General features: G+C 34.5%; 1 protein-coding gene across 1 annotated transcript; it reads right to left on the reverse strand.

The window, feature by feature from the left end:
• Positions 1-90,667: 90,667 nt before the first annotated feature.
• Positions 90,668-92,225, reverse strand: LOC149543001 (UDP-glycosyltransferase 72B1-like). The gene has a single exon (XM_089796237.1). It carries the CDS (start codon positions 92,213-92,215, stop codon positions 90,782-90,784), a length of 1,434 nt encoding a protein of 477 aa, XP_089652363.1. The 5' UTR covers positions 92,216-92,225; the 3' UTR covers positions 90,668-90,781.
• Between the last annotated feature and the right edge of the window lie 51,954 nt (positions 92,226-144,179).

Consider the following 144,179-nt stretch of genomic DNA (forward strand, 5'->3'; position numbering starts at 1 on the left):
ACTTTGTTAGAGAATTAGTGTAGTATAAGGAGATCAGATTGAAATATGTCCATACAAAAGAATAGATTGCTGACATATTCACCAAGCCATTACCTAAGGATGCATTCTTGTATCTAAGAGGTTAGTTAGGGATCATTCCCCTATTTGAAGCTCATTAAAAATAAAGTTTTAGTGATGCATCAATAGGAACCAAGTTGAAGATCTATCAGTTGATGCAACATAGTTATGGGAGCATTGTATATGAATCTGTACTTAAGGTACATTGCTACTCATTTGGTATGTGTTGTCTTTGGCATGTGTTGTCAAAGATGGAGAGTTTACTATCATATCTTTCTAAAATTTGAGTTTGTTTGTGGAGAGTTTACTATTTAGAAAAGAAGCTATGTAAATCCTTCATGGAGGGAGATTACTGCATTAGAGAAGTTTGTGGCATAAAATCTAAGAGGGAGAATGTTCTGTTAGAAAAACACTTTTTTCAAATTTCGTTGTGCTATGACATGTTGTGTTTCCATCAATGCCAAAGAGGGAGATTATTGGATACAATTGTCCAATTGTGTGTTGTCTTTGATTTTACACAAATGTCATATCAATCAATAGTCAGTATCTACCAAGTTTAGTTTGTTAGCAAAGAAAATTTTAGAGTCTACTAAGCATTCCTAGAAATTAATCTGTGAAAATAGTGTCTACCAAGCTCACTCAGGCATTGAAGGATTTTGTGGTACAAGTCAGTGTTAACCAAGCTCACAAGGTTAACAAAGGAAAGTTAGTGTTTAGCGAGTTCACTTAGTCTCCAAAGGATTTTGCAAGATTTGTAGTGTTAACCAAGCTTCAGTTGGTTAACACTAGAAATCAGTTCTGGAGCAGTGTTTACCGAGTAGGGTTGGCCAATGAAGGATTTCATTGTTTTGGGAAATAAAGTTTAATTATTTCATGTAATGATTGTAGCCGAATGGGGTAATGATTATTGATAATTGTAAGTTTTAAATGAGCCAACTTGATAATTAATAAGGTATAAATAAAAAGTCAAGTTGTGAATTCTAAAGTAAGAATGAGCAAGCATGCAAGTGTGTTGATTGTTTGAAGAAGAAAGTGTGAGTGAACTTTGAAGGATGATTAGATATCCTTGAGGAGCAGCAAAGTTGTATTTGATTAGAGAGGATCTAGTAAAGTATAATAGATATTTGTATCAATAATTTAGTTGCATCTCATTCAGGATTGGCTCCTAATAGGGCTCACTTCAGAAGAGTGAAAATTAATAGCTATTTACTTGGTGGTTTTTCCCATATTGGGTTTCCACGTTAAATTTGGTGTCTCATGTGTTCATGTTATTCTTTTATGGTTGCATTTTAATCATTGGGAATGCTTAAATATCAGTAATAAGTTAACGTACATTGCATCTATCGAGTTAAGCATTTTTTTGTATGTTTACTGAGTGACAGCAGTAAATAGTTTTATTAGACATCTAAGGGATCTATGAATTTGTTTTTGTGGTAACTAATTCACCCCCCCTCTCAGTTACTCCATCTATATTTCCAATAGGAGGATTAGAAGAAAATGAATTGGTTGGAAAATCAAGGGGAACAATTTTTCCCAGCTTGACCATGGCCCATCAATTTTTCATAACAAGGGGTAGATGGAAGAATTTGGGAATTTTTTTGGATAAATACCAAATATCCGAGTCTCACCCTAGGTTCTTAGGTCCCAAAGGTTTTTATGAGATATTTAGGGAGAGGACTTAGGCAATAAGTTATGTACATAAATATTACTATCCTGAGGATGTCATAATAAATGAGTTTTCTTTACAAGAGAAAGAGGTAAAGAAAGAAAAATGGTGATTGTTTAAAAAGATAATGGATTTTATCAATGCTTTGGATAAAGATTATGATCCATTAAAGAACATAAAATTTTGGGGTGACAAACGAAGTAAATTAATGCCACATTTTGTTAGAATCATGCAAGTTTTGAAAGAGAAGATAGAAGAGGTAATAAAGAAGCTTTCAAGAATCTCTATCATGAATCCACGGCAATATACTCTCTAGAGAAGGACTGGATATACTATTGGTTGGAATATAGATACTCACCTTGTTCCAGTATACCAGAGGCAATATTTTGAGAGCCCTCCTTCAGAGCCATCTACAAAGAGACAAAAGTTGGAAGTAGGGACTTCCTTAAGGCATAAGAATATTCACCCTCCTAGACTCCCACACACTTTGATAGTGAATATACAAGGAAGGAATTAAGGTAGATGGGGATTATTTATGATGGTTTCATAATAACAATAAAGTTGGAGGAAGGAATGCTACAAGAGCTACCAATGCCAATTTTGGACCTCACATTTGAGGATTTTAAGGGGAGAGAAATCAACCCTCTTATATAAGAGGCTTCCAAGAAATTCATTTCTAATGATAACTTTGTTAAATCAAGAGCACTCATTCAATTTTTTTGGAGATCAAATATTTTAAATTTTGAGGAAAAATGTAGCAAATTAAAGGTAGAGCAACTTGGTAAAGAGGACTATATAATAGAAGAGGAAATAAAAGAGGATCATCGAGTATGATCAAAAACTTTGATGCAAAAGATACACACAATCTTACCCAAAATTAGGAATATACTATCATAGATTGTGAAAATTTGTTATCATTAATAAAAGAGAAGCTAATGTAAAAAAATTTCTATAATAACCCTAAGGCAAAAAGACACATACTAAAAGATGTTGGTGTATTGATTATCCCTGAGTGGGATATTGCTAATGTCATGGTATTTGATTTCATCAAAAGAGAGAAGGAATTAAAATTTTCAACTAAAGAAGAATCCAAAGAGGCTCATAAGGGGGTGAAATATAGTGGAGACCACCAAGAATTAGTAATTTGGTCATTAAAGAAAAGAAATGAATCAAGGCTTCAAGAAATTTTTGATGTGAAACACATAAGAAGCCTAATGGTCTACAGGGTATCAAAGATTGACAGTGATAATTCATCCCTCATGAATAAGGAAGAAGCTAATTTTAATGTAGATGTGGCCAAAAAGGATAAGAAAAATATCATTGATTTAAATACCAAATTTGGAAGAGTCCTAGAAGCTTATGATGAAAGGGGTAGGAGAATCAATGAAATGGGGAAAAAAAATTCCTAAGTTTCAAAAGTGATAAGGAAAATAAAAGGTGGTAAATAAACCATCTTAGATAATCGTAGCATCCCCTACTCCACCTTCTCATACTAGGTCAATCGATGAGATACTACACACCCCTCTATAGCTAGAATATAACACTAAAGATGAGTTAGAAGAAGAAAAAGCCAAACTCGAGGTAGCACAATTAGAAGTGTTATAGAGACATGAGGATAAGATCAAAGATACACTTCTATTTCTAGTTGACCAAGTTAATCTGGCATTTTTCATTATAGAATATCTAAACTGGTAGACATGTGAGTTGATTTCAATAAGAATGAAGTCATGCTAAGGAAAATTTTGGATTGGATTAATAGAGAATAGGAGGTAATCAACTTGTGTGTCAATGTGATTAATAAATTAGATACAAGTACATTAATTGAGAAAAGATATGATTAGATAATTGACTTATTAGATTTTTATATAAAGAGAGAAATATTGTAGAGAAAGATGAAAGGATGTTTCTCCAAATATGTTAATAAAAGATTTGATCTTTTCCCTTGTCATAAATAGCCCAACAAATATTAAACCTAAAGAAGCATGGGGAATTTAACTAAAGGAAATCTTGGGCCTACATATGAATGGTATAATAAATAAAGAAGACAACATATTGTTTTCAAGGATAGTTGAGGAAATTGTGAATGTCTAGAAATTCTTTGATTTTTTTCAAACTTGAGATCAAGGAGTTAATGAGAATATGGAAGAGTATTATGATGAAGGAGAAAGAGATCATTGAATTTGATTGGCCAAGTGATTCTATTTTTATATGAATGGTTGATAGAATATGGCCCAACAAACAAGGACTCATTGGTGGAAGAAAGATAGAAAGAAAAAAATCAAGAGGGTAAAATAGTGGCCCCATAATCTATGGAAGAGACAAAAGAAGAAAAGGCACAAGAGGGTGTTAGTGAGCCCAAAAAAGAAAAGGTTGAAAAAATTCTCCCCCACTAGAACCCAAGGAAAACTAAGATGCATATTAAAAAATGATTATTAGAGGAGTATAAAGAAATTATTACAATATGATACCTTACTTTTGTGGTTCACCCACTATGGGTATGCCTAAATAATAAATTATAGAATTGTTTTCAAAATATGAGAATATGCCACTTGTATCTAGGATCAATCATCTTGTGAGTTTATAAATAATGACTTTTTGTCTCAAGTGTAACTATGTTTTGTTAAAGGACATGTGTCCTCTTTACTCTCTAATACTGAAGCTTGTTGAAACTCACCCTATATAAGTGAGTTCCCAAGGATAGAGAAGGGTCCAGAAATTTTAGTAGATGAATGTATTATCTCATTTTTAGGTCAATCCATTACTATATATTGTATCCAGAATCACATAAAGGAAAATAGAAAGTAGAAGGTGTTGAGTTTGTTTTTCATTTTTTCTCTCATTGGAAATTGATATTGAATTGTATGTTCTCATTTGAAGCAAGATAATACAAAGTGTGTTCATATTGGTGATTCAAGTTGGATCTTGTCTCTTGTCTATGTTGTTTTTCAAGTTTTATGAGTTTTGATGACCAAGTTTGTTGAATTCTAAGTTATAATTCATAAATATTTACATATTTTTCATATCTTACTAATGATCAAAATGTTTGTGTAAATGTTTAATATGAAGTAAGAGAATTGAAGGTTTCATAGAAAGATTTAGATAAGAATGAGATCTAGGGTTAGGTTTTGATTTCTTATTCACAAAGTGGGAAGATAGATCTAGCATCATGTGTCAGTTTTGTGAGTAAATAATACAATGGATAAAACAATGGTCATATATTAGATGTTGGTATCTAGATATAATACATGGCGTAAAATTAATCGATCAAATTTTATAATCTTTGTCAAAAATAATCTTAAATGTTAGCCTACTCTTGATTGAGAGAGTTTTAGGGTTTTGAAAAACTAGCTAGTCTTTGTGTCCTTTTATAGTCCTTGAATTACAAGAATTATAGGCAATTATCTACTTAATTGGAATCAATACTACATAATTGCTATTAAGAAGAAAAAGGAATGATCCCAAGGCATACCCTTCTAAATCTTGCAGAATTTAGAGTGAAGAAGACTAACATAATCTTAATTATTGGCGCTATTGATTTTTTATGAATGTCCAATATGTTTTTAAGCTAACTCCTAGGTATTTCTTTCATCTTCATAAGGTATTTCAAATCCTATCAAATCAAGACCCAACACAACCTTAGCAACCAAACACATTTCCTCTATAGGATTTAAGTGAAATACATTACCTTTGGATCTTGTACTAGTGCCAATCATCTTGCCATCTTTGTCCTTATTAATACAAATCTTCTCAATGAACTACAACTGACATCCCTTTTCAAAAAGCTATACAACACTCAAAATATTATTCTTTAAGCCATCAACAAAAAAAAACATTAGTGGTGTTAGTTTTACTATCAAGAGTGATAGAGCCTATTCCCTTGGTATGACAAGCTTCCTTGTTTCAAACTCTAACAAATCCTCCATCATAATTATTAATCTTTAAAAAATTACTCATATCACTAGTCTTATGATGTGAAAAACTAGTATAAATAATCCAATCAGAATTATTTTCTACTTGTGACACTAATGTGCTTTCTTCTCTAGCCTTCTTTTTAGGACTTTCCTCTTTTATAGTAACAAATCTTAATTCATCTTCACTTTTACTAGCTGATTTTTCTTCAAAGTCTTCTTCATTTGCATACAGACAATTTTTTAGGTCTTCTAGGTTTAAATTTCTTCTTATATTTCTCAACTCTCTTAGGAAATTTAGAAGCATGATGACCATAATTATACCAAGTCCAACATCTAATGATTTTCTCATTGTTTGGTTCTCTCCTTACAACCAAGATAGCTCCTTCAATGATGTTGTCTTCCTCTAATATTTTTTCTACTTCTACTAGCATAATTTCCATTTGTGTCTACACTCCTTGTCAATGTAGGTTTGATGTTTAGTGTGCTAAAATATTTCTCCACTCTAGGTAAAACTCACTTGTTTCAAACTCAATTATACTTCTTCCAATCTTCCAAGAAGATTCTCTCTAGTAAATTTCTTAATCAAGGGTATTACATGTTCAATCATGTGTCATCTTGTTAAATGTTGGAGTTAATATTTTCAAGATCTTTCACACAAATTTATCTTCATCTTTAGTAGTTCCACAAGATTTGGTTCCTGCAACAATTTTTGATATTCTACCAACATAGCTTCTAATATATTCATCTTCCATCATCTTAGTATCTTGAAATAAACATATTAGATTTTGTAATCTAACTCTCTTAGCATGTTTGTCTCCTTTAAAAGTATCTTCTAGGGTTGTCTAAATTTCATGAGTTATTTTTCATAAAACATTTACCTGATAGTACTCATTCTTTGGAAGATATGAAAGTATAGCTCTCTAGCATGCATGTTGCACATAAATAGTTCTCTTTGTGCCTTAGAATATTCTTCAATAATGTAATCTCCAATTATCTCCTTCTATGCCCTTGTAATAAACCAATATCCTTCAACCATATATAGAAAGTGTGACTTCATTTTTTCCTTCCAACTATCATAGTTGGTTCCATCAAACCTGGGATTTTATTTTCTATAACTCTATGCCATGGATCTCCTTAAGATGTTAAGTGTCTTCTTCTAGGATCTGATGCTCTAATACCAATTGTTAAAAATTAAAGTCCACCAAGATATAATGGGGGTGGGGGGGGGGGGGGGGGTGGGGGGTGAATCAGTTATATAATCAAAACAACTTTCTTTAATGTTATTAATCCTTAACAATGTGATCAATAACAACATCGACCATAAAAACATACACATACACAATGAAACTAGATATGTTAACTAGGGAAACCCTTGATCAGAGGGAAAACACTAGTGGAGATGATACCCACAAAATGATGGATTAATATATAAGTTTCTTGTAAGAAGATAGACCATATTAGATGTCTATGAAATATATTCAGTACATATCAGTCCCTATTAAGAGACTTTGAATCCTTGTGAGGAGATTCCAATCTAGTTAGGAGTTGTTCCAATCCTATTAGGAGTTGTGCCAACCCTATTAGGAGTTGTAGAAGGTAGAAGAACCCACTCTCCAATAGCTTCAAGGGCATAACACCAAACTCATTATCCAACTAGCCTTAGTCCTATCCTTTGTAGAATAATACCAACTATAGAATAATTTGTACTTCTCCACTATCCTCTTGACCATACAAATATACTCTTCTAATCTCAATACTAGATCATTAACCTCACATCTAATCCCTTATATTGCTTATTCATGTGCATTATTGCTCATACATTTATTCACTTATATTATTTTTTTACAACCAAGGAAATAATCCTTCCTTTATACCAAGTCCTAGAAAATAATTCTCGAGTCGACCTCAAGCCTCCCCATATTACAAATACAAAATAGGACTTCATTAAGACATTACAATACACTTTACATTAACATTTCATGATTATAAATAACTGTCAGCTATCTTTTTTTACAAGTATTCTCACATGCCAAATCTAAATTTGCCTGATCAACCTAATCATCTTTAGAGTGTATTCTTCCAATGTTTAATTGTGCTTCTCTTGATTCTATCTCTCTCATGATATATAATTGAAATACCAAAAATCTCTTTCCATGAACTCTGTTTGTACATAGATTTATATAAATCTCGCATAACTATTACAAGTCTTAATATTTTTGTATGCATAGTTAACATCATCATTAGGACACTCTATAGAACATCTAGATAAGTTCTCATATCCTCATCTTGAATCCTCAAACTAAATTTCTACAATCTCTATTTGTTACTCTGTTCCTTTCTCAGGAACAACTATAAGTTGGCATCAATGATAAACTCAGTCATGAATACAACATATGAACAAGTTGTCAATCTTCCCAAACTATTGGTACTCCCTCATAGGACTATTATTAGAATTCATGATAAAAATCTCCCCCTTTGGAATTTATGGCAAGATAGATGAAAATATATAAGTTCCAACAATCTATAACTTTTGTTGTATCTTATCTTTTCAAATCCTCTTCATCAATCAATTATCTTGCAATTTCTCCCTCATTAACTAGGTTCTCCCCCATTATCTAGGAGAAGTTTTTTGTATAAATTCTCCCCCATTAACATCAATGATAAAGGTATCATTATGTTAATTTACTTCTCAAAATATATGTCTTCCCTATTGACATCAAACTTCTATCAATCTTCAACTCAAAGTCTTCAACTAGCTCAAGTGTCCAAAGACACAATTTAAATATTGAGAGTCCTTATTGATCCAACTCATTCAAATACTCTTAGATACAAGAAGAATCAAGCATCTATTCCAAATAATCCATTTTACTCTATTACCACTACATTGATGCATTTCTTGCATCTTCTACTCAAAGGTAGGTAGGGGCATAACCCTTAACATACTATACATATACTCAAAAGTATCCTTTGAAAAGGGATTACTGAATATATCTATAATCTACTCCTTAGTATTCACATACTCCAATATGATTTCCTTTCCTACAACTTTTTCTCTTAGAACATGATACTTGATAGATAAATGTTTAGTCTTAGAATGTACTACATGATTCTTCTACATGTTCACTATCCTAGTGCTATCACAATGTGTGATAAAAAGTTCCTTAAACTCAATTTTGATATCCTTTAGCATCTACTTCATCCAAATTATCTAATTATATTTACCTATTGCTACTACATACTCTACTTCTAATGTAGTTTGTGAAGTACAATTTTGTTTCTTACTTAACCAAGAAACCAATCTTCTTCCAAGGAAAAATTCTCCATCACTTGTATGTTTTTTGCCATCCACACTTCCTAATCTACATCAGCGTATGCACATAAGGTGAAATCATGTGATCTATCATACTATAGACCAAAATTATGTGTGCCTTTCAAATACCTGAATACCCTTTTCACTACTTCATAGTGTGATTCTCTAGGACTAGCTTGGAATCTTTCCACAATTCTAGCTACAATTTATATATCTGGTCTAGTGTGAGTCAAACCTCCAATCATAGATCTATACCTCTTCTGCTGAACTATAGGTGCTTAATCCTTGTTAGATAACTTAAAACCACTTATCATAGGTGTACCAATAGACTTACAACTCTCTAAACCAACTCTCTTCAAAAAATCTTTCAAATACTTAGTTTGAGAAATGAAAATACCTAAACTTTTCTTCACAACCTAAAAATCCAAGAAGTAATTCATTTCACTAGCCATACTCATCTCAAATTCATTCTTTATCTCTTCAACCAACTTATCACTTGCTTCATCATTTCCTCCAAATAGTATATCATCCACAAATATAATGATAACTAGCAAACCATTCTCAATTTATTTCAAATACAAGTTACTATCTATAGTACCTTTTACAAATCTCAACTATGTCAAGTACTTGTCAAATCTCGTATACCAAGTTCTGAGTGCTTGCTTTAAAGAATATAAACCTTTCTTCAACTTGCAAACCAAGTCTTTTTCTTCAGCCTATGGAAAACCTTTAGGCTATTCTATGTATATTTTTTCTTCAAGTTCTCCGTTCAAAATTGTTAACTTTACACCCATCTAATATACCTTGAAATTATTATTTTTTGCATAAGCCAAAAACATTCTTACTGCTTCAATTTTGGCTATAGGTGAAAATGCCTCCTCATAGTGTATTCCCTCTTGTTGTGAATAACCTTTACATACCAATCTTGCTTTGTTCCTTCCAATGTCTCCTTGTTAATTCATTTTGTTTCTAAACATCCACTGGGTTCCAATAAAATTCTTGTCTTTGGGTCTTGGAACTAGTTCCCAAGTACCATTCGTCTCAATCTATTCTAGTTCTTCCTTCATTGCTTGAATCCAATTTTTATCTTTACAGGGTTCAACTGTAGTCTTAGGTTCAACTTGCAATATTAAACACAACTCTTCATGTATGTTGTTTCATGTCATAAATCATCTTTCTTTTCTCCCAATAATCTACTTTGGAGGGTGGTTCTAGATCAGATTCTTATTAGGTGTGACTACCTTAACTCTTGCTTCAACTCGAGGTTCATATTTAGATCTTGATCTAGGTTCTTTTGTTTTCTCCACCTTTGAATTCTCATTCTACAAATCATTGTTAGTCTCAAGAAATAAATCAACATTTTCATCGTTAGTTCTAGGACCGATGTCTTCATCTAGAATATAATCAAGTATTCTTTCCTAAATTTTGAATTGTTCATCTACTTTAATATTTGTGTTGTCAACAACGTTCTCAGTTCTCTGATTGAAATATCTATATGATTTTCTTTTCAATGAATATCCAAGAAAAATACCCTCATTACTTCCTGAATAAAACTTCCCAATATCATCATATATCTTAATATAATGCTTACTTCCAAATATTCTAAACTATTAAACTAATTGTGCATTTACAAACCATAATTCATAAGATGTCTTGTTCATACCTTCTATAATCTACACTCTATTCACCATGTATACTATTGTATTCATTGCTTCTCTCCAAAATATCTTTGATCTATCCTTCTCAAACATCATTTCTCTAGCTACTTTAGATACTAATCTATTCCTCCTTTCTATAATACCATTATGTTTAGGTGTTCCAAGGGATCAAAACTATCTCTTACTGCCATTTTCTTCATGAAAAATGTTAAACTCATTTGATGTAAATTATCCACCTCTATCAAATCTCAAACATTTAATCTTAAGTCTAGACTCATTCTCATCTCTACTCTTGAATATCTTAAACTTCTCAAATGTTTTATAATTTTCTTTAAGAAATGCTACCCACATCATTCTAGTGAAATCTTAAACAAAAATCATAAAGTAAATTTCACCATAGAATGCTCTTGTCTTGGTAGAACCACTCAGATCTGTATGTACTATCTCAATATTTTTTTGTTGTAGTAAACTTTCTTCTAAAAAAAAAAAAATCTTCTACTTTTCCATCACACACTCTTTGCACATTATGTCAGTAGGCTTTTCAATCTTAAGAAAATCTCTTACTACAAATGTAGTGCTAACCTTTATAATATTATCAAAGTTTATATAACAAAACCTTTTATAGCACATCCAACTATTCTCAACCTTAGCAACCTAACATGTTTTCTTAATAGGATTTAACTAAAATATATTACCTTTGGATCTTGTACTAGTGCCAATAATCTTACCATCTTTTTCCTTAATATCAAAAGTCTTCTCAGTGAACTAAAACTAATATCCCTTATGGACAAGTTGTCCAACACTCAAAAGATTATGCTTTAAGCCATCAAAGAAATAAACATTAGTGGTGCTAGTTTTTTTATTGAGAGTAATAAAGCCTATTCCTTTGATATGACAAGTTGAATTTCTTCCAACTCTAGCAACACCATCATAATTATTAATCTTGACAAGTTTACTCATATCACTAGTCATATGATGTGAACAACCACTATGAATAATCCAATCATATTTCTTTTATAGTTGTGACACTAATTCTCTTTCTTCTCTAACATCCTTTTTTAGACTTTCCTCTTTAATATCAACAAATCCTAATTCATCTCCACTTTAACTAGCTCATTTTTCTTTAGGTTCTTCTTCATTAATCACGTATAAAGTTGTTCTTATATTTCTTAACTCTCTTAGAACATTTAGAAGCACAGTAACCATAACTATCACAAGCCCAACATCTAAAGATATTCTCACCATATAGTTCTCTTTTTACAAGCAAGGAAAGTCCTTCTTCAATGATTTCATCTTCCTCTAATTTTTTTCTATTGTTGCTAGCATAATTTCCATTTGTGCTTAAACTCCTAGTCAATGTAGGTATGATGTTTAGTGTGCTAAAAGCTACCTCTACTCTAGTTAAATCTTTAGATATTTCAAAATAAATTCTACTACTTCCAATATTCCAAGAAGATTATCTCTAGTGAATTTCTCATTCAAGGGTATTATATGTTCAATCATCTGGGTTGTCTACTTAAATGCTAGGGTCAGTGTTCTTAAGATCTTCCACACAACTTCATCTTCATCTTTAGTAGTTCCATAAGATTTGATTCCTACAACCATTTTTAGTATTCTAAAAACATAGCTTCTAACAAATTCATCTTCCATAATCTTAGCATATTGAAATAATAATATCAAAATTTTCAATCAAACTCTCTTAGCATGTTTATCTCCTTCAAAAGTAACTTCTAGGGTTGTCCAAATATTATGATTTATTTCTAAAAATTTTACCTAAAAGTGCTCATTCTATGAAGAGCTAAAATTATAGCTTCTCTAACATGCATGTTACACATAAATAGTTCTCTCTATGCCTTAGAACATTATTCAATAATGTCATCTCCAATTATCTCCTTTCATGCCTTTGTAATATGCCAATATTCTAGATCAATACACAACAAGTGTGACTTCATCTTTTCCTTCCAACTATTATAGTTGGTTCCATCAAACTTGGGACTATCTTTTATGTAGGTGTATGCCATGGATCTCCTTAAGATGTTAAAATTCTTCTTCAAGGAATGACACTTTGAAACCAATAATTAGAAAGTAAAGTCCACAAAGATAACTATGGGGCGAGTAAATTAGTTATATAATCAAAAAAACTTTCTTCAATGTTATTAATCCTTAACCATCTAAGCAATAACAATATCAACCATAAAGAGATAAATATACACAATGACACTAGATATGTTAAGTAGGGAAACACTTGATCAGAGGGAAAACCTTGGTGGGGATGATACCCACAAAATGATGCACTAATATCAACCTTGTAAGATGATGGACCTTGTTAGGATTCTATAAAATAAATTCAATACATACTAGACCCTGTTAGGAGACTTTGAATCCTTGTGAGGAGATTCTAAACCTAGTAGGAGTTGTGCCTGTAGACACCTAAAAATCCTTTAGAAAATAATATTTTTATTTTCTAAAAAAAGTTCCCGATGACATCATCATTTATTAATTAATTAATTATTTAATTTATTTATTTATTTTTATGCCATTAAATCCTTTTATCTTAATTAAAAATATTTAATTAAGGAATCCCTCCCAAAAATGTTTAAATCTTATTTAAACATTATTTCCTTATTTATTAATTGTTTAATTAATAAATTGACCAAAAATTCTAAAATAAATAATTTATTTATTTTTTGCCCAAAACTTGGCCAATTTGGTTAAGACCACTAACCTCTTCCAAAATCTTCTAATCCTTCTTTAATTTTGATTAAAGGCTAATCTCATCATTTTCTACCCTTAATACCAACTCAAAATATTTAATTAAGATTAAATATTAACCCTCATATTTATTAATTATGTTTTAATAAATATCTCCTCAACCCAAACCCTTGAGATAAATAAACTTTATTTATCCTCAAAACCTTATGAAGTTCTAGACTCTTCTAGAAGGACTTTATCCTCTTCCTAAGCCTATCTCTAAACCCCCTTTTTAGCTTAATCCACCCCATCCACCCATACTAACCAAGCTTAGCTACTAACTCACCCACCCTCATTAAATGCCATCCACTTGCATATCTCTAACATCCCTAATCTAATCCTAAACCCAAGCCTAATCCCCCCCTAACCTTGTCACATTCCCTAAGAAAGCTTAAGACTTTCCTAAACCAAGCAAAGTCAACAATCTCAACTCCCTCCAAAATATTTCAACCACCCAACCATGAATGCTCTTACAAGGCCATAAAGACTCTTACAAGCCCAGTCATTGCTCTTACAAGCCATTTATGAAGGGTCTTTATGAATATATTATCCTTTGAGCCTCCTTTGTTGACTCATCCTTGCCCTTCCCTCCATCCACACACCTTGTGACATGTTTCACTCTCTGATTGGTGCTAAACAAGCACAATCCATGTGCTCCCCTTTGAGTGCATCCTAGCCCTCCTTAACCTTTCATCTCTCCTTGCATCCTAGCCATCCATCCCTCAAGCCCTTTTCCTATAAATTGAATCCCCTCTCAAGCCATTTCATCACAACTTTTAAGCCAAAGTTATAATGCTAGTTGGAGAAACAAAGCCTTTTACCATACCCTTATAATGCCAAATTGAGAGCTCACAAAGCTACCAATTTTCCATTTTCCATATCCATTGAAGCATAGTTTGAGAAGCCTTGAGCATACATACCAATCATTTACATAGACTCATCTACCAAGCAAAGAGCTAATTCATATCGGGAGAGTCCATTCATTTGGCTCACATTCCTAATTAGGGATTTCTCTTTAGTCTCTCTTATATGTTATGTTAATTTTGTTAGTTAATGCTTTGTTTTCTTAATAGATTATTATTTCTTGCTAACATATTAGTGTATGCATTTTGGCACGCCTGGTGGGACTCTACCAAAGTTTTCTATCCAATCAATCCTACCAATCAACTAATCTCACCAAGGTTATCCCTCTGACAGAGCATTGTCTAGGGTAATCCAGCTTTGTCACTTGTATCCCTCATCACCTTGAGCTAAAGGTTGGGATCCACAAGTGGTCAATCTCGTGTCATACCCATAGGATCATTAGTCTATCCTCAAGTTGACACAGCCACCAATCTTGCACATAGGAAAGCAAAACCCTCACCTTTTGACAGCATACCCTTGAAGTCTTCCATCCTTAGAAAAGCTTAAAATCCCCATCCAATCCTCCTTAGGTTTTTCATGCAACTTTGACTTTCCCTAGGAAATCTTTTCAAACCCAATCCAAAATCTGAGCTTAATCCAAATCCAACCATGAGCTTCTATGTTCATCCATATTTAAGACCTCATCCCCATCAAACTCATCGTCAAAGCATGAAGTCCCAGTCCTATCATGATGAGTTTGGTCACATTGTCCTTGCTCCTGCCACCTCCTATTCCAATGATGATGAAAATCTTGTTGACTATGACAAGTATATTGAAAGCCTTAGAAACATTTTTCCAACCATCCCCCAAAATCCAATAATTCTTCCAAACTATCTAGTCATGCCATCTCATATCCCAGCTTCTCCTCCATCACCCAATCAACCAAGCTTCCAATCTTCCACCCCCATCCCACCAGCTATTCCTATCAATCCACCACCTCCACCTCTGACAGACGAGTCTCCCAGGAATCTCCTAGAGGAAATACAAGAAAAGCCACCTCCAATAGTCGATAAGCCATGTCATCTAATCCAACCATGTGAAGTAGTCAGTGATGAAGCTTCCCCATCTATAGTATCACCTCCATCTCCCAAAGCTATCATCCCCATACCATCCATCAAATTTCTTAAAATCCTTCCACTTCCTACAAGCATCAAAATCCCACCACCTGTCAAATCCCTCCAAATCCTATCCACATCACCTCCAAGTATTTCCCAAATCTCCCGTAATGACCCTTATGCATCCATCTTCTACTCATCCATCTCCACTATCGAATCTTCCATCTATCCATCCACTGCCTTTGAAGAATACATCCCTTCACCTCCTATCGTACCATCCACTCCAATCCAATCCTATCAAGATCTTACCCAAAAGCATGTTGACATCCCCCAAAGCATAAATGAAGATATCATCATACCATGTCTTTCATCCATATTGCATTCACCATCCCCTCCATCTCCAAAACCTCAAGTCATACCTCCTCTACTGCAGGATATCTTTTCATCCCATCAGCTAAATCAAGATCCTATCCTACCATCTCCTCCGCTCCATGCTTCCATCTTAGCACCTATCCAAGCTATTCCACCATCTATAATCTACCCTCTTGGTTCACTTACATTCATTCATGGTGGCCCCGTCTCTGCAGAAGAATTAAGAATAGTATCTCCCCATTGCAGTACATCTAATAAAGAACTTCTACCATTTTCTACAAGAAAAAATTTTCCTTAGCTCATTCAAATGCTCAATCGATGGCATTATCAAGGTCAAGGTTTAGGACCACAAGAGCAAGGAATCATAAAGCCTATTATTGCACAAAAGAATCTAGGATTTCATGGTCTTGGATATGTATCCAAAGGCTCACCATCTAAAAGTGTTGGTACACGCCATCCCCAAACCAAGCCTATCTCTAGGCCCACCATGCCATCCTCCCATCATTCCTTCAATAAATCTTATGTCATCTCCCCTCCACCATCTTTGCAACCGAAAACAACCTACCATATCCCCTCTTCATTCGCTAAATCCATTTTGGGTCCCTATGTACCAAAATCTACCATCAGCCGTCCTCCTATCATCTAGCATAAAAATCCCACTCCTTTCATTCCTATTCAGGATCAACAAAGGCACATCTCTCTACCTATCATCCATCATCCTCCCACTATAAGCTCCTACATATCCTCTCCATCTCGCAAAGCTTCTCATAACCATCTTCCCAAAGCTTACCACAACAATGTGAATGCCAACTTCAAAATGCATAAAGCTAAAAATCCACATCCTAGGCAATCATATGTCTATTCTAAAAAACATACTCCAAAAAGGAAAAATCCAATCAAAGAATGCAAAACAATGCAAAAGCCTATGAAAAGAAAATCCAAAACCATGTGGATCCCAAAGAAAAAAGTTGAAACCCAATGCCTAATGGCATCCACCATTGCTAATCCCCCATCCAGTGACTCGTGTCCCCCATCTCCTAACTCCATCTTGGGTACCTATATCCCCAAGTGTGCTTTCACAAATCCTCCATCAAGCCCCTGTCTACCATCTATTCCCCATCTGATCTTTTCACACCCATCCCAACATGTGCCAATTTTGATCCTACAAGCATCTCCATCTCATGCTCCTTTCTAGCCTTTTCATCCCTCCATCTCCTACCATCAATCCCATCTAATTCGATCTATTGCATAAATCACACATTCAGTGTACCAACAGCTAGCAACAAAATTAAACATTCCAACAACCAATAAAAAATCCCAAAAAAGCCAAAAGCAACTAAAGAAAGCCAAAATCATTCCAGCTAAGTCCAAAGTCAAAAAGTCAACAAGTCAAAAAAAGAAAAAAAGAAAAATAAAACATCCACTGGTGAAAACTTAACAATTCAAGCACCTTGGACAAGTAGCATGATGAAAACTTGGAAAACAAGCATCATACGTAATCCAAACATCCCCAACTTAGCCTATCATCCTCATGCTTTTGGTCGCATCTTGACATCCAACTCCATCTTCCAATATATACACCTATCCTCCATCCTCCAGCTTCCATCTCACACCATCCACTAATCTTTTGCAGCTTCAGCCAATCATCCCAGCTATCATCCACTCCCTAGTGCCTTCCACTTTTCAATCCTAGCTTGACTCCTATCACATCCATTGTAAGACCTCCTTCCACATGTCATCTTCTGACTGGGGGCACTGTATTCCTTGGAGATCTTGTCTTGTCCATCCTCCCTTGTCATTAGTATACCGCTTAGGCTATCCTCATGCAAATCCAATGTCATCCTCTCATTAGCCATTCACTCTAGCACCATCTATCTGTGTAGCTACCACCAACCTTAGCATTGTCCCCATCATCATCACTGGATGCATCTTGTCAAATCCATATCTTTCGTTATCACCTCATCCTTAGCTTCTGCCTCTTGCACCAACTTGAGCCATCCCGCTATCCTCTCATCCTAAGCTTTTTATCCATCTGTATCATACCTATCATTGGTTTGTTAGCTTGTACCATATCTTGATTAGCCTACTTGTAAATATCTTGGTACGTTAGCTTGTACATCCTCTTTAGCTTAGTACCATTGTATCTATCCATCTTTCATGTCAGTTCCTCCTTGATCAGCATCTTGCACACATCGCACAACCCTTGGTTAGCTATTCCAATGCATCCTTTAACTAGATCTCCTATCACCAAAGTGTTATCCTTCTTAGTTCAGCTTGCCAAACACATCACTCATCTAGATCCATTAGCTTAGGTGCTCTCCGATAGATCCTTGCAGGATATAGCTTTTCTCATGTCTGATCTTGGTCCATTAGTACTTTTTCCTACCCATCTCATTGGCAAACAGTTCTCTTTTGGATTTTCACTTTCTTTCGATTTGGAATCTTCCCTTTTGGGTCTTGAAGTATCTTTTCCAAGCAATCCTTTTGTTCCCTTCTCAAGGTTGCCACAATCTTCCATATCATGGTATACTGTGAATGGGGCAATCTGAGTGTAAGGTCTTGATCAGGTCTTTCATTTGTTTCTCTTTTCTGCTTGTGGGTTACCCAGTGTTGGTTCCATGTTGCTTCCTTTAGAAATCATGTGTGATGCTGGGGCAATCCTTGTGTGTTTGTTTCGAGTTAATCCATCAGTCCTCTGGATGGTTGGTGACACGGCCTTGATGTTTTTGGTAACCTTGGCAATTAACCAATAGTCCTATAGCAAATCTAGTGCTCAACTACATGGTGGTACTTCTCTTTGAAGTATCCCCCTACTCAAAAAGCTTCAATGGAATCTCTTCATCTCCATTATCCCCCATCCATATCCAACATCTGTCTCTCCTACCCTAGCTTGTGCAACCGTATCTCTCAGAATCAATCATCACTCTTAGCTTTAGGGATCCACAATCCTAGTCTTAGGGATCCACCAATCCAATCAATCCACCAAGCCTCATCTTTCGAGATCCACAATCCTAGTCCTAGGGATCTCCGAAACCCATCTTCCGCCAATATGACTCTTTGAAATCCTATTACATCAGCTTTATAATCCCCTCATCCATCTCCCTATCCTGGATTCCTTTTTATAGCGCTCCGCTCCTTCATCCTCCACCTTCCCTAAAGTCTTAAGCTTGCTTCCTCTTGTGCATCTGATTATCCTTTATCATTCTCCCATAGTGAGAGTTTGAGCTAGTTCAACCCCTTCTCTTTGCCAATCTTAGTCTCCTTGCTCATCTAAGATTCTTGTACTTTTCAAGAAGCCATCGAGCCTTGCTTTCTCTCCCCTCCGCCTTCTTGAGGGGGCATCTCACAGTCCATTCTCTCCTCTTCTACTCTAGCCTTGGGCATCTTATTTTCTTATCTTTGATGCCATGCCACTTATGGCATCACATCAAAGAGGGGCAAAATGTAGACACCTAAAAATCCTTTAAAAAATAATATTTTTATTTTCTAAAAAAAAAACTCCCTAATGACATCATCATTTATTAATTAATTAATTATTTAATTTATTTATTTATTTTTATGCCATTAAATCCCTTTATCTTAATTAAAAATATTTAATTAAGGAATCCCTCCCAAAAATGTTTAAATCTTATTTAAACATTATTTCCTTATTTATTAATTATTTAATTAATAAATTGACCAAAAATCCCAAAATAAATAATTTATTTATTTTTTGCCCAAAACTTGGTCAATTTGGTTAAGACCACTAACCTCTTCCAAAATCTTCTAATCCTTCTTTAATTTGAATTAAAAGCTAATCTCATCATTTTCTACCCTTAATACCAACTCAAAATATTTAATTAAGATTAAATATTAACCCTCATATTTATTAATTATGTTTTAATAAATATCTCCTCAACCCAAACCCTTGAGATAAATAAACTTTATTTATCCTCAAAACCTTATGAAGTTCTAGACTCTTCTAGAAGGACTTTATCCTCTTCCTAAGCCTATCTCTAAACCCCCTTTTTAGCTTAATCCACCCCATCCACCCATACTAACCAAGCTTAGCTACTAACTCACCCACCCTCATTAAATTCCATCCACTTGCATATCTCTAACATCCCTAATCTAATCCTAAACTCAAGCCTAATCCCCCCTAACCTTGTCACATTCCCTAAGCAAGCTTAAGACTTTCCTAAACCAAGCAAAGTCAACAATCTCAACTCCCTCCAAAATATCCCAACCACCCAACCATGAATTCTCTTACAAGGCCATAAAGACTCTTACAAGCCCATTCATTGCTCTTACAAGCCATTTATGAAGGGTCTTTATGAAGATATTATCCTTTGAGCCTCCTTTGTTGACTCATCCTTGCCCTTGCCTCCATCCACTCACCTTGTTACATCTGTCACTCTCTGATTGGTGCTAAACAAGCACAATCCATGTGCTCCCCTTTGAGTGCATCCTAGCCCTCCTTAAGGTTTCATCTCTCCTTGCATCCTATCCATCCATCCCTCAAGCCCTTTGCCTATAAATTGAATCCCCTCCCAAGCCATTTCATCACAACTTTTAAGCCAAAGTTATAATGCTAGTTTGAGAAACAAAGCCTTTTACCATACCCTTATAATGCCAAATTGAGAGCTCAAAAAGCTACCAAATTTTCCATTTTCCATCTCCATTAAAGCATAGTTTGAGAAGCCTTGAGCATACATACCAATCATTTACATAGACTCATCTACCAAGAAAAGAGCTAATTCCTATTGGGAGAGTCCATTCATTTGGCTCACATTCCTAATTAGGGATTTATCTTTAGTCTTTCTTATCTGTTATGTTAGTTTTGTTAGTTAATGCTTTGTTCTCTTAATAGATTAGTATTTCTTGCTAACATATTAGTGTATACAGTGCCAACCCTATTAGGATTTGTAGAAGGCAGAAGAAACCATTGTCCAAATAGCTTTAGGGGTAGACCACTGAACTCACTATCCAAGTGGCCTTAGTATTACCCTTTACATAATAATATCAATTATAGAATAAATTTTACTTCTCCACTACCCTCTTGACTAGACCAATACACTCTTCTGATCTCAATACCAAATCACCAACCTCACATCTAATCCCTTAGATTGCTTATTCACATATATTATTTCTCATACATTCATTTGCTTATATTATTTCTTACAACCAAGGAAATAATCCTTCCTTTATACCAAGTTCTAGAAAATAACTCCTAAGTTGGCCTCAAGCCTACCCATATTACAAATACAAAATAGGACTTCATTAAGACATTACAATACATTTTACATTAATATTTCACAATTACAAATAACTGTCAACTATCTTCTTTTATAAGTATTCTCACGTGCCAAATTAGACTTTATATGATGAAATTCATTGGTTTTAGGATGTCTTCTTCCACTATCTAAGTGTGCTTCTCTATATTCTATTTCTTATAGGAGATATAATCCAAATATTAGAAATCACTTTCAACAAACTCTGTTTGTATACAATCTTTTGTAAATCTCGCATAACTATTACCAATCTTCATATTTTTTTATGCATGGTTAGCCTAATCATTAGGACACTCTATAGAACATCAAGATAAGTGCACATATCCTCAACTTCAATCTTTGAACTACATTTTTGCAACCTCCATTTGTTACTCTGTTACTTTCTCAAGAACAACTATATGTTGACATCAATGACAAACTCAGTCATGATTGCAAAATATGAACATATTGTCAATATTCCCAAATTGTTGACACTCCCCCATATTAATATTATTAGAATTCATGCTAATAGCTAGACTAATACTTTGGATTGATGGATGAAGTGAGTAATTGGACCAATGACCTAGAAGTACCAAAAACCATTGAGGGTCAAAGATATCAGATCCTTGTAGGTGTATATATGATAAATGTGCTAGATAAAATCGATGTCTTGATTGAGAAGGTTTTTGAAGGAAAATAAAAAGTTATGATGGGATTATATGAAGAGATCCAAGATATGAAGAATAAGGCTCAAGAACAATTTTAGGAGGCAAATAAGTACTTTATGCTGCCAACTTGGAGGTTTTTGAAGAAAACTCAAGGAAATAGTTATGCTTAGTTGAAATAGTGGTACAATAATTCAGAGCATTGTTTGAGACAACATCCTCTAAAGATGATATTAGAATAATATTCAAAACTAAGGAGACAATAACTAAGTCAGACTCCAAGCTGGAAGATTTTGCAAAAACCAAGCTAGAAATTAGCAAGTACCAACTATTGGTGGGTACTAAGTTTGAGTCCTTAGAATTTCTGAGAATTGAAGAAACTACCATCACCATAAAAAAATTCAAAGTGACACATCTAGAAATTATTTTGGTACAAGGGTCATAGAACCCAAATGTTAGAAATTAAGATTTTAACACTTAGAAAATTCTACCAATTTTGTTCCTATCATCCAAAGGTGCATTAGTGTGAAGCTGCACAAAACACTATGGTGTGATTTTAGTAAGGTGTACAAAACACAAATTTACAGTAGGTGTGCCAAATAGAAGGTGCACTAATTTTTTTAATTAGTAATAGTGGCACTAACAAGTAACTGCTAGTTGCATTTTTGAGCATTCTATGCACCAAAAACACATTTTGACAATAATTCAACTCCAAGAAATGCCTAGAGAAGGGCTAGCTTGCATTTTTAGAAGTCCCAGTGACTCCTAGATTATCTCATGGATCCTCTCTTCTTATCTTCTTCTTTTATTTTTTTAAGTCATGTAAAGGCTCATACACCCATTAATTGATATAAACAAGGGTGGAGACTTACATTGCACCATTTAGATAGTTAATTTGTATATAATAGTTTCATTTTATTAGTTTTTACCATAGTGTTTGCATTAGAAGATCTCTCACTCCTAACAAAAAATAAGGAGAGAGTTTCTCATAAATACATGGATACAATATGTACTCTAGGTTGATATTTTGATGCAATTATAAATTCTATTGGTGCTCTCATTTTGAGTGTAGTAAATCTTGCTAGAGTGTGTTATTTGTTGTGAATTCACATTCGTGAATAGTAACGGAGCTAATAGTTTTATTGTGTTGAGATAATTGTGTGATCTTTTAGTTCTGGTGTTTCCTTAATGTTAACAAATGTTGTTGTTGTGCTGAATTGGAGAAAGGATCACTATTGTTCTTGTATAGAGTTTTATCTCATGTGCACACACTTAACATGGCTACACAATTTGATGAATCATGAAACATCTTCCAATTTTTGTTAAAGTTCCCATCAATGATTGCATCAATGGAGTTGAGGAAGTGTTGCTCCTAATTTCATTGGTTTTCTACAACGTATTTTTGATAAGTTAATTTGCATATGTGTTGTTGTTTTTTCTTATGTCCATTAGGAATTTCACTTTCAATAATTTTCTTTAAATTTTTGGTTACTCTATCTTTGTTATTTTCATTTCAAAAACATGATTAAAATAGAAACTCATATAGTTGCATTGATAAGAAATTGCATTCTTCATAAAATAGAAAATGCAAAAATACATTGGTTTTTTGGTTATGTTTCTTCAAAGTTGTGTAGATTTGGTAGATACCAAAAAAGGCCTCCTTGTGAACATTCACATTTATCTTTGATTGAGCTACCTAGTAGGTTGAAAATTAGCTGTATGGAACCTTGGATTTCATCATTAATAAGATTTTCAAGAGGAATTTGTAAGAATTTCTATTGTTAGCATCTTTTCAAACAACCACTCAACAAGTTGTACATGACTCTTTGATTATTCATAGACACCCTCCAAATTTAGTTTCAAAGATATCATCTAGGCCACCAAAGTAATCAAGATTGTATAACTAATGTTTGAATCTTTGTTAGAGGCGTCCATAGCTTGAACGGCGACCTAATTTAACTTATAAACAAATATCAGTATATAGAATTTAATCATAATAAAACAATATTATTAATTTGCAAGAAAAAAATGAAATAGTAATTCTTATTAAAATATAATAACTAACTTTGTATTGTGAAACCCAATCAAAATCTTTTTACCAACCATAACAAAAATAAAATCAAGCAACCACATATCATTGTATTTTGGAACTTTCCATGTTACTCATAATGAGATAGTGTGTATTAATGTGTGGACTATTTTTATTTATATTAGTGAAAATATGGATATCATTTAACCGTGATATTATTTTATTTATTCATACAAATATAAGAAAGAGGGAACATAATTTATCACTTAGGAATATTTGGTCAAATATTTTGATATCAACATTTAAGTGTACATGATTTGCAAGTTGTAGTATTTTTGGAGCATGATCTACAAATGTATAATTTACATTTTCAACATCCAATTGAATATGTACATTAGGTGGATATTTACACCCCTCACTTGGTTGGATTTTACTTTATTTTTATTCACATATATATATCTTTATTTTGAACTAGACAATGTTGTACAAAGGTTCTTTAATAGTGGTTTCTTTCTATGTTTATTTGATCTCTATTTTCAGTTTCCATTGTTAGAATGGTACTTCTTCCCTTCTCCTAGTATACCTTCATCTACCAAATTGATTATCCATTATTCTATTTTTTTTAAAAATTCTTGTTGATGTATGTACTATCTCTTCGATAATCTCTTTTTTCCCCTCTAATTGAAAGTACAACCTTGGTTTCCCATAGCTAGTATGAAAGAATGCTAAAGTCAACAACCTAAATAGACTTTAAACCTTAAATATCTAATAAAATGTATACATATACATGTGAAACCATTATCTTCGTATAAATAACTTTATAGAATTACACTTATCCTTAAAAATTCAACCACTAGATTATCACCTACAATATCATCAACATTCATAACATTACTAGGAACACTATGATAAAGTAGAACCACTAGACCAATAACCATAGGAGGAAATCCTAGATGAAGAAGGAGATGATTGTGATCCAAAAGAATAGATATGACATTTTTTCTTGTACAAATTGCTTCCACTGATTTAGGTTCTAGTGCATGGTGAAATTGAAAGAGCTAGCCTAGAATAGTTGAAACTTCATCTCTCTAGAATAAATTTTATGTTATCATATATAGTGGTGTAAGGGGCACCCTATTGGCCTTTAGGAGCTATAATGGCACACTAGACTGACAAAATGGTGATGGCTAAGACATAGAATCACAAAGACTTAGAGTGTTTTCATTTATTGGAAATTGGTTAATAAAGGAAGAAGAATTGTAAGGTAGTGCAACCACCACTAAAATAAAATATTGATTAAACCCAAAAGAATGGTGTAGTCAAGGCTACAATTGATAGAAAATAATAGACTAGTTTATTTGATTACATATCATTTAATATGAGTTAGTGATAACGTGATAGGACTAGAGAATAGTCTACTAATGATGTGACATGCACACAGTAAGAAATGGTTGAAGGATGCAAGGACACAAATCTATATGTAGACTCATAGGAGGATAAATATGCCTACATAAATAGGCACATATGTATAGGTAGTCATGAGTATTTTGCAATAGGCTTTCTTATGAATTTTGAATTTTGAATACATGTTTTGAGCAAGATAATTTTAGGGTTTTAACACCTATATTGAATGTGTGTATACAAACACTCAAACCTAATTATTAAAGCAGGTTGTTGAAGTCATTATTGAGGTTATTTCTCAAACAAGATCTATAGAGATTAAAGAAAAGAACCAAAGATTAGAACAATATACCATTGCAAAAGTATGTAAAAGGAAGAGGTGAAAAAGGCCTCTCATAGAAGCAAGGAAGAACAAAAGGAGAAGATCTGTTATAATTCTTTAGAATAACTAAGAGTGGGGGGGGGAGGAGTGGTGGTGAATCAGTTATTCAAGGTCCAATGCCATTTTTCTTTTTCAATCCTCAATAGCACATAACTAAAACTATCATGCATGTAATTTGAACATTTAAACAACTATGAAAAGTAGACATGCATCACACCATAACACTGAGAATTTGATAACCCAGAAACCCTCTAGGAATAAGAAGGTAAAACTGGGGTGGGGATGATACCCAAAAGATTACTACATAATTTGATTTCAACCACTTCTGATGGTCTACCCTATTAAAGGCCTACCTTTTTAAAGGCTATAACACATTGTTAAATGTGACCTTGTTAGAGGATTTCACTATACTATTAGGAATGGGCTTGGTTAAAGGACTTTGGAACATTTACTTGGAATGTCACCCTGTTAAAGGATTTATAACATGGCTATTAAACCAATCTAAGTTCATAGGATTTATCTTAACTGTTACAATTTCTAAAGAGTAGCAACAATGGCTTTTGATCTGATACAACGTACAACATATCTTGTAGATTACAAATCACACTTCAATTCAATCCTTTGCTTGGCTTTAATCACTTTAGATTTGTTAGCTTGTCATCTCAAGTTCGGTCACCTTGAGTCTTCTTACTCATCATACCAATGCAATCATATCTATGGTCACCTATCAAAGTAGAGTAGTTGTACTTTCTTCTACCTTAGCACCTTCTTTATCACTTCATGCTAGACCATCTCTCCTCTTTTGCTTCGTGAACTTATGACTCCTTAGATAGAAATTTGGAATCTCTTTTTAGCTTGATTCTCCCTCTCTAATTTTAGGGTTTCAATAGATTAGGTAAGATACAATGTATCTATCCCATATCTTGCTCTTATCTAGAAACTTCATCTAGAATTCAATTGTATTTGCCAAAAAATGGTTTACATAGTGTTCTGTGCCACCAGCTCATCATTCTTATCTCCTATCTGATTCATAGAATTCTAGATAACAACCATGTCAGCTCAAATCTGGAAAATCTTTGATTTTCAAAATAATGCAGCAACTCGACATTATTGATTTACTAATGCTCGGCACCCTTTGTATTACTTGGCTCCTGTATTCTGCTCGACATCTGATCTTCGCTCGAGACTTGATATTTACTCGGCACTTGAAGATCACTTGGCACTTGAAGATCACTCGACACTTGATATTTACTCGGCACTTGAAGATCAGTCGGCATATTCTAATGGTGAACTTTCTTGGCTTCAACTAAGAATCTATTTGGCACTAACTAGCTTGCTCGACACTCTCTTATGAACTTAGTTAGGCTATACAAATGACTTACCTAAACCTTACATCTTTGATATGTCTTGGTGTGTCTATCCTCTATGTCTTAGAGTATGTCATCAATATACTATTTCATCAATGGCTTAGTTGATCCTTATACTTCATTACACCATCATAACTTCAACCTTTGTCTAGGTACTCTAGTTACATCTTATTGATTGCCACCTCCTTGTCAATCAACCAACTTATAGTATTTGGACCACTAAAGCAATTGTCATTCTTGCAAGTAGAAAGTTTGACATCAATTACAAAACAATGATTGAGAACATTCTTTACCAGTTCCATTACTCTTCATTGTTTTTCAATCATTTCCAACAATCTCCCTCTTTGGTGTTGATGGCAAACCAAACTGATCACTTGATCAACTTAGGTACCACCAAAATCATATTCATTTCCTACTACATTCTGATTCCTTCTTGACTGCTACATCCTTTACTACTAATCTCATATATCTCCATGTCTTTACCTTTTAGTTTCTCATAAATCTCCCTCTTTCTTATATATCTTCCTCATGAGTATCTCCTTCTTACTTTGTATTGATCAATTTTCTACATATATGTCCCTCTTTGACATAAATGCCAAAGATGTAGCATCTTTAACATGCAAAATATAAGCTTTGCATCTCATGTTTTCTCCCTCTATCACCATGCTTGTGACTAATTTGAAATTCCTACTCTTGTTGTCATCCTCTACATCATTCCTCTGATATTTCACTGATTTGTTCCTGTTGGTGCAGGGCAGCTTCTTTGTTGCTTTAAACTACTTGAGTTAGGGGTATTACCCCCAACTTGCCTCTAAGATATTCATAAGCATCCTTGGGCACTGGTTTGGTGAAGATATCTACAGTTTGTTCCTTTGTGTGAATGTACTCCATCTTCACTTGTTTGTCTTCTACCAATTCTCTGACATAATGATACTTGATTGCAATATGCTTGGTTTTTGCCTGCATTACTAGATTCTTGGATATGTTTATGGCACTTGTATTATCACAATACAATACCATAGGTTTAGTTGCCTCTTCTTTCATTCCTTTCAATAGATGTGTGAGCCACACAATGTTTGTGCAATTAACTATTGCTGCCACATATTCTGATTCTGCAGTGGACTGAGATGTGCATGTTTTCTTCTTGCTAGTCCATGTAACTAGTCTTTTACCTAAAAACAATGCTCCTCCACTTGTGCTTTTTCTATCATCAATATTTCCTCCCCAATCTGCATCTGTGTATGCATTGAGCTCAAACTTTTCATTCTTTTTATAATATAAGCCAAAATCTTCAGTTCCTTTGAGATACCTCATTATTCTTTTTACTACTTTGAGATGATTCTCTTTAGGATTTGCAGAGAATCTAGCCACTATTCCAACTGCTAATGCTATTTCTAGTCTGCTATGTACAACATATTGTAGTTTTCCAATCATGGATCTGTACATTTTTTGGTTAACTTCAGCTGATACATCATTTTTGGATAGTTTGTGTCATGTTGCCATAGGTGTGCTAACTGGTTTGGAGTCTTCCAATCCAAACATTTTAAGTATCTCTTTGATGTACTTTGATTGTGTCATAAATATACCATGTTTTAGTTGATGTACTTGTAAACCAACAAAAAATTTGATTTCTCCAAACATAGACATCTCAAACTCATGTTTTATTTTGTCTGCAAAACTTTTGCAAAGCACTTCCTTTCCTCCAAACACTATGTCATCCACACAGATTTCAAATACAATAATATCCTTACCTTCTTCAAATTTGATGTACATGTTGATGTTATCATCAGTTCTTTCAAATCCTATTTGCACTAGATACTTGTGAAGTCTCTCATACCATGCTCTAGGTGCTTGTTTTAGACCATAGAGTGTTTTATGTAGTTTTCAAACCATATCTCTGTTATTTTCATCAACAAATCCCTCTGGTTGTTCAGTATAGACTTCCTCTTCCAATATACCATTCAAAAAAGCCAACTTTACTTCCATCTAATAGACTTTAAAACCTTTATATGTAGCATATGCAAGTAAAGTTCTTGCTCCTTCCATTCTTGCAATAGGGGCAAATGTTTCCCCATAGTCTAATCCTTCTTCTTGAGCATAACCCTTACATACTAGTCTGGCTTTATTTTTAGTAATCTCTCCATTCTCATCTAGCTTGTTTTTGAATACCCACTTGGTACCAATCACATTCTTGTCAACTGATCTAGGAACCAAACTATAGGTTTTGTTCTTCTTTATTTGATCAATCTCTTCTTCCATAGCTTTATACTAGTCACCATCTTGTAATGCATCATACACTGTCTTAGGTTAAAATTTTCTTAATAGACATAATTCATTTCTTAGTCTATTCCTTATCATTGGTCTTGCATCTTTGTCACCAATTATCTGTTCAGCAGGGTGATACCTCTTCACATATTTGGACAATCTTGGTTCTGTTGTTGTTTCCATATTTGATTTTTCAGATTCAGGATCACTATGCAATTCATTGTCAGGTAGTTCTACATCTCTGTCATGTGTACTAACTTCAAAGTCAGAATGAGCATTTTCTTCATTTTGTAACTCTTCTTCTGAATGCAGCTCAACATTTACTGGTTGTGACTCGGTTGAGACTGAAGTTTTCTATTGAATCTCAATTTGATTGTTAGTATCCTCATCAATAGGCATTCCTTCATAAGAATATACAAAGGTTTATAGTCATCCATTTTCTTTGGTTTTTCAACTTGGACATCTGCATGCTCATCAAAGTTTACATTTGCACTTTCCATAATTTTATCAATGTTAGTATTTAAACACTTGTATGCTTTACTTCTAGTGGAGTAACCAAGGAATATGCCTTCATCACTTTTTGCATCAAATTTTCCATTTCTAGCATCTTTAAGGATAAAGCATTTGCAACCAAATACTTTGAAATACTTTACATTGGGTGAGTGTCCATACCATAGTTCAAAAGGTGTTGCATTAGAACCTTTCTTGACTTGTACTCGGTTCAGTGTATGAATAGCCACACTTACAGCTTCTCTCCAATATTTCAGAGAAAAAGTATTTTCCATCATTAATGTTCTAGCACAATCAATCATAGATCTATTTCTTCTCTCAACAATTCCATTTTGTGGAGGAATTCTAGGAGCTGATGTTTGTCTCTTGATTCCTTTTTCTTTGCAAAATATCTCAAATTCATTTGATGTTAATTCACCACCTCTGCTTGATCTTAGGCATTTCAAACTTTTTCATGTTTCTTTTTTAACTCTAGCCACATACCACTTGAACATTTGAAAAGCATCACATTTTTGTTTTAAGAGCATAACAGTCATCAACAAATAGCATTATATATTTATCTCCTTTGTAACTTTGTAATGGACCACATAAGTCAGTATGGACTAACTCAACTACTTCTTTAGATGTATAATTTTTGCTTTTGAAACTTGATTTGGTAATCTTTCCTAGCTGACATTGTTTACACATGATATTGTTAGGCTTCTTTAGTTTAGGTAAACCTCTGACTTTTTTCATTTTGTTGATATTGACCAGATTATCAAAGTTGACAAGACATAGCCTTCTATGCCGTAACCATACATCATCAAATTTTGTCACAAGACAAGAAGCATTTTCCATATCAAGATAAAATAGATTACTTCTTATTTGATCTCCTTTTCCTATCAATTTGCCATCAGTATCATAGATTTTTGCAGTTTTGTTTCCGAATTCTACTTTGCACTCTACATTGCCTAACTGTGAGACACTTAGCAAATTGTAGTTTAGTCCTTCAACATAATATGTATTATCACATGAAATTTGCTCTATAAGCTTAATGGAACCTTTTCCTTTGATTTGACATGGAGCATCATTACCAAATCTAACACTATTTCCATCATACCAAGTAAAGTTAACAAACATACTTTTGTCTCCTATCATGTGATGTGAGCATCCGTTGTCTATGATCCATCTGTCATTCTTGTTCATACATGTTACCAGTGATGTAAGCTCTTCTTAATTAGATTGGTCTTTCATGGCCACATAAATGACTTCATCATCATTATCATCAGAATCTTCTTCAACAATATAGCACTTCTTGCCTTTGTCTTTGTAATCTCTCTTATCATCTTCTCTTCTATTTTTGTACTTTTTACCTTCCTTGTATTCCTTTTTCTGTGTACACCTTGCAGCAATATGTCCTACTTCATTGCAATTGAAACAAATAATAGGCAGCTTACCCTTGAATTTTCCTTTTCCTCTGTGGAATCTTCTAGTTAGCAAAGCTTCTAATTGTTCCACATTTTCCTCATCAGTGCTACTATCACTAGATACATATTTCATCTTTCTTCCCTTCTTTTATTTCACCTGATTAGCATCTTTCAGTGATAGCTTGGCCTTGAAAGTAGATTCAACATTCTCAGGTCTGTAGTTGTCAAAGTTAGATAACTCAAATGCAGTGAGTCTACCCACTATACCTTCAAAACTTAGATTGTTTCCTGGCACACATCTTAGCTCTTGTATAGCTGATACTCTAATAGCATAGATAGGGAGCAAGGTTCTTAAAAATTTACTATTAATAGTATCATCATCTAATTGACCATTCAAACATCTTATTGCACTTACCACTTCCTTTATTCTAGAGGCATATTGAACAGCATTCGCACTTTCTTCCATTTTCATATCATCAAACTTTCCTCTAAGGCTTTCTCTTTTTGCTCTTTGGACATTTTGATCTCCTCCATAAATGTCTGATAGGGCTTTCCACATCTTAAATGCAGTGTCACATCCTTTGATATCATCAAATTCAGCATAGTTGAGTGCAAAAGCAATTTCCAGCATTGTTTGATTGTGTTCCTATTTATTTTTTAAATATTCTGCAGTAAGAGTACTAGTGGGGTCAACATGTTCAATAACAATTGAATTTTGGGCATAATCTCCTATGGGTCCAAGATGTAACCTCATCAAGCTTTTTCATGCAACAAAGTTGTCTTTGTTGAGCTTGGGAACTTCTCTTTTAGGCATTTTGATCTTTTCTACTTCTAGTCCCTTTAAACTAAGTCAGCAGCAAGGCTCTGATACCAATTGTTATAATTCTTTATAATAAATGAGAGGGGGAGGGGGGTGTGAATCAGTTATGCAAGGTCCAATGCCACTATTCTTTTTCAATCCTCAATAGCACATAATTGAAACTATCATGTATGTAATTTGAACATTTAAACAACTATGAAAAGTAGACATGCATCACACCATAACACTAAGAAGTTGATAACCCAAAAACCCTCCACGAATAAGAAGGTAAAACTGGGGTGGGGATGATACCCACAAAACAACTATGCAATTTGATTTCAACCACTTCTGATGGTCTACCCTATTAAAGGCCTTTCCTATTAAAGGCTATAACACATTGTTAAATTTGACCTTGTTAGAGGATTTTACCATACTGTTAGGAATGGGCCTGGTTAAAGGACGTTGGAACATTCACTTGGAATGTCATCCTATTAAAGGATTTATAACATGGCTCTTAAACCAACCTAAGTTCATAGGATTTATCTTAATTGTTATAATTGCTAGAGAGTAACAACAATGGCTTTTGATCTGATACAACTTACAACATATCTTGCAGATTATAGATCACACTTTAGTTCAATCCTTTGCTTGGCTTTAATCACTTCAGATCTGTCAGCTTGTCATTTCAAGTTTGGTCACCTTGAGTCTTCTTACTCATCATACCAATGCAATCATATCTATGGTCACCTATCGAAGTAGAGTATCTATGCTTTCTTCTACCTTAGTACCTTCTTCAGCACTTCATGCTGGACCATCTCTCCTCGTTTGCTTCATGACCTTATGACTCCTTAAATAGAAATCTGGAATCTCTTTTTAGCTTGATTCTCCCTCTCTAATTTTAGGGTTTCAATAGATTAGGTAAGATACAATGTATCTATCCCATATCTTGCTCTTATCTAGAAACTTTGTCTAGAATCCAATTGTATTTTCCAAAAAATGGTTTACATAGTGTTCTGTGCCACCAACTCATCATTCTTATCTCCTATCTAATTCATAGAATTCTAGATAACAACCATGTCGGCTCAAATCTGGCAAATCTTTGATTTTCAAAATAATGCAACAACTCAGCATTATTGATTTATTGATGCTCGACACCCTCTATATTACTTGGCTCATGTATTATGCTCGGCATCTGATCTTTTCTCAATACTTGATATTTACTCGAAACTTGAAGATCACTTAGCACTTGAAGATCACTCAGCACTTGATATTTACTCGGCACTTGAAGATCACTTGGCACTTGATATTTACTTAGCACATTCTAATGGTGAACTTGCTTGGCTTCAACTAAGAATCTATTTGGCACTAACTAGCTTGCTCGGCACTCTCTTATGAACTTTGTTAGGCTATACAAATGACTTAGCTAAACCTTACATCTTTGATATGTCTTGGTGTGTCTATCCTCTATGTCTTAGAGTATGTCATCAATATACTATTTCATCAATGGCTTAGCTGATCCTTATACTTCTTTACAACATCATAACTTCAACCTTTGTCTAGGTACTCTAGTTACATCTTATTGATTGCCACCTCCTTTTTGTTAGTGTATTTTTTTATTTTTTCTATTTTGCTAAGTTTTTTCTACAGTTTTAATAATCTCGCTTAGGTTAATAAAGCATGTCTTATTAGGTGAATGGTTGTGAGGTGTCACCTTCCTACATGTGAGCATCCATTAGCTATCTTAGGAAGATACTTTGCTATCTTTAGTCCAATAGATGGTTTCTCCTCATTGGTTGGTGTTGCCACCTCCTCCCTCTTCCTAACCTATATAAGCATGCTACCTAGCTTGTATTTGCATCTCTTGTTTTTGTATCCTCTTAATGTTATTTTTCTTCCAGCATTTGCATTACTCTCTTGGAGAGTAACTCTATGATGCTATTTTGATTTTGTATCATTTGCATTCATAGTTTAGATATTTATTCTTTGCGCTAGTTTTCTAGGTTATTGATCTTATCAGATTCTAACATGGTATCAGAGCTTTTCTATGTGCAAGAGTAGATTTTAGTTTCCTTATTTGAGAGATTCGGGGGGGGCTAATAAACTTTATTGTAGTAGTTTTTTGAAAAATGAAGTATGCTCTTCTCTTGCATCTTTGGATGATCCTGAGAATCAGAAAAGTTTTGACAAAAATGATTTTTCTCTGGGGTTTCAATCTCAAATCTAACAACCAACTTGCATATTTGGAGTTTTCAATGAGTATTGCAGGTTCTAGCATGCGATTGGTCGACCTAGGAAGCTGATCCAGCATTTGCATGTCATAGTTTGGTTGCTGGGGTCATTTTTTTAATTTTTGGAGCCATTTTTTACTGTTAAAGGTGTCTAATTTACACTATAGCAGCATTTTCTGTACATCAACAAGAAAAATGCTTTCTAGGTTTTGTTCACAGCCCCGAAAAAACCATTTGGGTATCTTTTATATTTTGCATGCTGGCTATATATTTTGAAAAATCAAGCATGAAAGGCTACAGCCACACCCCTCTCCATTGGTAGTCGCAGATTTGAACGCAGTTTTCAAATGTCTCGTTCTTGCTCATACAGACTCTGAGTTTGATGATTCTTGTTATGAACTTGGCTATTTTTTTGTGCTCTATCCACTAGTGGAGTTGTTTTTTGATTTTCATGCATGAATTTTTTAGAAATTGCAGATTCTCAGCCATGACTGTGTACAGTTCTTGTTTTGGTAACTTCAGAGGATCATAACTTTCTCATACGACCTCGTATCGAGGCGATTCTTTTTTTGAAAGTGTATAATTTTTTGAGTAGATCGCAGTGGTGCTATTTGTTTCCTTGATTATTCTACCCAAGTTTCACTTTTAGCATATGCTCTTCATGAGGGTTTGTAATGTAGTGAAATCAACACCACTAAGTATTTCTTTTTAGTGGTAGTTGTAAACACACTAAAATAAAGTGCCAAATCATATTTCTTTGCGGGGGGGGTGTTCTTTGATTGAGTAAAAAGGGGGGGGGGGGGGGGCATTTTTGTGGTTGGGTTCTCTTCTTTTTAGCATTTCTTCTCTACATTTTTTCATCATGGATCAAATAAATATACCCATCCTAACTCCATACAATTATTTTGAATGGAAATCATGCATGAAAATTCACTTAAAGAAAGCTAGATTAAATAGGATAACTATGGGACTTGAAACTGAACCTGCTAAAGATGAAGACAAGCCTAAGTGGTTCAACAAATGTGATGAGGCATATGGAACATTGTGTTTGTCTATTTCTCCTGACTTGCTATTTCACATTCAGTCTTTGGATACACCAAATGAAGTATGGACAAAGCTAGAAACACTATTTGGCACACAAGATTCAATGAGGGGTCATATGTTGGAAAATGAATTAATTAGTTTAAGTCCAGGAAATTTCAACACAATCAAAGATTTCTTCACCAAATTAAAATCACTAAGGCTGCAGTTAAAACAATGTGGAATTGAAAAGAAATATGAACAACTAATTTTTAGTATTCTCTCTAAGCTGAGTTCAAAATATTCTGTGTTTGTCTCTACCTTCTATGCTACTAAGGGTGCACTTGGTACTCAATTCACCATGCCATCTTTAGATGATTTTGCTATCAATCTCACTCGAGAACAAGACAAGCTAATCCAGATGGGTGCTCTTAAGTCCTCTAAGTCACATGCCTTGGCTGCCAACCAAGGCACAAAAGAACAACAAGGACAAAGTAGTAACAACAATAGTAAGGACAAGAAACAAAAGAATAGCGAGGAGAAGAAGGATCAGATATCAATTTTTTCAAAAGCAACTATTGATACACCATCTTCCAAGGGTAATAATCCTAAGAAAGAAAAGGTCAAATGTGCCTATTGTGAAAGACCTGGTCATCATGAACATAAATGTTTGCAAAAACAACTTGATCATTGACATACATTCTTGAGAAGAATAATATCAGTGTTCTTGAGTCTATCAAAAAAAGTTCTAATGAAGGGTCTAACAAAGAAAAAGAAAATAGCAAGGGGAAAGGAAAGGGCAAGGCCCTTTTTTTGTAGTTGCTTCCTCACCATCCACTTGGGTTCTTGATTTGAGTGCTTCACACCACATAGCTTCATCTAAGGAAGAACTTGCATCCTTGGAGCCATGTACTATGCCTTCAATTTTGATTGGTGATAACACTCTTGTTGAGGTGTGTGTGAGAGGGTCTGTTGATATGGAGGATGGCACATTCCTTGATCTTCCTTGTGTACCCTCATTGTTAACTAATCTCCTATTGGTATACCAGATCACTCACACAAGTTTAGGCAAGTAGGTTGAGTTCACTCCTAGTTCAATGGAGATATGTGAGTTGCACAATGATTCTATAGTTGCAGTTGGGAGAGTAGATCATCAGTCATGACTCTATATGTTTTCTCACTTTATTCCTGATCCTCCTTTATGGCATGAGTAGTTTGGCCATCTTAACTTCCAATACTTGCATTAGCTTAACCAGCAAAGCATGGTCACAGGGTTGCCTTCTACTTTGACACTGGAGTCACTTGGAATACATGATAGATCTTCTAATGGGTCAAATTCACTTGAGCAGTCTTCTATCTCCACTTCTGATGCAAAGAGTGATTCAAAGGAATCACCTCCTTCCTCTCCTAGTCATCATTCATAGGTTGATGATTCTCCTCTAGATTCTCCATCTTCTGGTCCACTTTGGGCTAGACAGACCTTGTAGTTTGCAGGTGATTGGGTTGGGGATCCATTAGACACCAAGAAGACTCGTTCACAATTCCAAGATGCTTTGCATAACTTCATTGCTACTGCCTCAAATCCACAGTCCTTTCATGAGGCATTTTTTATTTCTTAGTGGGATACAGCTATGCAAGAAGAGTATAGTTCCTTGATGAGGAACCACACTTGGGATCTTGTCCCTTTCCCTAAGGGAAGAAAACTTGTTCGATGTAAGTGGATCTACCGAAAAAAATTTGTAAGCTTTGCTGGGGGTGCAAGATGCTTCATCTTTTGGGGGGGCCTCTTCCTCTCACTTGGAGTCCTAATTTTCTTTGGGGAGTCTCTTTTCTCTCTCTTTTGGGAGAATTTTATATACATGGGTACCTCATCAGGCTTGACTTTCCGGGACCCATTTCTACATCCACCTAAGCTTCGCTTATGGGGGGGTGTTAGTGTAGTTTTTTATTTTTTCTATTTTGCTATATTTTTACTACACTTTTAATAATCTCACTTAGGTTAATAAATCATGTCTTATTAGGTGAATGGTTGTGAGGTGTCACCTTTCTACATGTGAGCATCCATTAGCTATCTTGGGAAGATACTTTGCTATCTTTAGTCTGATAGATGGTTGCTCCTCATTGGTTAGTGTTGCCATGTCCTCCCTCTTCCTAGCCTATATAAGCATGCTACTTGGCTTGTATTTGCATCTCTTGTTTTTGCATCCTCTTAATGCTATTTTGCTTCCAGCATTTGCATTACTCTCTTGGAGACTAACTCTATGATGTTATTTTTATTTTGTATCATTTGCATTCATAGTTTAGATATTTATTCTTTGCACTAATTTTCTGGGTTATTAATCTTATAAGATTCTAACACTTTTCAATCAACCAACTTATAGTATTTGGACCACTAAAGCAATTATCATTCCAGCTAGTAGCAAGTTTTACATTAAAGACAAAAAAATGATTGAAAACATTCTTTACCAGTTCGATTACTCTTCATTGCTTTTCAATCATTTCCAACAAAGATCATGGTATCTTCATGTGTACTAATAGGGGATCTATAAGGCAAGGTGTGCCATATTCTTAGATAAAAAAAGCTTTAATTTTCTTTCTTACCATTCAATTATTGTAAGCCTTTAAGAGGAAAGACTTGTATGTAAGTCTCTAAAATCTTCTAACAAGGTATCTCTCAGAAAGGGATCTTAAATCCTCTCACAAGGTAGGTTTAGTAGGCTTTTGTAATTCTCATAGATTATGTTCATTCATAATAGGGTGAGATCTTAAAAGAAATATTTATAAGCTTTAATCATAGAAGCATTTTACTTGCAAGGAAAGGCTAGTGGGTATATTACTCCTACAATAGTTTTATCGTCACATTGAGGATTTCCATGTATAAATACTCATGTCATTAATGTATGCCTTCTTATGTGATATTATATGGTTTTATTGCACTGCATTTGTTACCATATTACTAGTTAAGGGGATGGTAATAATATGTGTAAGTAAGATTGTTGTTATAACCAGTAGGAAAGTTTGAACTAATTCACCCCTACTCTTATTAATAGTTAGGACCAATAATTGGTATCAGAACTTAGACCTTAGTAGTGACATGCTTGGTAGCTTAAGGGAAGTGTTAGTCCCAACTGATATGGTTTGACATTATGCTAATTTAGTAGAGTGCCATATCATCTGATTGAGGGAGAGGTTTTGATTAATAAAGAGGATTTGAAGAGAGTATGTTGATGATGAGAGTGTTTATAAGTGTATGGTATACAATGGGCACTTGATTGAGTTTGACTATGATATAATAATGTTGATTTGATTGTTTTATGTGATTTAATTAAGTATTGAGATCATGTATAAGAAATACTATTTGGTCGATGAATGAAGAACCAAACTATTAACTAATCTATTATAGTTGTCACCAAGCACCTGATGAACAAGTAAAGAAAGTGTAGTGTCAACTAAGAAATTTCATTAAGCAAGTCTAGTGTTGATAGAGCAAGATGTAATATTGACCAAGCATGAAAAGGAAGAAAAGTTTAAGAAAATATTTGATTTGAGATTGACATTTGATGAAAATAAAGATTGTTTGAAATTTTTCAATGTAAGGATGAATTCTTTTATGAGATCAACCATTAGATAAATTCAAAAAAGATCTGTTAAAGGAGATTTAACAGTTGGATTTAGAGAAAAAAGTTCAAGGTGGACGTATATTTCCAGACATCTAGATTTAATGATTATGAACTTGATGTAGATCTAATGGTTGTGGTTAAATGGAAAAACTTGGAAGATTCTAGAGGAATGGAAAAAGTTTTCTATTTAAAGGATGAACACTATGATTCAATGTTCTCAATTATTTTGATATCATTGATGTTGGTGATGATGCATAAAAAGTGATAAATACAAGGAGAACTGAGCATAACTATATTATGAAGGCCAAGAAAGTGAAGTGCTAAGTTGATGTGGGAAGTGCATTACTCATCTAGAAAGGGATCATAAGTTGAAAGATGAAAGATATTGAAAGACACAAAGATCTAAACAAATAAGGCAGTGCTAAAACCTAACAAATCATTTCTATCTTACACTTTAATCATTATAGCAGTAAAATCTTTTAATCAAGTGGACCTAAGAATCTATTGAAATCCTATATGGTAACATTTTTTTGAATTTTCTATAATTCCTTTAGAGTAGACCACTTTTTAGAAGTTCCAAGGAGTGAACATGGTCTAGATGATATTTGGTGAAAATCCTCTAACAAAGTCACATTGACAATGTATATTTAACCTTTAACAAGGTTGATTTCTAATAGAGCTCACTTTAGAAGAGTGAAATTTTTGGGTTGTCGATTCCTAGGTGGGTTTTCCCTTTATATTGTTTCCATGTTAAATAATTTTATATTCTTATTATGTTGCAAGTTTATTTCATGTTTACTATTTATTGTTGCAACTCTATATAACATGGAAGATAACTCTAATACTTGATATATTAAGTTGAGAATTTAATACAAAGTTTATATCAGTTTATATTTTGATGTTAGATTTAGTTTTTGAGATTATGACACAAAATATTAAATTTTTTGAGTTGGTGAAAAGTATTTTTTAGACATGTAGGATAACCGGTTATGATTGATCAAATGGAAGATATTATACTTGAAAGAAAAGTTGAGAAATCAGTGGAAAAAAAAAAAAAAAAAACTCATGAAGAAGCTAGAGAAGTAAGAAAGGAAAACAAATAACATTTTTGAAGGATATATCCTTGTCATATATACAACAATATTAGATAGGGGATGGAAATTCTATGAGAAGTGTTGCATGCAAAATTGATAGACTTCAAAGCAAGAATGACAATAACTTGAAATGTCACATGGAATCTTGTAAAATAATATAAAGATAAGATAGTTTTAGGAACATCCATTTTAATTTTAGGATTTCAAAAAGTACCTAAAATAAACTATGACTCTGGAGACTATGATTTCATCTTAACAATAAAGGATTCAACATAATTGAAACTATGGTGCAACTCTATCAAGAATACAAATCCATACCAAGCACCATAATCAAACAACTACTCATGAACGCTTGTAACTATGTCATTGGTTTAGTTCCTCTCCCATTTTACGTATGTAAGTCATTGTGATGGATGAAACCTTGATGTTATTTATTTGTGAGTGACCATGTAAGGACCCATGAGTGGTCTACAACCTTGGGATGATTTTATTTACATTAAATTGTATCGGCAAATTGGTTATGCTTTATGCCTAATTTATAAGATTATGATGTATTAGATGGTTTCACTAAGCTGGCTTTATGTTAGTGGCTACCTATATTTATTTGGTATCATGATGTGGTTATGGGAGTACCCCTAAGATGTAAATAGTGGTTACATTGTGTGTCATTTGGTTTACTACACTTGACTTGGTTCTTGTAGTAGTGTTGACTCATGTGTTTGACCATGTTGACCTATGGTATTTTGGCCATATCTATATGACGGTTCCTTATGATGTTATTTGGTGCACCTTATATTTGAATTTATGATGTTGCATTAGGTTTATTGTTTGAGTTATCTTCTATATTGCAGCTTAAATTTTGTTGAGTATTCTGTTATTATTGTGCTACATATATATTTATCTTGTTCTTCTAGTATACATATGCAATGATGCAAATTGATTATTTAAATAGAATTGATTAGATGTATTTTTATATGATTATGCATACTTTTTTCTTTAGCTATTATATATTGTGCATCTACACTTGATATTGTTTATTTACTTTATATGACTTATATCCCTGATAGTGATACATGGACTTAGTGATATGGCATTTCATGTTGAGAAAATGTTGTCCCTATGATGTATCTTTATATTTGTTATTATTATCCCTCTAGTAATTTGTAAATCCAAATTTATGATGCATTATGTGATTAGATCCATGAGTGTGTTTGTGGATTTAGGGTTCAATTGTCACATAAATTGTTAAATTAAATGTTGATTTAATAGTTTTGAGGGATTTTAATTATTTGATTTAATTTATGTTAATTGTCATCTAATTTTTTGTATTTGAATTCCAAATAGCTAGAATTGATTTATTTAATTTAGGAAAGGGGTAATGTAGGAGCATCCTAGGGTTGTTAGTAATCCTTCATGTTGGAGGGATTTTAGCTTGGGATTTGTGGACTCGATCACCTAAGGAGTGATGCTTGATCATTATTTAGTGTAGTGTTGGTCAAGGAGCTCAACCACTAAAGGGAGCTCAGTCGTTGAAGGAGCTTGACATATACTCTTTCTCTCCATATATTGGTGTTTGCCTTATACTATTTCTTGGCATATACTATGGAGCTTGTTGATGCTTGTGGTTTTTACTGACACTCAGTGGAGTTCTCATGGATTTGTTTGGCTAAAATGGTGCATTTAATGTGTGAGCATTGAGATCATGATGTGGAGCAATCATAGGAATTCATGTAGACCTCTTTGGGTCTTTGTTATTTGTTCTATGGTATTTAAGGAGTGATGTAAGCCTTTTAAGACATTTGGTATTTAACATATGTTGGAGGTCAACTTGTGTTTGGTTGAACATATGTTTAACATAAGAGTTAATTTAATTTGTTACTTACTAGGCCAAATTTTGGCTTAATTAGGTATAAGGGGGTCTTCTGGAGTTTAGATCATAATCATCCAATTTGGAGAAGAGGATGTGGAAGAGGAGCAAAGTTTGAGAAGAGCTAGTAGCTATGGCTTGTGAATCAAGGAGATTACTTGGTGGCTTGCAAGAACAATTTTAGATCTTGCTTGGAGGTTTCTACCAAAGTATTATGGTGCTACATATCTCGAGTATCTAGGGTTTGGATTGGATCATGAGGATCTTGTAGAACTATTACTTGATTTGTATTTGGTCATAACTAGGAAGGCCTTAGACCCCAACACATTTCATGACATCTCCTTTAGGGATTCTCCTTCTTTGCACTACATCATGTGGTATTAGAGAGAAGGTTTTCCTGAGTGTGTAGAAAAATCACCAAAGTTGAGGCAGTTTGCACTAGGACCTGGGGTGAAGATCATTAGAGTGAGGATTCAATTGATCTTGTGGATTTGTTGCTTTGGGTTTGCGAAGATCTTAGAAGATGCCACTAAGATAAGTGGGCCCTAGGGAGATTAAAGATCTCCATGATACTACGGAAGAGAGGATCTCAAAAAAGATTAAAGAAGAATTTAGATCTAAGATGATGCTAATGAAGAGTGATATGATCACTGAGATCATAAGTGGTATAGTTGGTGTAACTTGGCATATGGGTACCAAAGATGGTTATGAGGAAGTTGTTGAAGACTTTGAGGTTGCTAGATTGAGTGGTGAAGTTAGAACTCATCAAGTTGAAATACTTATGGGAAGTAGGGTTGGTTTGTTTGATAGATTTGGATCTTAGTTAAAGCTAAAGCATAAGATGCATGTTTCTAATTTTTTAGGTACTTTGAATCTTGAAGACCTAATTGATGGGATTGGTTAATTGGAGGACTAATTTTAATTAGAGGATATTGAAGAGCTGCTTAGAGTGAGGTTTGTAACGCCCTGCCAAGGGATTCAAAAGAATTAACCTAAAGTTTCTCTAAGTTTGGTAGCATTTTTTTTTATTGAAACATGAAAGTTAAAACATTCACATCAACACATAGTAGTGGAAGAAATAACATCATTCAACTAAAAACATATATAAATATACATAATAGGTTACATTCTTTAAGGATCCCATGATGTTGAATCACATTTAAATTAACTAATAATAAGTCCATCAAATACCACATCCATATGGAAGAATAATGGAAAGTCCATTTTCCTTAAAATAATATACATCTATTCCAAATGTCTCTTGGCAAATTAGTTTTTAGAATGCTCAATCATCCACTGTACATGTCATAGGGTATGAAAGGCTTAAAAAAATATACATATGTGAAAATAAAGTACATCATCCTATTCTAATCCATGATGCAAGTGCAATAAAGTAAATGAAACCATATACCATACATGAAACATCCATCATCATAAAAGACATAACATCCATTGTAAAGGATAACCATAAATCATAAAACACCATTAACTAAGTGTGTGGCTCCTCCCAACTGTCAATAGCATCATTGGACTGTCATGGGCCCTAGCCATCCCTCCATGCATAACATCCCAAGTCACCGAAGAGATCATTGTTATTATCATAGCAAGAATGTCACTCCTCAAACATACTACAACATATGCAGAAAGAAATCTAACATGCTACAACATATGCATAAAGAAATCAAACATGCAAGAATAAAGCATATGATGATCCTACAAGTGGATAACATCATCTATCACATTCTAATCATCAATGTAAGGATATGTGTCCATCATAATGATCCAAGAACATAATGAAGGTAAATATCAACAAAGAATGCTCTAGCCATAGTGTCTCAAACTGATCTCAAATGGTAAGAGTGAGAAAACACTACCACTTGACTGTGTGGGACCTAAATGGCCCACTCCCACTACATTGAGGAGATAGTCTCAAGTCCCAAATAGGTTATCAAATCACATAGCACAAGCACTCTCTAAGTTTAGGAAATCCTAAAAGTATACTAGCTCACGTGTTCCAACATAAACCGACATCTATACCCAAAGGCACACAAGACATGTAGGGAACCTACTATGTAAGAGAAAAAGTGTCATCGCATGAATCATGCTAGAGTTACCCTAGTAGTCTCTCAATAGACCCTAACCCCCTAGTGATCCCTATGCAGCCACTAGTATCCTCTCGTACTAACAAGGCATACTACAGAATGCAAGGTTGCAACCAAGCGTTCTCTCTACTCCCATCCTAGTTTGTACTAGCACTTGAGGCATGGGTGAGAACATATAATTATCTTATTAGGTTCATTTAAGTCAACATTTAGTGCAATTTTTTCACCTATTAAACAACTTACAATGAGTTATCCTAGCATCCACTTAAGGCCTTGGCCCCCATTGCAAGCCACTTCCCAACACTACATATAGATAACCTACCCTAAGCTCATGAAATCACAAAATCTCAAAATCACCTTAGTCCTATACAAGAAACTAGAAGGCATCATATGATAAATCATAATATCCATTGGTTCTTAACGAGCAATGGGAAGGTATCTCAAAATAATACTGATCAAAGACTTCCAAAATGGTCAAGTCAAACATGTCACTACATGACATCATGGAGATCAAGCAAACATTTCAGTCCCATCAAGGTGACTGGAAAGTAATCCAAAAATAACTGATTGATAACTCAAAAGTGGTTAAGACAAGTATCTCACATACATATATTATAGCTTACATAGGAAGACTAGAAAGATATAACAATTAGTTAACCACACACATCATAGAGCATGCCATTGCATTACCATGGTTGGGTTTAGAAAGATCGAGATCAAATAGCATCAGCATGACATCACATCTCATAACCCACTCACCCACCCCCTCGCCTTGAGCCTCTAGTAGATGTCCTATAACTGGTCAATAATCTAGTCAACCCAAAAACCCCAAAATGGATAACATAGAGGAAACACAAAATGCAAGACATGTTATGGTTTGTTAAATCACATAGTTGAGTTAAGTGTGGGGTTTCAATTTTTTTTTAAGAGTTAAATATCAAGTGAAGAAATATTGTACATTTTCCTTATAGCTAACTCATGTATTTATCCAATAGGTTAAAGATTCCCCCCCCCAACTCATTTGAATCATTTTTCTAAAGTATCCAAAGGATATATACATATCTAGACAATAATCCTCATCGTGTTTCAGTAAGACACATTAAAAAATTAACGTGAGCAATTACAAATTTTTCCTCATTATTATCTATCATTCATTTTAGAACAAGTTAGATTCAATTAAATAATTAAATTAAATTTATATTAATAATCTACAATTAAATTACCATGAGATAATTATTTATTAAAAGTAAAAAAAACTATTGATAAATTTTTATTTATAATAAATATACTATTCAATAATTTTAAAGATATAATAAATAATATTTAAAAATTATTAATATTTAATAATAATAATTCGTAATAACATTATATTTAAAAATCAAAATATGAATAATCGATTTATAACATAACAATGACATTAATATAAAACAAATTCAATTTAACATTTTACCTGTGATTCATAGGTCACTGCCATGGTACATAGAACCCTACTTTCACAAGGCCCATGGCTATAGTGGGTATAGAGTACACTTGTCGTCATAGTACCTGCAACAGAAGGTACTCTGTGACCATACACAGATGGGGTATGGGTTTCGTCCCTCTCAAACTTTTTTTAAATTTCACTTTTTCTAAATATAAAACTTCATCACAGGTACACTACGATATGCAAGTACCCTACAATATATACATCGCATGAGACCGAGGGGGTATGGGTCTGTCCCTCTCGAAAACTTTAATTTTTTTTTTAAAAAATGAAACATTCCCATAATAATGTTTTCGAATTTTTTTTCTTTGATAAATAATTTTATTCATGGGCCTCGATCAAGTTTTAAAATGTTTTTCACTATAATGTTTCTTTTAATGTAAATTCTTTACTGCGTATCCTCCTTTTATTAAAATTTATCCATTTATTCCTTCTGAGAAGATTTACCCATAACATTTAAACCCTATCTGAATAAATTTCTTAGATCTACTAAAGAGAGCTATGTGCATGTTGTGGTTTTCTTTTCCATACAAAAAAATAAAATATTCACAATAGGAATGTATACAATTGAAAACATTCATAAGAACTCCTCAAAAAGCATTCAGAAGACACAAAGAAGATAGGAAGTAAAAAGGAGCGATATAGTATTTGCAAAAATTATGAGTGTCTACCTAGAAATTGATTCTAATTCGCTACTCCTTAGAAAATGTAGAAAAGTCACTTCCTTCTCCAATGTTCGCAACTCCACCAAAAACACACACCGAGCTACTCGGAGTGCCTGAATATAAGAACCTCTCAAGAAGCACCTAAAATGTATAAGATAAGTGTTTACAACTAAGTACAAGCCTTTTCCAACCTTCTAGATGAGTCAAAAGGTTGTAGACACCATGTGCTTAATTTGTGCACTAACTCCTGTGTTGTAGACACACATGTATACAAGAGGTGCACATACTCCTATGTAGACTTATGACTTTTATTTTAATTCTTTATTATTATTATTATTTATTTTTATTATTATTAAATTATTTTAATTAATTAAAATCAAAATATCAAAATATCATAATATCTTATTAATTTTTTCCCAAATAATTAAATGATTAATTAATTTTTTTTAATTTAGATTTAATTAATAGAAAATTCACCAAAGACCTCCAAAATAAAATATGAAAACCCATCATAGAACAATCCATACAAAATTAGTCTAAAGGGTTAAAATCATGAATTACGTCATCTGACGCATTCTTAAGGTAAAACATCTTAGATACTTGTCCTACCATTCTAGGACAAATGATTTAAGGGTTTAGGATTTGGATTTGAGAATTTATCTCCCCTCTCTTAGCATTGAGATAGTGCGATCGAGTACGCTCATCCTGGCAATTTAGGGAAGTCGATACTTGGTACCTGTAATCTTGCATAAAATCCATGCATGTACATACATAATATATATATGCTAAGCTAAACAAGCAATGGCAGGAAGTGGTGCATCATGTAGATCCTGACTAGTAGGTGACTACGACTCCCTTCCTTAACCATATCAAAAATGCCATACATAAAGAAAACAAACATGCACACCATACACATGCAGTATGGGATAAGTATTCATAAGACAACACATATAATAATCCATCTAGCTAAACATCATCAATAATTGAGAATAATGTAATAATCATCATGCATGCATGAAATATAGAGTGCAAGTAATCTCATCATATTTCAACTAAATTTGAAACACAATATCTGATAATCTCAAAACAATGCTACTAACCATCAAACACAAAACTGGCCTAATAGAGTTTGGCAATGATAGCATCAATGTAACTAGGAAATGTAAACTAGAGCAGGCACTACATCCCCCCCCAAGATTAGGCTTACTCCTGGAAGCCTACAAACAAGTAGGGATATAAATCCCATAATCTAGATGCATCCTCCCATGTAGCTGAAGAGTCATCAGTAGGGTCCCATTGGACCCTTACCTACTCTATCATTCGACCCTTGAGGGTCAACTCCCACTACTCTAGAATCCTCTCAAGAATCTCAAATGGTTCCACAAAGTGAGGTGCTACCTTTGAACCCTTTCCATAATGGATCAGACTCTTCCATAGTCGCACTCTCAGGAATACCTTGTCTCCCACAACAAACTACTTATATGCCCTATATGCATCAGCATACTTTTTCTGCCTATCTTGTGTCGTAGTCAAGTGCTCTCAAATATGCACTGCCTATTGCTCCATAACACAAAACATCTTAGGATCCAACAGGATGTGATCCTCAAGACTATCCCAACTCAAAGGTGTATGACATGGATGTCCATATAAAGCCTAGAATGGTGCCATGCCAATAGAATTGTGATACCCATTGTTGTAAACAAACTCCACTAGGTAAAGATAGTCCTCCCAATGTGTCTGCCTATCCATCACATACATCCTTAACATATCTTCCAGAAATTGATTCACTCTCTCTTTCTAACCATCTATCTTTGGGTGATATGCCAAACTAAAATTCAACTGTGTTCCAAGCTCATGTTGTAGTAATGTCCAAAATGCAGAAGTGAATACAAGATCCCTATCCAAAATGATCTTTCGAGGAATACCATGTAGTCTCATGATGTCATGCATGAAGACATTAGCTATAGATGTTGCAATGTAAGAAGACCCGATCGATGAAAAATGTGCCACCTTAGTCAACTAATCAATGGTTCCCATGATAGCATCATGATGATGAGAAATCATGGGTAATCCTACTATGAAGTCCATAGAGATGATGTCTCACTTCCATGAAGGAATGAGATTTGGTTGCAAGAGTCCTGCCAGATGCTAGTGTTCTACCTTGACTCTCTGATACTCAAGACACCTATCCACATAATCAGCAATGTCACACTTCATCCCAGACCAATAGAATAAATGTTGCAAGTCTGCATGCATTTTCTTGACACCTGGATGTGTTGAGTAAGGTGCAAGGTGGGCCTCTGCTAGAATCAAGGTGTGAATCTCATCCAGTAGTAGCATAGAAATCCTTCTTGAATGTCTCAAAAGGCCATTTGACTCTAGGACATAGCTTGAAAACTTACCCTCCAAAGGTCTCCCTAAATCTAACTCTCTGCACACCTCTTGATACCAAGAATCTGGAGGAAGTGCCTAAAGAATCTGTCTCCTCAAATCAATAGTAAGAGTCATAGATGATATCACATGTCTCTTGTGACTCAAAGCATCTACCACCATGTTCTCCTTCCCTTGAATGTACTTTACCTCAAAGTCATACTCACATAGAAACTCCATCCATCACCTCTGGAGAGCATTCAAGTTAGGCTAAGTGAAAATGTATTAAAGGCTATGATGATTGCTATGTAGTTCAAATTTGTGTCCCAACAAGAAGTGTCTCCACCTTGTAAAAGCATGAAATACTACTACTAACTCAAGATCATGTGTAGGATAATTTAGCTCATGATCCTTGAGCTTGTGTGATCCATATGCAATTACTTGTCAATTCTACATCAAAACTGCTCCAATCCACTTAAGAGAAGCATGTATGCACACTATGAAATCACCTTTTGGATTAGGCACTACTAAGATCAGTGCACTGGTCAAAAGATCCTTGAGCTTCTGAAATGCTTCCTTGCATTTCTCTATCCATATAAACTTCTTTCCTTTCCTCTGAAGGGAAGTGATAAGATGCACTATTTTGGAGAAGTTTTGAACAAGTTTGTGATAATAACCAGCTAGACCCATGAAACTACGAATTTCTAACATAGTAGTGGGTGTAGGCCAATCACTATTGCCTGGATCTTCATAAGGTCTACAGAGATACCCTCACCTGATATCATGTGCCCTAAATATTGTATCTCTAATTGGAAGAATTCACACTTCGCTACATTGGCATAAAGTTGATTATCTCTCAAGCACTACAAAACCAATCGTAGATGTTCCTCATGCTCCTTCTAAGAGTTAGAATATATCAATATATCATCAAGGAAAACAAGTACAAATTTGTTAAGATAAGATCAGAATACCCCATTCATCAAGCTCATCAAAACTGATGGAGCATTTTTCAGCCCAAAAGGTACCATTGTGAACTCATAGTGCCTATAGTGAGTTCAAAAGGCAGTCTTGTGAATGTCAACTTCCTCTCTGTGAAGTTGATGGTATCTTGACTTAAGGTCAATCTTGGAGAATACTATAGCTCCCTTTATCTGATCAAATAAATTATCAATCCTTGGTAGAGGATACCTATTCTTTATTGTCACCTTGTTCAACTATCTATAATCAATACTAAGGTGCAAAGAACCATCTTTCTTTTTCACAAAGAGCACTTGAGCTCCCCATGGTGATACACTAGGTTGGATACTCCCCTTGTCCAAAAGTTCCTCTAGTTGAAGACACAACTCACCCAATTCTTGTGTAGTCATATGGTAGGGAGCTCTAGAGATAGGCTCTGCTCTTGGAATGAGGTCGATGCTAAAATCAATGCCTCTCTTTGGGGGCATGCTAAAAATCTCACTCGAAAAAACATCTTTATACTCCTGCAAAATAGGGTGATCTAAAGTCTTTCCCATAGGATCTTCCTCATCTAGCTCATTTACCATAACAACAAATATTTGACATCCCTTGTGAAAGCTCTACTTCAATTGCATAGTAGAAATCATCCATAGAGATATAGGTCTTGGTATCCCAACAATATCCACATCCTTCCCTTGGTTATCCTAACACAAAATAGTCTTCTTCCTGTAGTCTATGCTAGCTCTATGAGAGCCAAGCCAATCCATACCTAAGACCACATCATAGGAGCCAAGAGGTATAACCTAAAGGTCAACTACAATATCAAACCCTCCTATGCTATGGCCGCACTTATGAACTATAGAATCTATGGAGACCTTAGTGCCTAAGGCTAGTTCCACTTTCCAACCATAATCTTGTTTAACCACTTCCAGCTTACACTTAGCAACTAGAGATGGAGAAATAAAAGAATTTGTAGCACCTAAATCAAATAGGATAGAGAGAGGTGTACCTTGAATAGCTTTTGTAGTTTCAACCACTATCCCCTGATGGTCTGCCTGATGGTGATCTAGCACTGCAAACACTCTATGGGCTCTACATGCATCTCTGACTATGGGCTTAGATGTTGCTAGCCTAGGACCTGAATACTAAGGTGCTTGCTATGGATAGTGAGCTATAAAGTGTCCAATCTGCCCACATGTAAAACATCATGAACCTCTACCAGATCCTCTCCCTATAGGTGGTGCATTTGACTGTTGGTGGGTATCCCTACTAGCAAAAGAATGACTGCTCTAAGTGGGCTGAGTGTGCTAATTTCATTTATTGCACCAAGCATTGCAATTGTTCTTGGATTTAGAACCTCCACCACCACCTTGAGCCTGAGGGTACGATCCCTTCTGCTACTGTGTCTACTGAGGCTACTATTGATACTATTTCCCCTTAGGATAAGGAGGCTTCCTATTTTCACCTGAGTTGTAGTTGCCCTTAGATCCTAATGATGTAGGTGGTCCCACAAAACCTCCCTGTCCAAGGTTGACAATTTTTTCTAAAAGGATGGCTCATCGTACTACATCCTTGAGGGTTTTAGCCTCAAACACCTTAACACCCCCAATTATATGGTTGTTCATAACCCCTAATGAAGTGTTGTGTCAACTGAGTTGGGTTATCACTGAATCTTGAAAAGGACATGAGCTCATAGAATTTGCGCTCATACTCTATTACAATCATAGAGTACTTTTTGAGGTTATGGAACTCATTTTCTCTTTGTTGCTTACATTCCTCTAGTAGGAATCACTCACAAAAACTCTCAAAGAATAGCTCCCAAGTGACATTGTTCATATCTATCCCTAGCTTCTTTTCCTCAATTGTCCACCAAGTGGCCCCAAAGTTCTCTAGGTTGGTAATAGCAAATCTCACTTTAACATTACTGTCAAAGTCCTGCATGGAAAAAATCCTATCAAGGGGAATAAGCCACTATTTAGCCACATATCCTAAATCCTGCCTATTAAAGGGATTGACCTTGGATCTTTGAAGGTCCTTCATCTGAGCAAATACAATGGATCTATTTCGATCCCTTTGAGGGCTCCTAGACCTGGATCTATGCTCATGTTCTGCCTAATGTGCTCTATCTTGATCATGAACAGGAGGTAGGCAATCAAGAATGGTTCACATCATCTATCTCAAATCAACCTCCTTAGACTTAGATTGGTCCTTTCTAAGGTTCTCTTCCTGCTACTCACTAACATGCTCTCCCCTACTCTCTTCCTAAGCAGGCCCTTTGCAAACATATTCATGGACACTGATAGCTCGACCATGCCCACGACCTCTACTATGGCCTCTACCATGGCCTCTAATAGAAGACCTCCTCCCAAATTCCATCCTACAACAATATCCAAGATATAAAATACTATTACAACTATATGCATGCTACTATAAAGCATACACACACACACACATATATATGTATATATGTATATATATATATATATATGTATGTATGTATATGTATGTATGTATATATATATATATATATATATATATATATATATATATATGAATATGTATATATATATGTGTGTATATATATATATACACATACACATATATATATATACATATTCATATATATATATATATATATATATATATATATATATATATATATATATATATATATATATATATATATATATATATATATATATATATATATATATATATATATATATATATATAGGACACATGTTTTGCAAACAAACTAAGTTCAATTTTAGTTTTGCCTATGTTTAGGTTTAAGTAAAAATTTTATTTTTTAAAATTAAGTGTTGAAGTATGAAACATATGCAAGTAAAAGTTTAAGTTGTGTATCAATTCACCTAGTTTTCAGGTTTTAGATACACATGATAGTTCAAAGTCCTTGTTTTGTTCAACTAGCTAACAACTAGTGGTGTTCCAATATACCCAGAGCTCCCAATGTAGAAACTCAAGCTTTGATATTAGATGTAACGCCCTGCCAAGGGATCCAAAAGAATTAACCTAAAGTTTCTTTAAGTTTGGTAGCATTTTTTAATTATTGAAACATGAAAGGTAAACCATTCACATCAATACATAGTAGCAAAAGCAATAACATCATTCAACTAAAAACATACATAAACATACATAAGAGGTTACATTCCTTAAGGATCTCATGATGTTGAATCACATTTAAATTAACTAATACTAAGTCCATCAAATACCAAACCCATATGAAAGAACAATGGAAAGTCTAATGTCCTTAAAACAATATACATTTGTTCTGAATGTCTCTTGGCAATTATTGTGAAAGGCTTAAAATAATATACATATGTGAAAATAAAGTACATCATCCTATTCTAATCCATGATTCAAGTGCAATAAAGTAAATGAAACCATATACCATCATGAAACATCCATCATCATAAAAGATATAACATCCATCATAAAGGATAACCATAAATCATAAAACACCATTAACTAAGTGTGCAGTTCCTCCCAACTATAAATAGAATCATTAGACCATCATGGGCCCGAGCCATCCCTTTGCGCATAACATCCCAAGTCACCAAAGAGATCATCAATATTATCATAGAAGGAATGTCACTCCTAAAACATACTACAACATATGTAGAAAGAAATCTAACATGCTACAATATATGCATAAAGAAATCAAACATGCAAGAATAAAGCATATGATGGTCCTACAAGTAGATAAAATCATCTATCACATGCTAATCATCAATGTAAGGATACGTGTCCATCATAATGATCCAAGAACAAAATGAAGGTAAAAAAGAATGCTCTAGCCATAGTGTCTTAGAGGAATCTCAAATGGTAAGAGTGAAAAAGCACTACCACCCGATCGCATAGGACCTAAATGGCCCACTCCTACCGCACTAAGGAGATGGTCTCAACTCCCAAATATGTTATCAAATCACATAGCACAAGCACTCTCTAAGTCTAGGAAATCCTAAAAGTATAATAACTCAAGGGTTTCAACATAGACCAACATCTATACCCAGAGTCACATAAGACACATAGGAAACTTACAATGTAAGAAGGAAAGTGTCATCGCACGAATCATGCTAGAGTTAACTTGTTAGTCTCTCAATAGACCTCGACCCCTTAGTGATCCCTATGCGGCCACTAGTATCATCTCGTACTGACAAGGCATATTATGAAATGCAAGGTCACATCCAAGTGTTCTCTCTACTCCCATCCTAGTCTTTACTAGCACTCGAGGCATGGGCGAGAACATACAATTATCTTATTAGGTTCATTTAAGTCAGCATTTAGTGTAATTCTTTCACTAATTAAACAACTTACAATGAGTTACCCTAACGGCCACTTAGGGCCCTGGCCCCCCTTGCAAGCTACTTCCCGACACTACATGTAGATAACCTACCCTAAGCTCATGAAATCATAAAATCTCTTAATCACCTCAGTCCTATACAAGCGATTGGAAGGCATCATATGATAAATCACAATATCCATTGGTTCTCAACGAGCAACAGGAAGGTATCTCAAAATAATACTAATCAAAGACTTCCAAAATGGTCAAGTCAAACATGTCACAACATGACATCATCAAGATCAAGCAAACACTTTAGTCCCATCAAGGTAACTGGAAAGTAATCCAAAAAAAATTGATTGATAACTTAAAATTAGTTAAGACAAGTATCTCACATACATATATCATAGCTTACACATGAAGACTAGAAAACAATAACAATCAGTTAACCACACACATCATAGAGCATGCCATCGCATTACCATGGTTGGGTTTAGAAAGATCGAGATCAAATAACAGTAGCATGACATCAGATCTCATAACCTGCCCTCGAGTGTCTAGTAGACGTCCTATAACTGGTCAACTATCTAGTCAACCCAAAAACTCTAAAAACCCCAAAATAGATAACATAGAGGAAACACAAAATGCAAGCACATGTTATGGTTTGTTACATCACATAGTTTGGTTAAGTGTGGCATTTTAGTTTTCGTTTAAGAGTTAGATATAAAGTGAAGAAATATTGTATGTTTTCCTTATAGCTAACTCATGTATTTATTCAATAGGTTAAAGATTCCCGCCCCCCCCCCCCCCCAACTCATTTGAATCATTTTTCTAAAGTATCCAAAAGATATATACATATGTAGACAATAACCCTCATTGTGTTTTAGTAGGACACATTAAAAAATTAATATGAGCAATTACAAATTTTTCCTCATTATTATCTATCCTTCATTCTAGAACAAATTAGATTCAATTAAACAATTAAATTAAATTTATATTAATAATCTAACAAGTAAATTACCATGAGATAATTAGTTATTAAAAGTAAGAAAAACTATTGATAAAGTTTCATATATAATAAATATAATATTCAATAATTATTAATATATAATAATTAATATTTAAATATTATTAATATTTAATAATAATAATTCTTAATAGCATTATAATTAAAAATTGAAATATGAATAATTGATTTATAATATAACAATGACATTAATATAAAACAAATTCAATTTAACATTTTACCTGCGATTTGCTAGTTGTTGCCATGGTACGCAATACCAGTGATAGCGGGTACAGAGTACCCCTATCATCGCAGTACATGCGATGGCAGGTACTCTACAACCATAGGAAAATGGGGTACGAGTTTCATCCCTCCCAAACCTTTTTTAAATTTCATTTTTTTTAAATATAAAACTTCATTGCAGGTACAATGCGATATGCAGGTATACTACAATAATTACATCACATGAGATCGAGGGGGTATAGGTCTGTCCCTCCCAAAAACTTTATTTATCTATTTTTTTAAATGAAACATTCTCATAATAACATTTTTGGATTTATTTATTTTTCTTTGATAAATAATTTTATTCACAAACCCTGATCAAGTTTTAAAACATTTTTCACTATAACATTTTTTTAAATGTAAATTCTTTACAGCGTATCCTCCTTTTAGTAAAATTTATCCATTTATTCCTTCTGAGAAGATTTACCCATAACATTTAAACCCTATCCCAATAAATTTATTAGATCTACTAAAGAGAGCTATACACATGTTGTGGTTTTCTTTTCCATACATAAAAATTAAATATTCACAATAGGAATGTATACAATTGAAAACATTTATAAGAATTCCTCAGAAAGCATTCAGAAGACAAGAAGTAAAAAGGAGTGATATAGTATTTGCAAAAATTATGAGTGTCTACCTAGACACTGATGCTAATTTGCTACTCCTTAGAAACTATAGAAAAGTCCTTTCCTTCTCCAATGTTTGCGGCTCCACCAAAAATGCACAGCAAGCTACTAGGAGTGCCTGAATATAAGGACCTCTTAGGAAGCACCTAGAATGTCTTTAGAAACAACCAAAAGATAAGATAAGTGTTGACAACTAAGAACAAGCCTTTTCCAACCTTCTAGATGATTAGAGGTAGAAGGAGAGAGAGTAGGGGAGGAAGAGGGAGAGAGAGGGTAGGGGATGGGAGGGAGAGAGAGAATGTGAGAGAGAGAGTGGGATAGGGGGAGAGTGAGAGAGGGGGTGAGAGAGAGAGAGAGAGGAAGCAAGAGAGGGAGGGAGGGAGGGAGGGAGAGAGAGAGAGAGAGAGAGAGAGAGAGAGAGAGAGAGAGGGGGGGGGGGGGGAAGGGAGGGATAAAGAGTAGGGGATGGGAGAGGATGGGATGGGGGGAGAGGGAGAGAGGGAGGGAGGGAGAGAGAGAGAGAGAGAGAGAGAGAGAGAGAGAGAGAAGTGGTGGGAGAGGGTGAGAGAGAGACTGAGAGAGAGGGGATGGGAGAGGGAGGGATACGAAGGGATAGGGAGATTGAGAGAGAGAGAGAGAGAGAGAGAGAGAGAGAGAGAGAGAGAGTAGGGGGTGGGAGAGGGGGAGAGGGAGAGAGGGAGAGAGAGAGTAGGGGATGGGAGAGGGTGGGAGAGAGAGGGGGAGAGAGAGTAGGGATGGGAGAGGGTGGGATAGAGAGAGAGTGAGAGAGAGGGTGGGATAGGGGGAGAGAGGGGGAGAGCGAGAGAGAGTAGGATTGAGAGAGAGGGGGGGATGGGAGAGGTTGGGAGAGAGAAGGAGAGAGTAGGGGATGGGAGAGCATGGGAGAGGGAGAGAGAGAGGGAGAGAGTAGGGATGGGAGAGGGTAGGATAGAGAGACAATGGGAGAGGGTGGGAGAGGGTGAGAGAGAGAGAGAGAGAGTAGGGGATGGGAGAGGGTGGAGAGAGAGGTAGGGAGAGAGTAGGGGATGGGAGAGCCTAGGAGAGAGAGAGGGAGGGAGGAAGGGAGAGAGAGAGAGAGAGAGAGAGAGAGAGAGAGAGAGAGAGTAGGGTGTGGGAGAGGGTGGGATAGGGAGAGAGGGACAAAGAAATGGAGAGAGAGAGTAGGGGGTGGGAGAAGGTGGGATAGGGAGAGAGGGATGGAGAAATGGAGAGGAAGAGAGAGAGAGTAGGGGATGGGAGAGTGAATCACTACTGACCCATATTTTTTTGGTCTATTGTTTGTTCTATTGTTCCAAAAGAAAACACTAGTTTCATGCTGTTGAAAGTTAGCAAACACCAAATTCAATCATTAGATACACTATTTGAAGGCTATTTGAAAATTATTTCTATAGAAAAGGTTAGTGCAATCCTTTTTAAATATTCTTTGTTACTATAGAGACAAATTTTATTATAATTTGACAATTTGTTTACTATATAGTGAATTCATTGAAATTTGTATGTTTAAATGAATTGTTATTTGGAAATGGTTAGAAATTTGACAAGTTGTTTAATATATATTGTATATTCATTGACATAATTGTAATTCATATATGTATTTGAATGATTTCTAATTTGCAAATTGTAAGTAATTCAGATGTTTGAATAATTTGACATATAGAAATCATCATCATGCCAAAGAAAAAACCAAAAACTCAAACAACAAAAGAAAGAGAAAGATTTGGCAATTAAAAGAGAATAAATAAAACTACTACATGAACAAAGAAAATTGTAATTCAATAATAAAGAATTGTCTTTTGAAGAGGAACACGAACCACCAATACAAAGAAATGAAGAGGAAGAATTAGAAAGACAATGTGAACAAATGAGACTCTTGCACTCAAGAAGACAATTGAATTGTGAAGCTATACCAACTTTCAATGTTGGAGTCATATCATCATCTCATGATGAAGAGATGCTAATTTCTACATTTGACAATGTATACACTCCATCATGTCATGTTGAAGGCACAACATCAACATATCAAGTAGGTGATATTCCACCTTTTGCATCTTATTTCCAAGGCACATCATCTTTGGTTCAAGGTACCCAAAACACTCAAACTTATGTTGATGTTCAAATGTTGAGGGAATGGAAGAGATTATAATGTCTTCTAGAATTCATTTTAGAAGATCAAAATATTTGATTGATATTGATACTAATATATTGAAATCAATGCTTAACAAGATTAGCAAGTGTACTTGTCAAACAAAAGTCAATTTTATATGGATATTATTCTTTGAAGAATTAAATATTACAAGTCAATGCTAATTATTTGTTGAAATAATGAGAAATTTGAAATTTAGGCCCATCATGAAGATTATTGGGCTAAGAACGATAGATGATTCAAATGAAAAAAGCATTATAATGAATCTAATGAGTGCATATGACAAAGTAGGTTTTAAATCACACACCAAAGATAGTAATATCATAAGATGTGTACTTACATAGACAATAGTAAGTACCCAAATGAAGAAAGCTTGACTCATGAGAAAGATAAGAAAAACATTGAAAATTGGTAGAGGTACTCTAAGGAGAGCCATGGTAAGGCATGAAATATTGGAAGATCCAACAAAAAATGAGTTGTGGACATTTAGTGGTAGACTAAATTTAAATGATAAAAAAATTAGTGAAGCTTTGAAATCATTTATTGAAGGTTTTTAGACAAATAACATGTGTGTTTCCCCTAATCAAAGAGATGTTGGAAGAAGGATTGGTAGCCAAAATCACAATCCACATGTGAAACATTTTTTGGAGTGAACTCAGACACAAGTTTTTGCAAAATTTATTGGTATGTATCCTCAAATTTGAATAAGTCAAAGATTTTTTGAGATGGGTAAACCTTTTTATGTGAAGACAAATCACACATGCACAACTTCTTGTTGTATGATACATATTGAATTTTCTAACCATTTTGATATTTTTAGGCATATGTATGTGTTTTTGCATTCTATGTTTATTTTGTAGGATTGCAACAATGAATGAGACACCTAGATCTTCAAGAAAATTCATATCCAACATTTTATTTGAAATAGGGTACAATCAACAATTTTACAAGACATCATGCTTGAATGGTACATACTTATTTTGTGATTTTTTGTAACTTTTATCAACTTCTAAACATATGGATAGTACATATGCAATTGAAAATGAAATAGTAGATTACAAAAAATATAAGATAGTGACATATGCTATAGAAGATGGGAAATAGGGTAACAGATGTGATTTAGTCATTGAAAAGATTCCAATGTATGATTTCATGAAGATTTTTTGTGAAAAGATTATTTACGAGTATGCAAGACATACACATAGAGCTCAATGGCTGGATTTGCAATTCAAGTTGTGTAAGGATACATTTCCATTGGATACCACTATTTTGGTTGTACACTTCATAGAGAACTACACACTACAACCACAAAATGAAGTGCAAGGAAAGTATTATACTTCTCAACAGGTTGCATATTTTTTCACATAATATTCATGCATTCACCTACAAGTATAGAGGATGACATGAAGATATTGAAAAAGTACCATTTTTACATCACTAATGATTGATCACATTCTACAGAGTTTGTACATGGTTGTTTTCAACTATTTTATGGATATTTGGCTAACATGGGCATACCATATCGCCAGCTATTATTTGGTCAGACACTTGTGCATCTCAATTCAAGAATGCACACATGTTCTATTAGTTGAGCAAGATGCACAAGTTGTCTAGAATTCAAGATATATGGAATTTCACAAAGGCTAGTCATGGAAAGGGAGAGCATGATGGTGCAATCGCATGCATCAAAATAGCCTTAGCTCATGAAGAACTAAAGTAAAAGGATGGAGCAACATTGATAGATGCAAAATCCATTGTCTATTGGTGTAACACTACAATGGGTCCAAATAAGAAAGGTGATTCTATGGTTTGTATATTGTTTTGGTTGATAGATAATATTAACATTGCACCATATGAGGATTGTTGCACACTAATAGGATCAAGTGAGTCACACTCTTTTAGAAGCTATGATGCAGGTTCATGGAGTATCCACACACATAGAATGGCATGCTATTGTCCATCATGTGCATAGAAAAGTTGGTATGAGTGTGAGTCAACTAAATAGGTGGACAATTGGGATATATGGATTTTGGACCTAGTTGACACCTATCGTCACCCATAAGCACTGGAAATGGTAGAGATGGATTCATCTAGTGACTTTGACTACTTGTCTAATCTAGTGCAACCTAGTAATGTGTGTGTGTGTGTGTGTGTGTGTGTGTGTGTGTGTGTGTGTAACTTTATAGCTTTTATCTAAGTATTTGATGAATTAATGACCATATTTTGTACATTTATCACTACAAGCCATGTTTTTGTTGTTATTGCACCTGAAGGCAATGAAGAAGAGACACATTATTATTATATGTGTTATTATGTCTAGGCTTTAAAAAATTGGATCACGCGATTATAGATGTTGAAGGTGTAGAGTACCATATTAGTGTGGTGGTTGTAACTAGCACATGGCTTAGACAATATTCTATAAAGAACCCTAGCTTGTGGTTATTCAAGGATTGGAAAACAAAGAAGAATATTCTTCATTATTGAAACCTTATTGTTGCATCAAATGTACACTTGATAAAATATGGTGAAAAACCACATAATAAGACTCTTTGGAAGGTTTGTGAGTCAGACCATGAGACAATACTTGAGATATTAAATGTAGAGAAGATCTAGTTGGTTCATTAGATTGAATAGGGAAAGGGAGAGGGAGAAATTGAGAGGGATAGAGATAGAGATAGAGATAGAGATAGTAGAGAATGGGAGAAGGTGGGATAGGGAGAGAGGGATGGAGAAATAGAGAGAGAGAGAGAGAGAGAGAGAGAGAGAGAGGGGGGGGGGGCGATGGGAGAGGGATATTTGGCTAATAGGGGCATACCATATTGCAAGCATATTATTTGGTCAGACACTTGTGCATCTCAATTTAAGAATCTATAGATGTTATATTAGTTGAGCATGACGCACAAGTTGTCTAGAATTTAATATATGTGGAATTTCACAGAGGCTAGTCATGGAAAGGGAGAGCATGATGGTGCAAGCATATGCATCAAAAGAGCCTTAGCTCATGAAGAACTAAAGTATAAATATGAAGCAACATTGATAGATGTAAAATCTATCATCTAGTGGTGTAACACTACAATGGGTCTAGATAAGGAAGGTGAGTCTATGGTTCATAGATTTTTTTGGTTGATAGATAATACTAATATTGCACCATATGAGGATTGTTGCACACTAACATGATGTTGCACTCTTTTAGAAGCTCTGATGTAGGTTCATGGAGTATCCACATATGTAGAATGACATGCTATTATCCATCATGTGCAGACAAAAATTGGTATCAGTGTGAGTTGACTGAATGGGTAAACAATTGGGATGTATGGGTTTTGGACCCAATTGACACCTATCATCCCCCACAAGCATTGAAAATAGTAGAGATGGATTCATCCATTGATTTGGATTTCTTGTTTGATCTAGTGCAACCTAGTAATGTGTGTGTGTGTGTGTGTAACTTTGTAACTTTTACCTAAGTATTTGCTAAATTAATGACTGCATTTTGTACATTTTATCACTACAGGCCATGTTTTTGTTGTTATTGCACCTAAAAACAATGAAGAAGGGATACATAATTTATGTGTCATTGTGTCCAGGCCAAAAAAATGGATCACTTAGTTATAGATGGTGAAAGTTTAGAGTACCATATCAGTGTGATGGTTGTAACCAACACATGGCTTAGACGATATTCTATAAAGAACCCTAACTTGTGATTATTCAAGGATTGACAAGCAAAGAGGAAGATTCTTCATTATTGAAACCTTGTTGTCGCATCAATGTAAACTTGATAAAATATGGTGGAAAACCACATAATAAGACTCTTTGGAAGGTTCACAAGTCAGACCATGAGGTGATACTTGACACCTTAAAATTTAGAGTAGATCCAGTTGGTTCATTAGATTGAATAGGGAGAAGGAGAGGGATAAATGGAGAGAGGGAGAGAGAGAGAGAGAGAGAGAGAGAGAGAGAGAGAGAGAGAGAGAGTAGGGGATGCATGGAAGAGATGCTACTCTTGAGGAGATGTTGAAGTGACACAACCCTTTAGTAGGTAATAAACGATCATTCTAAGAATTTGAAGCAAGTGCATCCAATAAAGAAAAGACACATCATTGAAAGATATATATGCATATATGAACATTAACTAAAAATATATATAAAGGAATACCAATATTGAGTATTGTATACAACAAAGATTTTTCCAAACCAAAGGCAATAAGTAATTCATAATAGTTAGACAATTAAGAACTAGATATTTATGAACTAGATTATTCTTACATATGCATACACTATTATTGAACAAATCAAAAATAGAAAAATGATATTGCACATAATCTCCATTACAATATCATGGAAGCTTTACAATTTTAATAGCTATATTCTTTAGTCCCAAAAAGGGACATTACAAATATAGTTCACTAATCCTTTACAATAGAAAATGTTTACATGTACTTGTATGAGGACATCATATATTATAGAAATCCCACTGAAGTAGCTAGCTAGCCACTCAAAAAATAGTAACTGAATGCAAGTGGGATAATAAATATACCTTAATAAACTAGTATCCCCTTTACTCAAGCAACATCTTGGTCATCTACTTGATGGGGACATGTTTGGGAATTAAAAATCTCCATTTAAACTAAAGTCTCTGGAAGCAATTATATTTTTTAGTGAAGGGGATGCACCCATTTGATCTACAATAACTTTATATTCGTTAGGATTTCCACTTCTCTTTGATTGGGATCTACCCTTTGCCAATTTGGAAAATCAGCGGATCTATTCATGGACCTCTTGGCAGTTGGTCACCTAGATGAGAACCTTGAGATTTATTAGGAACTCCATGAAAGAAATTACTACCTTGAGAAGCTCTCCATTTGTTAGCTAAATTAAAACCTTAGATTATAGATGGCTAGCCTTCATTGTAAAAAGAGTGAGATTGCCTCACCAAAGGTGGAAATGAGCTTTTTGTTGTTTTATTAAGATCATTAATATGTTTCAATGAGAAATTTGAGGGATCATGCCTAGCTTGAGTATCCTAGCTTCCCAAGTCTTATAAATGCAAGACCATTGATGAATAGGCATTTCTAATTGAAACATATGTGGTGCTAGAATGAAGTGCATGACAAGATTATTTTCCTACTAATGAGCCAATTTGAGGCTTCACTTCACATTGCTCCATGGATAATTCTATAACACTTGTTACTTCTCTATCTATAAATATTATGTTTGTGTACATGTGCACTAAAGAGCTCTTGTCACTACTCGAGCTACTAGTAGATGGTGAGTATTCATCATTGTCATTTGACATAGGCTCACATGTATATGTTACTTCTTTCCTTTGTCGCTCTCCCCTTCCTAGTTCTTCCTCATTATCTATAACTTATTTCATGGGTCCAAGAAGGTCTTCCCACTCTTTTCCATTAGCTATAGGTTTTGTCTCTTCATCTTGAGTAAGTGACATACCCTAGAGGGCACCAAGATAACCATTTTCTTCTGAAATGTTCTTTTCTCTTAGATTAATCTCTCTATTAAGCAGGTTTTCTATATCTTCCTCTATATGTTTAATAGATTTAGCTACAATTCCATGCTCATTAAGAATATTCCTTGCACCATGGATTAATATATCATGCAATTCCTTAATAGTTTCATTCTTATTAGAATTCATAACTAGATTCTCCATGGCCAATTTTCTTCTTGATTGCTGCAATATTTTTTCCTCAACTGAACATTTTGTAATCAGTTGATATACAATCACAGTTTTCTCTTGGCCAATTCAATAGGCTCATTATTGAGCCTCTAGATCCACAAAAGAGTTAAAATTTGGATATGGTAGAAGAATACTATTAGCAATAAGTCATTCATTAACATTGCATCTTTATAATAGCTAAATTTGGGTGTACTATAAGCATTAGTTCTCAAAAAAATAAAATAGTACAACATACCATAAATAATAATTGTGTTGGCACTCAGCTGCATCATATAATAAGTTGAAATTAGATAACCATTAAAATATTTTTTAAAGTAAATCCTACATATCATATACAACCACCTCAAGTGAGTTCAAATTAATAGACATCTACTTGTCAAGGGAATGAAAGAAGTGTTCAAATTTCAAACAGATAACATGAAACTACCTAGAAGGTGGTGTAAGAATTTTTGTTGCATTAATTGCATTATCCCTGCAAATGGAAGTCATTTTTTCGTACAACTATAAATTCCACCTTTGTTTATTTTAATTTAGCATGGTGTCCCAAAGTATTTGGGAAAATCTTTCATGAAAAGATATGCCTAGGTAAGTTACTAATAATTCAACATCCTTCAATACAAAGATGTCAAGAACATTTTTTTGCATCATCTAAAAAATCTTTGTTATTTCTCCATTGTTGATGCCACATAGAATCTTCACTTTTAGAATCTTTGATTAGTCAATTAACTTATTAAGCTTTCCTCTAGAACAATGAGAAGGCATGAGGATTCAGGCCAACTATTAGTCATTGTATTGAAAAAATATTCCTTGGCCATGCCACTGATGGGAATCATTTCAATCTCATTTCAAACTCGGTACCTCATTTATCTTAAAAGAATAATATACTATTTTCAATGTCTTTGAAATATCTGTGGCTATTAGCCAATTTCTTATTCAATTATTTTTTGCTTCCTCAAGTGGTCAAAATTTGTATGGATACATTGCATCACACTATCACCATTCCTGTGTGGAAATGAAATTCCGTGACCATGCCATAGATGGTCATCGTGAAGTTGGGTGTTATGGAGAAACTCATGTAACATCAAATTTTTTGAGAGCCCAGTTTAATGGTGAACATGTAATGCTTGGAAAAATAGCTATATTCCTTGGCTCTTCAATGCCATAGTTCTCACTCCCCTTCTTGATTTTAGGGATCCTCTCACAACACTCTTTCATTACATAAATATCAAGTGACATTTCATATCACCTTTCATTCTATAGTTACATTTTAGGAATATTCCTAGATGGACCCACTTGACCAAAATATGTAAAGAGCAAAAATTGCTCAAAAGTTGCAAAGTTGTTTGAGCAACTTTTGCAATTTTTGCAAAAAGTTGCTAATGGAGGTTTGGGTAGTTGTAACTATCCATGCTCGAGTATATGAGCATGAGAAAAATATTTTGGAAGGCTAGAAGGTTTCCAGTTAGATTTCACACTCCTTTCCAACCAAGATGCATTTTTGAGCAACTTTTACAACTTTTGCAATTTTGCACCAAAAGTGCAACTTTTGCAAAGTTCACTAGATTTCACTTCCTAGACTTGGAAAAGGTTCCAAATTATTAAAAAATAACTAAGAAAACCTAATCATAGACTATCTTGACCAAAAACTCAAAAAGACCCAATTTTAGCAAATTAGCAACTTTTGCTCATATCTTGCACAAAGTGGCCTAGGCAAACTAGCAAATTAGCAACTTAGCAACTTTTTCTCATATCTTGCTCATATCTCTCTAACCATTTGTCATAGGATCAAACTATCTATTTTTTTAGCTCTAATGGCTAGGTAAACCCTAGTTCCAAGCTTGTCCTATTATGTTGAGTGCTTGAATGTTCTCGAGCATGCCAAACCGACTTGACCATAAGAGTCATTAAATGCCATAGGGAAACAATCTTTGACGAGGCATATCTCAAAGTTTGTGTGAGGTATGGATGCAATTCTAGGTGCTACAAGATTTTTTTTTGAAACCTACAATAACCTCTCTCACTTTTTGAAGATTAGATTTTGTTTTGATTTTGCAACCCCATCTTGGGTGATCTTGAAACTTGTAGTGTTGGTCAGTACAAAATCACCAACTAGTGAATCTCTCCAACTGTTCATTGTGGGATTGAACTATCTATTCTATTAGCTCTAAGTACCTGGGTAAATCATAGTCCCAAGCTTCTCCTCTCCTATTGAACACTTGAATGTTCTTTGGAAATGATATTTGATGGGGCATATCTCAAAGCTTGTGTGAGGTATGGATGTAACTTTGGGTGCTACAAGATTGTGTTGCCAACACCTAAAATAACCTCTCTCACATTTTGGAGATCGGATTTTATTTTGATTTTGTGACCCCATCTCAGGTGATGCTGAAACTTGTAGTGTTGGCCAATACAAAGTTGTCAACTAGTGAATCTCTCCAACCATTCATTATGAGATTGGATTGTCACTTCTATTAGCTTTGGATGGTTGGGAAAACCCTAGTTTCAAGCTCATCCCATCTTATTGAGTGCTCGAACATCCTTGGGCATGCCAAACTGAATTGACCCTAAGAGTCACTAAATGTCATGGGGTAATGATCTTTGACGAAGCATATCTCAAAGCTTGTACGAGGTATGGATGCAATTCTAGGTGTTATAGGATCATTTTTTTGACAACTACAATAACATCTTTCTCTTTTTGGAGATTGGATTCTATTTTGATTTTTTGGCCCCATCTTAGGTGATGTTGAAACTTGTAGTGTTGGCCAGTACAAGGTCGCCAACTAGTGAATCTCTCCAACCATTCATCGCGGGATCAAACTATCTATTCGTTCATCTTTGAGTGACCATGCAAACCCTAGTCCCAAGTTTGTTCTATCCTATTGAGCACTCAAACATTCTTGGGCAGGCCAAACCAAATTGACACTAAGAGTTACTAAATGCCATAGGGCAATGATATTTGACAGGGAATATCTTAGAGCTTGTGTGAGGTATGGATGTAATTAATGAGTTCTATAGGACCATGTTGCTGACACCTACAATAACCTCTCTATCTTTTTGGAGATCAGATTTTATTTTGATTTTGTGGCCCCATCTCAGGTGATGCTAAAACTTATAGTATTGGCCAGTACAAAGTTTCCAATTGGTAAATCTCTCCAATTGTTCATTGTAGGATTGAACTATCTATTTTTTTAGCTATGGGTGGTCAAGTAAACCCAAGTGTCAAGATTGTCTTGTCTCGTTGGGTGCTTGAACATGCTTGGGCACACCAAATTGAATTGACCCTGGGTAAAAGCACAAACTTGTGTCACCTTTTATAAAGGAGAAGTGATGTCAGAATTTAAAGTCTTCAACTTTAACGAAATAAAAGTGGCATTTGTGCTTAGAATTTGAAGATGATGTAAACTAATGAAATGTGTAAAATTGGATGAAGTTTATGTCTATAATTTTTTTTTTTAAATTGAGTGAAAATTTTATTTATTTTTGAATTTTTAAAGTGTATTTTTGAATTTTTTAAAAATACTAAAAATATAGAGTTTTTTTCCCGTCAAACAAATATATGCAAATCTTCATATTTTGGTTTGATTTTGGAATATGTTAGAGTTAACATGTATACCTGGTGCACTGAAAAATAAAAATAAAAATTTGGCTAATATTTTTGAAGTTATAACTGATCAAAGTCAAAGTTATTAGAAATAGATAGTTTTTTTCTCCCGTCAAACATTTTCCATCAAATCTACATATTTTTTTTTTAAAATTACATATTCTTGAAGAAGACTTTCTCCTCTAGTGCACCATTAAAAAAAAAAAAATTTAACATGATTTACTATTTTTTTCTTATTTTTGAATAGACATCTTCCTGAATCTTAAGATACCTACTTGTAATATTTTTAAATTATAACATATTATTCATAATCAAAACTTTAAAAAAATTATACAGTCATAATCGTGACTCTGAGAACTACTAAAGTATATTTTTAGTTTTAAAAAATACTTCAATTTAGTAGGTCAAATTGGCCTTCAAAGTGAGATGTTTACAGAAGTTCTAATTTTTGCTTACTTGGCTACCACATAGGTTGCCACATAGACAGTTACGGCCGAAACTGTTTCGGCCGTAACGGTTTCGGCCGGAACAGTTACAGTCGAAACCCCTAGTCGTCTTGAGAAACCGCTAGCGGTTAGTGTGACTTTTTGATATAAAAAAATATTGTTTTGTCTTTTTTAAATAATTAAATATACAGGAACAGCGAAAATTGAAAGAAGATTTGCAAAAAACAATTAATTTTGAAGCAATTTTCAACAACTGTTTTGCGGATTTAATCAATATTGCAAAAGATTAAATAATTTGAAGGTGCTTTTTTTCTCTTCTAATTATTTTTATTTTTATGTATTATATATTGAACCATTAGCTGATATTTAGTAAAATCTAATTTTTTAATTTTTTTTCTATAGGTTGAATTATTCAATGGGTAGTAAAAGGAAAAGATCAAGGAAATATGATAGAAAAAGAGATGACAAAAATGAAAGGCCATACAAAACATGCTCAAAACCAACCTACTGAAATTCCTGAACATGATGAGATTCATGAAGAAAATGAAAGTAATGAAGAGGAAGAAATTAGCAGTTCTATTGATAGAGACAAATTAGAAAGCATAAAAAATTTGATGGATTTGGATGAAGAACTACTTTTTAACCAAATTCCATCTAAAGATATGATAAATGATAACACTATCAAAAAGCATTGTCAGAACATGTGGGATGAATATTTCAAGGATAAAAGTATATTTGGACAGGCACAATTATTTGTCAAGTTATTTAGGAGAAGAGATATGAGACCTGTCTTAGAGTTGTTGGGTGTTGATAATAGGAAAAGCCATGCTCATAATATTAATAAAACAATAGTTGAAAATTTGCAAAATGCTTATAACAAAATTGACAACACAACTCGAGGAGGTGATTTGAGTAATGCACGTAGAGCATTGACGACTACTATATCTAGTAGAAAATTGACACATAGAAAATAGGTACGTGCAATTTTTGATGTACTACATATATCTAGAAGAACTGTCCAGAGATACATCAAGAGGAGAAATATGCTAGATGATAACATTGAGAATAACTGGGTGACTATTTGTAGAGTTCCTCGAAAAGACAGGATTTTTGAAGAAGAAAAAAGACAAGTTATTGAATTTTGGACCACACATTCTCGTGTTTCTTCCAACAGGCGTGATACTATACAAATTAAAGATCAAGAAATAGGGGACAAAATTGAACATCCAAAACATTTCATAGATATAACTCAAAGTGATCTTTTTGAAGCATTCAAACAAGAATTTTCAAATGTCAAAATATGTCAAAGAATGTTTGAGATTTTACGTCCTTCCTTTGTATGCATAAATAAGATGCGAGAAACTTGTTGTTGTAGAAATCATGTTGAATTTGGTCTACACTTGCAATCATTTAAAAAAGTTATGGCAATACTTGATCCTAATTTGGTCATCCCTAGCAGTACAACACAATTTGTGAGGTCCATATTATGTGATAAATTAGAAGATTCAGATGAATTCAAAGTGCAATGCATCAAAAATCAGTGTGAAGTTTGTGTAGATTTACACAAATTTTCTCAAATTATGCAAGTTGAGAATATTAATGAATCCACACCAGTTTCATGGATGAGATATGAATATGAGACATACCAAAATAATAGAGGGGATGAATCTAGAAAAATTGTATTGAAGGAGAGTGAATTGCATTATGATGAGTTCATGGCCAAGTTCCGTCCATTGATATATCCACATATCCAACATTGTCATGGTGTATGATGGCAAGCTAAACAGTTTCATGATTCCAAAAATTGTTTTCCACCTGGTTGTATACTTTCAATTGTAGATTTTGCTGAGAATTATACATTTGCACCTCATACAAAGCTCTAAAGCCAATATTATCATTCTGAACAAGTTGCAATATTTGTGCAAGTGACCTATAGACATGCACAATTTGAGGTGGATCAGATAGAAAGATTGGATGAAAATGAACGCATCATCATCAAAGAGGTTCATTTCTATATTAGCGATGATAAAGTTCATGACAAGAGTTATGTGGCTCATTTTTTTGCAATGTTCTCTGAAGATCTCAGAAATCGTGGAATAAATGTTTCAGAGCACTGGATTTGGTCTGATGGATGTGGATGTTAGTATACACCAAATAATTACACATTTATTTAACTTTATTTTAACTTGTATTTATTTGGACATGTCTATTTCTATTTAATATATGTACTTGGATAATTGTAGATACTTATCATGTTTCACGTTCACAGGACAATTCAAATCTGCAAAAGCATTTAATTGGTTAGCAATGCAACATGCTAGAACCAATGTTAAGTTTTTATGGAATTTTTTTGAAAGTGGACACAGAAAAGGGGAGCATGATGGAGCAGGAGCATGTATAAAACGTGCACTTCGACAACATGAACTTGCAGGTAAATATATGCATTTTTTAAACGTACATGTTTAATACTCTAATAGCATATGTTTTAAATTTTATATATACATGCATATTTTATGTACATATAGGGAATAGGATAGAGAGTGCAAATCATATTGTTGAATGGTGCAAAGTTCATTTTGCTACTCAAGATACTGAATACAATAAGCGTTACTTTTGGGAGGTGAAAGGTGAACTAAATTATATTTATTTTTAATGTCTTTTTCAAATCAAGTTGAGTTTTTAATTAAATATTTATTTTGAAATATGACAATTAGTTTTTGTAGTTGTAACAGATATAGATCGATCTAATCCTTACAATTGTCAAATGATTCCTGAAATTAGAAGTTTACATCAAGTGATGACTACAGGAAACCATAAACCTCCAGTACTTAAAGTAAGAGAGAAAACATGTTTTTGTGATGATTGGATTAAGGACAATGTAGTGAGTGCATGTGAAAATATTGAGAATGGATATGTTTCACATTGGGATTTGAAGGAGATAGTTAGAAAGCCTCCTTTTGAAGATGTTGACATTGACATTGACATTCATGATCCTGTATATTCAGCTGATTATGAGCGCATTTCTGATTTAGTTGTGGCAGGTTTGTGTGCATATATACATATATATAAATTAATATACATGTATATTTTTTTTTAAATTAATTTATATTTCTCTTTTTATATACATGCAGGAGATATTTTTGCAGTTCAAGCCTTACCAGATAATGCAAAAAATGTGGACTATTATCTTTTAAGATGCACAAAAGAAAAACACAAGTTGTTAGAAGGAACTATAGATGCTGATGAACAATCATATCCAATTGGATCAGTTGTTATTGAAGGAACATATTATCAACAAACAAGGGTAATTGGTAGTGGTATTGAATTTATTGAATACAAGCCTAAAGAAAAGGTTTTACACTATAGCAAACATGTTATAGCAACCAAATTACAATTTGAAGCAGTACAAAGAAAAGGACGTCGTGGAAATCAAAAGTGGAAATTGCCTATTGAAGAACATGAAAAACTTCTAGAGATAATAAAAAGTAGAGAGGATCCTAACAATACATTGTTTGTGGAGCTCTAGTTTACCTATGTACTTATTGTGGAGCTCTAGTTGAGTTATGCCTGTATAGCTCTTATACTTTCATATTTAATATTGATAGGATATTTGTTTTATATAATTTTTTGTACATTGGATCATTTATCTTGCATATGCAAAATTAGACATCTATTGTTATTTTTATTTAAATTCTACATGGATATCTCATTTAAGACTAGGTCTCTTAGGACCTCCCCTTAAGACAACCTTTTTAGTATTTGTATGTATTTGTATGTGTACATATAATCTTTATATGTTCTTATATGATACATTCTTTATGTTTGTATATAATCGTTATGTTAAGATTACATGTATATGTTATATGAACTATGTTACATATAATTAAATGTACATTATATTTTATTAATTAAATGTTGTTAATTATAGTTAATTAAGAATGTATGTCATTAAATATAGTTAATTTAAAGGTTAAATATAGTTAATTAAGGTGCATGTCATTAAATAGAGTTAATTATTAAGACATTAAATATAATTAGATTAAATATAGTTAGTTATAGTTAATTAGGTTAAATATAGTTAATTATAGTTAATTAAGACATGTCATTAAATAGAGTAACTAATTAAGTCATTAAATAGAGTTAATTAGTAAGATATTAAATATAATTAGATTAAATATAGTTAATAGGATTAAATATATTTAGTTATAGTTAATTAGGTTAAATATAGTTAATTATAGTTAATTACGGCATGTCATTAAATAGAGTTAATTAAGTCATTAAATAGACTTAATTATTAAGACATTAAATATAATTAGATTTAATATAGTTAATTATAGTTAATTAAGGCATGTCATTAAATATAGTTAATACATGATCTACATTAAATATAATTAGACTAAATATAGTTAATTAAGATATGTCATTAAATATATGTTATATTGTTATGTACATTGACCATTAAAATTATATAGTTAATTACACTTAGATTAAGGCATTAAGATGAATAACTATACATATACATGTAAACTTGAATATTGAAAATATGAATAACATATATAGAAACATGTGCATAACACATACATAAGTTACATAAAAGATGAAGACATCAAAAGATCAATAAAATAGACGTCTACATTAAAAGATCAATAACATACATGTGCATATATCTGGAGAATATAATGTACCCATATTAAATGTATAAAAATAGATCATGTAGATCAAATGTCTGGAAATAACATATATAAAACATCAAAATCTCCATATAAGCATGTATCTCGAAATAACATATAAAACATCATTTAGTGTCCATGATATAAATACGTATCTAGAAATAACATATAAAACATCAAAGTGTCCATATAAACCATGTATCTGAAAATAACATATAAGACATCAAAGTGTCTGGATATAAAATGTATGCATATGGAAATAACATATAAAACATCAAACCGTCCATATAAATATGTATCTAGACATAACATGTGTGTAGTAAAATAAAAGGCCACATATGATCTAATCAGCTACATCCCCCCTCCTGATCCTGGGCCTTGTCCCCAAAAGGGTCTATCAGCTGCATCTGAACCCTGTGTCAAATGATAACAAGTGAGCCATTTAATTATGTGTATAGACAAATTATATCAAGATCTACATGTATATAAATCAAATATATATATATATATATATATATAAATTGTAATGTATACCTGGGACTCGCGACGTGTAGGATCTGTCGGCACAGTCTGCAGATCAGCAAAATGTAACATACTATCAGTCAAACCCTATAACACATACACAAACACACACATATACATTAATTTAAACATATAGACATATTATTTACTATAATAAAAATAAATCTAAACATATAGAGATATTTACCATAGCATTATGTAATGCTCTGCCAATCTGACTGATATCTGAATCATGTAATGAAAAAATAGTATCAGCATCCAAGTCAATAGTGCGGCCCTGATCTGAAAGCATGGAAGTAAATAGACCAGGCTGTATGGCGCCACTGAGATCCTGAGTAGGGGGGGTACTGTAGGGTCCTGAGTAGCTGGGGCTGGTGCTGTAGCCTGGGCCTGTGTAGCAGTAGGAGTAGTAGAAGGTGCAGGAATTTCCTCTTGCCTCTATGAATCCTCTGGGACTGCTGTACGTGACAAAATATGTCTAATCTGAGAGCTCATGTCACGAAGTGGAATCCCTGAGAGTGTAGATAATGCTCGATATGCATCTAAAAGATCAGATGCTAAATATGATGCCAAACGATGCAATGCATCCACCTCTAAGACTGCAGAAATGTCTATAGGAGAAGGTATGTCTACAACTCCATAATCATCATCAAAAGGTGTGCTAGATGATGTAGCTGTGGGAGGAGTACCTCGAGACCGTAGCATATATCGACTACATCGATAAGAAGAAATCTCATGTAACTGTGTGGCGACGATGGCGATGCTTGAAAAAATCTGTCCTAATTGTGTCATCGGGAACACTCTCACCTGCAGTAGCCATCTGTGGACCTCTCGGCATAACCAAAAGGTTTGGACCCACCATTGCCCATTTATTAACGGGTGCAGGAGTTTCTGCAGGTCTAAATCTATCAGAAAGTCTCCCCTGACCCTGCCCAACATGCTGTGGATAACCTGTATAGTCAACATCATAGTGTAAATGAAATTCTGCAAACAATTGTTTGCAGAAATATAGGGGGAACTCATCCTTTTGTGGCCATCTATGATGAGTAGCCAACCAACGAGGATACATCAATGGTGCAACGAGTGGATTAGTACACTTTGTTGTAGAGTACCCTCTGACTCTGCGACGATGTGCATAAGATGGAAACATGATTTTCACCATGCTGGTGGAAACCTCAGTATCAATCTGTGTGTACTTCACAGTGCTAGTGACACTGTGAGATAAAGAAGAATAAAATGTCTCAGTGCTCATATCATCAAAAGGGTTGTATGATTCAAATGTCTGAATCATACGAAATAACTCCTCTAGCATCGCTATAACCTTCTCCCTATTAGGGAGGGTGGTAGAAGAGGAAAGCGAGCTATCCAAAACCTACATAGCATGAGATAATCTCGCCACTGTATCTCTAAATAACTACTGTCTATCATGGGTGGAGGTCGCTCTACGTGTTGTACCAGACTCAGCACTCTGACCCCCACCACGAACATTGGCATCCTCTGAGGATGCAGGAGCACGATCCACAGAACCGGATTCCATAGTGTATATATGAAAATAAATATGAGAATATGAATGTGAAGCTACAATCTGAGTGATAAATATCTAGAGATCTGCACATGCAATATATATACAAATATAAACATACAAGTCTATTTAAATTAAAATAATTAAAAGTTAAATTTAATTTGAAACACATGTACATATAAATACACAACATTAAATGTATGGTGCTAAATGAACAATCATGTAACATACATATGTATTTTAAAATAAATTATCTTAGAGACCATATCTAATGTACATTGTAACGTGCTCATGCAAATGTGAAAAATAAATATTCGTACATGTACATGTATATGCAATAAAAATAAAATAAAATTTCTTGATTAAATGATAACTAAGTGCACACATGTACATACATGCAATAAAAAAATATAATTCTTGACTAAAATCTAAATTTTGATGTAAATGGTTTGATGATTATGGCCTAGAGTGTAGATGACAGTTAGGACATAGGGATAGAAAAATTTGTTACTAGATAAGTAAATGAGTTTAGTTAGCAAATGTTAATTTACAATTTAGAACTCATGACTTAATTTACTAGTTTGAATTAGAGTTAAGAATGTTAATAAAGTAAATGGGATATAGTTTTATTAAGGTTGATAGTAAGGTTAGTCTATTATGTGCTAGTTTAAACATATGAATACCTATTACAACCTATAACAGACGTAATGACCTAGTAGGAGTCCCTAGGTCCCCTTAAAACATATATATGGATAAAAATACCTAGAAATGTATCATGAGGTCCTATTACGACTCCTATGTCCCCTTAAGACACACATGTATGGATAACGTATTGAAAAATGCAATTGACGTAAGTGATCAAGTAATGTGTTGTTTGGTAATGTAAGACTCATCATTACCTGAGAATACCTATTATGTGCTAGTAAACATATGAATACCTATTACAACCTATAAAAGATGTAATGACCTAGTAGGAGTCCCTAGGTCCCCTTAACATATATATGGATAAAAATACCTAAAAATGTATCATGAGGTCGTTATGTGTCATTTGGTAATGTAAGAATCATCATTACCTAATAAGACCTATTATATCCTAATAATACATATTAAGATTTATTAGAACCTATAAAAAATAGTATGACCTATTACGACTCCTATGTCCCCTTAAGACACACATGTATGGATAACGTATTGAAAAATGCAGTTAACGTAAGTGATCAAGTAATGTGTTGTTTGGTAATGTAAGACTCATCATTACCTGAGAATACCTATTATGTGCTAGTAAACATATGAATACCTATTACAACCTATAACAGATGTAATGACCTAGTAGGAGTCCCTAGGTCCCCTTAACATATATATGGATAAAAATACCTAAAAATGTATCATGAGGTCGTTATGTGTCATTTGGTAATGTAAGAATCATCATTACCTAATAAGACCTATTATATCCTAATAATACATATTAAGATTTATTAGAACCTATAAAAAATAGTATGACCTATTACGACTCCTATGTCCCCTTAAGACACACATGTATGGATAAGGTATTGAAAAACGCAGTTGACATAAGTGATCAAGTAATGTGTTGTTTGGTAATGTAAGACTTATTATTACCTGACAATACCTATTATGTGCTCGTAAACATATGAATGTACCTATTACAACCTATAACAGACGTAATGACCTAGTAGGAGTCCCTAGGTCCCCTTAACATATATATGGATAAAAATACCTAAAAATGTATCATGAGGTCGTTATGTGTCATATGGTAATGTAAGAATAATCATCACCTAATAAGACCTATTATATACTAATAATACATATTAAGATTTATTATTTAACCTATAAAAAATAGTATGACCTATTACGACTCCTATGTCCCCTTAAGACACACATGTATGGATAACGTATTGAAAAACGCAGTTGACATAAGTGATCAAGTAATGTGTTGTTTGGTAATGTAAGAATCATTATTACCTGACAATACCTATTATGTGCTAGTAAACATATGAATACCTATTACAACCTATAACAAACGTAATGACCTAGTAGGAGTCCCTAGGTCCCCTTAACATATATATGGATAAAAATACCTAAAAATGTATCATGAGGTCGTTATGTGTCATATGGTAATGTAAGAATCATCATTACCTAATAAGACCTATTATATCCTAATAATACATATTAAGATTTATTATCTAACCTATAAAAAATAGTATGACCTATTACGACTCCTATGTCCCCTTAAGACACACATGTATGGATAAGGTATTGAAAAACGAAGTTGACATAAGTGATCAAGTAATGTGTTGTTTGGTAATGTAAGACTCATTATTACCTGACAATACCTATTATGTGCTACTAAACATATGAATACCTATTACAACCTATAATAGATGTAATGACCTAGTAGGAGTCCCTAGGTCCCCTTAACATATATATGGATAAAAATACTTAGAAATGTATCATGAGGTCGTTATGTGTCATTTGCTAATGTAAGAATCATTATTACCTAACAATAACTAGTTGTTAAAATGAACATCATCAATATCTAAGTGTGGTTCATTCGGTTAGTAGAGGGCCTATGTTATGGTTAGAATGTGGTATGGGTTATGATTGTAGTTAATATAAGGTTATGTTAGAAGGTATATTTTTGTATATTTTAACCTAATGTTTTTGTATATTTTAACCTAATGTTTTTGTATATTTTAACCTAATATTTTTCTACACTTTTAACTAATGTTTTTCTATATTTTACTCTAATGTTTTTCCTAATATTTTTCTACACTTTTAATTAATGTTTTTCTACGTTTTTATATCATGTTTAACTACATTTTTGCTAACAAATTAATTTAAATACCATTCTTAAATAATCTAAAATAATTAAAATAATTTAAACATATTAAAAAATAAATAATTTAAAGCATTCCACTCACAAAATACGTAAAAAACAACTATTTTAAGTATGATTAACATCTACTAATCAAAAAATACGTTTAAAAACTATTAAAAAATAGGGAGGGAAAAGCCACCAACCAGTTACGGCCGAAACCCTTAATCCGCTCTCCAAACATTCATGAACCGCAATAGTAACAATGATAGCCGTTAAAGGTTTGTGCAGAGTTTTATTCCCTTTTTGGGTTTCGGCCGTAACACTTTCGGCCGAACCAGTTTTGGCCAGAATAGTACATGCCACGTAGGCGTGCGAAACTGCCACGTGTGTACGATCGGATCGATTACGGCCGAAACCGTTACAGCCGAAAGTGTTCCAGTCAAAATGGTACAAGATATCACAAAAGGTGACACAGGTTTGTGCTTTTACCCCCCTAAGAGTCATTAATGCCATAAGGAAATGATCTTTGATAGGGCATATCTCAAAGCTCGTGTGAGGTATGGATGCAATTCTAGGTGTTATATGACCATGTTGCCAAAACCCACAATAATTGCTCTCTTTTTGGAGATCAAATTTTGTTTTGATTTTGTGGCCCCATCTTGGGTGATGTTGAAACTTGTAGTGTTGGCCAGTACAAAGTTGCCAACTAGTGAATCTCTGCAACCGTTCATCATGCGATTGAACTATCTATTCTATTAGCTCTAAGTGACTGGGTAAAATCTAATCCCAAGCTCATCCCATCCCGTTGAGCACTCAAGCGTTCTCAAGCATGCCAAACTAAATTGACCCTAAGAGTCACTAAATGCCATAGGGTAGCGATCTTTGATAGAGTATATCTTAGAGCTTCTACAAGATATGGATGTAATTATGAGTGCTATAGGATCATATTTTTGACACCTACAATAACCTCTCTCTCTTTTTTGGAGATCAGATACCATTTTGATTATGTGGCCCCATCTCAAGTGATGCTAAAACTTGTAGTATTGGGTAGTACAAAGTTGCCAACTAGTGAATCTCTCCAACCATTCATTGCGGGATCAAACTATTTTTTTTGTTAGCTTCAAGTGGCTAGGTAAACCCTAGTTCCAAGATTGTCATGTCCCGTTGAGCACTCAAACATTCTCAGGCATGCCAAATTGAATTGACCCTAACATTCATTAAATTTCATAGGGCAATGATCTTTGACAATGCATATCTTGAAGCTTGTGCAAGGTATGGATGCAATTCTAAGTGCTACAAGACCATGTTTTTGACACCTACAATAAACCCTCTCACTTTTTGGAGATCAAATTCTATTTTGATTTTGCAGCCCCATCTCGTGTGATGTTGAAACTTGTAGTGTTGGTCAATACAAAGTCCCCAACTGGTGAATCTCTCCAAACATTCGTTATGGGATCAAACTATCTATTTCATTAGCTCTAGGTGGTCGAGTAAACCCTAGTTCCAAGCTCATCTTGTCTGATTGAGTGCTCAAAATATTCTCAAGTATGCCAAACCAAATTGACCCTAAGAGTTATTAAATGCCATAGGGTAGCAATCTTTGACAGGGCATATCTTGAAGCTCCTACAAGGTATGGATGCAATTCTGGATGCTACAAGACCATGTTTTTGATGCCTAGAATAAACTCTCTCACTTTTTGGAAACCAAATTTCATTTATGTTTTGTGGCCCCATCTCAGGTGATGCTAAAGCTTGTAGTGTTGGCCAATACAAAGTCACCAATTGGTGAATCTCTCCAACCATTCATCATGGTACTAAACTATTTATTTTATTAGCTCTGAGTGGTTAGGAAACCCTAGTCCCAAGCTTATCCCATCCCTTTGAGCTCTCAAACATTCTTAGGCACACCAAACCAAATTGACCCTAAGAGTCACTAAATGCCATAGTGCAACAATCTTTGATGGTGCATATCTTAGAGCTTGTGTGAGGTATGGATAAAACTATAGGTGTTATAGGACTATGTTTATGATATTTACAATAAATTCTCTCTTTTTGGAGATCATATTTTATTTTGATTTTGCAGCCCCATCTCGAGTGAAGCTAAAACTTGTAGTGTTGGCTAGTACAAATTCTCTAACTAGTGAATCTCTCTAACCATTCATCATGGGATTGAACTATCTATTTCATTAGCTCCATGTGGTAGGGTAAACCCTATTCCAAAGCTCATCCCATCCCATTGAGCACTCGAACATTCTCGAGAATGCTAAACCAAATTGACTCTAAGAGTCACTAAATGCCATAAGGAAACAATCTTTGATGGGGCATATCTCAAAGCTCATGCGAGGTATGGATGAAATTATAGGTGTTATAGGACCATGTTGTCAATACCTACAATAACCTCTCTCTCTTTTTGGAGATTGGATTTTATTTTGATTTTGTAGTCCCATCTCAGGAGATGCTAAAACTTGTAATGTTCGCTAGTATAAAGTCACCAATTGGTGAATCTCTCCAACTATTTTTTATGGGATCAAACTATCTATTTCATTAACTCTAGGTGGCCAGGTAAACCCTATTTTCAAGCTCTCCTCATCCCATTTACCACTCAAATGTTCTTGGGCATGCCAAACCAAATTGACCCTAAGAGTCATTAAATGTCATAGGGTAGTGATCTTTGACAAGGCATATCTTGGAGCTCATGTGAGGTATGGATGCAATTATAAGTGCTCCAAGATCATATTTTTGACACCTATAATAACCTCTCTCTCTTTTTGGAAATTGAATTTTTTTTTGATTTTGCAACCTCATCTTGGGTGATGTTGAAACTTGTGGTGCAAGACACCTAGGTGGCAGCTAGATATGTTATCTCATCCAATGATGGAGGCTCGTGATAAAAGTTAAAGGGGTGATCATAAGCCTCATTTTGAATATGTTATTTTTCATGGTAACAAGGTAAGCCTTGTATTTAAGGTGAAGGAACTTGAGGTCACCTATAAACCCAAGTTGCCTTAGTCTTAAGGATTTTTGCTTCTTTGTTGTTTTTGTTAATAAGTTGACTCAAGAAGTGTTTTGAGATTTATTACACTAAAGAAGTATTTTGAGATTCATTACACCTTATATAGGTCCTATGTGTTACCAAAAACCACTTGGTTAAGTTCTAGGAAGTGTTAATGCAAAAATTGTATTTTGCAATGAAACTTGCTAACAACTTTTTGGCAATTTTAAAATTTTATTGAAAAATGTTGAAATTAACCTTGCAACCAATCAAACCAGCTAGTAATTAGTTTGAATGGATGTCAAATGATGAAAATACCCTCTATGAAGTTAGAGGAGGCATAAGGTTTTGGTGATTATTAAATTCTTTTTATATGGCAAGGAATCACTGCTGATGTTAAACTTGTATATAGGATCATTGAGTTATTGTCAAACATCTTTACTGTTAGGATAAACCACGGACAGAAATAAAAAACTACATGCAAATATAACCAATAACAAAAAATAATAGAACACACAGAAATGAACATGAGGCACCAAGATTTAACGTGGTTCACCCAATCCCTGAGCTACGTCCACCAAACAGCAAGTCCGATCTTATTACAATCCAGTGATTACAACCTGATTACAATCCGTAATCCCTTACAGCTCAATACCGCCGCAAGAACCAATTTCGTATCACCACATATATAAAAATACCCAACCCTAAGCCCTTTTTATACAAGTATTAAACCGCTTTAGGGTTATAACATGTCGGCCATATGTCGGCCATAATATGTCGGCTACCATGTCGATGTCGGCTACTTCCAAAAAAAAAAAATTTCGGGGCGATGCCTCGAACCCCACTATTTATGAAGTATGTACAGTACTTTCCTGATCAGTCACCACAATCTAACATTTACTCCCTATTTTAGAAAAATGAACTTGTACTTTGTCAAAATGAAACACCACTTTAGTTGCATGTTATCACTGAATGGAGTTAGTGGAATATGTTAAGGATCTTCTTGGTTGTCTTAATAACCATTTAATGGGCTTGAAATATAATCACTTCCCTTTGTAAAGAGTTGGCCAAAAATTAGCAAATTACATGTTTTTGCAAAGAAAATATAGTCATATAGTGTTGGAAGATTGTTTTCACTCATAGGATGTTGAAGAATCTCTTGGAATGATGGAATAGATGATAGACTAAAGTTTGTGAGATAGTTATTAGGTGTTCCTTGAAGTGTCTAAGATGTTAGTTTGAAGCAAGCAGTTGATTATGATCCATATCTAAAATTTGCTTATTTTTCCCTTATTGCTTCCTAAGTCTTGAATAGGAAAAGTGATCAAGTAGTTTTGAAAAGTTGGGTAGAAGTTTATTCAGTGTTGTAACCAAGTTGGAAAGAGTCTAATAAGACACTTAGGAAGGTGGTAATGGTAGTTTTCTTTAAAAGTGTTCTTGTTGGGAATCCACTAGCTTTTGGTGTGAGCACTCTACATCATTTTGGATGCAAATTACATTAAAATAAAATATATGAAATGTACTTAAAACATAAACAAGAAAAATAAGATATGTATTATGATAACCAATAATGTCATACATGAACAAACATATCACATATTATGATAAGCAATAATGTCATAAGTCTAATAATATTATGCATCAAATATATGTCATATATCAAATATAAAATGTCATATATACATCAAATGTATGTTGAATATGTCGACTAACATAAAATTCAAGATATATTTCTACTAATTCCTATACATGTGTGTCTATCCCTATATCTTCTTCCCATGATGGGAAGGAAACAAATCCATAGAGGTCTTTGGCCATTGCATAGAGGGAGATGATGGGGTCTTCCTCACACGCTCACTCATCCTCTTGTTTAGGCTCCTCTCTAACTGAAGCTAATACAAACAAAGTAGATATGAATCAATGATTATTATATATTGAAATCGAATATATGTACACACAAAATTATGTATTTTCTTATTGCCATCAAATAGTCACTCTGTACATCTACCACAAAGGTTTGTAAGCGATCAAGAGTAACAAGGCCCTAAAAAAATTCAATCAATATAATCACTCAATCATACTTATAAATACCATTTGAAATTTAAATACTAACTATTACAAATAAAAACAAAAACTATGAAATCTCTTTCATACCTCGGTCAATGGCTCTAAACTAGCCATCGCGACAACAACAACATGATCGATGGATTGGCGAAGATGAGGAGGCGAAGATGAGGAGTCTCGAACATCAACAACTAAAAATCATATAATAAAATTTACATGTAACATGAAACATTAAAAAAATAAAAAAATAAATTAAATTAACATGAAACAAATGTACCTCTATGAAGCTCGTATTATGCCTAGGCTCAAAGTCCCTTGTGAATGTCGATGGTCTAGTAGAGAACTAATGCACATGGATAAATTTTTAGTCAATCCTTAATATTATTACTTAATAAATATATGTATTAATTTAAATGAGTAAATCAATACATACCTCTTGACTCATTGACGGAACATAAAATGGGGTCGAGGAATCTATACTAGGGCCATCAACACTCTTAGCTTGAATTTTGAACAATGTCAAGACATGCTAATTAATTAGTCATTCACTGTATATATGGAATGTGATCAAATTAGTTATTATAATTATAATTTATCTATGTGTCAATGCCAAATATGTCATTCAAGAACTCATCAATGACTAGCCCATCATTCATATTGTCTCCAACATGTCTATCAAATGTGCATAAGGATCCACATGATGTGCACATGTGACCACAATGCAAAGAAGGCTCCTCCTCAACTAATGAACTAGTACAATGAATGAGGGTCTATGTCAAAGCATTGATAGTCCCTAGAGTACTGGTCTCTACATGCTCTTTCACTACTGAAGGAATAGTCATATGCTCACCCTATGGTTTGATAATAGGTGCCCTATTTACATTAGGGTCACGACATGCTCCCAACCTCTCAAATGATGACTAGGGATCTAAAATATCAAAATAATTGGGGATCTCCCTATGGAAAAATTCACAATACAATTTTTTTAAGAAATACATTGGAACCTCATGATTATTGCAAGGAGGGGCATCAAAGACCATCCATCATCTCTCCCAAAATTTATTTCTGATATCATCATGTATGCACTAATGAATGGGGAACCTTTTAGTTATATGTCTACAAATAATGTCATACATGAATAAACATATAATATATTATGATAACCAATAATGTCATATATGAATAAATATATCATATATTATGATAACCAATAGCGTCGTGAGTCTAATAATGTCATGCATCAAATATACAATATCATATATACATCAAATGTATGTTGAATATGTCCACTAACATAAAATCCAAGATATATGTCCACTAATGCCTATATATGTGTGTTTATCCCTATATCTTCTCCTTTTCACAAGAGGAAGGAAACATATCCCTAGAGGTCTTTGGTCATTGCATGGAGGGAGATGATGGGGTCTTCCTCACATGTTTGCTCATCTTCTTGTTTAGGCTCCTCTCTAACTGAAGCTGATACAAATGAAGTAGATATGAATTAATAATTATTATACATTGAAATCAAATATATGTATACACAAAATTAATTATTTTTTAATGCCATCAAATAGTCACTCTGTACATCCACCTCAAAGGCTCGAGTATGATCAGAGTCCCTTGTGAATGTTGATAGTCTAGTAGAGAATTGATGCATATGAATAATTTTCTTTTGTCAATCCTTAATATGATTACTTAATAAATATATGTATTAATTTAAATGATTAAATTGATAGATACCTCTCAACTCATCGACAAGATGTAAAATGGAGTCGAAGAATCTGTACTAGGACCATCAACACTCTTAGCCTAAATTTTGAAAAATGTTAGGTCATGCTAATTAATTAGTCATTCGTTGTACATATGAGCTGTGATCAAATTAGTTATTATAATTGTAATTTATCTATGTTAATGCTAAATGTGTCACTTAGGAACTCATCAATGACTAGCCCATCATCCATAGTGTCTCCAACATGATTGTCAAATGTGCATAAGGATCCACATGATGTGCACATGTGACCATGACACAAAGAAGACTCCTCCTCAACTAATGGACTGATACAATGAATGAAGGTGTATGTCAAAGCATTGATAGTCCCTTGAGTACTGGTCTTTACATGCTCTTTCACTACTAAAGGAATAGTCACATGCTCACCCTGTGGCTTCACAATAGGTGCCCTATTTACATTAGGGTCACGAAATGCCCCCGACCTCTCAAATGATGACCGAGGATCTAACATATCAAAATAATTTGGGATCTCCCCAAAGACAAATTGATAATACAATCTCTTTATGAAATACATTGGAACCTCATGATTATTGTAGGGAGGGGCATCAAAAACCATCCACCATCTATCTTAAAATTTATTTATAATATCATCATGTATACACCAATGGATGGGGAACCTTTTAGTTGTATGTTTAACAGTATCTTGTTCTCTAGGTTTTTTAAACAATGCACATATGTTACTTTTTGCTATTTCCTTTTTTCCTACATCTTTATAGGATAATTTTTTTGCATAATATTTTCTTTGTCCTTCTCTCTTGACACACCAAATATCTAACTGACCACTAGCAAAAGCTACATGGCTCATGTAATGGACTTAAGAGAGGATACCATTTGTGCTCTCCTGGGATTAGTATTCCCACAAGCTTTCAACCTACTAATGATTTATTTTAATTCATTTTTCTTTCTTTCTATTTCATTCATTATATTGTCTTGAGTGTTAGGAGAAGGTCTTTGAATCAGTGGAGGTTGTAGAAGTTCATTTTGATCTTGTGGAGGGTTTTGATTTTTGATCTAGAGGGTTTTCATTGTCATTTTGTTGATCAGTCTGGGGATTTGATGGTTTATTATTCACATTTCCTAATAAGAGACCAGTTGCATTTTAAATAAATAAACAAAATTGAAGAAAAAACTAAAAAAACATACAAAGCAATGCAAAAACATACAAAACAATATAAAAACAAGAGTAGAAAACATACTACATGATCTCAATCTTGATATCCGACAATACGGAGGCATTTTGAGGAGGATATTGAGAAAATTCTTCAACTTTAACAAATCATGTGTGTGTTGTTGAGGGGAAAGAAGGCACCAACAAAAAAAAATAACATGAAATGAAATTGGTCACACATTTGCAACCCATATATAAAAAATTCTAAGTTTTTAAAGTGCACATGCACTTTGGCTTTGGCTCCACAAGCCTTCTAGAGCCCAAGTCAAAGTGTGTGCACACTTTTAGAATTATAAAAATCTAAGTTGGGTGCCATCTTTTTGGCACCACAACTTGGTGCGTTTGCCCCACTTCACACCTGGTATGTCTATTGTAGGAGAATCCTAGAGTTTTTAGCAATCCTACTTGTTAGAGGGATTTTGGCTTGGGAGTTGAGGACTTGGACACTAAAGGAGTGATGCTCGATCATTACTGGGTGTAGCGTTGGCTGAGGAGCTTGATCACTAAAATGGGCTCAGTCATTGAAGTAGCTCAACATATACTATTACTCAACATATACTAGTGTTCAACTTATACTATTACTTAGCATATAGTGTGGAGTGTAGTGATGTTTGTGGTTTTTACTAATTCTCGACAGGATGGCTTGTGGGGTGAAGCTCTCATAGATTTGCTTGGCTGACTTGGTGCATTTAATGCACAAGGATTGAGATCATGATGTGGATTGACTGTGAGAATTCATGTGGACCTATTTGGGTCTTGGTTATTTTTTCTATGTGTATTCAATGAGTTTTGTAAGCCTTTTAAGTCATTTGGTATTTAATATCTGTTGGAGGCCAGCTTGTGCTTCAACATGTATTTAATGTAAGGGTTAAATTTAATTTATTACTTACTAGGCTGACTTGTGGCTCATCATGTATATAATGTAAGGTTTAATTTAATTTTTCACTTGCTAGGCTGACTTATGGCTTAGTTGGGTAAAAGTAAAGGGGTCTTGTGGAGTCTTAGGTCATAATCATCTAGCTTGGAGAAGAGGATGTGGAAGAAAAGCTAAGTTTGAGAAGAGCTAGTAGTTGCAGCTTGGAAAACAAGGAGATTTCTTGGTGGCTTGTGAGCAAAAGTTTAGATATTTCTTGGAGGTTTCTGCCAAAGTACTGTGGTGCTACATATCTAGACTAGCTAGGGTTTGGATTGGATCTTGAGGATCTTTCTTTGTATTTGGCCATATCTGGGAAGGCCTTACAACCTAACACATTGTATGACATATCCTTTGGGGATTCTCCTACCTTGCACTACGTCAAGTGGCCAATTAGTCTATTAAGTGATTTAATATTTTAATTTATAAGGCACTTTAGTAAAAGTCCTTGTATTAGGTAAAAGTGAGTTTTATCACTCACTTCTCACTTTGTAATTTCATGGTTTGGAAGAAATTCATCCAAAACCTCTTTGGGTTGTGTCACTATTTTTCTCATTATGGAAAATTGACTCAATGGATATTTGCAAGACCACTCTCATTGCATTTGTATTGGTTTCATCCAATTTGATGAACTATTTGTTGATTTCCCTTTGATCTTGATTTTTACCAAATGTGAGAGGTAGGACTTTATGTTTTAACTAATTTTACTCGATTTTAGTTTATTCCTTTGATTTCTATTTGTTATGGAGTGGAGAACTTGTGTTCCCATCCATTTTCACATGATTACATCACCTAGTTGGATGGAGATGAGCATGTCTTATTTAGAAGATTTCAGAAATGTAAGTTTTGGCACAATTATGCTGTCAACTTTTGCGTATATGTTTGGAAGTCAAATTTTATTTGATTTTTCTTAATTTGGGTATGTTTAGGAAATGGGTTTTCGAATTCATCAAATTCCATGGTGTTTGATTTTTGGGCATTTTTAACATTGCCTCATTTTGCATTTCATCTAGGTTTTTTGTCTATTATCCTGCTTGTCTTGGTTAGAGGTTTGATTTAGTATTACTTGCTATGATGAGTAGCATCATGGCATCAAAATGATTATAGGACATTCTAGAGTATTTTATTTCCTAATTTGAAGTCCTGGTTTCAAATTGGTTTGAGTATCTAGGATTCTTGTTAGATTTTTCAATTTGTGATTTTGAACCTAATTTGTGGATATTATTGGACTTTTGGTCATTTGACCAAATTTTAGAAATGGGTTTTTGAGTTTCCTTGATTTATGAAGAGTTTAAATTTTGGGGAATTTTATCTTGCCTCATTTTACATGGCACCCATTTTTTTGGATTTTGGAAGCATATGCTTAAATTGTAGGAATGGATTGTATTCTATGTTTTCCTCCACATTGTGCTTCAAATACTTCATGGACATTGGGATTAGTGTTAAATATGTACTCCTAGGTTTAGGTTGGTTGAGTGAGTTTATGATACTTGGTGATTTGTTGCATTTATCTTATCCAATCCTTGCAGTGGTATTACATGATTATATTTATGAATTTGGATGTGCCCACATACGAGTACATTCACATGCATATGACGAGATATTGCGAGATCCAAACTTTCAAATATAAGTTAGTCAAGCAATTGTTTATTTGGGGGTTGGGTTGGGAACTTGCATTTCCTACAAACACTCATTGTGTGATAAGCATTTGTATGTAGGGTAGGCATGTGGAGTAGCTTCTCTCATGCACCCCAAACCGTAAGTGGTTGACAAGGTAATGCAAAAAGGTTTAAACAAGTGATAACCAAAATTAATAAATGGGATAATAAAACTTAATGATAAGTAAACACATGCACATCTTTGAGCATCTCAAGGGATCCAATGTGAGGAGTGGTGTATGTACATTCTATAGTCTTCTATGGAAGCTATTAATAGGGCACATTGTAATAGCCTCCTGAGGGAGTTGAGTTCTACACCACATGTATAGCTTGGGATTTCCAATGCCAAGCAATTTGCATTCCAGTAGAGGCCCTACATAGTTAGATCCTACAATGAGTCTAACCAATGACTTGGTGTACTACACTATCTTCATGAGCATATAGACAATCATATCATAATTTGATTGGTGTATGTGTGTAATCCTTGGTTGATTATCTTATGCAAGTGTGGTTGGGTTACTATCTCCATTAGCATGATGGGTGTGGGCTTGAGGGTGCCACATGGTCAGGAGGCATAAAAACTTGTACCACTACTAGGGAGCAGTGTATAAAGTTGATCTTCTTCCAGTTTTGAGGTTAAAGTTTGATTATTACTTTGATCCTTTGGGTTTTCAGAGTATGTTTCCATGTGATTTATACTTTTCCTTTGATACATTTGTTATCATGTGATGTGATGTTGTATCTATAGATACCTAGATTAATCACATAAATATGTAATCAGATTTAGTCATCTTCTAAAGGAATTTCTTATTAAATATTAAATATTAAATTATTTTGATGTTATCCTCTAATTAATTAATTATAGTCTAATTAATAATTTAAAACACAACCAATAGTCTAATTTATTAATCAAATCCCCCTTCATATATTAAATTAAATAAATGCATAACCCATTTAATTCAATCCTACTTCCCCTCTCCATTATAATTTAATTAATTAAATCCCTCTAGCCCCAAAATCACCCCTAACCCAATAGTTAACCAAACTCAACCCATGCACTGGTAATTCGCCTTTTAATTAAATATTTCATTTATTTAATTGGACTCACCCACCAACCCTTTTTCTAACAAATACACCCACTAGACACATCATCCAGTCAATTGAGCCACCTCACCCACCTTAACTAAAACACATCATCTCCTCATCCATGTCTAAAATCCCTCTCTAGATCACTTGTACAAATCAAGACACAATTTATTCATCCTCATTCAAGCCCAAGTCCACTCTCTTGCCACATCTCTTTTTTCCACTTCTAAACACATAAGTTCATCTCCTACACCTACCCCAGTCAATTGAAGACTATCTCTCTGAGTTAACTATCCATCTTATCTCCTCCTCACCTAATTCTTATAAATTGAACCCTTTGCTCCTCATAAATTATCCACCTTCTGAGTAGAATTATTATACCATTTTGAGAGCTAATTAATACCAAAATGTTATTACTATATTCAAAATTCTCACACATTCATTCTCAAGCATCTATTATTGAATTATTGAGCATACCATTGAGCACACATCCACAATCACAACCACATTTGTGCATCAAGGAAGCTTCAGAGGTATCAAGGTTTGCATTTCTCTAATTGGGGTTTCCTTTTGGTTAATCTATTGTTTTCTTTGCTATTAGGACCTATGACTGCTTGGTTTGTTCTAAGTATTTGTTGTATACTAATTTTATCGCAAATAGTATCTTATTGATTAGTTGATGTTTTATTACCATTGTTACGAATTATAGATGTTATTGGTAGAATATCATGTTGAATGCTCTTGATGTATGAATTCCTTTAGAATTATGTTGTTCTAGATGCATATGTTGTACTTGGTGATGATTGCCTTATCAAGTGGTTGTATATCAAGTGTTCATTCCTCAAGTTTCATGTATCTGGTACTCCCTAGTGTAGATATTTTACCTAATTTTATGCTTCATTTATGTATTTTTCTGATGTTTTCATCCTACTGTCATTTTCGACATCATTCTTTTGTACGACAATGGATTTTGCTATATGATAGGTGCATTTTTTTATTTGGGAGTGCATTATATTGTAAGAGGATGCATGACTCGCATACGAGTCTAATGGTGAATCATTTGGCTTGTTAAATTTTCTTGTATAGGAGCCAATCATAGCTCATATGAGATTCTAGTTTATTTTTTCGTTTAGAAAATAGTGGACATATTCACACACTTTGAGGGGATGCAATATGTACTTTTGGATACACTTTTTGGGTCCCACATCTTCCTAGATCTTGATAGACTAGACATTGAGTTTATATGGGAAAATTGACTTTGGGATTCCCATCATGTTAATTGGAATGAACTTGTATGGTTTAATCATCTAGGAATTTGTACTTTGGACTTAAAATGAACATCGTAGTGATGTTATCTTGTTAATGGAAATGAACGCATTGTAAGTGACAAATGCTTGGGGATCTTGGGTGGGTTGGTTGGTTAAGTCTTTTGTTACCAAGTAATCTTTCATTATTCTATACTTGGTTTTATGCTTTAATTTGGAAAAAAAATATTAGTCTATGTTTATCCTCGTTTCCAAGGGCTTTTGAGAAGGGCATTATAATTAGAAAAATACGTACACTATTAGTTGCAAGATGTCAATGAAGCTTCCAATATGTAGCTGACGTACAAGATGAAAATACCAATGCAGACAAAGTACATCAACAATGTTATTGAACTCTCATTCATTGTGTACTTCACATGTAATTACTATAATATTATTATATATTTGGTTCTAAACCATAGAAAACTAATCCTCTTATCAATGACCAACTCCAAAGACTAGCTCTACATTTGAAGAAGAATCCACGTAAAGAGTAGAGAAGTTATAAAAGGGTGAAAGCCTTGCAATGTTATTCAAAAATATTATAGAATGAAAAGACATTGAAAACACATTTGACAAATACTAATAAAATATTTTAAAAATTATAAATATTCATACTCTACAATGACAATGGTGTTCTATCAATTAACTATACTCTTAGTTTCTATTAAAAGATATGAAACTTAAAAGCTTCTAAAGTACAATACGCCTATCAACTTCATTAAAAACGTTCATATTCTACAGTGACAATTAACTTGACTAAGCTATTCGTTTCTATTAAAAGATGCATCTGCTAGTAGAGATACTGTACTATGTTGAAGAAGAGGATTTAGGTATTAAATGTACCGAATAAGGACATGATAAAAAGCCACGCATTTTTATTTATTGATTTGGAATCATAACGAAAATACAGCCGAAAAAAGCTTCCAATCTAAATAAAAATAGAAATCCTAACATAGCCAGGTGAAACCCTCAAGTGGTCCTCTTCCACTGAGCGGCGAGGAGGGAGAGAAGGTCGGAGGAAGAGCCCCCGGGGGCCGAAGCCTTCCTTGCGCTCTCCTTCAACTCCTTAGCCCTGTCCCTCACACGACGCCCCTCCTCCCCTCGAATGAGCTCCCTCGCCACTCTCCCCACCTCCTCCTTCCCCACCCGCCACCCCTCCTCCCACTGCGGCTCAATCCCCACCCCGATCTCCCTCACCAGGAAATACGCTGCCGTCCGCTGCTCCGCCCCCAGCGGCCATGTGACCAGCGGGACACCGCACGTAACGCTCTCCAGCGAAGAATTCCAGCCGCAGTGGCTCACGAACCCCCCAATCGAGGGGTGCGTCAGCACTCGCATCTGCGGCACCAACGCCCTCCACACCAACCCTCTTTCCCCCACCCTCTCCTCGTATCCCGGCGGAATAATCTCCGACTCCGACTGACTCCGCAGAACCCACAGAAACCTCTCCCCGCTCTCCTCTAGCCCCACCGCCAGCTCTCTGCTCTGCCCCACCGACGGACTAAACACCGTCCCGAACGACACGAACACCACCGACGCCGTCGGCTGCTTGTCCAGCCACTTCATGCACCCCGCCCGGCTCTCCCCCTTCTCCGAATCCGGTGCCCTGATGAGCGGCCCCACGGGGTATATCTCCGGCCCCTTCTCCACCCCCTCCGGCATCAGCTCCCTCTTCCCCTCCTCCAAAGCTCCAATGCTGCCGCTCTCCAGATCGTGGAAAGTGTTGATCAGGACTCCCTCGGCTTTGCAGAGGCGGTGCGAGTGGCGGAGGAAGACATGGTATATCGGGTCCGCCCTCCTCTGCATCGGCTCCGGGAAGTACTTGGCGGGCACCGATGGCAGCCCCGGGATGTCGATCGGCCGGCCGTCCATTTCGCAGAGGGAGAGCGGTGTCCGGTCGTGGAGGGTCGGGTGGTAAAACATGACGCAGAGGTTGGAGGCGGACGTGATCAAGAGAACGTATGCGGGGATTCGCAGGGCCTGACTGGGCTCGATCATGACGGTGCAGAGGAGGTCGGTGACGAAGGCGCAGATATCTTCTTTGAGTGTCCGCAGGATCTCCTGCACTGCCCCTCTCGATCTCTCTATCTTCTCCAGCATTTGGAACAGGTATCCCCCGTCCCCCGATTCGGAGTTCCCTTCTTCCGCTGGGGCTGGGAATTCGATAACACGGATGTCGAGGCCCGAGGAGGCGAGGCTCCTTAGTTGGGAGATTTGAGGAGGTGGGAGGAGGAAGGAAGATGTGATGAATGTCACTGTGAAGGAGTGCTCTGCCGCCATTCTCTTGGCAAATTCTATGAAGGGATTCACGTGCCCCGCTCCCCATGACGGAAACATCGCTATGTGCGCCTTCTCACTCCCCATTTTTCCTTTCACACGGTTTATGGATTGAAATGTGCGCATGCGCCAGACCACTTATAGGGAAATCTCGTTGAATGGCAGATACCACATTATTGTATTGTGGAATTGGTTCGCATTCAAGTCAAATGTAGCTAGTAGCTGACCACCTTTCAAGTGCGTTGCTGGTTCAATAATATTTTAATAACTTATTGAGCATCTACAGTTAGCCTAAAGCTATAATCTTTTGGCTTTCCTATAATCTTTTGACTTTCCCATATTTACCGAATTCTTTGTAGAAATCTTAGAATGGGAGGTAGCGACATGGCTCGTTTCCCCTGTAATGTCGTGAAGGGAAAGGAGCTAATTGGTGAGAGTATTTAACGTTAGAATATAGGAGGGAAGTTTGAAAATAAGTTCAGTGTTTCCTTGGTAAGAAATGCATTTTAGTGTGCTGGTTTAGACGACGTCATAGTTGATCATGTTTTGGCTGCATGTACTGATCAGGACGATATTAAATACTTGAACATATTTGAATAACTCTTGTACTACTGACTGTTTTAATAACTATATATATATTTTTTTTTGGTCTGAAGTCAAAATACCAGCGCAACAGTCTACATATAAGTTGGTAAAATAAGACAATTGTGCCCTGGATTAGAACTTGTACCGAGGACAGTCAGGACGGTACGCAGGCCTAAATATGGTTCGGCAAAGGAGAATGTGATGTGGGTAGTCTCACACTTTAGGCAACAAGTAGTTATACGGAAAGCTCGTTGAATGACGGACGGATTGCTCTGCATGCCCATTAACTGGAAAGCACTTACAGTCTTTTATGGGCGCATGCTACAGTTACTGTGAATAAATGAGTTGCAGATCTAAGTTACATGATTCAATCAATGACTATTAATGATGTTCCTTAATTGGAAGACTCAATCAATGCCTATTAATGATGTTCACTAATACTATTAATTTATGAGATAAAAATAAACTATTATAAAATAGAGGATATATATTTTGGTACAAATAGTAAAATTTAAATTAGTATCAAATATCTATAAATATTAAATTATAAAAGTTTAATTTGTAATAAAAGTAATATAAACGTCACTTAATTTTGCTTGACATCAATTATATATATAATTTGTAATATCAAATATTAAATATAAAGATATGAGTAAAATAAAAAATTATTTTGTATTCAAATTATCAAATATTTTAGTAAGTTGATAAAATTAAAAATAGTATAACTAAATATTGTATAAACTTATATTTTATCAAATATATATTTAATTTAATTATATATCCAGGCAAGATCCTACAACACAATGGTAAATTGTGAGCTTCTCATATGAGAGATCATGGGTTGAGTCAACTCAAGCTTAATACATAATAATAACTAATTTCAATAAATAATAATAAATAAATAAGTAATACTCAAGGCTTTGGCCCATTACCAATCAAAAAAAATTTAATTATATATCTGGTTTCATAAATCATTGAAAATAGCTCATGGATTTTAGCTCTAAATTCTTTCCTAAATTTTCACAATTTTGGTTCTTTGAAAAGCCACATATTGAAAGTTAATGGACTTTTCACTACTAATAGTCAAAAGTGATTTGACCATTGCAACATCTTTGTATGCTTTTCATGTATATTATTTGTATGTGATACACTTCTGGACATTATTTTTAACTCTCTTTTTTTTTTGGTTTTAAAATATTAGCTTAGTATTCATAAGAAATGTTGTGTTGTAGGTTTTGTTGATATCACATCAATGTTTTGATATCACATCAATGTTTACATATCAACTGGTAATGGGATGGAATGAGATTATGAATAAAGTTGCAGAAAGGCCTTCTGAACTAAAACTAACTATTTTCATGTAAAGGTTTGCAGTAGAAATCTTAACGAGGGTTAGATTTGGAATGAACTTAACAAAGATGGAAAGGAAATGTATGAAGACACGAGGAGATTAGAGGATAAAATAAACCACATTATTCTGTATATGTGGCTGCTAGGTTTAGGTACAATATGATTAACTAATAGATTCATTTTTTAAAGGAGATATCAAATTTGGAGTTTTTTTAAACTTTTGATCATAGTAAAGACTCTAGACTTTTTTTAGTTCACATTCATCTTTTTATAAAAATAGATATATTCTCATACCCTCAAATCTAGAAGATTGGAAACAAGGTACAAGATTGAACAAAAAACATGAAGGAGATTAAATGACAATAATTTTAGCCACACACAAAAGTAAATAATGGGCAAGTGTAGAGCATCCTTCTTGGGAGGAATAGAATCAATGAGTGTTCTCATATTATTAACAATATTCTGAAATACTCAAAGTTGTAGAAGTACAGATACTCTTCCCTATTTTAATCAATTTATTTTCATAGAATAGGTGCCTCCATATATATATATATATATATATATATATATATATATATATATATATATAACAGAAGATAGTTTAATTATACATAAAGTTTATTTATTTATATATAAATATTTATCACGTTAATAAAATTATATATAATCATGCAATTTGAAATTTGAAATGTTTAAACAAGAGGTATTATACATAACACAAGCATATTTTGTGTAAATAATAAAGAAATAGCTCAATTACAAATGATGGAAAGTGGAAGCGGGGATGGTATTTCAAGAGTTACAAGAGTTAGTTGTGATTTCCAAATGGTTCTCCATTCATTTGATTTATGTCACATAGATAGCCATCTTAGCAATGTCATTGTAACTTGAAAACAACCATTCCACTTCATACTTCTTGACTTAATTGCCAAATGGAAAATGTTTCAATGCTTTTAAAAGGGACATGTTTGAATGACTACTAAAAAAAAGGAATGACATATTATCATATTCTTATTTTTTTTAAAAAGAACACAAAGAGTACAAATCAACTACACATGCATTTAATTAGGAATCTAAAATATGAACATGAAAACAACAAAAAAAATGGAAGAGGAAAAGTCACATATGGATAGTTAAAAAATAGGAGTATCACCAAGAATTTGAATTTTTCATTCCTAATATGCATTTGAAGATTTATATTTTGAGAAGTTCATCTCACCTTTTGTGGCATTTTGAGGAGGGGTTTTTTGTTTTTGGTTGAGGTCTAAAAGGTTAGTCTAAGATCTTCTATTGGATTTGTCCTCTACTAATAATCTCAGCAATATTAAGGTAAGAAAATGAGTTTCTTTAATTTCTTTAATGGCTATGTGACACCCATGATCACTTGCAATATTTTCATTTTTGTTTTCTAACATCCTTATGTTTTCATCTGCTGTCTACTGCTCTTGTAAATATGCATTCATGTCTTTGAAAAAATGACAAACTGCATTGCTCATTTGAAGTTTGTGTTTTACCCATTGATATGGTTTTTCAGCCATGTGTTAGCAAGAGACACTATTGAGACACTTTGTATATTGATATGGTTTTTCAGAAATGTGTTAGCAAGAGACGCTCTTGGGACACTTTGTATATTATGGAAACTACACATTATTCTCTTGGTAACTGCTTAATAAGATTTTGAGATACCAATTATATACTTAGAAAAAATAGCTTATAAGTAGGGAAGAACGTGATAATTTATAGGAAGATAATTTGGTTCCATATAATCACATGTTTAAGAGTTATGTTTGCATAGATAGGATATGATTCTATAGGCGGGTGATCCCACAATAATGGGTTCCTCTTTTTGACCAATTTTGACTCTGAAATCAATATTTTTGCAACAAACGTCACGTTCAAGTGACTATATCTCCAAAACTATAAATAATTTCAAGATGACATAAACTAGTGATTTTGAGTACTTTGTTCCTACTTTGTAACCATATTTTTTAATCTAAAAAAAAAAATATTTATGTCAATTTTTTTTATCTCCTCCAAAAAGTGGTACATAATAAAATTCAATATTTTAAAAAGTGACAGTCCGTTTGACACACAACTTTTTTTCTAGAAATGATAATGAAGTAATTCTTTCTGTGTTGGATTTGTAGCATCAATATCCAGTGTCTGCATTTGGTTTGATTTATTTTTGTTGAATATTGTATAGTTTATGAAGTTTTGAAGTGACATGAACCGTAATTCAGACATACGTTCCGTTTGACACAGATAATTTGAAGTCAATTTATCATAAACCATTTTTTTTTTTTTTTGAATAGAAAGGTATCTCAATAAGCCAGTGCCTCCATATTTTTCAAAAAAAATTGACCTAATTTACTAATTTTCTCGAGGTGTCAAAGTCGGTTGATGTTCAATCGGTAATGAACCTATAATGAGTTAAACTCATATTTGAAAGTCTTAATGATTAAATTATGTAATAAAATTATAGTCGTTGGAAAGCTTGCTCCGAGAAGCACATTTTGACATTTTTTATTTTACATTAAGAGATCATTCTCCTACAATTATGGCAGTCAAAAGAGCAAAAAAAAGAAAAAAAAAAAAGATTAAAATTTTTGTGGTTTTGCATGTTTGTGCGAACATGGCATTCGCGCGAACACGTTTACCATGTTCGTGTGAACCTATGTTCGCGTGAACATGCAAATCATGTTTGCGTGAACATATATATTACATATGTTCGCGCGAACATACAAAATATGTTCGCGTGAACATGATTAAAAAAAAAGTTCGCGCAAACATATGGTAAACTCAATTTCTCATTTTGAAATTTTTTTCATTTTTGTTCATCCCACTAAAGTGGAACCCATTATTGTGGGTTCACCCAGGTATAAAGATTAATGCTCGATGATCAAAGGTTTTTGTGATAGAGTATGATGGAGTTTTGATACCTTACATACTATGTGCACTTAAGACCATCTTATGTAGAGACAGATGATTGTAATTGGAAAGAAAAAGAGAACAAATGAGAATCTTGCATTCAATAAAATAATTGAATTTGTGAATATGTCAATATAAGATAAATGAATTGGGGAGATGTCATTACATCACCTATTAGTTCCCAAGTTGAAGGAATGTTGTGGTTTCACAACACACGCCCCATTTCTCCTAGAAATGGGCTTCCTAATAAATGCTTTTATTTCTTAGACCCTTAGTCCAGGGTCTGAGTCATTTTTAGGGTTCTACATAGAATTAGGGTCTTTCCTTGCCTTCTATCTGGGAAACCCAGATCCCCAAAATTGAGAATTTTAGAGAGAAAGAGTGATTTATACTAGGAGTGCACTAGCACACCTAGCACATATGCACTAAGTCCACTAGTGCAGAGCACTTCCCTTTGGAGGTACGCACCTACGCACATGTGCACCCCTAAAGGGTGCGCTCCATCCTAGGCCTATAAAAGCCTAGGACCCCTCCCTCTTCCACACTCATTATCTCCTCCAACCTACAGATGAGCGCAATTCTACACCCTTTGAGGTACGCCACTTTCTCTTACACTGTCATGTCCCCTTTTCAAATAATTAAAAAATAATAATCTTTGCTAAGGCAGGCAAGCCCAAGAAAGTGAAGTTTTGGAAAAAGGGGGTTAATCTTTGGAAACCGTTGGACTAATAAATGAAAATTATTATTAAAATATGTTTCATTAACCTCTCTTGGATGTGAGTTACGGTTATGCCCTCTTTTAAGGGGTTTGGAGGCATTTTGGGCTAATTCCAGAACTTGATTTTGCTCATTTCTTTGTTATTCTTCAGAGGCTACCAAACTTGTGGAGAAGGAGACCCAAGAACGGGAGTTTGCAGGTTTCCAGGGAGACCCAAGAATGGGAGTTTGCAGGTTTCCAAGAAGGCTAAGGATGGGATTTTGAATCCATTCCATGTGCATGCTCATGCAGAGTTTTCCTTTGTGCTGAACAGTGCAGATTTGTGAGTTTTCGGGTGTATTTTTTGTAAGAGTTTGGTGTTTCCGGTTGAGTATTTCATATCAGTTTGGGTTGCTGATGTATATCAGAATTTAAAATGTTAAAATAGAGCTGAAAATATGTATTTGGATATGATTATACTTCTGTGATAGATTATTGATTTTTTGTGGTGATTTCGGGCTATTTTGTGCTATTTTCGGGAGCCCGATGAGCATTGTTTTTGTTCTCCATTTGGGAGCTATTGTGTGCATGTTATACAGATCTAGAAATATCATTTTATAGGATGTTATGCTGCTCAAATTTCTGTAAAAATGTCCACTTTCAGATTTATTAATAATAGGTGAAGCTGTGAAGCTTTTGGCACTATTTTCAGCATACCCGATTTGGGGTTTCTTGAGAAGTTTGGTGGATCTTTGTGATATTAGTTGTTTGATTTTGAAGATCTTATTAGAGGCTTGAAATATCATAAAAAATCAGAAAAGGGACATTTCAGTGGTATCAGAGCCATGATCTTGCTAGCCTGAGGGTTTGTAGAAGCCTGCATGTCAGTTTTGACAACTACCCAAATCTTGCATGTCAGTTTTAACAACTACCCAGATCTTGCATGTCATAATTTATGATTGCATGTTGCTTCTAATCAGCTGCATGTAAAAATTTATGGTTGCATTCTACTTCTAATCATTTTCATGTTACTTCTTAGTGAATTTGGTGGTTGTAGAAGTTTGCATGTCAGTTTTGACAACTACCCAGATCTTGCATGTCATAATTTATGATTGCATGTTGCTTCTAATCAGTTGCATGTCAAAATTTATGGTTGCATTCTACTTCTAATCATTTGCATGTTAGTTCTTGGTGAATTTGGTGGTTGCATGTTGCTTCTAATCAGTTTCATGTCAAAAATCTATGGTTGCTTGCTACTTCTAATCATTTGCATGTTAGTTCTTGGTGTTTGAAGAAGTTATATCCTATTGGGGTTACACTCTATTTTATCTAGAATGGACAGGTATAGTACAGAGTCTCAGAGGACACGATCTTGGACAATTGATATCCAGAGTCAAAACAGTAGAAAGGATGGTTATTTAGACATTCAAGATAAAATTATAAAAATAAGCCATGACATGTCTGAACAGTTGGTTGAGCACCACCGTATAATGAATGACATGTTGTCTAACCCAGCTAAGGTGGATAAGTTGACTGGATTTCTATTTGGCAGATTTTCTCACAGGGCAGATGACACAATTACCAAGAACTTGCATGAGGAGTTTGAGAAACTAGCTTATAGCCAGACAAAGGTCTCAGATTCTACTCTGGCATAGGAGGTAGTGGGTTTAGATGATGATTATGAGGATGCTGTTGTGCATGATGGTGAGATACCTGGTAGAGATGAGCAGACATTGAGCATTCATGACTTTGCTGAGAAAGAGTACCAGGCACAGTTAGATGCTTCATCACATGAGGTTGAGGCAGGTAGTACTTCACATGATTTGTCCAGCCAGCTGAAGGTGAACAAAGATAGTATTGTGACTTCATTATCTCATCATGACAGGATGCAAGATATGATAGAGGATCACATTCAGATGATTCAGTTACAGGGTAGACATAAGGGAGTTCAGGCAAAGTCTCCTTGTGTTGACTTACAAGCGATTAGGGAAGCAATGGGAATGATGAAGTTGAGTTATTTACATCTTCTATCAGATCATAACCATCTTCTTAGTCTTGTCGGAGACTATTCAGATGCCTTGAGGAGGAAGGAGGAGGAAGTTGACAGGCTTTCTCACGAGCTTGAGGATACTCGAGCTTCTTTGGTGAATACTCCATTAGCATTACAAGACTGGGAGAGACACGGGGATAAGCATGGCATGGAATTGAGTTTAGTTTCATCTTGCACTCCTAATACTCAGCTTTCTGTGAATGGTAGATCATCTGTGGACATTGATAATGTTGCGAGTTCATCTTGCATTCACATCCAGGATATAGGGATAATGTCAGACAGGAGCTTATCCGATGTTGGTATTAGTTTTTATACACCGCTGTTGGGCTTTGTTCATATATCCAGTCGACCATACTTGCTGGAATGTGTTGATGATATTTCATATTTGGCAGTGTGTACAAATGAGTCCTAGGATCATATTGGCATTGATGACATCCAGGAGGATGCAGTGGGCAGTTTTGAAGACTTAGTTTCCTTGGGTATAGAGGAGTTGGACATCAGTGCTAATGTTTTTGATACTCTGTATGTTGATATGAGCTTTAGATTTGATTCACAGGATATGGATGGTAATACTCTAGAGACTAGTAACTTTGAGGATACTCCTTTAGACAGTGCATCAGAGGAGGTTTGTAGGAGACAGTCAAGCCAGTGCCATCATGTGTCTAATCAGTTGAGAGTTAGTGACCAAGACATTGCTATCACTTGCCAGCATTTCGATGCTGCTCATCAGTTGTTAGCAATTTATGGATGGGGTTCTCCTACTAGTGATGAGCAAGAAGGCAGTTATCTTTCCTTGATAGAGATCCACTCTTTATGGGAGGCTATTCAAATTTTGAGACAGAATTATATGCAGTTGGTAGCCGACAAAGATTATCTTATGGAGTGGGGTAGTACAGCATATGATGCATTGTTGGCCAAGGAAGATGAGGTGAGTGAGCTTACTAAGCAGCTTGAGGTGACTTCTGAGATTCTTGAGAGTACACAGTTGGCTTTCAAGGAGTCACAGTTTCATTTGGCTAAGGTGACCATGGAGTCAGAGCGACTACAGTCTTTACCTGATTCTATACAGTCAAAAGCTATGGTGTTTGGTGATTCGAGGATGTCCATGGCCGAGATTTTCAGAGACAGTGGAGATGGGGATGCATCCATCCTTGATACTAACATTGGCATATCAGGTTCATTCCCACTAGAGTCAGGTTCAGTTGAGTTGGGTGTTGTAGCAGATTGTTGTATGCCTGACATGGTGGTGGCCTCTAGTACTGATGGCACAGGGACTAGAGATGTATCAAAGATCATGTGTGATGTTGGTGAGTCGACAGTTGGCATGGTTCTTGCTAGTAATACTATTCCCTTGGTGATATCTTCGGAGGTAGTAGTCAATTCCAACATGGTTAATGATCAATTGCAATTAGTTTCATCTGGATTATAGTCTAAGCCACCGACTGAGATTGGCGCATTCTATCGACATTACACTAAGAGGTATGCTCGTCAATTTACCTTTGATGACCATGTTGATGAGATCACGACACAAATGTAGGGCCCATTTGCCATTGCACCAAAAGCCATGACTGTTAGTGAACATGGAACACCACATAATTAACCACCTGTGGGCAGGGGAGCGCGTCACATCACCCAACAATCTCCCCCTCGACGTGCATACCAGGTGCTTACGTGAGTCAGGAAGGCACCAGGGAGATTTGAACCCATGACCAGGCCAAAACTAGGCTCTAATACCACTTGTTGGGCCCATTTTCCATTGCACCAAAAGCCATGACTATTAGTGAACATGGAACACCACATAATTAACCACCTGTGGGCAGGGGAGCACGTCGCATCACCCAACAACAAAGATGTACTTTGGTTCCTAGTGCTTGTCATCAGTTATGGGATAGTTTGACACCTTGGGATGAGAGTTGTGATGGGCATGACATGGTGATAGGTTCTGTAGTTGATAGCTTGATAATACATGACTTAGAGCAGGAGTTTGGGAGTGATGCTTCAGCAGTTGTTGTTACTAATTCTACTCTTTTGGCTATGACATCTCCTAACTTAGCTAGTAGTCAGTCACAGTGGGCTATATCACTTGTTCATGGAAAATTTAGTTTGGGTTCCATTTCTTACTCTTTATCTTGTAATGTCTTTTCACCATCAAGAGTGCATGGGAGTTATGGTTATGAGATAGTGGCCGATGATTTGCAAAGTTGTGTTGACTTCAAGAGTTGTACAGTGTGTGGATTCTCCATACTTGGTATAGTTTCATTCGAGAGCGTTCACCATTGTTGCAGAGTTGGATTGTACATTCTGTATAGGCTAGTGGGATGCGTTGATTGTATTTACTGTGTTGGTAGTTTGATTTGTCCACTTTACTTAGGTTCTGATGTTCTAAGAGTTTTTGTCTCATGGGTTTTTGAATGTGGTAGTGGTGATTTTGGAGTTTGGTTGAGCTATAATTGTCAGTTTGATTATGGATTCCTCTTGGTCATATTGCAGAGGATATTGCAGGAGCCTGTGTTAATTGGTAGTAGTATAGTTCATGACTACATTTGGGATCCAGGTGGATTGATTGGTTTATTGTTCAGCCATTTCTTGAGGACAAGCAATTTTTGGGAGGGGAGGACTTGTCATGTCCCCTTTTCAAATAATTAAAAAATAATAATCTTTGCTAAGGCAGGCAGGCCCAAGAAAGTGAAGTTTCAAAAAAAGGGGGTTAATCTTTGGAAACCGTTGGACTAATAAATGAAAATTATTATTAAAATATGTTTCATTAACCTCTCTTGGACGTGAGTTATGGTTATGCCCTCTTTTAAGGGGTTTGGAGGCATTTTGGGCTGATTCCAGAACTTGATTTTGCTCATTTTTTTGTTATTCTTCAGAGGCTGCCAAACCTGTGGAGAAGGAGACCCAAGAATGGGAGTTTGCAGATTTCCAGGGAGACCCAAGAATGGGATTTTATAGGTTTCCAAGAAGACTAAGGATGGGATTTTGAATCCATTCCATGTGCATGCTCATGCAGAGTTTGCCTTTGTGCTAAACAGTGCAGATTTGTGAGTTTTCGGGTGTATTTTTTGTAAGAGTTTGGTGTTTCCGGTTGAGTATTTCATATCAGTTTGGGTTGCTGATGTATATCAGACTTTAAAATGTTAAAATAGAGCTGAAAATATGTATTTGGATATGATTATACTTCTGTGATAGATTATTGAGTTTTTGTGGTGATTTCGGGCTATTTTGTGCTATTTTCGGGAGCTCGATGAGCATTAGTTTTGTCCTCCATTTGGGAACTATTGTGTGCATGTTATACAGATCTGGAAATGTTATTTTATAGGCTGTTATGCTGCTCAAATTTTTGTAAAAATTTCCACTTTCAAATTTATTAATAATAGGTGAAGCTATGAAGCTTTTGGCACTATTTTTGGCATACCCGATTTGGGGTTTCTTGAGAAATTTGGTGGATCTTTGTGATATTAGTTGTTTGATTTTGAAGATCTGATTAGAGGCTTGAAATATCATACAAAATCAAAAAAGGGACATTTCATACACACACATCAAACAAACACAATGTTAACACCAAGGTTAATAGGTGTGCACTTGCACACTTATCCAAGATGCACACATAATTAACAAACTTAACAAACCTAAAACCTTCACTTGAGTGAAAGGTGCATATATGCGCATCTTTAAAAACTAAAAAAGAGCACTTAGAAAATGGTGTGCACATGCACACCATGTCCAAGGTGTGCATCTACACACCATTTTTTGATACTACAAACACTTCACACAAAGTAAGGGTGCGCACATGCGCATCCCACAAGGTGCACATGTGTTCACCCTTAGCCTTTTGAAAGTATACTTAGCTCCTCAGATGCATAAATGCACCTAGCACACCCTCAAGGTGCACAAGGTGTGCTAAATTTCCCATCAAGGCATAAAATAGGGTTTTGAGTGGTTTTTGCTAGTTTTTAGGATTTTGGGTCTAGTTTTTTAGTAACTAGGATTTAAATTATAACCTTCTAAACTAATGTGTTTATGTTTTGAGTAGATAAAATGGCTTTCTCCTCATCTTCACTCGCATTGAAGATTTCTCAAAAACTAGTTTTCTTTAAGTTTCAAGGTGTACATAAAAAATCATGCTTCTAGGAAGCACATTCAAAGATTTGGGATACTGAATTAGGTCATATTGATTGGAATGCATTCCTAGTACTCTAAAACTAACTCAATGAGAGGTCCTCAATGTTCTTAGCACTTATGGGGTCAAGGTTAGTTAATGCGGCCTCACATCATACATCAATGTAGTCTTTAGAGCTTATTATGACCTTGGTAGAGAATTATGTGTCAGAGGAGAGAGTGGTGAAGAGAATGAAATTGGAGATCATCCTAGATCTAAGACTGAAGAATATCAAGAAATATTTCCATCTCCCAAGGGCAGACCAATATGTAGGATTGACTTATCATCAAGCAGAGAGGTGGTATAGGGATAATGAGTAGAAAGCTATAGAAATCATTCAATCATCATATTTGATTGATAGAACTCCTATGAGATGAAGAGCTAAAAAATTGACATGAATAGAGGGTGCATGAAGGATGATATTGGATATTCCATTGCACTTTTGAGTAGAATCATGGTTTGCTAGCAATAGGACACTTGAACATCTGGATGGTACATTTCATCGAGACCATTAGAATGGCCAAAATGACAATTGATTGGGCCACAATTCTTAGTGAGAATTTAGATGAACAATAGGTGGCAGTCAAATCCGATCCAAAGTTTTATATAAAATCTTATTTGGTGTATCTATTAGCAACAAGGAGCATAGATTATCCAAAGAAACTCCCAAGATATTCATCGGATAGGCTCATTTTACTAGGGATTGTGAGACAATTCTCATCTGCATATAACAGAGTGAGGAAACAACATAAGAAGAGCTAGGTATGGCCCATCACCATAGGTCTTTTTGGTGTCAAGTAGAAGAAGGATATCATGAATTTTGATTTAGAATGGGACTAGTATCCCTTGGAGGACTATAACTCCCCTCATCTATGTTTTGACAATATTGGCAGAGTTTAATATTTGTCAGGAAAACAATTTGAACCTAAAGATGTCATAGAGGATCATTGGATGAATGCAGTAAATGAATATGATATCCAAATAAGGGATTATTGTAGATGACTATTTATTTGGTAGGAAGTGCCTTGAAAATAAAGGTCCCATTAAAGGTTACTCAATAAGACACTTCAGATGTCTTGGATCCCCCTATAAAACCAAGATAAGATATATGATTAGTCGGTCATGAACGCAAAAATTAATAGAGAAGAAAATGCAAATAGCAATTATAGGGTGATGCATATCATCCAGTTGACCAAGGAATGGATTGAGAAGCCATTCAAGTTGGACCCAGTTCCTCAAACAATAGTCTTCCAGGCACAACCTACCCAATAAAGAGAAGAGGGGAAAAAGTTACAATACCAAAATTCCCTACTCAGTCTCCAATTAGGTTGGAAATGGTATATAAACATGACAGGGAAGTTGGATACTTCAAGGTCAAGAAAGGAAAGAACAAAAGGAAAAGATTGTATACTCAACAAGCCAAACCTGAAGTTGAAGGGACTCAAGAGCCTGAGAACAAAGAGCCCAAAAATGTAGAAGCCAATCAAACTTAGGATAATCTACAAGTGCCACCATCAAAACAAGGAGAAGGAACTAAAGAAGAAGCATAAGAGGTGTCCCCACATGTTCAAGAGGAAGAGGCCTCTTGATTAGATCCTAAGAGAAAAAAAGACTAAAAATCTAATCAAAAGGACTAGAAGATAGAAAGTGAAAAGAAAGGTTATTCCTATTCCTTTAGTCCCAAAAATTATTCTTGAAGAGGATGAAGGAGATGAAGAGGATAATCTTCCCTTGAGTTAGAGGACTTGTCTAGCTAGGGCTGTTGAGGTAGAATGAAAGAGGAGTTCCACTGTAATGCCACCATCTATTCCCACACAACCTATTCAAGTTACAATTTCAGAGGATGAGAAACAATAGTGGGTTGATGAACAAGAGGGCCAAGGGACTGATGTCTTTGACATGTTAGATTTTGACTTCATGCCTATAGGTATTGAACTAGTAGGTGACAAGATAAGGAATACACTAGCAAATCAGCCTTTACAAGAAGATTGGAATTAATTGCCACCTTTTCCACAAGGACCCCTAGGTGCCTCACCATCACCAAGTCAAGATTTATCTTTCTTGGATAAAGGTTCAACCACTCCTCTCCCTCCTATTACTAAAGAGAAAGTACAAGCTATGTAGGAAGAAGAGCCACAACAAAGACCCATGGATGAAGTATTAGAAGAGGGGGAAATATATGAAGAACCTCAGCAAAATTCTCAAGATATAGAGGTGAGGACTATGGATTCAATAGACACAGGGATGGTTGATGTAGATCTCTTAGAGAAAGAGAAGCAATAAGGGAAAGGGTCTAGCAATACAAATCCCCTCTTCAACTAAGTATATGTCTATGATGGGAACTAATCCAAGCTAGTTGAAGAGGGAGGTGATGGTTAGGAAAAAAAAGGCAATTATATTATAGTGTGGATGAGGGAATGAAAGAATTAGTTGAATCCCTCAAGAAACCTAAGCCACCTATAGGTGATGCGCAAACGTTGGTTTTCATTATGAAGAACCAAAATTGGGACTTGTAGGCTCATATTGCCATCCCTCCTCTACATGCAAATATTGAAGATCTAACCTCGAAAGATTATCAAATTAAAGAGGTCTTTTTGGGAAAACCCACTATGGACACTGCTAAAGTATTGGTCACTACAAGAATTAAAGAAGTGTTTAGACACTTGGAACAAGATGAGTCTAAATTGATGAGGCTCTGGAAATAGAATGAGCTTCTAAGAGGCTATTTGCATTAAATGGTTGGTCCTTTGGACCCTAATCATCCTAAGGTGATAATAGGTGTGGCACTTCATAGAAAGGAGAATGTAGGTGTACAATTGGATCCATTTTTGAAGGCGTGTCAGCAATGGCAGGAAAGTTTTGAACAAAAAGGTGTGTAGATAATATAGGGAAACCTTAAAATTTTACACCATATGCAAATTAATGCAGACAAATGGGTTACTATTCTAAAGTAGAATTTTGGATTGATGGATGAGGTACATACCTAGGGTAAAGACCTTCAAGCATTATAGTCAATAAAGGGTTAGAGGTATCATATGCTTGTGGATGTATATATGGGGGAAGAATTGGATAAGGTAGATGATTGGATCAAGAAGATTACTAATAGTAATAAAGTAATGGAGACATTATATGCGGATATTCATAAGCTCAAGGATCAAACCCAAGAGAAGATTTTGGAAGTTAAGAAGTATTCCAATGATGCTTGCCTTGACAATTTTGAAGATGAGTCAAGGGATAAAATCATGTCTATGCAAGAAGTTTTTGAATAGTTTTGAAACACCTTTGAAGATATTAGACAAGCATTTAAGATGGAGGAGGCATTGCTAGAATTGGATGTAAAACTGGAAGACTTTTCAAAGACTTGCATAGAAGTGAGCAACTACTGACAAATAGTAAAGAATATGTATGATGCTTTGGATTTTCCAGATGCAAACCAAGTGATGGAGATCATACATAAATTCCAGAGCAAGCATCCAGACATAGCACTAGTATGAAGGGGAAGAAAAACCAGAAGCTAGAATTTTAGTTTTGACACTTGGGAAAATTTTGGATTTTTTGAACTGCCACTAAGGTGCACTTCTCCAAAGGTGTGTCAAAAGTTTTTGAAGAAGTTAGAGGTGCACTAGCAATTAACTACTAGTTCCAAATTTAAAGTTTTTCATGCACTAAAAACACATTCTGATAGTAGTTTAACTCCTACAAACATCCAGAGAAGGTTGAGCTTCTATTTTTGGCATCTCCAGAGACTCCTACAACATTTGACAACTTCCTCCTTATTTTCTCATGCTTTCATTGTTTTAAAGTCATGTAAAGGCTCATGCTCCTATTAATTAATATAAACAAGGGTGGAGTTCTACTTAGTGATAGGCCAACACTAGGGCAAATAATAATAAAAAATTAATGATTTATAATGAAGTTTGGTGGGTCTATACATGTCAATCCGAGAGCATAATCTTGAGAAAGGTGTCTGAACAATATGCTATCAAGGGATGATTGTTATGACCTGAGTGATTATGAATGCAACTAAAACACATGGATTGAATCTATGAAAAAACTAAATAAAACCCAGCGATAGGAACTGTCACTTCCTAGTGACAAGAACATCAAAAACATAAATAACTCAATAAAACTTATCTGTAAATAAAATTAATTACAACTCTTAATAATTTATCATCTCATAATATAATTAATATGAAATGTTACTATCCAATCAAATATGGATATTAAACACATAAAATAATATACTATGATTAAATCTATACTATGTAATGCTAAGCTAATTAACATACAAATGAAAACTAATTTTAATGCATTTCATGTAGAAATAAAATGTGATCACTAGGTAACTTTGGAGTGGGCCCTTCCTCCTCAGCCACCTGGTGATGAAACCAAGTAGTAGTCTTAAGTCTTTGTAATCATGCAAATATAAACTTTATATTTCCAAATGATAATGATCTATTACAATGTTGTGCATTATATAAAACCTATACACTTCCTTCCACACTTTATCTTTCACTACTTATATATATGTAGGCTTAACAACTTATTAACTGCTATGATATACATGCCATCTAAAGAATGCCTATTACATAGAAAATCTATAACAGAAATCTGCGGCTTTGCAAAGAATAGACAATTTTGTCATATTAGTTCAGAAACAATATTGTCTTCATCCATCGTTTTTGAGCCATGGTTTTGAAGAAAGTTTGATTGTAACAAACAACAAATATAGATCAAATGGAATGTATTATGTCCATGTGATTCATGTAGGTATGAGTAGAATAGGTAATGTTTTGTATCATTCCAGCAAAATAATATTTGCTATGGTTTAGTAAAAACAAATTTTGTCTCATGCAAAATGATCAGTGATGGTTAATGTTGGACTAATCATGTTTCCATATGGGCAAGGCGATTGATAATATGTAAGCCCTTTATAACCACTAATTTCTTTGACGATGATCAAGCAATGATGTGGCATTTAATTTTCCCACAAATCTGTTGTTAACTTGGCATCTAAATTAAGAATAATATAGCAACTTCTATAACAGCAAATCTGCATTCAAATTTGCTTCAATAATGTTCTAATCACCACCAATTAGCATAGAAGGAAATAAGAAGATATGTAGGTGACAGGAAGAGTCATAGGTGACAAGAAGATCTATGCCACAAATCAATATGCTATGATAAATATTAGTGAAACATAATCAAAAATGAAATTTTCCATATTTTAATCCCAAAATAGTATTAGATATTACGTATTTATATTAAATCATATGCAAGGTAAAATAGGAAAATGGGATGAAATATAATGGAAATGGAATAAGGAAGTGAATAGGTAAGTGCATAAAATGGATTAAGATAGAGCATTAAATAGGGTATAATTGGCTCTCATCATTCCCCCCAACTTAGCTTATTGCATGTCCTCGTGCAATCATTATGATCATGAGGTCTTTAGTTTTAACTGAAAGCACTTTAGGTTTAATGGATTTTGGCTTTGTCTCCACCCTGAACCATGATAACTCATAGATGAACACAAATCCTTTTCTTGGCTTTACATGAAAAGCTTTGTAATTTTTCTTCTTCAATAGGGATATCTCTTTTAACTTTTCATAAATTATTTTTCTTTTCTCTTTTCATTTTTTATAGCATCATGGTTCAAAAGGTTTGATAAAGGAGAATTTATCTCAATTTTCACAAGAGGAGTTTAAATGGGTGAAATAGCAGAGATGAGAGATTAAACAAAGGTTATTATATGATGGATATAATGGATAATATGATGGGTTTAGTAAGGGCGATGGATGGAAGATAATAGGGTGGCCCTTCCTCCAACTAAAAGGTTGACCATCCAAAGGAAACAAGGAGAGGCTAGGAAGGGATGTTGCCCCATGATCAATATAATAAGCAATACAAATAAAGTTAAGAGATAAAATAAGGAAAAACAAAATTGATTGTTTTACCAACATGCATGGGTAGAGAGACCAAGGCGAGAAGATGGAGTAACTCATCAACTTTCGCCGCCAAAATGGATGAATCGGCAATAAGGAATGCAGAGAGGCATCCAAAATTGCAACACCATAGAAGACCACCATCTAACTAAAAGCATCAAAGAGAAAACCACTAGAAGGAACCATAAAACTAGGACAAAGAGGGAAATCTATGGGACCACCAGCATCATTTGTAGCTTTGTAGATCATACAATAGGAAGTAACACATTCCACTGAAAACATCTCAACTAAATATGCAACTTAGACTATGGGTGATCAAAGATTTGAGGATCACACGGAGCTATAAGAGTGAGAAAAAGGAGGTGCTAAGAATGAAAAGAACCTCTTAAGCCAATGAGTGTTCTAAGAACACCAATTATTACATTTTTCAATTTTTGTCTTTTTTGTTTTTTTCAATTTTTTTCACATTTTGATAACGACAAGTGACCGTTGGCAAGCCAATTTTCAATCACTCACCGCTTAATGATGATGTAAGAACAATTTTCATCACTAAGAATTTATTTATTAGTTAACATCCATCAGAAACTAGTTTTTAGATATTAACTGGCTAACAAAGCCTGAAGGTTTTCATTGTTGGATCTTTTATTGTTTTTTAATTATTTTTAAATTTTTTTTAAATTTTTCATTTTTTTTTCAATAACTGGATAGAATGACCAAAGAAATAAAATCTTGACATGGATGATGAAAAATAATACCATCCAAAGCTTGATTTTAACCATGACCACATAGAAGGCACTGTTGAGACTTGATTTCATAAAGAATTTGAAAAGATCACCAAGAATAACCTCATCAGAACTAAAACCACAAACCACTACACTAGAAACATTTTTGATCTATGTATCTTAGACTATTGAATCTAAAAATTGACCAGAGAGCTTCAGAACATACTGGGACACTTGGATGAAATAAGTACTCACAAGGATGATGATTCTCATATTTCTCTATGCTATTAGAATAAGAAGACATCTCCTAAAGATATGAACCCTATTCTTGTGAATCTTTTGAAACATCCACTATAGGAAAATATAAAGTTGCAAGTAACACACGGTCTTCATTTCCAAATTGATGAGTATGGAGTGAAAACCAATAGTAGTCACCAATGTGTCCATAGAACTCCAGAGAGACACAACTCAAGGAATGAGTGTAGTAGCTGGCACTGTATTCAAAGTATATTCAGATGTGTTATTGAATAATCATGAATCTCATACCATGTTACATATTTTCCTCCATGTGATTAATCACCAAAGAAAGGAAATGTTATTTCAAGGTAATGAACACTTTATGACAAAATCTTCTTGTGATCTCCAATAGTGAAGCACAAGAAAAACTGATATGCACCAGATAACTAGCAAGCCCACACAATGTTATCAAAGCCAACACAGTATGTTATACAATGCTTGTGTAGAGAAGCATTATCAAGTGGTATTGTATCTCACCAGAACAATAGACCTGTAATCATATTCTCAAAACCAAGCATATCAAGTATAGTAAAGCAATTTTACCCAATTAATAACCCTACCATTAAGTGAGTAATGCATTTATACAAATGGTAGGTAGAGTCATTAATATAAATAAACACTTGAAAAAAAAAAAGAATGTGTTTACAATGATTATACCAATGCTAATCAACATAAGAATACATACCTTTAATTGTTTATATGTCACACATGATGAAATTTGTTGAAAAGAACCAACGAAACAATCATTGAAGCTTGATTGGAAATCATCCAAGAACCACAAAATTAGAGGAATTCCCCCCAGCTCAACTTCATGCTATAAGGTCATGAAATCATTAGGATATCCAAAGAAATTAGGTAACCCAATGAGAGTAACACATCATTAGAATTTTGTGCACCTTTTTGAATGATAGATAAATCAAATATTTTAATAATTCAATGGATGTACTCCCAAATTAATTATAGGATATAAAATTATATGGAATTTGAATTATCCAAGGAATCAAGAAACATATTTATTACTTGTTATCAATGAATGATCATCGTAAGATACAAGAACCAAGAATGAAGAATATATGGATTTTAATACCTTGATCCTTGTTATTTGATCATGGAAATAATTAAAAAAATGAGGAATAACGATCATCCATTTTTAACATTTTGGCCATTAATGCATAAAATCCCTTATGATTGAGCTTAATCAATTATTGGTCTCAGATCAAAAAGTATGTGAGGGATGCACATTTTAATCATAGGCCTCCAAATATCAATATGTATAAGTACAAGAGTAATAAAATATAGATATTGAAGTATTTGGCAACATGTTTGTGGAGTATGGAATGCATATGGCTTAAAATTACTTAGTGCATGATTGATACTAACACACATACTCATGAGTCCATTAATTAAAATTGATGCAATTTTACGTATGGGCTCATTTGTAGGTATTTGGAATTCACTAAGTAGAAAAGAAGAAAAAAGTGAATTATAATTTAATAAATAATACTGTTCTTCTAATTTAATTAAACCAAACTCCCATTCCTTAAGTGCATCAATATATTCCAATGTTGATTTATCAATATCAAGCACATTATTAGATTATACAGGTATCTTTGAAAGCTCAATATTATATGTATTTCCAACCACCTTATTATGAAATGTTGTATGAAGAAATATAGTTGTCTTTGGTGGATATGGTGGAGTGGATAGAATATTATATGAATCAGATAATGAATGTGGTAAGAAGTGTGAATGAGATAAAGTAGATGAGAATAAGTAGGATGGGTATAATGAGGATGGTAAAGATGAGTATAGTGGTTGTTGTTGTAATCACCTAAAAATGGTCATCTAGACTATTAGCCCCCTTTTCAACATTTTGGCTAAATTAATTTAATCATTTACCTAGACTAAATTGTTAATAATCAATTTATTTGATTATAACCTATAGTTTGACTATGCTATCCTAAGTTCATTATTTTATTAAAAGAATATGTCCCCTTTTAATTAAATGAAAGACCCCATTCTTCTAACCCACTTAAAGTGCACACATAAAGTCCTTTTTCTATTTTGCAACTAAAAGAAAAGGCTTTGTGACTTTTGTCTTATATGACAAGTCAACTTATATTCTATTGGTTGACTTGTGTGTGCACATGGATCACTCCTCTTTCCAAATTCTATCGTTGATCATCCACCATCTTCATCTTGATCTCTACCATCCGTACAACTTTAAAAGGGAGAGATCTTTCCCCCTCAATCAATCCATCTTTTGAATATTGCTATGCTGCAGGTTTTTCTAACAGGTTTCTTGGGAGCTTTGTGGAGAACTTCTCACTCCTTGTCTACATTCTCTCATTCCATCATATTAACATAGGATCTCATACAAGCTTAGCATAGCTGCATTTTGCATTATCATCTTAGCTTAGTTTCCATACTTGCATTGCATTCTTGAGGGATTTCTTGAAGATATTTGCACTCTTGCTCTTGTCTCAAAGAACCTCCTGTTGCATGGTTTACTAGCAAGAAGTATATTTCTAAGGCTTGGCTGAGAGCCTTCATGCTTGAATACTAACTTCTTGCACTCCATGGATAAGGAGCTCTACGCCGGCATCCAAGCATTCCAACTCATGGAATCATTTGGATAGAATGGTTTAGAGTGTGACACAAATCAAGTGTACATTTTTGGCACCCACCGTGGGGCTTGAATCAAGTTTCTAGCTCCATTTGCTTTTTTTTTCCATCTCTAGTTTTTTTACAGAAGCATATTGGATCTAATTAAGTGCTTTTGTAGGATTATCACTCTGATTTTAAGGCCAACCCACAAATAGATTGGTTTGAAGGCCAAAAATCTAGTTGGTTTAAAGATTTGATTGTATCTTTTAAACCGCTTGGATTTTGATTTTGAAATTTTTTCTGTAGGTTGGGTATGTATCCAAAATGTTTCAATCCAATTTTTAGAGAATTTTGACGTGATTTGCGAAAGTTATGATATTTTCTTTTTTTCATAAAAAGTCATTTCTGGTCACACATCAATGTCTTTTTCAGAAAAAATTACATTTGCAGAAAGGGTTTTCAATTCTAATGGGGGTTCTTTCTTTGTGTTTTGAATTTTGAGGTCATATTAAGGATCAAAAACTCAGTTTGATAAATTTGGCCTATTTTGACAAAATTGATCTCTAGAGCGCAAATGAAGAGATTTTTTTAAATTTCTTGCATTTTTGGAAAGCTCTCTAATTTTTAACAGGGGTCTCTTCTTTTCATTTTTATTTTTGGATACGAAATCATAGCAAACAAGTCCAATCTTGTTGACTAGGTCAAAATCAAAGAGTAAAAATGATAGCATTTGTGATTAACTTGCACTTTCTTTGCATGCACTTGGTTGGAAGATAAATTGGATTTTTGAGGCAACTCACCACTTTTTATTATAGATTTTTATGCTATTTCACACTAACTTTTGGTGCTAACAAAGTTGTGATTACAGGTTGCCATCCTTATGAAAAAAAAATGAAACATTGCATAAAAAGAACGCATGTCAAAGCTTCAAATACGCAAGGGCTACTAACATTGTTTGCAGGGCTGCCCAAAGCATAAAAACCCAAAATTTATTGCTTTTTTGTTTTCATGTGTGGCATTGACTAATTGTTCATTTTTCATAGGCACATAAAACTTGTGATTGGAGTCTTTTGGTAATAGGAGAGTATGCTCTTCACCCTTGTGGTGAATCAGAAATCTTGACTTGCCATTTGGTTTCAAAAGCAAGGGGTAACTGAATCTTCTTGGTGTGTTTGAGAGAAAACAATTGGAATAGGAGAGTATGCTCTTCACCCCTGTGGTGAACTAGAAATCTTGACTTCCAAAAGTTGATCCACTTTGTGTAGTTAGAATCTTTTAGAGGGCCTGCTCTCGGACAACCTGAGAGGAACAACCCAAGTGGGGACAAGCCGATTACCTGGCTCTTCCAACCCACTATAAACTCAAGGCTACCAAGGACACAAAACTTTGGTAGATGTAGTGTTTGTCTTCGCCTAGTGTGATCGCTTATGGGATTTCGACCATAGGGAGATCACTAGGCAAGAATGCTTAAGGTACTCTTGTGATCGCGAGATCGGTTACTCATCACAAGGTGAGGTGTCCCGTAATTGGGAGCAAGAGGAACACTATGAACGAAAGCCCGATCTAAAAACCTTAAGTTAGTAACTACCCTTTTTAGCCGCTCAACTTCTTGGTGCAAGGATCGATCCTAGTGGACTACCTGGATCACCCCAAGATTTACACTCACCATATGTTTTCCCTTGGTTGTGCTTATGACACTTCCATGACAAAGCCAATATCTCTTGTGGGAAACCACTTGGTGTGAGGCAAAGGAGCATCAAGCGTGGGCCAAGTTGTTGAGTAATGAACCGTGACTCTAAGGTAGATTGCTTGGCTATTGTTTTCGATATTTTGACCAGTGTTAACATTCTTGCAACATAAACATTCTGATAAAAAGTTGTTAGGAAGGTCGTCCTGATATCCCAAATGTGTATTGACAAGGTTGTTTTTACCCTTGATCAATTGTTTTGAGACATGTTACAACACTTACTGTTTGCAAACCTTGTTGTTTACTGATACGAACTGAAAGAAAATGTTGTCTGATTGAAACAACTGTCTGATTGACAAATTGAAATGAACTTCAAACCAAAAATTGACTTTTTTTTGCACAAAACTGGCACTCTGTCGCACGCTTTCACCAAAAATATTGCGCGACATTTTTTTTTCAAAAATTCTGTCGCATGTCAGTAGTACTCAGTTCAAAAATTTGTCGCTTAAAAAAAAAATGTCGCACCCTTCCTGAAATTTTGTCGTGCAATACTATTTGCTGAACTTATGTTGCCCTCCTTTTGAGAAAGTATCGCCTAGAGTCATTTTGGGTCAAAAATAGAGTTTGCAGTTGGATTTATTTGGCCTAAGGAGCGTCATATTGGTCACCCTTGATCCTGGCTACGTATCAGTGTGTGAAAAATTCATCCTAGGTTGAAAACATGGGTTTAGTCCGTCGAATGTAAGTCTTGAAACGTCTTGATGAATCACTTGTCAAAATTCAGCTATTATTTTATTCTAGCTATCCACTATTGAGCTTCTTGCACATTCGCTCGGCTCAAGTCACCCGTGCTGTAAGATCTTGAGCATTGTTTGACAAGCCATCTATCACATTTTGACAAGTGACTAGTCCTGATTGTAAAAGCTTTAAATTTGGCTCGCTTTTCTTGTCCTACTAAACAAAGACAACTCTTTACATGCTGATCACAACTAGATATCAAGTTGGTAATGGTAGCCACACGCCTTTCATTTTCAAGTAATTGGAAACACCACCCAAACGTCCTCGCAAACAACCTTGTGATAAGAATCTCAAATTTGCTCAAACACAAGCGGCTAATGTTCGGCACAACCCACTTCATAGTTTTGAAAATCCATTTGGTACACCCTTTGAGACACCCGAGGATACGAGTGGTATAGTCACTACAGTGCACCCTGATGAAATTAAACGTCGCTTAGAAGAACAAGCACGTGAAACCCAAAAGACTTTGGAGGCTATATACACTATGGAGAGAAAAAATCAACAAGTTGAAACTGAAAATCAGGCACGCTATGAAGGATATAAAGGAACTTTTCCTCAAAATCCTTTTATGGTAATCACACACCTCCAAGGACTCCTAGAGCTGCTGCTGGCGCATGTCCTTCACCTAAACCATCTCATCATGATAGTGATGAAGAAGTAACTAGCGAAGACGTGATCAAATTTCAACAAGATGGCTTCGCCCAAAAACTAATGCTTAGTGCTTTAGAGGAAAATGGAGACCAATACTTTTGATACATGGCAGCTAGGGGATGGAAACTCCCTCAAGGTTTTAATGTTGAACATATTATTCCAAAACAAGAGCCCACTGAGGCTGAAATCTTAAGGGAAGAAATACAGGAACTAAGGAAACAATTTGCACAACTGCAAATTTCAAAAGAGCCACCTAAGACATCATTTGTTGAATCAATTTGTGCTCTTCCATTCAATAGGAGTCTATACATGCTACCATTTCCTAAGGATATAGAGGTTCCTAAGTATGACAAATACGATGGAAATGGTGACCCTCATGACCATGTGAGACATTTTTATGCTATTAGCATGGACTTTATGCATGAAGACACCTTTCTTATGCATTTGTTTCCTAGAAGTCTAAGAGGACAAGCTATGTAATGGTTCACAAAATAAAGTCCTCCTCTTAAAACATTTGATGAAATTGCACTACGCTTCATCCAGCAATATTCATACAACATTCAACATCCTGTGACTATGCTAGACTTATGCAACATCAAACAAAAACCAGGAGAATCTTTTGCGATATACCTTCAACGATGGAGATCATTATACTCTCGGTATCCTCGGCAAGTGCCTGAGGCTGAAAAAATTGACATTTTTGTCAATACGCTTGTACCTAAATTATACTTTGATCTGAGAAAATAGTTATTCACATCCTTCAATGCCATGGTAGAAAGTGCATATTGCATTGAGGATGTTGCTATCAAAAGAGGTGACATTGCCATAAACAAGGATAGAGTTAACAATGGAAACGATAAAGACAAAGACAAACCTTGGAACAAAAAACAAGTATGTTGTCAATGACGGAGTAGTGGACACTCCTAAGACTAAAGAACTTGTGTTTAACCTTTCCAATGCCATCTTTGCAGAAAAGAAACAAGAAGGTTCAAAACCACAACCCTTTGACAAAGGCTCTAAATTTGCGAAGAAGCGATGTGTTTACACACCTATGGTCGAACCTTATGAAGTGGTTTTAAAAACATTAATTGCAAAAAAATTGGTTACCTTACCAGACAACTCACATCCTTACGATCCACTCGTTAGACCTCCATGGTGGAGAGAAGATCATACTTGCAGCTATCACCAAAGTAAAGAACATAACATAGAGAATTGCTTCAAACTCAAAGATGTAATTCAAGACCTCATCAAAGGTGGAAAAGTTGTTACAGATGGCCTTGTTAAGAATACTGATCATAAGGCTTTCCAAAAACCATTACCTAAATACGAAAAGGGTGAGACCTCAAGGGTAGCTGCCAAAAAAAATCATGATGCCAAAATCAGTTATGCTTATGCTAACACTGATAATGTTATAGGCATGCTTGAGCTTGTTGAATACATATGTATGGCAAGCTCCAAAAATGACAACTGGCCAAATTATGACACTGAAGATGAACAACCAAGAGTGGTCTTAAAGACACGATCACTCCTCAAGATCATACTGATACTAGACCCAAGGTGGTACTCCGAGTGGCTGAGTCTTCATCTTCTCAGGATGAAGCACTTAACACTGTCACTAGGGGGCAATCTAAGGTTGTCCTAAAAGTTGCTAATGATCCCAAAAATGCTTCATCATCTAAGAAAACAATTACTTCCAAGATATCCAACTATGATCTTGTTAGCCAACTGCAACTCACACAAGCACAAATCTCCATTTTTGAATTGCTAGAGTTATCTCCTTTGCATAGGGATATCCTTGAGAAAGCTTTACGTTTTGCCAATGTTCCCACAAATATTGATGCAGAACAATTCCAAGCTATGGTGAACCACATCTCCTCGCCTCACTATCTCACCTTTTCTGAAGAAGATGATCAGCTCTAAGTCATCCTCATAATCTTGCTCTTCATGTCGAAGTTCAAATCTTTCGTACCCACATCCACCGAGTCTTGATAGACAATGGTGCAGGGTTAAATATCATTTCGTTCAATGTAATCCAACAATTGGGCATGTCTGAATTTGCCATCGATCCTAAGCGCAAGATCACTATAAAGGCCTATGATGAGGTCGAAAGGCCTCCTAAAGGTCTAATTGTACTTCCAATCAGAGTTGGTCCAGTTGAGAAGAATGTCATTTTCCAAGTCTTAGACATACCACAAGCATACAATTTGTTGTTGGGACGGCCATGGATTCACGCAGATATGCAAGTAGTACCCTCTACATACCATTAGTGCATTAAGTTCCCTTTTAATGGTACTGAAGTAGTTGTCCCCAGTGACAACTCCATGTCTATCAACACATTATCTACTACTGAAACGCTAGTCCTGCACAATCGCTCTTCTCATGAGCTAGCACCATCTTTCACAGAATGTGAACAAAAACTAAAAATGATGAGCCTTGGTATGGGCGAGTACACTTTGGACTCTATTGCTGCCTTACCAATTTCCCCTCGGTCCTATGGGAAACCAACTATTGCAAAGAAGTCTTCTGCTTTTGCTATGACACTTTTTGGTGCTTTTGTGCAATCTTCCATACCACTAGAAGTGGAGAAGGAAGAACAAGCCATTAGGGACTGGATCTACAGAGAAGAGGAAGACGAGGAGGTTACAATGACTACCCCTATTTCTCCCAAAAAATATGGAAAAGGCTATAAATTTTTGACAAAAATGGGCTACCAAGGCCACGGGTCCTTAACTGGTTGTAAGAACGCTCTAGTTGAACCTTTAAGTCACACTCAAGGTCGTGATGCTTGAGACACTTTTGGTCTAGGATTTGGGCTAAACAATAATATACCAACCTATGATCGAAGATTGCTCATATCTAGTGAATCGAAGGATGATGACTCTTCCGTAATTTCTACTACTACACAAGACGAAGACTTTGTTCCTCTCACTTCCCTCCTTTAGGGAGAAGAAATAGTGACTACTAATGATGAAGAAACTTCTACCTCCCAACAACAGGAACAAGAAGGGTCTACTTCTAAGGACATAAATAGAGGAAGAATTAGGCAGAATATTGCTCATCTCATAGCTAGGGGTCAAAGTACAGATTCTCATGAGTATGAGTGGGAAAGCCTCTCTGATGCATCTTGCGAGCTAGGGGTGGATTTCATTCATGCCTATGCAACCTAACTTGATGTAGTCGAACGATCTAGTATGGGGTCAGATGAGTTTGACTCACAACATGTCTCAATGGATCATGCTAGTTCCTCTAGGACTATTCCTGAGCTGGACTCCTTTGCGACATTTTCTATAGGCTCAACTTCACAGGTCACCAGAGATAACTCCTTCCATATCAATCACATTGAAACTTCTCCCTCACTCTCACTAATTCACCCAGATCTCATAGATTGGTCTATCCAAAATCAAAGACCTGAAATACGGTCTTTCCAAAATGACTATGAGATTGCTTGTTATCTGAACGCAATTGAACTTGTCATTTCTTCCACTAGCGAACCCACGGTTAACATGATAGAATTAGATATCAAGTACATCAGTCAAAAAATTAAAAGGAAAAATAAGTGATCAGATGGCGAAAACCACATTGTGGCGGTGTTTGATCCTCAAAAAAGTAAAAATAAAGGCATATCTAATGGTGAAAACCTCTCTGAGGCACCTGCGAATGAGGTACTTGGTAGTCTGCCAAGCTATTTCTAGGATAGATCTTCGGTTCTCGTTGAACCTACATAGCCTATCAACTTGGGAACAGAAGAATGTCCTCAGATTATTCATGTAGCTCAATCTTTGTCAGACGAAGAAAAGACACAGTTTGCTCAACTCTTTCAAGACAAGAAGGTCAACTTCGCATGGACATACTCTGATATGCCAGGGCTTGATACAGATCTCATCATGCATCACTTATCAATCTCACCAAATGTCAAGCTTGTCAAACAGAAGTTGAAAAAAATGCATCCACATGTGGCCCTACTGGTCAAGACAGAGTTATAAAAACTATTGAATGCAAACTTCATTAGGGCCATTGATTATGCTGAGTGGATTTCCAACATTGTACCTGTCTCCAAGCATGACAAATCCATACAAGTTTGTACTAATTTTAGAGATCTCAATAAACCGTGCCCCAAGGATGACTTTCCATTACCAAACATTGATATGATAGTGGACATGACTGCGGGTTATGAGATGTACTCGCTCATGGATGGATTTTCTGGGTATAACCAAATAAAGATCACTCCAGCAGACCAAGAAAAGATATCTTTTACATGTGCATGGGGTACCTTTTGCTAGAATGTCATGCCTTTTGGGCTCAAAAATGCTGGCGCTACATATCAAAGAGCAATGACAACCATCTTTCATGATATGATGCATAAAAACATGGAAGACTATGTTGATGACACATTGGAAAAATCAAAGAAACAAGACACACATTTCAAAGACCTTAGTTTGATATTGGACCGTATGGAACAATTCCAACTTAGGCTGAATCCAAAAAAATGTGCCTTTGGTGTCACTTCTGGAAAATTGCTAGGTTATATCATTTCAGCAAAAGGCATTGAGGTTGACCTTGAAAAGGTCCAAGCTATCATGGATATGCCTCCACCAAAGACTATCAGTCAGCTTAGAGGTCTACAATAATGGCTAGAATCCATAAGAAGATTTATCTCTCAATTAGCTGATAAGGCTCAACCTTTCAATAAAAATCTGCATAAAGGATCTACCCATATTTGGAACAGTGACTGTCAACAAAGCTTAGATCAAATCAAAGGCTACTTGGAATAATCGCCAGTTTTGATGCCACCCATTCTGGGAAAACCTTTGATTCTGTACATTTCAGCTACGGATTCTTCTCTAGGAGCACTCTTAGCCCAAAGTGATGAGATGGGTAAAGAAAGAGCCATATACTATATCAGTCAAACTTTGGTGGCTTATGAACTAAATTATACAAGTATAGAGAAGGCATGCCTTGCTATAGTTTTTGCCTCCCAAAAACTTTAGCATTATATGTTGGCCCATACAGTTCACTTGATTGCCAAGATAGACCCTTTGAAATATTCATTAAGTAAAGCTGCACTTACTGGTCGCCTTGCTAAATGGATCATGATTCTTTTCAAATTTGACATTCAGTATGTTGAACGTAAGGCAATCAAAGGACAGGCCATAGTTGACCAGTTGGCTGACTTCCCACTTGAAGATGTAGCACCTATGCAAATTGAGTTTCCAGATGCCTCGATCATGAACATTACTGATAGAACATGGAAGATGTTTTTTGATGGATCCCATACACAAAATGGAGCAAGAGCAGGGGTGTTGTTTGTTTCCCCTCATGGTTATACGATCCCAAAGTCCTACAAATTATTGTTCCCATGTACAAAAAATATTGTAGAGTATGAAGCATTATCAAATGGGATCAAAATGGCCCTTGAATGGCAAATAACTTAGTTACACATCTATGGGGATTCTCAACTGGTTGTGAACCAAGTGAATAATGAATATCAAACAAAGGATGACAAGTTGATCCCTTATAAAAAGTTGATAGACGCTCTAAGGAATTAATTTACTTTTGTAACATTCCAACAGATTCCTAGAGTAGAAAACAAGGCTGCTAATGATATGGCCACCTTAACATCTATCCTCCAATTACAAGAACATGAATCGTGATTTGAGTTCCTGGTGGAAGAATTGCATCATCTAGCCTATGATTCCTTAGATAACCAGGTGATCTACACTATTGTGGGTCATGATTCCTCCTGCTATGCAGCTATTTTCTCCTACCTACATGATTAGGTTATTCCCGAAACCCTTACACACAACCAAAAATGCCAACTCCTTCATAATGCCTCACACTACACTTTGGTCTTTGGTGACTTGTATAGGAAGGGTCTAGATGGAACGTTGCTTAGGTGTTTAGAGCTAGAAGAGTCTGAGAAGGCACTTGTTGAAGTCCAAGATGGAATTTGTGGGGCACATTCTAATGGCCTTGCACTTGCCTGAAAACTACTTAGGATGGGTTATTACTGGCCCACCATGCAAGCTGATGCTGTGCGCTATGCAAAGTCCTGTTAGAAATGTCAGCTCCATGGCAACTTGATACATGCTCTTGGGCAAGAGTTAATCCCTTCTGTGACATATTGGCCATTTTAGCAATGGGCCTTTGACTTGGTAGGAAAGATTCATCCAAGCTCATCCAGCGGTCATAAATTCATCATCACAGCAGCGAAGTATTTCACTAAATGGGTTGAAGCTGTACCATTATCTGCTGCTACAGGAAAACATGTTGCCCTGTTTATACCGAATCACATCATTTGCCGATATGGTATCCCATCCTCTATTATTATGAATAATGGAGGGCAGTTCAAGAATAAGGACTTAAAACAACTATGCAAAAAGTTTTGAATTAAACAACATTGGTCCTCCATTTACTATCCCCAAGGGAATGGCCAAGCTAAGGCCTCTAATAAAACACTGCTGAAAATCCTACACCGCACAGTTCACAAGTCTAGGAAAGATTGGCACTTGCAAATAAATCTGGCACTTTGGGCCTATAGAACCTCTATTCATATTCCTACAGGGGCTACACCCTTTTCTCTAGCCTATGGCTCTAAGGCTGTTCTCGAATTAGAAGTCGAGATACCTTCTTTGCACGTCTCCTTACATGGGTTAATAATCAATGAAGATCATAGAGCTATGCGAGTATAGGAATTAGAGACTCTGGATGAACGTCGCAAGGCTGCTTTTGATCACATGAGAGCTTATTAGAAGCACATGTCTATACAATATAACAAGAAGGTTCACCCTTGTGAGTTCCAGGTTGATGAACTCGTGCTTAGGGAGAATCAAAAAAATCAGCAACATCGAGAGCAGAAAGGGAAATTTGAACCTAACTGGTTGGGTCCTTACATTATCACAGCAGCATTTGGGTCTGGTGCTTACTAGTTGTCTACATCAGAGGGTGAAGAACTTGCAGAGCCTATTAACATCCTACACTTGAAGAAGTTCTATAATTAGAGGCTTGCTGCTCAGCTATCTTGTATATATCTATGATCCTGAAAAAATTCCTAAAAATTAGAAAATGTCCTAAAAAAAAGATCATCTTAGTGAAAACCTAGCAATAGACACTTTGATGTATCACCAAAAAAAAAAAACAAATTTTTTTTTGAAAAAAGTCCTGAAAAAATCTGTCAAGTGGTGAAAACCTGGAAATAGGTGCTACTTGAAATCCTTGCACCTATGTCTATCAGTCTCAATCATCCACTTCGCTACACATTTCTTGGCTTGGAATTGTTTCTTGTCCTCATCTCGAGGGCATAGCTACTTAGCCTATTGAGGTATTCTTGTGTATTAGGGTTTCTTTGACAACTCACAAAATAGTGTTTCTCAACACTTCACCCACTTTGACATCAAGTTTTTTTTTAACACTTTACTGATAGTTTACCTACGGTCTCTGATGTTGCGATATTTCTCACTATCAGAATCAAGTCTTGAAGAAATGGCCAAGTGACTTGCACACACGCACTTTAACACTTAAACGAATGAGCTATGCTGATCTTTATCTACTTTGTGTGCTGTCTATGATGATTTATTTGCCATGTGTTCCCTCCCTAATAGTCTTTCAAGGATGTCATTGACTAGAAGACTGGGGGCATGGGACATATTTTCTTGATTTTTGCTTGTGGGTATACTTTTGTTTTTCTATAGTGTTGTAAGCATTTATGCTGGTCCTATTCAACACGTTGACTTACAAATGTATCATCCTTGACTGTTTTGCAAGACTGCACTCAGGGTTTATCCTGGCGCTTATGCCTTGATACAGGTGTAATCTTGCTAAATTAAACTTAGGGAATCTAATCATGTAGTTATCTTTCAAGACTTACATGTCTCTAATGCTTAGATTGGATTTCCACATACCTATCTAATATCAATCATATTCATATCCTCATAGTTATACTAGTGATGGTTGTATGATCTCATGATGTCCCTAATAAACGCTCAATGATGAAATTAAGAGTCTAAATGTTATGTGCTTCTTTCTGGTAAACCACTTTGCATATTAGCTTGCATTTTAGGTTCATTTTCTAGCTTAATCTTATATTCTTGCATATGGGGAGAGCTCTCTCTTCATCTTTTTGTGGACATATCAGCTAACTCATTTCATATATTTCTTTACTTTCTTCTTGTTAATGTCTTTTCACCTTCTTAATCTTTCACTTCATCTCATTTCTATCATATCATCACATTATATAAAGTTTTGACATCTTAAATAATTTCAACATCCTAGATTCATTTTCGAGATCGAAATCCAAATTCGAGTTCATCTTGATGGTCAAAATTGTCTTTTAAAATTCTACTTTCTTCTGAGCAGTTAGCTGACCTTTTGAGGTCTAATCTCTGAATCATCACTGGGGCATCTTCATTTCTTCATGTCTTCATCATTTCCATACTTCATATCTACTTAAATTCACTATTTCATGTCTAAAATCACCTTTCTACTCATTTCGACCTAATTTTTATGCTATATCCTTCAAGGTCAACTCTAGTTAAACTGGGGCATTTAATCATTTTTTTTCTAGTCATTCTTGGGTTCTAATCATCTATTTTTCATCTTGGACATTGCTATATTCTAATTTTCTCATGTCTAGCTAGTTTTTGCATCCCCTTACCTCATTTCAATTTCGATCCCAAGGGGGCAGAAATACTCTATCACTGATTGCTGCAACTATCTATTTCTTAGGAGCATTTGTTTGATCTTCTCACTTGTTCTTGATCTATCTACTTTGCTAAGTGTTAGCATTCTTCTTGAATTCTAACATCATCTTTTCCTAGTGTTCAGTGCTACCACTATGAGGCTGTACATTTAGGACTTGCTATCTTTTTCTACATTTTGTTCTTCAAAATTAGATATCTATATCTATCACCGCCTACTTGGCTTTCTATTTTCTTTGACATAATGTGTTCCTAGATCGATCATGCATTAGTCAAAGAGGGGTAAATGTAATCACCTAAAAATGGTGATCTAGACTATTAGCCCCCTTTTCAACATTTTGGTTAAATTAATTTAATCATTTACCTAGACCAAATTGCTAATAATAAATTTATTTGATTATAACCTATAGTTTGACTATGCTATCCTAAGTTCATTATTTGATTAAAAGAACATGTCCCCTTTTAATTAAATGAAAGACCCCATTCTTCTAACCCACTTAAAGTGCACACATAAAGTCCTTTTTCTATTTTGCAATTAAAAGAAAAGGCTTTGTGACTTTTGTCTTATATGACAAGTCAACTTATATTCTATTGGTTGACTTGTGTGTGCACATGGATCACTCCTCTTTTCAAATTCCACCATTGATCATCCACCATCTTCATCTTGATCTCTACCATCTGTACAACTTTAAAAAGGAGAGAGCTTTCCCCCTCAATCAATCCATCTTTTGAATATTGTTATGCTGCAGGTTTTTCTAACAGGTTTCTTGGGAGCTTTGTGGAGAACTTCTCACTCCTTGTCTACATTCTCTCATTCCATCATATTAACATAGGATCTCATACATGCTTAGCATAGCTGCATTTTGCATTATCATCTTAGCTTAGTTTCCATACTTGCATTGCATTCTTGAGGGATTCCTTGAAGATATTTTCACTCTTGCTCTTGTCTCAAAGAAACTCCCGTTGCATGGTTTACTAGCAAGAAGTATATTTCTAAGGCTTGGCTGAGAGCCTTCATTCTTGAATACTAACTTCTTGCACTCCGTGGATAGGGAGCTCTAAGCCGGCATCCAAGCATTCCAACTCATGGAATCGTTTGGATAGAATGGTTTAGAGTGTGACACAAATCAAGTGTACAGTTGTGAGTGTTCTTGATTCCATTTATCATGCATATTATTTAAAGAATTGTGTTTTGAAGAAATGTTTTTCCTTTGTAATGAAATGGAGTGACAATACATGTTACCAACATAATGCATACCTTGATTTTCTCAATTTGGCATTTGAAATTGTTTATCAATTACAAGAAAAACTTTTTTGATTTCACCCTTATTATTGTGAGACTTACAAATAGCTTGTTCCTCATTCACCATGTATTCTTGGTTGTTTGGGCATATACATTGGTCATCTTTCCTATAGAAATCAGAACAACAAGTGGTTAGATTTTCATCATCAAAATCACATTTTTCTAAGAATTCATCAATGATATTTTCTTGATCAGACATACAGATACCATTTGTACATACCTGTGATGATGGAAGATCAATATATTTTAAGATGCATTCATTAGGATGAGAGGGTATTAAAACATCACCTTTGGTCAGCATGATTTTCTCACCAATTTCTTCATTTGTTTTTAAATTTGAAGGTGGGGGTCTAGGGGTGACAACCACCAATGGGGTCAATGGGAAACACCCCTTGCATGGTCGTGGGGTAGTACCCAAGGTGTGCTCCCTATTAAAGTACAGGGCGGGGTCAGGGGGTAGCGCCCTCGATGCCAAGCACATTTTACCTCTTCTATTTCCTTCAAATTTTGCATTTTTGAAACAATTTCCAACCAAAATAGATATTCTTGAACAATCTTGAAAAGGCATCATTTTAAACATTTTTCTTCAAAATTTGCTTGTCTTTACCAACATCTCACAACAACTTATGATAATGTAAAATTTAATTAACTTCTAAAGCAACTAATGAATCTAATTTTTAAGGCCTACTTGCAAATTCTAAAACAAAACTCTAAAGTAATGCATCTATATGATTTATGCAATGCAAATTCAGATTAGTTACTTAAGCAAGACTAGCAATTGCAAAAGTGTTCATCCTAATGCATTGTTCCTAACTCAAATCAGCAACCTAACATGAATTTGACACCTTTCCTTGACAATGAAACAAAAATGATAGGCCAACACTGGGACAAATAATAATAAAGAATTAATGATTTATAATGAAGTTTGGCTGGTCTATACGTGTCAATCCGAGAGCATAAGCTTGTGAAAGTTGTTTGAGCAATATGCTATCAAGGGATGATAGTTATGACCTGAGTGATTATGAATGCAACTAAAACACATGGATTGAATCTATGAAAAACTAAATAAATGCTAGCGACAGGAACTGTCAGTTCCTAGCGACAAGAATATCATAAACATAATTAACTCAATAAAACTAATCTATAATAAAATTAATTACAACTATTACTAAGTTATCATCTTACAATCTAATTAATATGAAATATTATTATCTAATAAAATATGGATATTAAACACATAAACTAATATACTATGATTAAATCCATACTATGTAATGCTAAGCTAATTAACATACAAATGAAAACTAATTTTAATGCACTTCATATAGAAATAAAATGAGATCACCAGGTAACTTTGGAGTGGGCCCTTCCTCCTCAGCCGCCTGGTGATGAAACCAAGTAGTAGTCTTAAGTGTCTATAATCAAGCAAATATAAACTTTATATTTCCAAATGATAATGATCTATTACAATGTTGTGTGTTCTGTAAAACTTGTACACTTCCCTCCACACTATATCTTGCACTGCTTATATATATGCAGGCTTAAAAACTTATTAACTACTTTGATGTACATGACATCTAAAGAATGCCTATTACATAGAAAATCTATAACATAAATCCACGACTTTGCAAAGAATAGACAATTTTTTCATATTAGTTCAGAAAATCATATTGTCTTCATCCATCATTTTTGAGCCATGGTTTTGAAGAAAGTTTGATTGTAATGTTCAAACTACAAATATAGAGAAAATGGCTTGTATTTTGTCCACATGCTTCATGCAGGTATGGATAGAATAGGTAACTTTTTGTATCATTCTAGAAAAACAATATTTGCTATGGTTCATGTTGGAATTTACAAGTGGGAATATATACTTCTGAGACGTGGGGGGGGGGGGGGGGGGGGGGGTGAATCATAAGTAACTAACTTTAACCTCTTTAAAATCCTTTAGCTAAAATCATTCACATGCATCTAATTCATCTAATAAACATGAAAGTAAAGACATGCATGAAAACAGATAACATAAGAATTTGGTAACCTAGAAACCCTCCAAAATGAGAAGGTAAAACTAGGGTGGGGATGACACCCACAAAGTATCACTGCAACAATATATAACTATTCAAGGTTACAATGTTTTGACCACTTCCAATGGTCTGCCCTCTGAAAGGCCTATCCTGTTAAAGACTTTACACCCTGTTAAAAGTGACCTAATTAAAGGATTTACAAAACACTCACTTGGAATGTTATCTTGTTAAAGGTTTTACAATCCTATTAAGGATCTACAATGTGGCTGCTAAACCAAAATAGTTGTTAATCCAACCTATCAACATAGGATTTTCATTCTTACAATACAATGGTTAGAAAGTATAGTAGAATGTCTTGATCTAATGACTTGCAATCTTCAATTGCTGATTCCAGATCCTTTTTCTGCTCTATCTGCTTTGATCCTTGCTTGATCTAATGTCTCTTCTTGAAATCCTAATTGCTTTGTTCTGATCAACTAAATTCTATAATGCTATTCTACTATTTCTAAGTCCTTACACCCCTCTGCACTTTGCCATAATTCACCCATGCACTTCTCACTCATGCATACACAATGGGGTTTTGTCCTCCTTTTAAATGCTTCAAAGACTTAGGGTTAGGTATGGATCTATGATCCATATTCATTCTTCATTTCTCACTCAATTCATTCACTTTTTTCTATTGGTTGCATGCCTTCTCCATTTTTCTCATTGGTTGCATGCTAATTACATAGGTAATGCAAAAGATTCAATCTTATCTTCAAGATCCTTCAAGATCCATCCTATTTCAGCTCAAAAATGGTTTACATCTAAGTTTGTGAAAATACACACTCATATGCTAATTTTGTGTTACTCAACACTTTCTAGTTGCTGATGCTTGACACATATAGGAATTCTGTCTCACTTGGATCCTATAGTTTTTTTTTTTTGCTCAACATCTATACTTCACTTAACACCTATAGTGACTCAGCATCACTTATCACTCAGCACTTGAACTTCACTCAGCACCTATTGAATCTCTGGCTCAACACACACTATAGCTCAACATATGTATTATACTCAACATCATCTTGAGAATTTGGTTAAGTGTGTTGACACTCAAATGTCAAAACCAATCTAAGACCAACAATCTCCCCCTTTGACATGAGTGGCAAAAACACTTAACTAAACATTATGGATCTCATCTCTATGAGTATAATACACATTCTATTCACTATATGTACAAGACTTCAAAAAATTTATTTAAAAATTTTTATACCTCAAAAGTTTTGTAACTCCCCCTAAGCTGATGTGCCAATTCTATAATCAAAATTTCATTCCTGCAACCAAAGACTCTTGTGCTCAATTTGTTTCATGCTGATGCGTTTGATACTCTTTGCCTCTATTTCTTTGTACCTTGTTCTTGGTTTGGTTTTACTCTTCCTTTGTTTCTTCTCCCTCTTTCATATCTTCTTGCAATTTCTATTGTCCTTTTTGGCTTTCTCAAAAGTTGAATATCTCCCCCTTTATTACATACATCAAAGAATGTATTATCTTCCCATTCTTATTATAATCTCCCCCATTCATTATATGCAATAATAAATATCCCCCCTTTTAGACACTTATGTCAAAGGGTCCTAAGAATTAATAGAGTATTTATCCAAAAATGTTTTATTTAGCTCCAAGATCATCTTCAAAGAAGCATCCCAGTTGTCTAACGCTATTTGCAGTGCTGCTTTGAGCTGGATGGTTGTCTCTATTGAAAGATGTACAAGGCCTTCTTTAGAACATTTTCTACATAGGCATGTTCCTTATGTAGGAATTCTAGATGTGGAGTAATAGAAGATTGAATTTGTATTAATTTGGCCTTAATATTGGCCTCTTCTACTGTCAATACAACTAACTCCTTTTGGGTGTGAAGCGTTGTTGCAAAATGCTTCTCACTTTGACCTGGATCTTTATGTAGCTATGTGCTAGATATCTTAAGATTACATTCCAAGCTTAGTATCCTTTGGCTAGTTTCTTGTGTGAAATATGATGAATCACACAACTTGGAGTACAATAAGAATACATTCTCAAGTACTATTTTCACTTTTTCAACTTTCTTAGCCAATTCTACTTGTAAAAGTGCTATCTCACTGGATATCTTTTCATTAACTTTCATTTGAAACTTCTTTTTAGACCACTCTAATAATTTAACATTTGTATCAAGGTCTTCACTTTGTACCTAGTCCACTATGTTGGATAATTGCTCCATGATGGGCTTGGTTTCATTAGGTACTCACAAGCTAAATGCATCAAGGAATATGTCTTTGATTTCTACTAATGCTTGCTTCTATTTATACTCATTTTTGTGTATCTCCCACTTCTTCCTTCTCTCCAGTGCCTCTTGCACTTCATTTATTTGAGCTAGGTTCATGGTCTAGGAGTCATAACTGGGTATGACTATTTCCTCATCAAGTGCAGGGTCTCCATAATGAAGTACCCTTGCTACCTTGGTGGAGCTTGAGCCTGGAACTGAAACTTGCAATGGTACTACATCAGTGCTTGGTTATTTGGTAGGAGTCCTTGAGGTAGGCAAGTTCACCAATGTTTGTATTACCTCTTGCTCTTTTTCTTTGGGGGTTTTCTCCTCTTCCTTTTGTTCTTCTCTACTACCCTGATCAAGAATGATGATTTGAGGAGGTGCACCTTGGTTTTGTGTAGTAGGAACATCTTGTCCTATCTTCTCCTTTCCTGGCTCCTCGATAGTTACTATTGTTGCGATTATAGGATCAACCTTAGCAGTTGTATTTTGTTCTTCTTGCTCTTTTAGCTAATCAACTATAGCTGTAGGAGGTTGTGAAGGTGGTTCTTGTGTGTTCATCTTCTCCCTAGTGATCTCTACTACAACTTTTTGCAACTCTTGCACACTCACCAAAATAGGATTTGTGTACTGTTGTGATTGCAATGTGGTTTAGTGAAGGATCTTTTTGAGATCCTCTGTAGTTAGTGGATTGATATTCTAACCTGAGGTGTTAGGAACATCCTTGACAATGATAGTTTCTACAAGTGTTGTATGTGGAGGACTTCGTGGTGGCAATTGGGTGTCTTGGACACTCTATTCTTGCTACTACTTTTCATCTGTTGCCTCTTCACCTTGTATCTTCTCCACTGTTTCCTCTTCTTTCTCTTTCTCTCCCTCATCATCCTTTTCATTTTCTTCTTCTTCCTCATCATTTCTTCCCTCAAAGGGATCTTCCTACCCTTCCTTAATAGTAGTTAATCCATAAATCAACTTCCACATTTGTGTGGACTTTTGCACAACATCTTCAATTTGATTTTGCAAAATTCTAAAGGCTCTGTATTTGGGTGCAAATTTTCTCCCATGTTTCTTGTTAGCCTTGCTAATTTGGTCTTTAGTTAGGTTAGGCATTACATGAGCCAATGTTGACTCCCTTATTTCCTTTTCCATTTTAAAGCATTAATGCCATTTATTCTCAACAAATGAGCTTAGCTCCTTAGGCATTGAATTGTCTAGTTCAAGTGGGGTAGTCTTGAACTTAACCATCATAGTGTAGATGGATTCTTCCACTATGTTCTATTTTTCTCTTGACAACTTATTGAAATCAATGGTTTTTAAACCAATTAGATCTGTCTTATCTCTAATGTTATTACAAACATTTTCCAACTTAGATTTGGTAGAATGTCTTACCAATCTAGACTGTTCATTATCAGACTCTATCTTTTCTTCATCTGATTCAGGGGGTGCAACATATTTTCTTCTATTCTTTTTCTCTACAGGCCCTCCTTGCTTTATTTCTTTTTTCTTCCCCTATTCTTTTGCCACTTTGGTTGTAGCCCTGGTATTTGCCCTTGTAGTTGGTTTGGTTGGACTTGGTTTTATTGCTTTCTTCTTCTCCTTTGGCTATGCAATAGGCTATTTTTGTGCTTTTCTTTTCTTTGGTTCAGCCTTTGGTGCTTCTTTCTTGCACCTTCCTCTTCTTTAGCATCCTCCCCCATGCCTTGGGTTAGTGCAAGTGTTTCCTATCCTTGTTCATCTTCATCATCTTTTGCTTCTTCTTCTGCTATGCCTTCACCAAATTTGGCCTTAATTTTCTTCACAAGTTTGTCTTTCTTCTTCAATGTAGAGGAAGTCTTTAACTCCATATCCACCTTTGACCTAACCACATCATAGGTTCCAAAATGTGGTGCACTTTTGTCCACTTCCTCAGCTAGTAGTTCAGTTATAGTAGCTAATGCCTCATCTATATTTATTGCATAGCCAAGAGGTCTTAGCCATCTAACTCTTGGTGTGGCAGCTTGTATATAAGTGTAGTCAATATCTACAAGAAACCATACATCATTTACATGCTTTTCTACTAAGGAAACTAGTATTCTTAGCCTTTGCTTCATGGTTTTCTTGAAGTCTTCAAAATAGCTAGTCATTAGGGTCTCAAAATTAGCTCCCATTTGTTTAATGTATTCATTAACTTGAGCTATGATAGACCTATTTTCCTTCCATACCTCTTTTCTAAAAGAAGGAAACTCATTCTATACATAGAAGAAAATGCAAATAAAAATAGCACCAAACTTGCATTGTGCTCCCTTTGTCCTTCTTATTGCTGCTAAATTCTCATTGATTTGTTGTAGTTGCAACTCTGCAAGATCATAAGTATGATCCTTTTTTACCAATTTATAACCCACATCCACTGCAATGCAAGGCATACTGTTAATTCTACTAGATTGGTAGAACTTATGTGCAATGACTCTAACAAGAAAGTCAACAAGAGGGTCTTGAATAGTATCAATTGTCATTCCTCTCTTGTTCTACTTCACACCAGTATTTTTTTCAATTGTGTCCTTGGTATCACTCCTAAGGGTCTTTGGCCAATCTAAGGTTGGGTACCCTATTGCTCTATGTACAATTATCTTGGTAATTTTCACTAGACCATCCTCCAACCATGAACTTCCATCATGTATTTTGCTAGGCACTAGCCTGATCCATTCAATCTTGAAAACTATAGGGAATTCTAGGGCACACATCAAACCCTTTTTCTCAACAATATGATACTCTTCTTTCAACACTCCATTTTCACACAATCTCTCATAGGCTTCCCTCATTTCCATATCACCTATGGCTCCAATTTTGCAATTGTAACATCGTCTAACATCCTGAACAATAACTACTTTAGGGGGTATGACAAACAGGGCTCCAGCTGGGTCATTTTTATATGCTACCTCTAGAATTGGTAGGAAATTAGGTTTCTTAACCTCATTAGACACTAGATAGACTTCAAACAACTCTTTCCCCTATGTTTTCCTAGAGTTAGAGGCCATTTGTGTGATCTAGGGTTTAAACACGAAGAAAATGTGAAACTGTGTAACTTGACACAAACGTAGATACCTTGAATTCAATGAAATCATGTTGAATTTCTATTGAAATTAGTTTAAATACTAGATTCTCTACTTTGGAGTCATTCTTCACTCTTCTTCATCTTTGGTCTTCGTTCAAGATGAAGAAAAATGATTCAAAACATGATACTACACCCTATTTTCATTATATTTAATGCTTAGTGCATTTACAACTATCCACTCAGATTCTTAAGGATTTCTACGTTACTTGACTTCAACTAAATTTTCTCTTTACTCAATTTCCACTACCAACTTGACTGCTACTAATCATTCAGCTTCTACTATTTTTGACAATCAACTTAGCATGCATTGGGATTTTACTGGGCATCTGAGGGCAATTTGGCAACATTTGTGAAATCTTGAAATTTTGACTTTGCATCTCTATTCATGCTAATTTTTGTCTTTCACTACTTGCTTGTTTAGGAACTGATGTATGATAAATCTTTGTATATCAGTCCCTCATGCCTTCTTGTTCTTAGTTTGATGCGGTGTGATCACTTGACCTTTTAGGTGAAGTGATCCTTTCATTTGATGTGCTGCACTCATCTTTCTTCTTCCAAGTTTTATTCATCTCTCATCTGATGTGTTCAACATCCACCTTCTCTTTTCCTTTGTTGATCTTTGGTTTGGGTGCCTTTGACCTTGTTGGGCAATTTTTACTCATATGTCCAATCTTCAAACAATTGAAGCATGTAGTTTGGTTTAACCATCTGTTGTAGTTTCCTCTGAAATGTGTTCTTATACAATTTTCAGGAATGTGTCCATATTCCTGATAGCAATGAAAACTATACCTAGTGTTGTAGTCCCAATTGTAGTGATGTCCATGATTATTTCCTCTTACTAACTAATTAGGTGTCCACATAGGCTTTGATCTGCACTCAAAAGCTCTATGTCTATACTTCTTGCAATTGTAGCAGTGACCTTCAAATCTTGGTGTTCTAATAGTCCTAGTCCTATAGTCATGTGCTTGATGTCCTTGCTTTTTGCACTTATGACAATAACTCACATTCTGAGGTTTGTCATGCTGATGGGCATTCTTGCTCATGCATACATTAGAGGTATATCCCTTTTTACCACATAAATGACAAGTAGGTTTAGTGTTCTTACCTTTGTTACTCCTTTCTTCTGCAGTCTTGGATGACTCTCCTTGTTCAGTGCTAGTGAATCCTAGTCCTAAAGTATCATTGCTAGTCCTTGGTGATTTTAGTAGCTGATCAAAGTACTTGATGGCCTCATTGGGTTTGTTGAAGCTCTCTTCAATTTCATTTTCTCTTTTCAAGTCATTTTGCATCTTTAGTGTAGAGATCTCAATATCTTTGACATTCAGTTCATGATGTGCATTCATCATTTGACTTAGGGTGTCTAATTGCATGTTTGAAATTCTTGCAAGCCTAATTGATTTTTCTTCCAGTCTATTGGCAAAGTTTCTCTTGTCTTCTTCTAGCATAGCCTTGTCTTCAATGGCTCTTTTCTTTTGTTCAGTCACCTCACAAAGCATCATGGCTTGTGATTCTTGTTCAAGCTTGAGTGTTCTGATTTCTTCTACTTGAGCTCTATTCTTCTCCATTAGGTCTATTATTGCTACATCAAACTCTTTGGAATCTCCATTTGAAAATGGTTTTGAGGTGTTAATCTCCTTGTATTGTGTATCATTATTAGCTATGGTAATCTCTCTTCTTCTCTTTAAGGATTTTCTCAGTTCTTCTCTGGCTTCTTCCAAAGCATGTAAAGAAAGTTGTATATTTATTGCCTAATTCTCTATGATCTTCCCAAGTTTTTAGACTTCCATTTCCAGATCTTTTCTCCAAGCTGTAAGGCTCCTTCTTGTGAGAACTTGGCTCTGATACCAATTGTTGGAATTCACAAGTGGGAAGATATACTTTGAAGAGGGGGGGGGAGGGGGGGGGGTGTGAATCAAAAGTAACTAAATTTAACCTCTTTAAAATCTTTTAGTTGAAATCATTCACATGCATCTAATTCATCTAATAAAAATGAAAGTAAAGACATGCATTAAAATAGATAACACGAGAATTTGGTAACCCAGAAACCCTCCAAAATGAGAAGGTAAAACTGGGGTGGGGATGATACCCACAAAGTATCACTGCAACAATATGTAACTATTCAAGGTTACAATGTTTTGACCACTTCCAATGGTCTGCCCTGTGAAAAGCCTATCCTATTAAATACTTTACACCCTATTAAAAGTGACATGGTTAAAGGATTTACAAAACACTCACTTGGAATGTTACCCTGTTAAAGGTTTTATAGTCCTGTTAAGGATCTACAATGTGACTGCTAAACCAAAATGGTTGTTAAGAAAACCTATCAACATAGGATTTTCATTCTTACAATAAAATGGTTAGAAATTATAGTAGAATGTCTTGACCTGATGACTTGCAATCTTCAATTGATGATTCCAGATCCTTGTTCTACTTTGTCTGCTTTGATCCTTTCTTGATCTGATGTCTCTTCTTGAAATCCTAATTGCTTTGTTCTGATCAACTAAATTCTGCAATGTTTTTCTACTCTTTCTAAGTCCTTACAACCCTTTGCATCTTTCTATAATTCATCCATAAACTTCTCACTCATGCATACACAATGGGGTTTCATCCTCCTTTTAAAGGATTCAAAGACTTAGGGTTAGGTATGGATCTATGATCCATATTCATTCTTCATTTTCTGCTCAATTCATTCACTTTTTCTATTGGTTGCATGCATTCTCCATTTTTCTCATTGGCTGCATGTTGATTACATAGGTAATGCAAAAGATTCTATCTTATCTTCAAGATCCTTCGAGATTCATCCTATATTGGCTCAAAAATGGTTTACATTTGAGTTTGTGAAGATACAAACTCATATGTTGATTCTATGTTACCAGACACTTACTAGTTGCTGATGCTCAGCACATATAGGAATTCTGTCTCACTTAGCTCCTATAGGAATTCTATTTTTTTTGGCATCTATACTTTTCTCGACACCTATAGTGATTCAAAATCACGTATCACTCCACACTTGAACTTCACTCAGCACCTAAAGTTCACTCAACACCTATTGAATCTTTAGCTTGACACACACTATAGCTTGTCATTTATATTATACTCAACATCGTCTTGAGAATTTGGTTAAGTATGTTGACACTCAAATGTCAAAACCAATCTGAGACCAACTATTCAGTCAAAACAAATTTTGTCTCATGCAAAATAATCAGTGATGGTTAATGTTGGATCAATCATGTTTCCATATGGGCAAGGTGACTGATAATATGTAAACCCTTTATAACCACTAATTTCCTTGAAGATGATCAAGCAATGATGTGGCATTTAATTTTCCCACAAATCTACTGTTAACCTGGCATTTAAATGAAGAATAATATAGTAGCTTCTATAATAGCAAATCTACATTCAATTTACTTCAATAACATTCTAATCACCACCAGTTAGCATAGAAGGAAACAAGAATATATGTAGGTGACATGAAGAGTCATAGGTGACAGGAAGATCTATGCCACAAATCAATATGCTACGATAAAGACTAGTAAAACATAATCAATAATGAATTTTTCCATATTTTAATCCCAAAACAATATTAGATATAACGTATTTATATTAAATCATATGCAAGGTAAAATAGGAAAATGGGATGAAATATAATGGAAATGGAATAAGGAAGTGAATAGGTAAGTGCATAAAATGGATTAAGATAGGGCATTAAATAGGGTATAATTGGCTCTCATCACATAGCACCATTTAGAGAGTCAGTTTGTATATAATTAGATTTATTTTATTAGTTTTAAGCATATATTTACATGAAGGAATCTCTCACTCTTAGCACAAATTAAGGAGATGATTGCCTATAAAGTGAGGAATTAAATGTATATTCCAGGCTGTTATTTTGATGCAATAATACATTCTTTTGGTGCTCTCATTCTGAGTGTAGTTATTCTTGCTAGAATGTGTTATTTTTTGTGGATTCTTGTTAATGATAATAATGGAGCCAATAGTTTTGTTATGTTGATTTGATTGTGCGATATTTTAATTCTAGTGTTTGCTACATGTTGATGAATTCCACTGATGTACAAAGTTGGAGAAGAGATCACCCTTTTGTTCCTACATAGCTTCTTGTCTTGCATGAGCACACTTTTTGTGGCCTTGCAATTTAATAAGAAGTGAAACATCTTAGATTTTCTAAATTCCCATCAGCAATTGCATCAGTGGAATTAAGGAAGTGCTTCTCCTACTTTCATTAGTTTTCTACTTGATCTTTTCAATGATTTAACTCGTAGATGTGTTGTTACCGTGGTTTATGTCCATTAGGAATTTCCCTTTCATGCTATTTACTTTCATCTTGCATTACCTTATCTTTGTTATTTGTTTTGTTAACCCTTGGTTAAATTAGGAATTCATATATTTGCATTCATTAAAAATAGAAAAATACCAAAAACATATTTTTTTGTGGTTAATTTTGAAACAACAAGAAAATTTATCATCTTATCCAAAATTGGTATGAACTAGAAAAGGCCTCTTTGTGAAAAAATACATTTATCTTCAACTAAGTGGATTCCATTAGGTTGTAAGATTACCCAAAAACTTGGAGTTGATCCTAGTTCATCTTTTTAGGAGAGGAGTTCGAAAGGATTCCTATTGTTAAGCATCATGCAAAATGATAGCTCAATAAGGGACACCATCATCTAATGTTGGAAATATATCATCATTAAATATTGGAGTCACAACATCATATCATGTTGAAGGAACATCTACATTTGAAGGAACACAATTAACATAGAAAATTGGCAAGGATCCATCTTTCACATCTCAATATCAAGGAACATCATCTCTAGTTGAAGGTATGCAATTTAACCATAATCTTGTTGATGTCCTTAATGTTGAGCTCATTGAAGAGTTGAGAACACCTTCGACATTTTTTTTTATAGAAAGCCAAAATACCAAATTGATATTGATACTAATATTTGTCTTGAAAAAAAGTCATAAGATGTATACTTAGATAAACAATAGTAAGCATCAAAATGAAGAAATATCAACTCATACGAAAGAAAATAAAAATATTGAAAATAAGTAGAAAGTCTCTAATGAGAATTGTGAAAGACGTCAAAAATCCAAATAAAAATAAGTTATGTTCAATTTTTGGTAGATTATGGTGAAAGGATAAAGCAATTGGGGAAGCTTAGAAATTGTTGATTGATAGTTTTTGAAAGAATATTTAAACATGAGTTTATCCTAATAAAATAGGTGTTCTTGTAATCATCTAAATTTGGTCTTTAAAAATAGATGCCCCTAATTCTAATTATTGATTAAAAATTATTAAAGTCTTAACCAAAAGGTACATCTATTTCTATCATTTCCTCTGATTGAGTATCAAATTGCATAAAATCCTTACCTTTTAATAATCATAGAAATCTATTAATTTATAAATATTGACATTAATTAGCAATAAAATCATCCTAAATTGGTTAATTCAATTCAATGTCTTAGCAAATTAATTGAATTGAACCCGTTTTCCAGTTACACATAAAAATGAATTAAATCTCAAAAAATATTATTTATTAAATTAAATATTCCTAAATTGAAAAAATTCTATTGAATGAGATAAATATTAAATTATCTTTGAAATTATCTTCTCCAAATTTCTAAAATTGATAAAATAATTCAAAAATAGAGTTTGAGTGAAAAGTTGAGTTCAAATATAAACATAAAATCAAAAAATAAATAAAGAAGTTCACTTGACCATGCATAAATAAAAAAAGGTAAGTCAAGTGAACCTTTGCATCATTCCTATAAAAAGAGAACCACTTAACTAAGAAATCTAACTCTAATGGACTAGTCAACTCTCTTATCACTCCAAATCATGGAAAGTGAGATGTGCTTCCACCTCCAAAGGTATCTCATTGATAGGAGGTGCATGGATTAAATTGAACTCAAACTCGCATTAGATAGGAGGAAATAGATCACTTTGTTGGTTTTTTCATGGTTATTTATCTATTTATCTTATTTGACTAACTTGTCATCTAATGGTTTATTGAAGTGTTGTGTTCTAGCTATAGGAACCAATTTTCACACATCTCTGGTACTCACTATGGGGCCAAATATTAATTTATGGCCTTATATTCTCAATTTTCATATCACTAGGATTTATTCATTGATTACATTTTTGCAAACAAGTTTTTCTTTTATTACAAATCAAGGTTGATATCACAAACCTACAATAAAAAAAAATTAGATTGTTTCAATAAATTGTTGGTCATTTATAACTTTACCATGGTTTTCATAAAAAAATTATTTTGTGAGTAAATTAAGGAATTGGATGATAATTTTGTTTTGTGGGTTTATAATTATATCTGTAGCCTATAGTTGCAATTCAAATTTTTTGAATCAATTTTTGGTAATGAAATTTTCTTTACAAGTTTATGTTAACATGTAAAGCCTATAGTAAAAAATTTAGAATTTTTGGACCAATTTTCAGCAATTTTAATTTTTTAATATGATTTTTCATTAAAAAATCATTTTGAAGTTGACCAAATTTGTGTTATTAGTTGATATTGATGTGTGCAACTTATAGTAAAAAATTTAGATTTTTTGAATAAGTTTTAGTGATTTATATATATATTTTTATGAATTTTTATAAAAAATCATTCTCGGAGTGAATAAAGAAATTGTCTAATGATTACTTTTTTGAAATTTGCGATGCTATGAAGAAATAAAAAATTGATATTTGTACAATGAACTTCTAGTTATTTATATTTTTCATAATTTGTTCGTAAAAAAATAATTTTGAAAGCAAAATTTTGATTTTTTTAAAAACTTTATATTTCTAGATATCTCTTGAAATGATAATGAGGGTTTGTTCTCTATGATTTGAATTTGGATGAGAAATAATTATTGAAATAATTAGATCTTACAAATATAGTCTATTTTGATAAATCTAGTCTATTTTGTATTGCACTAATGTTTGTAGAAGTTGCTTGTGATTATTGTCCAGGTATGTGCAAAAACAATAATAATAAATCAAAAAATCCCTAGCCTTTGAGCTAGCTTCGAAAAGAGGTAAGTCTAATTCATTTACATTTTTCATAAATTATGACATTTCAATCTAAAATCTAGCCTAATTAGAAGAGCTAATTAGAATTTAATATTTAGTATCAGGCCTATGCTCTTCACTTTTATAGTGACTCAGAATGCCAAACATGCTAAATTTGTTATAAAAATAAGCTAAGAAATGAAGAAACTCATAGCTTAATCAGAAGCCTCATGTTTTCATTAGATAAAAGGCTTGGAAATGAACAAATCATGTCTATTGTGCTTGGAAGTTAAGAGTAGTAGGGATATTCTCTCATCCTTTTGGTGGTGATCAGACTCCTAGAAGTGATTCTAAATTGATTCTCTTACTTTTGAATAGATATATTAATTTGAACCTTACCTCCCGAGATTCTCCTTATCAAGTTTAGTGAGAGAGAAAACCCAAAAAACTTCATCCTTACTAGGGTGAAGGACAAATAGCATGTAATAGCCTTCCTCTAGTAGTCCTCATGGATTGTGTGAAACCTCCATGGCATTGGTGGGAAGCTTTCAAAAAAGAGTTAAAGGAAATATCTTTGAATGAAATCTTGACTAACCTTGGCATTGGTGGCCACCTATTTAAGCCACATGTAACCAAAATTGACCTTAGGTAGATTTGTGCTTGAATTATCTTCATTTGTGTTATACCAATGGAAATCTCTTGAGTGTACACATGACATTTTTATTATTATTGAAAAGTTAGACATCCATATTTTCAAATGATTTTGTGAAAATGCTTGATTGATTCTAAAACCACTTTGAGTTAAAGTTATCAATTTTAGAACTCTATGAGTTCTTTGTAAGAAAGTTACGTGAGATCATACCAAACATTAAAGCAATTTGTGCATGACAAAAGATTTTACATTCCCTTGGTATGTTTATTTATCTTGTAGGTTTTTCAAAATGTGTTAGGGTTAGAGTTTGTTGTTTCATTTAAATGTGTTTATAAGTCCTTTATTTTTGTATGTTATCTTAAAGCCATTAGGATATGGCTCTGTTGATACATGAAGTACAAATGGGCAGGGAGTTTTTTATTTTTTTCTAACTAGTGGGAATCCTTAGAATACCAACATGAGTGAGTTTCTACCAAGATGATTATTGTTATTCACGTAGGCTTAGCATTTAATGGCCACTCATTTAGAGATACAAAAAAAAAAAAAGTTCACTTAGTTGTTTCTCATTTGCCTTTGAAATCTCACTTTCCCACATGAAGATTTGGGTGATTGAATAAAAACATTAGAAATATCATAATTTCAAATCCATGGAAGTTTAACTTCAAGATAGCGCAAAATTCATAAAAAACATGGAAGCTTTACTTTTAGAAAGATTCACATTTCAAGCTCAATACCAAAAACTTGAAGTACAAAAGGATCCTTAGAGAAAATGTATGATATGAATTGTTCGAACATCATTTTATTTTTGCAAAATTTAAAGGTTCCATATCAAAATATTGAAGAAAATTTCCTTCGAGATTCAACTCTCAAGCATTGGTTTTGGATGCCTTGTCAGGTAGTCTTATCATATACGTGTGTACTTTCAAAAAAAATGTTGAAGTATGCACTCTTGGAACCCCAATTACTTTACATTCTCATGTTCTACTATAACTCTTATTGAAATTCAATTTCTACCATTTCTCAATTTTAATAAATATTCAAACTATAAACCTATTTTACAAGATAGTGGTGAGAGATTAAAAACAATGAAAGGTAAAAACATTTTCTTACTAAATTTCTCAGTATATTTCTATTGTGACTTTTTTTTTTGATAAATATATTTGTGAAGCAAAGTTTCAAAATTTCATTATTTGAAATTCTTTGAAAATTTCATTATGTTTCTTTTTGAAACAATAATTATTTCCAAAATTGTTATGTTACATTTTGTTGGAATTTCACTTATTAGATTAAAATGTAATATTCTCCTAAATGACATGGTTAATGTATATCTTAAATCTTTTCTTTTTTGAGGAGGATATATTGGCAAATTCACATCTAACTTTTGTAAAATGATGAAATGTATTTGCTCATATATCAAACATTATTCTAGATTCTAATTTGTGATTATATTTTGTGATATATATTTGGACTATGATATACATTCACTATTTCACAATGACCATGGATGAGACCTTGTGATATATCAAATTAGGTCTTGCTACTAGCAAGATTGTGCAAGAAAAATTTGAACTTGGTGGTGATTATATCTTGGAGATTTGACTCAATATTAGTGTGCATGGACTATGTTATTAATGCTTCAAATACATAAATGCTGGGCACCAGAAAAACTACACTGGAGTTTTAAAAATGTCAAACATTTTTTTTTAAGATTTACTAAAATATAGTAAATTTTTCTCAAAATTTTGGTTGTTTTTTATCACAAGATATGCAAATCATGAAGATTAAATGCCGATTTTTTTAAAAAAAATTTGATGTATTTTTTATCTTTAAAATTTGGTCAACAGTGCATTTCATAGGGAGGATAGCCGTGTCCATTCCCAACTAGAAAATCAATACATTGCTCCATATCGCTGAGTCCCTGTGAGGAGACACATGAATATGTGATACATTATCATTCTGCATGGGTGAATAATTTGGCCTTTTTAGAACTCAAAATATTAGTTGGAGGAATCAAGAGGACAAGTTTGGAAGCCCCCTGATGATAAAGCATTAGGTAAGTATTCAAACCCTTCCAAAGTACTGCAAACACAGTAAGTGAAGGTAAGTGATTAATTGTCATGTCTTTATTTCTTAGTTGATATGTATAGTTTTACTTATTTAAGTGTTTCCTTACAAACATTTATTTTGTTTGAAATATTATTATACTTTGAAATATTTTTCAAATGTAAATTTATTTGAATTAGAGTACTTATTATTAGTACTTGTTGATACACTAACTACTATTGTGACAATTTTTGCATTTAATGTCTTAACTCATGATTAAAACTTATTTTTTTTACGAGTTTAAATTTATCATTTTGAAATTTAATTATAAAATGCATAGTTAGATGCAATTTTTTTAACTACACTATTTCTATTAAATATTTTTTGATGATCTGATTGGGTGAATCATTTTGTGTCTCATATGTGCAGGATTGAAGTTACATATTTTTTATTGTAAGTTAGTTTAAATTTTATACTTTCAATATTCTATTTTTAAG

The sequence above is a fragment of the Cupressus sempervirens genome, chromosome 8 (assembly GCF_028749045.1).
Source record: "Cupressus sempervirens isolate cs-2001-9-10 chromosome 8, ASM2874904v1, whole genome shotgun sequence".
Classification (NCBI taxonomy): Eukaryota; Viridiplantae; Streptophyta; class Pinopsida; order Cupressales; family Cupressaceae; genus Cupressus; species Cupressus sempervirens.

What these genes read in the sequence shown, in the direction of transcription:
- LOC149543001 (XM_089796237.1), bottom strand. Translation starts at nt 92,215, where the DNA reads ATGCGCACATTTCAATCCATAAACCGTGTGAAAGGAAAAATGGGGAGT.